Source organism: Coturnix japonica, chromosome Z (assembly GCF_054131305.1).
Source record: "Coturnix japonica strain WE chromosome Z, WE-NBRP24, whole genome shotgun sequence".
In the NCBI taxonomy this organism is placed as follows: Eukaryota; Metazoa; Chordata; class Aves; order Galliformes; family Phasianidae; genus Coturnix; species Coturnix japonica.
Window position 1 is genome coordinate 70,886,845 of NC_140702.1, and position 144,179 is coordinate 71,031,023.

A 144,179-nucleotide genomic window follows, 5' to 3' on the forward strand; every position below is an offset into this window, starting at 1 on the left:
GAATTCAGTGGCAAAACTTTGCTTCACACACACTTCCATGTCAGACACCATTCTGTCAGACTGTCCTTTTGCTGCAATCTGTCACACAGCAACAAAATGTAGTGGAAGGCTCAGTCTCTGGTGAGATACCACCAACATCCACCTCTGACATCATGGGCCAACACAATAAAATAGGAGCTATTACTTGTGTAGCAGCCCTTGTATACATACTTACATACATGCATACACATATATATTTGTATTATTATTATTATGCACTGACAGACTTTCAGTCTCATCAGCCAGATAGAGGACAGGATGAAGTGGTTTGTACAGGCTGTTTGTATGAGTGCTCTCTGTGTCTACTTGTGACCTATGTGGATGTCTATATATATTCCTAAATGCATATATGCTGCATATGAGTGCCTGTGTGTGTATCTATAGGCAGGATACTTCCAGCATCAGTAGTGGTTGGATATAAGGCACAGAGCTAGCTACATCACACTTGGATCTGTCAGACTGTCGGATTCAGTCTTTCACTAACAGTGCTCTCAAACAAGTGCCATATGCTAACCTGCAACAGATTCAGTGATCTCTGTATTTGGGGTCAGACTTTGGAGACTTAGAGAGGCTATGACGTTAACGCTCTGTTTGATAAGCTTTGCCAGCCAGATCCAAGAAAGGGAATGAAAAAAGGAGGTACCTTTGAACACGTTTGCCAGGAAGATGGACAGGGGAGTCTTTCTTTTCAGTTGAACGATTCCAAGCACAATTGCATGGAACAGTTGATGGTGCAAAAGGAAAGATAATAAGAACCTAATGTGGGGGAAATTTTTAGATAACAACTGCCTTCTCTCTCTCTAAAGACAGATATTGCTTGATACTTTCATTTTCTGATGCTCTTTACAGCCAAGTTGACTTTAAGCTCTGTTAATATATGTGGTGGGACAAACAGAAGTTGGGTGCCAAAATATCCGCGGGTCTAAATATCTCAGTGGATCTAGCTCTGAAGACCCTGAACACCTGAAATTCAAAATGGAGTGAAGTTGCTCCAGCTGCAGAACAATGACTCTCACAGTGTTTCTCCAGATTGACTAAAAGTCTACAATTTGAGACCTTAAAGGAAAGCTTAGAGTAATTGAGGTATCTTGTTTCATACTCTTTTGAATACCTATAGCCTGGAACTTAGGAAATCTCATCTTTTGGTTATATCTAGAGTTGTTTTTTCTTTGAAGGAAGACAGAAACAAGGCCATGCATTGATCCTGAAGACAGTGAAGATTGTTCAGCTTGTACTTATCAGATTCAGAGGCTTAACTTTGCCTAATTCCAGGATCTCACAGAGATTAATGTCGGAGTAAGCCACTTGCTTTCAAATTGAGGGTTCCCTAGGGTATGTTTTCAGGGTAAAAACTTACATATCCAGAGAGTATTTGCTTCCCTTGGATCAAGAAGTTAAGAGTAGGTGTGGTTTGGATGACAATCTAAGGCTACTTTCAAAGCCAAAGTCCGTCTTTTAGATTGCTCTTAAGATGCACTTGTCTTCATTTCACGTTGTTTTGTTTTTTTTTCCCCCCCCATTTCATTGGCTAGTACTGATCCTAAAGTCACCTGGGACACCTGGAGTCCCTGCAGTGATAGAAGTAAGCAGTAGTGCCTCCCTTCTATTAAATCTATGCAGGCGACCTTCATAGTTCTGTCTCTCTCTTTTGCCTGTGAAAATGAATCTGGTAATTCAGTGAAGGCAGCACTTGACTTCATGTAACAAAGCATAACACCTGAATCTTGCCCTACACGATGCTCCTTCTTCCCCGTATGCTTTCTGGACCCAACACTGAGTGTGAATCAGGAAGAACTTTGGGAATTGACTACTCACTTCAAAATCGTACTGAATAAGTGGAAGATGTTCAGTAGAGTAGTACAGCTTGTTCATTATGAACTATTAAACACACAAGATCACATTTTGATGTCTTGACAGTGGTGGCAATCTTGTATACTAATAGTCCCGCAACACAAAATTGCCCATTAGTGCAATGAGTCCTACCCAAGACTGCGAGTGACTCAGTGTGAATCCAAATCTGACGACTGATATTTATAACAGGAGACTAGATGACTCAGAGCTTTGTAACAAAAGAGAGTCTTTCAGCCTCTGGCTACCTGCTTTAATCTCACCACTGTCAGCTGTGACAAAAAGTCAGCACCACATGACAGCTGTTCAGAGACATCCTAATGAGCGGGTGATGTTGGAGGCCCTGGTGGACATCACCCAGGCAAGCAGCACCATGCCCAGACCTCCATGCTGACAGCCGCTGGGCAGCCAGGTTGGGATCAGAGCATGTCGAGTGGTACAAAGAATCCGGCACTGCCTCCGCTTGAGGCTGCTGGAGGAGAAAGGCACATCCTGAGGACAGCACTCCCCATCAGCATGCATGACAAACAAAAAATCCCCCCCCCACACACACACAGAGCTTTGGCTCACCAGTGAGGCCTAAACTGTGTGTTCTTCAGGGAGCACAGCAAACCCAGAGACCATAATTAAAATATGTTAATCTACACTGGGCACTTACCCATGGATAAATACTTCAATTTGGCACCATTTCGTGCAGTCTTCTTCTGAGATTTGAGACTGATCTCAGAACCCCACTCCTTTCCCTTTTGACATTATTTTTGGTCTTATTTTTGATCCGAAAAAGAAAGAAATAGGGAAAAACAAGTAAAAGGAAAAGAAAAAGATAGAGGGAAAAACAAAACAAAACAAAACAAAAACAAAAAACAAAAAACCAACAAACGACACTTGTTTTCTTCATAAGCTTTGTAATTCCAGTTCATTTTACTGGGGGTGGGAGACTGCTGTAGCTAAGCTGTGTGTTCATTACAGCCAGGGGGAAAAAATGAGGTTGGCTCCCAGTTTTGCTTATGTTGTTAAAAGAGCCTCTGAAGCTGCAGTTCTGGAACAGGTCTCCTCTTTCTTTGAAAGCATGCTGTTTGATAGACTGTCATTTGTCCCCTCCTTTCAGAAGAGCCAGCTGGCAGCTAAGTGCTAAAGCCAGTGACTTGCATGTGTTTTTCTGACATTTAACAAATGGGAACAGCTTGCAAATCTGCATTAACTCACTCTGTCTCACAAATAATCATCAGCTACGCGGTGTAGACATTCGGAACATTAGCACAAACACAAAAGGGAGCGGGAATCTGTGGGAAAAACAAGTTGGCAAATAAAAGATGTTTTACTAAGGGACAGATACAGCTTTTTTTTTGTTCAGATGCAGGGTTTGGATATAGATGCTGAAGGAGGGGGTGGGAGGGGTGGAGACAGGAGAAATGTGTGGCAAAGGGACCTAATCCTCTCCCTCAAACTGCGGGGGAAGATGTTGGATTTGAACTTGAAATGAGAGTCTCTTTCACCTACCTCACAAGTGTTTATCAGTCGAGCATTTTCATTTTGCAGCCACCACCTGAGATAGTCTGAGAAAAATAGAGAAAGCGCACCCAATGCTAAGTTGTTTCCTTATCATTGCTTCTATGTGAGAGCTTATGGATGTCCCTGAGATTTTCTTCTTGTGAATTAACATAGAGTCTGTTACCAGGAAAACAATTATCACGGGATGGTTAAGGTAATAGAGGAGCATGGATAGCATAACATGTAATTGGTTCTGAGGCTAAAATACAGAAAACAAAACATTTACCCTATAGGCTCAGGTCAGAGATTTTGGACTTTTCACTCGAAAAAGGAATGGATATTTAATTCCCCTAGCCTTTCTGAAAACCACAGCTACAGCCTTTAGAAAACAAAAGAAAAATTCAATTGGTATTTCACCTTAAACAATCTTTTTTCCTCCTCTGGGGAATGAGATTGACACATCCACTGGTAACAATGGGCACATTTTCCCCTGCTCTAAAAAAACCCTTCTTTGTAGGCTCATGCTCTTATAGGTCATGTGTGGATGCAAAACATATGCAAAACAAATGATGGGAAAGCCTCACATACAGGCCATGTGAGTTTGGGGTTCCCTTTGTAATTGCATCCAGCCAGCAGGAACACCCAAATGCCTCTCTTGGTCAAGTTGAGGAACAAGTCCTGTCCCCGAGAGGGCCTAGTAGCACCTGCAGGCACAGCTCCTGCAGCAAGGAATGATGAGTTGTAATAGACTTGGACCCCAGTTAGGGCAGAAGAAAATAATCACAACACTGGAATACCTGAGGGGAAGCTGAAGTAGGCCATGTGGTTTTCAGGCAGTACCTGATGGGTTCGAGTCCCATTAAAAGCTGTTTTGCAGAGCAGTGCTTCCTATTTCTGGTGCCTCAGTAGCCTCTGTGCAGTACACTAACATTTCAGAAAGCATCACTCAGTGTGAATGCAGTCATATTTCTGAGATTATGTGATCAAGAGGACATAAACTGTACACTGCATCACTTTGCCCCTGAGTTGCTCTACCCAGCACTAATTAGCATTTAAAATATAGACTACATGCATGTTTTTAGCTTGTCTCACTAATGCCAAAAGCTCTGAATCAAAGTTTTTGCCAGCTTTCCCCTGAGGTGTTACTCAGCAGCCCCAAACACCATCTGAAGACACAGCCCTTCAGGGATATGTCCCTGTACATTTGCAGCCACAAAGGAATGGGTCTACTGCTGCTGTTTGGATCAGATAGCACCTAGTGAACACTCTTTCCACCAGCACCAGTATCTATCCTGCTCCGAGCTGGAAAGCTCCAAAGGCTTTCCAGTGCAAGGTGTCATCCTCTCCTGGCACAGCAATGTGTAGGCAAAACTTCAGTTCATACCTGAAATTGTAGGTGTCCAGGCTGTCCTTCCATCAGCAGTAAAGCAGCCTCAGTACTTCTTGCAGTGTGAAATCTGTCTCAAAAGAATTTCCCCCATATCAGGACAACTCCAGGCATGTCTTTTGTATTTTATGAGTTAAAAACAGAGGATCCTGGGTAAATTAGTTATTTTTTTAATGCTCTTCTCTGTTCAGACCACACTCCCCACCTTAAGCACTTAGTCTACATGTACAAGTCATCTGGTCATCCAAATCAGCTGCACGAAGTTCAAGACTACGAATGATAAATTATATGCACCATCTCTAATTACTCTGTCAGCTGTTTTCCCATAAGTATTGGGCAATTTCAGCGAAGCCTTAAGTAGGGAACGCAAGTCACACTTTCTTATCACGTGTGTTTGCATTATCACTGTAGTGTTTGCATTTCTGAAATATAAGAGATGCCATTTTTCCTGCAGCACCTACACTCCTTTTCTCTGCATCCCTCCACCTCTTTTTCTCTCTCTTTCCCTCTCTCCCTCACAGCACTTGGCAAATTTCTCCCTGACAAAATGTCCATCTGTAAAAAATAAACAAAACAATAACACCTTGTAGATATGATGTAAGTGTTGCTTGGGTTTTATTTTTGTATGGATATTTATATATTTAATTAAATACAGTCCTGGCAGCTTTGTAATTGCTTAAGAGTATTCTAACAAAAGCTTAACTGCTGAAGTGGGCAGAATTGCATGTTCCTTCATTTTTCTTGTTCTCCTTTAGTGCATTCTGTGCATTACAGCAATGAGTGCATGATTTTCTTTTGTCCTGAAACAATCTCTGCAAAACCTTAACTAGGATTCCCCTCCCCAGCTATGGCTGTTCATATGCAAAGACACACGTTTTGCAACTGGAGTGGCCCTCAAGGAAGGCTGTGGATCAAAATCATCACTTATTAAATACTTATACGTATATGTATGAAATTCTTAAAGTTAATGAAGTTTCCCCATCACAGATGAATTTGGCCCCCTCAGGAAAAGCTTTGTAGATGTTATATAAACATATACAAAGAGGTATACGAAACAACCTAAAAGGCAGTGCCTTCCAAACTGCAGAGCATCAGAACAGACAGATGGAGCAACAGACAGACAGAGTTAGATAAGATTTGCTGAGAGAAGAAAGGAAATAAGAGAATACTACCACAGCTAAGTTTGGAGTTGTGCAGTTCAGGATGTAGTTCTGAAAAGAAATTGCAGAGGTTTGGAGACAACTTGCAACTACTACAGCAGAAATTACCAACTGGAACAGAGAACAAAACATCCTGACTCTGGTTGGGTCACATACTTGGACATCCTCCATGCCATAGGACACATCTGGCCAACACATACAACTAGTGTGTGACTTTTTTGAAGATGCCTGGACAGCATTTTTTTTTCTGAAAAATGCAAAATGAAACCTGCCCAGAAGTTTATTTCTCAGCAACTGAAAAGAGAAAATAAGTATCTCCTATCCAGAAACTACTCGGGAACTGCGCGGTAAACTGTACGTTCAAAGCTTTCACACATAGACTCATTACCAAATCCAGGTCATCTGTTGCAAAGCTATTACTCAAGAGTAAATCTCAGTGATGAGATCAATGTTACAGCTATTCCTAAAGCAGTTGTAGTGAAAGAGAAAAAAAAATAAAATAAAAAATTACTGCTCACAGGGGCTGCCATGAAGCTAACAAATGGACTTTGTCCTCAGGGAGAACTTGTCCCATATCAAGTAGTTTTGTATCAGGCTCATGAAAGTCGCTTTTCTGTGGTCACACTTGTCATGGACCAGCAAAGAATTATGGAAATGCAGACAAGGTTTCATCTTTTTCCTAAAGAATATTTAGGCCTGGGTAACCAAGCCATTCTCTATTAACTAACTGGGCTTTCTAATACTTAATAATGTTTTTAGACTCGTCTTTCCAACCTTGATCTCATTCACAGCTATTTGTAGAAAGATGCTGTAGAATTGCTTATTCTTTTTGTTTTTATTATTATTTTTAATAGTCAGTGATGCCAATCAAATATTTGGAGGTTTTTGAACTCGATGACACAGAACACCTCAGAGACACAATCCCTGAGATAACTTTAGAAATGATCCAGTGTCGTTTTTTCAAAGAATAAGTACCAGACTAACCTTTTCATGTACATTAAGCAATAGTATTGATCTGCATACCTCCAGGCACAATTTATTGGCAGAAGAGGCTAAGATGAAGCGCTCCAAGTTGCACAGCAGGGTGTTTGATAGGAGGAACTCCAGGAAAATATTTGCTATTCCCAATTTTCTGGAAAATCTTATTGATCTTCCCTGCTGTAAATATTTAGATGGATAATGAACCCAAAACAAAGCATTAGAATAAGCTGTTGAGGCTGGGAATGGGAGAGGTCACTCACCACAGAAGTGAATAACAGTTTTGAGCGCTAATGTTTTGATGTTGGGAACGAATGTTCAAAATATGAAGTCAAAGTACATTTTCAAATTTCCAGGTGTCCATTGAAATACTTTTCTTTTGGAAGGAAACATCTTCCCTAGTCAACTCTTGAAATAGATTGCCCTCCCTGGAAATAGGAGATAGGAAAAAAAAATGAACACCTGTTATTCAGCTATCATTTCTTTAGATCCTGTACCCTATTTCTTCCAGCCTTTTCCCCTGAAAATATAAATACAGCAAGAGGTCAAAAAGTAACCCATAGACAATTATGGGCATGAGAGCATGTGGTTGCATGCATGTCAAAGAGAAAGATGGGGAGAGGATTCTTGCCCAAATGTGTGATTAAAACCGAAGAAGGTTGATAAAGGATCTAATGTAGTAGAATTTATTAAAAAAAGAGAGTTATTGTATCTTCTGAACTGATCAAGGTGATAAAGTAACTGATCACAGAGAGGAACTGCTGGAACTGCACCCAATTCTACTATATGAGTAAACAGAGTCCTGTGGATCATTCAAGAGGCTATAAATTTAAGCTTAGTATTTCAGGTCTATATCTAAAGCGTGACAGAACCTCATATCTCCTGATTCATCCAGAAAGAATGCATCATCTTTTTGTACCAATCTAATCAGGAACACTTTTGCCATGTCCATTTTTCTTTTTAAGTCAAAAAAGGCACAGAAGAGATTTAGACTTCCCCCATCACTTTCCCCCCATACCACCCCCCCTCCACTCCCCCACCCCTTCTTTCCTTTCTTTATTATTTATTTATTTGTTTATTTATTTATTTTTTTCCTTCTACGTGGATACTGGGAAAATAAAACCAACCTTGACTTCGCTAAGCCTCTGACATAGGCACCCTGACTATACGTTTCACAGAGCAGCAATTCATTTCAACGCCGTGCTTTAAGTACCATCTAGTGGTTGGAAATATATTTGCAGTTCTGCCGGAGGATTTATTACTATTATTATTATATAATTTTTTTTAATTCGGATTTTGGTATCTTTCAGGCACAAAGCAGTCTCATCATTTTCTAAAATAAAGAAAAAGAGACACGTTTCTTCTTATTAATCTCCATTTATTTTACAGCGAAAATATTGATGTCTTTTTAACTGCTTTGCTTGTTTTATCAGGAAAACTGCAACATTTAGCAATTAGACAGAAAAAAGGGCTCAAGAGAAAAATGTAGCTGCATTTCTTTTTTTTTTTTTCTTTTCTTCTTCTTCTTCTTCTTTTTTTTTTTTTTCCCTCTTTGTTTCTTTCTTATTTTGAGGATGGATATCAATCTAAATGCATGATCCTTCTTTTACTTATATTTTTCAAAATAACTGATTTTTTCATTAAGCACTGAACACATAACTCTCTGAATACACATTTGAGAATTGGCCTTCAATTTGATCCACTTATTACTTTTTGAAAGTATTGCTCCATCTATCTGTCTGTCTTAAATTAATATCTCTCTTTGTGTGTTCCCCTTTCCATATTGTCTGCCATCTGTTATGCGATCACTGAGAGATTATGCTTGTTGATTATTTATCTTGCTTTCTGTTTCAGTGGACATTGTTCAAGAATACCCTCAGCATTTCTCTCCTGGTATTAAGTTACACCACTGCCAGGTAAAGGTGACTCCCTCCTTTTCACCAATTCTATGTGATTCTTCTCTAGCATGAGGATCTGATTGTTAGTTATGTAAGACTCAGCTTGGCACATTCAAATAATCATTTGGAAGAAATTAGATTCTGTGTAGACATTTTAGGTAGATTAAACGAAAACCCTGCTGAAAGCTCCTGCCTTCTCACTGCTTACAAAAGCAGCTTACAGGTGCAGTCTGGGTGATCATCATTCCATTCATTTCCTCAGTACCAATGGGCTGTGCAGGATGTGTGGGGCATGGGTGAGCATGAAACACGCTGTAAGAGATCTGGCCTCTCCCTGACCAGCAGTCCAGGCTGGGCACGTCTAAATGAGACAGTTTGGAGAGGGTCCCTGTGGGCCTCGACTCCCCTGATGTGCAGGGGAAAGTGGTCAGAGCAGATCATGGTGCCTGGGGATGATGCAGCTAACACAACAGTGGGCACCAAGACAGATGGCATAGCAACCTAGGTGGCCTCAGCAGCACTGAATGCCTCTGTGCCAGCTGTAATAAATACCCACCTGAACACCAGCATCCCTAGGTGTCTAAATTCATGTTTCTCTTGTGTACACCATCTCACTCAATGTTTTAGTCAGCTAAAATTTGGCAAGACAAATTCCACCTCGGAAGGTTACTAATTTCACCTTGTAAGTCTAACTGGCAAGCGATGTTAGAAAAATAAAGACAATAAAACATTTATCATTCTCAAACTGCCTCAACACGGGTTATTACCCTCTTGGAGTTTGTCCCCATAAACATTCAATTTGGCGTTTGTCACAAGTGATGGAGCAGGATCCCATAAAGAAGGTACCGCCACTGATGGAAAATGTTTCTGTCCCTGGTTTTTGGTCCCTGAAGCTCATTCCCTCTCCCTTGCACTGGAGATTTCCAGCTGTATGTGGTCACGGTCTGACTCTGGAGACAGCAAGAATGTGTGCATAGGAGAAATTCTTACATGACAGCTAAAAAAAAGTCAATTAAGTTCCAATTGGGAAAAGCAAGAATCATTTAACTACTTCCAATTTGACAAAATTTAGATTACCTCTTTTCCTGTTAGAATACTGCTCATGCTGCCTGGATCATATATCATCAATTGCTGCCTAATGTTGAGCTGCGAAGTTTCATCCTAGAAATTCTGCTGGAGACGTTTTGACACAAGCACAAGATTTATTGCTGGGCAGCTAGTGGATTTGAAGTCTGTGATGATAGATATTCTTTTTCTTTCTTTTTTTTTTTTTTTTTTTCCCTCTCATTCTCTCTCTCTCTCTTTTTTTTTTTTTTTTTCCTTCCAATTGAGTATAATGATGCTGAAAGGAACAGGATTAACCTTAAAGTCTCTGAAACCTTTTTCTGCTATGCGCTGTGGGTGTACATACATGCAGATTTCTGAGGAATCCCCATCAGCAGAAGCACTGCATGTGGAGCAAGAAAAAATACATGTTTCTGTTCTATACAGCAAACACATTCTGCCTTCAGGACTGGGGGGCATGTGGGAGGGATATGAGATAGCCAAGTGGGGAGATGCTATCTTGCTCTTAGACTGGAAGATACTGCACATGTGGGCACTAAAACACATTTCTGTTACGTTACCCAGAGCGAATAGTTTATTACGTATCATTACCTCTGAACAACAGATAATCAATTTGGATGTGTCCTTATTTACCTGGACAAACACTGGAAGGCTTTGCAATTTAATGGCCTAACTGTTTGTTAGAACAAATAGACCTATTCAATTCTGAGATCACAGTCAATCTGACGGTTTATAGCTGGTTGGTTTCTGCTTTCGAACTGTGAAACCCTGATTTGTTTTCAGTGTGTAAAATTAGCGGTAACATTTTCACTTGCTAACGGATAAGTCCCTTATTGAAACATATGACTGCACTTGCTCAGTGCAGAGTGAAAATATCCCTGCTCAAAAACCCGGCACAAAGCCTGTGGCCCGTCTGAATTTCACATAAGCCCTGGTGTGATGCCAGGTGTGAACTGGCCCAGACACTGTCTGTCTGCACAAGAGTACATTTCAGCTATTAATTTACAGGTTGAAGCAGGAGGGTTTTGATTCATTATTAAGTTGTACTATTTGTATACACTCTGTAGAACAGCAATGAGGTGCTCAAACTGAACATGGGCATTTAAAACCATAATTCTTCATTTCATCTCCGAAATGACTAGCCTTGTTTAATCATTCCAACACTGAAAATGAATGTCAAATTATGTTCTCTTCATTTATGTATTTCACCTTGTAATCATACTGGTGTAAACAAGAGTGAGGTTAAAAGATGAAAGGAAATCTGGTCCCAAATCCCCGCCTCCAGATGTGAGAAGATGAAGGGGACAGAACAATATATAAAGAAAAGCTACAAGAGGAGAAAGCACATTCTACAGCATTAATGGTTTGGTTTTGTTGTTGTTGTTCTTTTGTTCTGTAACCAAAATTAAACACTCAGAATCAGACAGCCAAGGTAAATTTTGGTAATCAGTGAGCATCAGTGAGAGGTTTCAAGACGGAGAAGAAAAGAATGGCAAATGGGAGAGGCTGCAAAAGCAGCAGCTCCACTGGAAAGCATCGGCCCTATAAAACTGCTTTTCGGCCAGTGTGGGATGAGTAGCTGTTTCCAGCTCAAACAGAAATATCCCAGCACTAATCTCCTTGGAAAACTTGCTGAGTTTGGTCTTCTAAAGAAGAAATGTATTAGGACGCACAGATGTACATTTGCAGAGTGCATGTTAGAAGGTGATACTCCAGTACACACAGTGGTGTTACATGTGGTATGTGAATTTTCCAGCACTTCCCACCCAGAGGATAGATATATCCAGCCATTCTGTTTATATTAATTTCTCTTCATTTTCTGTTGCTTTTCTTTAACTTCAATAAATTATCCTCTTTCCAGGGATTTGCTCCCATGAGGAAAGGCAATTGTACAGAAAGAGTATTATTTCCTGGTTCCCTTTCCTTCCTTTGGTTTAAAAACCTATTTTCTTTAAATCCTTCCTCATAAAACAGATTCTCTGTTTCGTTCTTCATTCTTCCTGCTCTGTGCCTGCACTTTGGATTATTCTGTTTTCTGTTGGTGTCTCACGGTTTGTCTCAGAAGTTACTTGTCTTTCTTGTAGTTGCAACTTTTTAAAGTCCAGGTCATTGCCCTGGTAATAAAACAGAGAAACTTCTGGGTTAAAATGTCACCAAAGCTCATAGATGATAACACAGTACTGTTTCAAAAGTGGTCCTGTCAGCAGGTCTAAAGTATGTCTCACAAAAAGCCAGGTACAGCATGCTTTGACAAAGTCCATGTACAGTATGATTACCTTACACTTGTCCACACAAAAATGGATTCTTTATCCAATAAAAGTTCCCAATCGAGTCATCTAGAATGTAAATGTTTAATGAGCCGGGTGTTACTTAAAAGGTACAATTCACCAATCTGCAGAGAGCGGATATCTTATTAGAGACCTGACAAGCGTCTCAGGAAAGTGAAAAGCAAAACTGCAAGGAACATGGAGTGCGCAGCTATACCAGCAGCTCAAACTCAGACAGAGGCATTAATGAATTTAGGACTGTCTTATTGCCAAATAATAACTGTCTTATTACTGAGATACATCTAGTAATACCATTAACACCTCTGTTTAAAGGGTCCACCCACAGATGGTGGATGCACACTTCGATTTCCCCATCATGGAGCTTCAAAAGCACCCTGAATAAATGGTATTTTGCTTACACTTTAGAAGTTATCATATTTGACAACCTTTAATTTACAATTGAAGGTTTTCATCAAACTGAAGAAAAAAAGAAATTTCAATGTGAAAACTTCTCCCTCTTACAACCAGTATTGCTGGTATTATCCTTGTGAATACCAGTTGCAGGCATAAGATCTTTGGCTCCTTTTACTAAGACTTGCTTCCTCAGAATAACTGCAAGTGCCATTAAAAGGCCTTTATTGGAGGTCCTGAATAAACTTCCAGAAATATTTTTTGGCCAGGGTGCTACGAGGATTTATTTAGTTATTGCAATGGATTCATCTTTAAATTAAATGTGCCTTTATGGTACTAAAATCCTCCTTTTTCATTAGTGACATAGCTTAATTGCTTCACAATCAGAGATTAAAAAAAAAAAAAAAATAGAAAGGAGAAGAATGAAAAAAAAAAAAAAAAAAGAGTAGCAAATACCTGGCTGACTTAACCACATTAAGCAGCATGGTGCAGAATATAACTTAACAGTCCAGTGAACTGTCAGCGGCAGAAGTAATTGGAAATTGGTGGGATAGTTCTTCATGTGATGGGGATGGGAGTTTTTCATGCCTATTTTTAATAGGCAAATAGCTCTCAGGGCAGCTTCATATTCTTTCATTAATTTGTGAAGATCCTTTATAATGTAGAAAAGTTGAGATAGGAAAAAAAAAATTCCAATTACATGTTTAATGACTTGGCATTTGTGGTAATGCTATCTAGCACTAATTCACCTGTTAGGAAACAGTCTATCTTTTAGCCCCTGGGGTTAATAGAGTGCAAAAGCCTAGCCTTATCAGAGGGTGGGAAAAAAGTGATTAATTTTTTCCTACAAATAGGAAAGAAAAGCAAGAATGACAAAATTGATTATGAGTTTTTAACTTGCTTTTTGAGCTTTGACTATTTATTAAATATCTTTTTAAAGAAAGTAACAAACTTTTAGCTGCTGGTGTCTGTCTAACCTTCCTCTTTTCAGGGAGTCCTGGGGGACTTCAGTCCCTCTGTACCCAACGTAAGCACCCACTGCTTTGAGCCATATATCCATACTGTATTTGCAGCCATGACACTGTATAGCCTGGGCCTGAGATCAAGCCCAGCCATGCCTTTCTATGGAGATGGGATTTGTGAAAGAATATGTAGTCCGACCAGTCAGTAAGTGGATGGATGGGTTTATCCTGTCCTTAGATGGCTGCTTACAGCTACACTGAAATCAATAGGAGAAGCTTAAATGTAAGTGCAAAAATTCTTTCACAACAACAAATAAACACAATTTAGGCAAACATTCTATTCGTTTACATGTCTGTTGTTATCAGTCACTGTGGGATTTGCATCTCACTCTGGACAAAAAAGTTAGCAAAGATATTTGTAATGAAATCTTACACTTAAAATGTATAGATAGTCCATAGCATAAACCACATTGCAATTGGCTGCCCAATTTGTGAATTTCCGTATCTGCTTAAAGGAGAGGCAGCATTTACTGTGTTTATGCAACACCTTCCCTTGCTTAAAGTCACATTTGTCTGTGTCAAGGCTAAATCAAGATTAGCAACAGAAATATAAAACTATGATAGAATTCGTCCTGTTTCGGCCATTCCAGGCAGAAACACAGAGATACGAGCAATATTAAAAACAAAAGAAGCAAAACAAAACGAAAAAGAGCAAACAAACAAGCAAACAAAACCAAATGATTGCCATCAGTCCAATCTATAAAACTAGAAGTTTCACATTAAAGGTAAGTGTTGTCTAATGGCTGGAAAACAAGCCTAGAAATCAAGGCTTATCTCCCCTGTTCCTAACTCAGCTCTTGGTTCATCTGTCAGATGCTAATGAAGGCTGAATACTGAGCACCCAGTATGCTGAAATCCTGTGATGTCATCCAAAATTGTATAAACTTGGATTTCCTGAGCAGTCAGTCCATCAGATTTGTTACTAACCTCTGTAGGGTCAATAACAGTTTTGTCATTAAGTTCAGATGGGAAAAAAACACTGAACATTATATTTCCTGTATCTCAGTATCTTCCATCTGCAGCACAGAAGCAACAGGATGGAAGCTCATCCTGAAAGCCCTGGATGGGTCTGGTGCTGAGAAAATTATCACTTGTAATATACCATTTAGTCATCTATTGGTTACAGAGAAAACACATGAATCTCAACCCTAAGGGTGATATTATTTTAAAAATCTTATAAAAGCAATGTTTAAAACAAGTAGGTAATCTAGGCCCCCTTTTAAATTTTTGGAAGAAAAAAAAGAAAACAAAACTGTTTTGGAAATTGTGGTGCATCCTACATTCACAAAATTATTGAAGGTAAATGTGATTATATTGATCTTAAATGTTACTGTCTCCTTCCACTGACTCTAAAGCAAGGTGAGGTTAACGTAGATGAGATAAAATGATGCACCATGCACTTGCAATCTAATTTAAAAGAAATGAACAATCTTTTGTTGATGACCTAAAGTTTTATTTGGATTGAAATGCAATGAAAATGTACACCAATATTAGTGGATGGATGAATGGAAGAATACGTAGGTTAAAATTTGCCATTGTACAATCACAATTAAATTCATTTTAATTGTTTTAAAATTTATTATTCTTGTTTCTTGTATTGGGCAATACTAAAAGAGATGTTCAGCTACTTTTGGAAAACCAGAGGTCCAAGTTAAAATACAAAAGAGTTAAACTTGTTTTCCCTAAGTTAGTTGAAAGTGATATGCCTTCATTCTCATGGCAAGAAACATTTCCTTTAGTGCAGCTGACGAGGTTTTCAAGGTGTTTCTGCACATCATGTAGGGAAAGCAAATTGTCATCAAAATTGAAAATTCAGAATATGTTAGGGTTTTTTTCCCCTGAAGGTCCTTAGGGCTCTTGAAATGCTAAATAGAAAACTGAGCTCAATGCATATGGAGGAGATTTTCATATTTTAAAAGACAGACAGTGTCAGCCGGCAGACACAGCAACTCCAAGAATCTTCAAAAAGGCAGAAGCAGAAAAGTTTACTGCTTGTTCGGTGGACATGTTATTTTAGCCTGTGTTCTGAAGATTGAGAGGCAGATTGCCTAGGGTCAGAGGGTGACTCTGCCCTGCAGCATGAGCATTATTCCTCCTTTTTTTCCTTAAAGTGTAAATTTACATTTGTCTGCAACCTGCCTCCTTAATGATGGATCAGCCTTTTGTGCAGGTAGAAGCTCTGATTGATGGGGCACAGGGATAGGAGAGGAGAATGGAGAAAACAAGTTTATAAATTTGACATAAGATTTGAATCGCAGCAGGAACTCTGCCAGTCTCCTTACGCATAAAATTGGACTGGCTGGAGATATGTACTGCATGTGTGATGTTTCAGCACTTATTGCTTTCATTATATCTTTACTTACTCAGTTAACAGACTACTGAACTTGCAAAATCTAGCAGCCTGGATTTTTATTTATTTATTTTTTAAACAACTTTTGTGATATAAGAGGAGGATGGGGGACTTGGGGAAAAGAATAAAATACATGGAAGGTCGTCATCTGGCATAATCCAATATCATTTACTGAAGTTACACTGATCTTCTCTACCTGATGATCTGATTAGTAGTTTTGTTCTGCTCTAGCATTTATTTATTTACTTGTTTATCTTCTGAATGGGCTTCACTAACATTTCATGTTTTTTTTACTATTATTTCTTTCCCTTCTTTTTTCAAGAAATTATACGGTTTATACATTAAACACTATTTGACAATTAAAGGCAGTGGGCCAAACTCTAACCCTAACCCTGCTGCAACTTTACTGAGTTCAAGTTATACAGGGATGAATGAGTTTAGAGACTCCTACAGGGAAGGTAACTGTAGAGGCTGACTCCATAATAAAGGGGAAGTCTACAGCTTTGTTGTCATTTCAATGGAAATTATATGTCGTAATAAGTCTATTGCTTTCAGCTTCAACTAATATAACAAAACCTGAGGATAATGACCCCCCGAAAAGTTAACATATACGTGATTTTAATGGATTAAAATCTAAGAAGGTACCTAACAATACTGCTTTTCATTTCTACCCATACAGGTCCCCCAGGGCTCAGTGCTGGAACCACTTCTGTTTAACATCTTCATTGGTGATCCTGATGAGAGGATTGAGGGCACCCTCAGTAAGTTCACAGACGACACTAAGCTGGGAGGGAGTGTTGATCTGCCTGAGGAGAGAAGAGCACTACACAGGGATCTGGATAGACTGGATCGATGGGCCAACGTTAACGGCATGAGTTTCAATAGAACCAAGTGTCGGGTCCTGCATTTTGGTCACAACAACCCCAGGCAACCGTGAACGTGGGGAGGTGTGGCTGCAAAGCTGCCTGATGGAAAGGGACCTTGGTGTGCTGATGGACGGTTGGCTGAATATGAGCCAGCAGTGTGCACAGGTGGCCAAAAAGGCCAATGGCATCCTGGCTTTATCAGGAATGGTGTGGTGAGCAGGACTAGGGAAGTCATCCTACCCCTGTACTCAGCATTGATGAGGCCTGACCTCAAGTACTGTGTTCAGTTTTGGGCACCTCAGTACAAAAAAGACATGGAGGTACTGGAGCAGGTCCAGAGAAAGGCAATGAGGCTCATGAAGGGCTTGGAGAATCAGCCCTATGAGGAGAGGCTGAGGGAGCTGGGGTTGTTTAGCCTGGGGAAAAGGAGGCTGAGGGGAGACTTTATTGCTCTCTTCCACTATCTGAAGGGTCCTTACAGTGAGAGTGGGGCAAGTCTCTTCTCACTAGTGACACATGACAGGATGAGGGGAAATGGCCTCTAGTTGGGACAGGGTAAGCTTAGGTTGGATGTTAGGAAACACTTCTTTACAGAAAGGGTAGTTAGGCACTGCAATAGGCTCCCCAGGGATGTAGTTGAGTCACCGTCCCTGGATGTGTTTGAGAGCCGTTTGGATGTGGTGCTCAGAGATATGATTTAGCAGAGGGTTGTTAGAGTTAGGGTACTATGGTTAGGCTGTAGTTTGACTTGGGGATCTTTGATGTCTTTTCAACCTGGGTAATTCTATGATTCTATGATTCTATAATTCTATACCTTAGAGTACTCTGATTCCTATGGTCAAGCAGAACGGCTATCTTCTCTACCATATTTACATCAGTAGTAATAGAAAGAAAGGGTAATGGACACGTTCCATAAGCAAAGCTTTTGCAATTTAGGACTAGAGTAAATAGTTTCAAGCTGTGGCAGGGGAGATTCAGGCTGGACATTAGGAAGTATTACTTCTCAGAAAGGGTGGTGAGGCATTGGAATGGGCTGCCCAGGGAGGTGGTGGAGACACTGACCCTGGAGGTGTTCAAGGAACAACTGGATGTTGTGTTGAGGGACATGGTTCAGGGGAGCTATTGGTAATAGTTGAACAGTTGGACTGGATGATCTTCTAGGTATTTTCCAACCTTTGTGATTCTATGATTCTATAAATACTGTGAGGTTTTGGCTACTGAAGATTGTAGAAATGCAGCTCCAGTCTGGATTGGGCACAGTGCAAACAGACTCTATGGATGGGAAAGAAAAAAAAAAGTTTTCAAACCAGGAGAGTTCTGGGACATCATTCTCATTAACTCAGTGGAGACAAAACACTGTTTTGCTTGTAAAATGGAACTTGAAGTGACAGATTTGAACAGTTGAGGTTGGCAGTAGTAAATGACAGAACTGAACTTGCAAAGAATATTGTAAGTCCAGTGTTTCTCTAAGCACAAGGAATGGTTCTGTTGTGCTTGGGCAGAAAGCTGAGAAAAGAAGATTTGGAAGAGAAAAGTTGTTCAGTGGCAGTGTCACTGATCAGGGCCAGCACAATTTTTTGTGATTGAGGGCTGTAAGGGTAGATAACTTTTTCAAAAAACTCCAACCTAAATCTAATAGTCTTAAATTATGGAATGATGTATAATCATCTGGAAAGATAACCCTTTTAAGTAGAACATCATTTCATAAATGTAACCTATTGGTGCACTAAATTTTCAAAGAGCTTTATATCTGGCTTTGTGCTATGTAGATGACAATCCACAGAACCATGTTTGTAAAAGCCTCAGCTATCTACAAAGGTACATATAAGCTTACTGGCCAGACAGCGTCTGTTATAAGTTGGGCAGCTGCTGTCTGCTCTACATGTTCCCTGAGTACATTACAGGCATACTTTTATCCCAAGGCTAGAATTGTGAGAAGGGTCCAGAATGACACTCCTAAATTTGAATTTAATTCAGAATTATACATACATACATACATACACACACACATACACACACACACACATATATATATATATTTAACACATAACTATGTTTCTGCACAGATTCTCACAATTACTCAATATCTACAGTATATGAATCACTGACATTTTAATGCATCTATAAATAAATGTAAAGCATATGTTTAAGGAAAAGAAAGATATGTTCTTTTCTTAAACCCCATTCTTACCAGTTTCTAAAGGATATCTGATGACTGTTATGATAGCCACTACCCCACTGTGTATCTGCAGACCTGTCCATCATAGTGGTATCTGAACAGCAAAAAACTCTGTCACATACATATTCAGTATGTAAAGTCTTTCTCAGGATATTACTAGAGGGAAAAAGGCTGTTGCCTGTTCAATTTTGTTCCAGTTCATTAGTGACTGAAAGTCATTACTATCTGACAGATGTATAAAGGTTTATGTACAGCTTTTAGTTGTCTCAGTTTGGTTTCTAGTGGACAGATGTCCACATTTAGAAAGGGCAAAACAAAGTAAGATTGAAAACATAGATAAATTTAGGAACCTTGATAAAAGTCTTTGCCAAGAATGTGAGACCTGGCTGAAAATCTGAACTGATCAGTCGCCATGCTTATCATAGTAGTCCTAGTAGTAGAAGATGGATGGTATATATAGAAGCATGATTTTCCCTCACAGATGGAATGCATTTCTTACTAGGCCTGAGAGATGACATATTTATCTATGGCTATTGATAGAATATGGACTGCAAGTGACACTTTTGCTTCAAAACAAGGAAATAGAACCATCCCCTCTAAAGAGAATCATGTTAGCAGCAGTGCTCTCTACTGTTCCCCATATTTTCTTGATGCTTCACCTCAACATGCCTCAGGGACTTGACAAACCATCAGGCTGAGAAACAGAAAAGGGTTGAGGAACATTTTAATGCATGAGCAAAGCAATGAAGAATGTCACTCTTGTTATTTTACATACTTTGCTACAGTTCTTCCAACAGAAAGTTTGCACAGTGCTATGGCAGAAAGCCAAGGCCTGTCCAACCACTCAGCCATCAGGCAGGACAGGCTGGGGCAGCCAGAGGAGCTATGGCCACCCTCTGTGGAGACAAGTCTGAGATATCAGCCCATGTGAGGCACCCTGCAGGACCCTATGGCAGTATCAGGGATCCCTTAAAATTGGCCAGAAGAGCAGTCCCTGAAGCCTGGAGGAGGATACATGCTGTTGCAGTTGGGATACAGAGGATCCAGTCTGCATGGGCCAGGTACATATATGGTAGATGTAAGCCACACATGCTACCTGACTTCACAGACTTGTAGGTAACATCATTCCTAATTTTTTAATTTTTTTTTTATTTCTTATTTTTTTCTCCTTTTCTTCCATCAAACAGACATAGTTCACTTATCTACTTATACACAACAGGATCTGAGAAAACTGGGAAATACACCACTTCAAAAACTCTTTTTTAAATGAATGTCAGTTCCAGAGGTCTTCTATATTTTTCCTTTTTTTTTTTTTTTTTTTTTTTTTTTATTTTGAGAAAGCAACAAAACCTGAACAGTGACCTAAAAATGTCTCTGTAGTGGTGAAATCGATGGTGAGATTACTTAACCGATAGTACTAATGAGGTTAAATTGAAAATGGATCAAATTCTTCCTGAGATAAAATCATATGGTAAGGACATATGGATGTCTGAATACTTTTAGTTTGCACACACACAGAATTGACCAATTGCTTAGCTTTAAAATTATGAAATTGATGCATCTTTTAAATTTTTACAGGTCTTTTTTAATGCTTAGGTTTAGTATTCCCCCATAACTAAGCAGCGTGATAAGTTTATTTATATTTCTTCTGGCAAGCTGAATTTTTATGTAAATAACTGTCCAGGAACTGCCCAGAGAGGTGGTGGAGTCACCGACTATGGGAGTGTTCAAGAAACGCTTGGATGTGGTGATGAGGAATATGATTTAGCTGGGAAGTATTGGTAATGGTTGGACTAGATGATCTTCTAGGTCTTTTCCAACCTTGATAATTCTGTGATTCTGTGTAAACAGGGACTCCTGCTGGAAAACTGCACGGGATTCCCTCAGGGATATAGCTTCAGAAGTGGGACAGGTAGCCATCTCGCAGACAGCAAGCAGCCATCTTGCCTTCCCTCCTATGGAAGCGGCCATCTTGAGTGCCGTACACACGGGGGCAGCCATGCTGTTGAGAGGACCATGGGCGCAGCCATCTTGGGACCGCCTCCAGGTTAGCGTCATGTCGGCGGCCATTTTGGTGTAGGGTAGGGTGGATGTATCCCTTCTCTTTCCTCCCTTAAGCAAAATGGCGGCTCGGGCGCATGCGCGGAAGCAGGGGGGGCCCAAGCGGCGGGCTCGTCATCTGCCCCGCGGGGTGTTGCGGTGCGGGTGTCGCTGAGGGGCGGGGGGCACCGCGTTTGTGGTCGTCATGGGTGAGACCGAGAAGCTGTATTATGTGTATAGCTGCGACTTGGACATGAACGTGCAGCTGAAGATGTGAGTGAGAGGGGCGGGGGATTCAGTGCTCCCCTGTTTTGCTCCGGATGGCCGGGGGTGTGTGCGGGGTGGTTGTATGCGGGAAGGAGCCGGGTCCCCGCCGTGTTGGAGGTGGCTGGGCCGCCCGCTCGAGTCTGTGTGAGCTGGGGGTCGATGTGACGCCGCGCCTGGAGCTCCGCGGGGTCCTGGAGCCGGACGGAGGGGCCGGGGCCTGCTGCAGGCTGCTCTGAGTGCTGACAGATCCGTGTCCTTAGGTCCTGTCGTGCTGTAAGGCACAGGTTAATTCACTTCAGCCTTAATGTCTTAATTCAGCCGCTGGTAGCACAGCTTTCTTCTTAGCTCTTATCTCAGGATAGAGAGAAGCTGAAGGTGCTTCTTCCCACTTGCTTGTATGCAGGTTGCTCATAGGATCTTCCTAGGCAGGCCCAGCTGCTGCAGCACATAACTGTGTTTTGGGGAAGGTCAGGCACTCTGTTCAGCCTCACATTTGCACATGCTGATGTATTTGCTGGTTCATATTTTTTGAAGTTTTTATTTCCTTTTTTTTCCCCCGTCACATTACAGTATAAATTCATGTGGGATGGATGTGATTTGTCCTAAAATTTATAGCTAATGTAGCTACATTGAGGTATGTTGCACTGATTTTCAAAAGTAACTAAGGGAAGCCTAATAATGGGCTTATTTATGTTTTATCTGAGTAGAGTATAGCAAGTAAATTCAAGTATGTGTCTGACCTCTTTGCTAACATACCAAAAATACAAACGAAAGTACAGGTTTTTTAAGTACAGTTTGTATCCTAGAATGTGCTGTGCTTGTTTCTTGCAAGAAACCCCTTTTTCCTATTTCTGAAAGATTCTTGTTTGCTGAAAGGTGCATCGCTCCTGTCTGCACAAATGCTGTGATTCTTTTTTTGTTTTTATATGTCAAGCATTTAACATTGCAGTATCACAGAATCATTAGGGTTGGAAAAGACCTCTGAAATATGTGCAGGTTTGTCTTTCATCACTGTATCTCTAAGGCCTATTAAATCTGGCACTAGCATTCTACACATTATTACAGGGCTTTAATGAAGTTTGGGTTGAATATTTTGATTTTTGGCATCCAAAGCTAATTATACACTTCAGATTTCACACAGTTCTAAAATAAGACTCATCTTTTTTTCTTTATTTTCCTTTTTCAGGCAAGTTTATGCTAATGCTTTAATGTTTATAGTTGGTATTTCTTTTAATTAAGATTGCAGTGTGTATCATCTCACTGTTGCCTTGTTTAGCATACCTTATATGATGCATTCTATGAATCTACAAGTTTTACTCGAAGTTTTCTCAAGTGAGTAATTCTTCCATTTCCTGCTTCTCTTTTGCCCCTGGATCAGTATTTCAGTGAGTTCTGTTATTCTTTTCAAATATAGAATTTCTTTCGGATGTTTGGATTTCACTGCTTGCTGGTTATTCACAACAGAGGTATCTGTGTTCCATGTTGTCTAAATATAAGAAATGGAAATAAAATTCTCAGTGTGGATTAAAAAAATCAACTTTTCTCTCTCTCCCCCCCCCCTTTTTTTTTTTCTTAATGCAGAGGAAGTCTGGAAGGGAAAAGAGAACAGAAGAGTTACAAAGCTCTCTTGGAAGACCCAATGCTGAAGTTCTCAGGACTGTATCAAGAGACTTGCTCTGACTTGTATGTAACTTGTCAGGTGTTTGCAGAAGGGAAGCCTCTTGCTCTTCCAGTTAGAACTTCCTACAAAGCGTTTAGCACTAGGTGGAAGTAAGTCACTGCCTTTTATTCAATTTATCTGTTAGCTATTGAGGCTTTTAGTTAAAGAAGTAATTTTGTTTGTTTTTTGTTTGCATAAAAAGACCAAAAACTCCTATAGCATCTTTTCTGTTGTTTTATTCAAGTAGCTTATATTTCTGTGAGTCTCTGTGTAGTTAAGTTTTTCCCTGACAAGCACAATACCAGTCTTTCTGTGTATAGATTAAGTAATAATGCAATTATTTGTATTTTTGGGCATGGCTCGGTATTTAAGTAATTTTCACAGCCTAAAACAGCACTCTTTTTTTTGCTGTGTACTGGACAGTGATTTTTTTTCTTTTGCTGGCCTTTTAATTGTACGTTCATGTAATGACTCAAAGCAGCACTTAAATGTTTGAATAATTAAAGCCCGTAGGTAGATAGTTAATGTGCCCTTCAAAGTGCATAATTTAAGGAGAACTTAGATTCTGTAAACTACTATAGGGTAACTTGAATTCTGAGGTTTCATGACTAATATGAAGTATTAACCTTGCAGCTGGAATGAGTGGCTGAAACTGCCTGTGAAGTATCCAGACTTGCCTCGCAATGCTCAGGTGGCTCTAACCATTTGGGATGTGTATGGGCCTGGTAAAGCAGTTCCTGTCGGAGGAACAACAGTCTCACTCTTTGGGAAATATGGGTATACTGCTTTTTCTTTTGTGATGCTGACATGAAACTCACTTGTGAATCGTAAAGTTCAATAGGACGTACATAGAGGAAATCAAACCACAGGTTTTTGTTGTTGTTGTTGTTTTGTTTTGTAATATAAGCTTACATTTTTACATAGCAAATTCTGAAATAACTTTCTTCTTTACTTTTGTAATGTATGAATTCCAGTGTCAGTTTATTTAAGCTAACTTGCAGTTGGACCCTTAAGACAGCATAATCCATAAGGAGCAAAGGGTAATTCAAGGAACAAGAAATCTTTAGGATTAATAATCTGTCTGATCCAGTAGAGAGTGGAATCAGTAAATTACAGTAGGTAACAGGGAGCTGGGAAGAATTACAAGTTAACTGGAAGGTGGTAGTGCATGAAAGGATCTTAACCAAGTAAAAAGGAGACAGAAAAAAACACAGGATACAGTTTAAGTATGAGGTAGTGATACTCTGTATAACTGTACACTCTATGTGATTGTAGTCAAATCCAGAAGAGGGAGGACCTACCCACGAAACCTGAGGAAGTGATTTAGGTTTTAGAGTGTATCTTAAATAAATATTAAAAAAACTGTGAATATCCAAACAGTCTCCAAGTATATACACCAGAGACACTACTATATCCTGCTGCTCATTTGAGATGTGTCCCAGAGCTACTTTTCTGCTCCTCTGGGATGTGTCCAGTTCTATACAAGTAATTTCAGATAAGTTTCTCACAATTGAGAGTCCAGGGGAGTAGGCATTGAATGTCTAGCAAATAGGTGTAGTGGAGGAGAAGTAAGTATAAGTGGGGCTGAAGAAAAGACCATGAGAATATTTTTTCTGGTATGTAGGCAGTGTTTAAAAATGGTGAAAATCCCTTTGTCAGTGAATGTGGAATAATAAGGCTAAGCTGAGCCAGGCTAAGCTTAGGTTAGCTTTCGGAAGTTTGTCTTAGTGGTACTGAACGTGGAAGATAGCTGTAAAGAGAGGTTAATTTTCTGTCATTAAAGATCTTGCTTTGACAAAGAGATTGATGTTGTCTTAGATTAGAAAATTGTATTGGACAATATTTGCCTTTATTTCTAGTGTTTTGGGGAGGGGTTCAGTCAGAAATAAGTATTTCAGATTTTTCTATTGGTTTGTAAACTGATAACCTACTTGCAGGGTAGTACCATACTTTCTACAAAACAATCTGATTTTAAGGTTAGTTGACCCTTGTATAGTTAGTGTCTTTTATTCTTAGTTGTGTTACTTCTGAGAGTTCCTTCTGGTTGTATTTGCCCAAAGTTCTTGGTTGATCCCCTCTTATTTGCAGAAATAATGCATTTGATTTCCTGCAGCTTTTTTATAGATGGATGAATGAAAATATTCAAGGGACACAAGTGTCTGCAGTAGAGAGGTGTAGTGAGTTTTGTTGCAAAGTTCTGCTCACTGCACAGTGAGCAATTACCAATTCAATTTCAGGCATAGATGGAGAAAATGGTAAGGTGAGACTTGTGGGGTTTTTTTTCGGCTGAGAAAGCTGCTTTTTATCAGTTGACCTTCACATGAAACTTACACCGTTTTGTAGTTAAATTTTTTGTCAGGCAGATCTAAAGTCAATACTGTAATTTGCAAGTCAAGAGGAATTTTTTCTGCTTCATTACAAATAATAAGAAAGTGTGAAGGTCAAGCTCTTTCCTCAGTTCACGTTTGTGCCACCCCATTGACTTTGGGAATTATCCATTTTTCTTCCATTTGCCAAGTAAGTTATCTCAGATTTGTTTCTTTTAAACCCCGTGTGCTAGTAAAAATGAAGGCCAGAGAGGGCATAAGGCTCTAGACACTTCTACAGTTCAGTTATGTTGTGAATGGCAATGTGTGTTTGTAAGTTTGGCAAGAGAAAGTTTTTCATTTTCTTGCAGCTGCTTTGATTCCTGATTTCAGTTTGCTGAAACAATACTGCATTTTTCCCTACAGTATGTTTCGTCAAGGAATGCATGATTTGAAAGTCTGGCCCAATGTAGAAGCTGATGGCTCAGAACCCACCAGAACTCCTGGGAGAACCAGCAGCACAGTCTCTGAAGATCAAATGAGCCGGTTGGCAAAGGTAATGGAATACCAACCTCTAAGATGTTCATGGAAAGCTTGCACTGTCATTGAAGTGAAATGAAGTGGGGCTTTAATGAAGACAAGCTTTCTGTGGTGTTTTTTCCCATGAAAATTAACTACCTTTAATTGCCTTGGTAAGTCAGAGAATTTACTCAAGGAAACAAACTCATTTGCCAAATGTATATTCCTTGATATAGGACATAAATACCTGTAGTGGTATAAGAAACTTTTATTAAATCTGACATTCTGTTATAGCTGCTCAAAATCCTAATTCTTTATAAATAATGAAAATTACAGTGTAACTTGATGCTTGGAGCTAAACTCTTACATGGTTCATTTCATGCATTAGAGTTTTAGTAGATCTACAAAAAATTAAACAGATTGCTTTAACTTTAGATCACGTGTAGCTGTCCATATAAATATTTTCTCCTACTAGCTTGTTGGCAGATTGTATTTTTGCTGTGAAAACTACTCCTGGAATTCAGTAGATGTTGTTGAACTGCTGAAGTAGGTGATCATGCTTTTCTGATTACCTTATACTAAGCTTCTGAGATGTCTCAACTCCTCTTTATCAGCCTACTTTCATCTTAATTTTGGTTCCCTGGTTTTCATCGTCAGCTTTTTTAAAGCTCTGTATGAAAGAGATCCGGTGCCATAAATATGTCCATTCTTCTTGTAGAGATTTATAATAGCAATAAACTAACTTGCATTTATGGTCTATTTTAGTCTATATCACCTTGAATTTATAATACAAGAATCATTATAAATACTTCCAAGACTTGTAGGAAGTAGGTTGCTATAAACATTCAAGGATGCCTTTGAACCGCAAGAAACTTTTGATGCAAAGGAGCAGCTTTTTGAGGAAGATACAGAAGTAGCGTACTTGTGTAACTAAATAATGATTTTTGTTGAGAGTTCAAACTAATAACTTGTGTTTCAAATAACATTCTAAACAAAAGAAACACTGTAGGTTTGTGTTTGAAAAGAGTAAGGGTAGGAGAAGATCTTAAGATTTTGATACACTCCGCAGGCACAAACTTAAGTTTCTCTTGTGTTAGTGTGATTGTATATTCTTTTGCTGCTTAAATGTATCTGTGCAAAGCTTTCTGCAAGCCTAATTTCTTGTGGTAGTTGAATAAAACTCCTCTAGGGGAAAGAGGCTCTGTAGACAGGCCCTACAGATCAGGACTTGTAGTTTATTACATGGATATGTGATGTAGGTAGTGGGAAAGATATTGGTGTAGGTCTTAATTTTCATGTTAGTTTGTTGTGCATAAGTGACCATACCATACCAGTGCTTCACTCTTTCCTGCTCCCTAGCTCAAGAAACATAAGTACTTCAGTCTCCAAAATACATGTGTCTGTTTTAGCTTGTTCTTTTGGCAGCTGGGAGTTGAGGGCCTAAAGCCTTCAAGGAGGATGACAGAATTCTCCTTTCACAGATGAGAATTCTAATTAATGGCTATCGCCACTTCTGTAAGCTGTTTTTTGAAGATAGTAATTGCGAAAAGATTCAGAAACTGTTGTTTTCAGTGGAATTTTGTCCCTTTTTAAAAGTATTTTATCCATACATGCTCACAGATTGAACAAAGTTTCTTGGTACTGTCTGCAAGAGTTTTCATTTTCACAGCTGTTTTCCATAGCAGATGAGATGCTTGTGATGTGTTGTTCCTAAAAAGTTGTTGTTTTAATATAATCTGTTTCAGTTTTTTCTTTCACTTGTTCATCAGTTTCTGAATGCCAGCTGTTGATGCTGTGTAATAAGGTATATTAAATATACTTAAGAATAGTAGGACAAATTAAATGCAAGATGAGATTGCATGAGCTTTTTTGCTCTTGATTACTTTTTGGGGGTGGTTTTTCATGTTTATCTATTGGAAAGACTTATGATTTGTAACTCTGTCATGGTACTTTTTAACGTTTGATACCAGATGCTAAATTGGTCTTACAGATAGTAGTAAATAACTTCAGAAAAGAGCTTTGTTAAGGACGTTTATCTAGAAGGTAACTTCTTTTTCCTTCTTCTTGACATCCTTCTGAGTTTTGTATATATCTGTGGGTGGCATTTGTTATTACAGGAAATTAATCTTTCATATGTGATGGATTATTTTATTCCACATAAACAAAAGGAACTTCTTTTTGATCCATGAATTTCTTTTACTCCTTCTGCTGGCTGAAATAAAGTATTTAATTATGACAGTGAGATAGCATTTAAAGGGGTACATCTTATTTAGTAGCAAAAGATTGAAAGTATATATTAACCTACAGATTTTCAGAGTCTTGCATTCTGGCATAGCTCTGTAGTGTTTTGACTTTTTTTCTTGTTGAAAGAGAAATCTGTGGAGATTTGAGACTAATACTTTTCTAGTAAAATGTACAGAATTACTTTTTTTCTTAGTGCAGTGAAACTAAAACTTGACAAAGGTATTTCAGTTACTTATTTGGATCTTTTTAACGAAGGTTTTGTCAAGTGCTGTCATAAACCAATGTGAGTGCTGGATGTGAATATGTGATATTCAGAAGTGCTGGTATAGGGTGATAAACATGGGACTACGTTGGATAAGAAGAGTTCTTTTGTTAGTTAAGGGATAAAAATGAATGTTATTTAGGAGTGGTTGCAGTAAGGGATTTGTGACTGTAAGGAGCTTCTTCTGTAATTGAGGATGAGTAGAACTTTTTTGTGAGCTAGATAATGACTTTCTAAATGTCCTAAATGATGATATTCAGCCTGCCTCAAATGATTTCGTTTGCATATATTATGAAATTCTATGAAATATGTTCTGAAATGTATATATAAATCAAAGGCAAACTTTGAGTACAGTTCTGGTACACATTGACATCATACTGTCAAGAATCAAGGTGAACCCCTTCTGGAGCAGGAGAAATGGACTGAGTGAATAACCTCCTGAGAGTTCTGTTTTTTCAGTGGTTCTATGAGCTTCATTGGCTTTTAAGGAAAGTATAATTACTGCTTTCCTGAAGAAGTGGAGAGCAGTGGATGTCTTGACTTTAACAAGTATTTTGATACATTTTTCTGTAACAAATTATTGCATTAGAAACTAAATAGATACAGATAATAGATACATAGTAATGAGGAAGGAAAGCTGGCAGAAATGTCAGGAGTAGGGGTTTAACAGTAGCAGCATGAAGCAACATGATGCCAGACATCAACAATATACTATAGAGACCAGTGCTGGTCCCAGTGCTTTTTAACATGTCCTTGATGACGGTGGTGGTGTGGCTGAGTGCATCTTCTGCGGATTTGGAGGTAATACAAAACTCCCAAGCAGCTGATAGACTGGGTAGTTGAACCACTGTTCAGAGGGACATCAGCAGGCTTGAGAAATAGGCCTGTGGTTATCTAATTGAATTTGTATCAGTTGATGCATGCTGTAAAGGAATTTTGAAGAGGCTCTGAAAATGTTTTGCATGGTCTTCTGCCTTTGCAGCAAAGCAGGGAAGCAGCAATGTCCTGGACTGTATTAGGCAGAAGTGGTAGCAGGTGAAGGGATTGTGGCACTGATTAGATGTATCTGAAATGCAGAGTCCAGTGATGGCCTTCCAGTGAGAAAAAGAGATGACCATACTGGGGTGAGTACAGAGAAGGGCTGCATAGATAACTTGGAGCTTCGAGCCTCTGTCATTCAAGGAAGGCTTAGGAACTACAGTTGTTTAGAGAAGACAAGGCACAAGCAATTGGTACGTACAAATCCCTTACAGGAGGAAGCAGAGGCAAAGCCAAGCTTCTGGGTACAAGTTGAAACACAGGAAATTCCATTTTAAATATATGAGAAACTTTTTTTTGCTGCAATGATGAAAAAAACTGGAACAGATTGATGAAGGACATGGTGCAATTTGTCATTGTTGATGCTCATGAACTGACTGAACAATGTCTTGTGCAGCCTGCAGTCAGTTAACCTGCTTTGAGACTGTACAATTTCCAGAGTTCTTCCAGCTCTGTTCTGAGTAGAAGATTTTGGCAGGTGAGAATGTTTTTGGAGAGACAAAGAAGTGGAGTATTTATGAATAGCTGGGTAGAGTGGCAGCTTCCTTGTACCTCAGGAAATAGCAACTAAACAGACTTCTCCCTTCCCCCCTCTTACTAGACTTTCTGGGATACTGGTTTCAGATCTTCTAAAAAGAAGGGGAAAACAAACTCTGTAACTTCACTGATCTTTATATATAAATCTCAGTTTACGAACTTGCTTTTGTGAAACTAACAAAGACATGATTCATTTTGTTTGGAATGAAATAGCTTTGTTTTGTTTGATTTGGTAAATTATACTATATGAAAACTAGTAACTCAGAAAAACAATGTTTTTGTTATGTTACTGCTTAAAAAACAGGTTCCTACTTTTTAATGTTTAATGTGTTTAAAGATCTCATGCTTGTAATGTGCTTTTGTCTTTGCTATGATTTTTGAGACATTAGAAGCATTATGTCACTGCTTAGGTGATCACAGAGATCTACTGTATGCACAGGCATTTCATGTATTAATACCTCTGCAAAATTGATATTCTTTTTGTTACTGCCAACAATTTAATAGTGTTGTGTTCTTCTATGCAGCTCACAAAATCTCATAGACAAGGTCACATGGTGAAAGTGGACTGGCTGGACAGGCTGACCTTTAGAGAAATAGAAATGATCAATGAGGTAGGTCATTTTATATCAGAGTTGCACTGTTTTTTGGTGGTTTTTTTGTTTGTTTTTTTAGATTTTGCTGATATGGACTCCTTACTTAGGAGACTAATTTGTCCTGTTTTTCTTAACTGATTAGATGGTGCATGTCATAAACGAAAAAACGATTCTTTACACTTCTAATTTAAACTTGATTTGGACAATTAATAAGTAGAAAGCTATTTAGTTGTCAACTTCAAGTAACTTGTATTTATTAATAATTTGTGATAGCTTCAAACAAATTTTGATGGATTTGGCTAACTTAATTCTAGGATTTAGATTGTGATGGGAAGCTTGTTTGGCCAGACAGGCTGTTCCTTGAATTTTGACCTACTCAGCTTTATTTTCAGGTGTTGAGGAAAAACACTTTTAAGATTTAAGTGAATTTAAAATACAATAACAAACAAAATAGACCTCAGAATAACTCCAGCACTTGAATGTGATGTTAACACTTGCTGAGTAAAATAACTGATTGTTTTCATCCTGCACAGTAAAACTTTCTTTGTTTTCTGTTTTGTGTTCTGAGACTGTCGTTCTTACAGTAAGATCTTTAGGACTCAGGTTCTTTTGTTCGATATATATACGTATATATATCTCCACTTACTAGTCTTTCTGAGAATTCAACTCATCCTACATTAGAAATGGGTATTGTTTTGCTCCCTCTCTTTTACGGTACATAAAATTCAGCATCCTTTACTCCTAGACATATGCCTTACATATAGAACAGCTTAGCCTGTGTTGGCAAATCCAACTCAATACTGATACATTAAATGAGCCCGAGTTGCTTGCTGTTAAAAGTTATACTTTTTTGAAATTAAATATATGATGAAGTTTACATATAATTTGTTTCCCATCAACATTTTGAAATTTTCAGCATTTAATAAAGGTTTGAAAAATATGCATATTAGCAAATCGTCTTCTGAAAGTGAACGAGCAGCAAATCTAGCCTTAGTCCAAGTTTTATTTGTTCCTTTCATTCTTTCATCTAAAATGTTTTGTTGTTTTTTTTTTTTTTTGTCTTCTTGGTTTTGACTGACATGCATCATTCTGTTTAAGTATTAAAAAAAGTAAAACAACAAAAAGAAACCAACTGGTTGTTATTTGTTGCTTTTTTGCTGATGTTTAGGTCCACAATTGGGAGCCACTGATGTAATAAAAGCCGCGGTGTAATGTATTTACTTCTGAATGTTCATTGTGAAGTAGGGGTATGAAGAAGTAAGAATGTCACCAAAAGTCTCATAGTGTGATGAAATGATTAACCAAATAATTGTTTCAGCAACTGATAATGTAATTAGTTATGACACGAAGAAAGAGTAATTGCTGTGCTGAGAATGCTGAAGATTGATTATCTTTAATATGATACACATCTGTGGTGGTTCTCTTCTCAGAGGGAGAAACGAAGTTCTAATTTTATGTACCTGATGATTGAATTCCGTTGCGTCAAGAGTGATGATAAAGAATATGGAATAGTTTACTACGAAAAGGTATGTGCCTTGCAGACTTTATGGTTGTCTTTAAAAAGCAGCATGTGCACCTTAAATGGAATTTTTTTTTCCACTGAGTTGAAATATTCTGCTTCAGGATAGCAGCAGGCATCTGTCAGTGGCAGCTGTTTATGTACATACAAATCAAATGGTATAGATGCAATGAGATTACAGAAGTCAATCATTCATGCAACAGTTGAAGATTACAGGATTTTCTAAGTGTGAGTGATTAAAAACTTTTTGATTTATTGTTCCTTCAGTCATCCAGTGGTACTTTCAGTGTAGCTGTAGGTAAAATTGTCTCTCATCAGGAAGAGATGTACCTGTGTTGGTTGGTAATTTTATAAAAGTTAAGTTATTAAAAAACTTGGCACAGATGCTCTGCTTGTGAACATTTCCTTGAAAATGAACAAATAAGTTTACACTTTAATGCTGAAGATGTTTTGAAAGTGAACTTCTGTATTGAAATATCTTTCATCTTTTCTTTCTGTTTACAAAACAGAGCTCCAATGTAGTATCTGATGCTGGTGACTATATTCTCATTCTTGCAAAGAAAGATTATGTGTAGGAATAGATACCAATGTAATGTTTTCAAAACAGTATCCCTGTGTACTTTCAGTTTACATGGAGAAATTATTCAGTGTCATTAATTTCTCGCTTTTCAGGTTTTTTTTATTCTGAAGTATCCAGAAAAATAGTATCTTTAAAAGTAAATGTTTAAAAAGTTCAAGACATAAAATCATAGTGAGACACTTAAGGAGTGATATCAGCATTGATAGTTCAAATTTAGGGGAATAAAAGATTGATAGTGAGTTTAATAAGCAGCATTGGCCTATTGCTACAAGGGCTGGAGTATCTCCCCTATGAGCACAGGCTGAGAGAGCTGAGTCTCTTCAGCCTACAGAGGAGAAGGCTCTGAAGGGACCTCTAGTGGCCTGGATCTGGGGAGGGACATTTTAGAAAGGCATATGACAGGATGAGAGGAAATAGCTTTAAACTGAAAGAGTAGACTCAGAGCAGGTAGTAGGAAGAAGTTCTTTACTGTGAGGGTGGTGATACACTGGAGCAGGTTGCCCAGGGAGGCAGTGGATGCCCCCTCCCTGGATGGGGTTGTGAGCAACCTGGTCTAGAGGGAGGTGTCCCTGCCTATATCAGAGGCATGGAACTACATGATCTTAAAGGTCCCTTCCAATCCAAGCCCTTGCATATGATTCTGTTGTGGCTTTGGCAGACATTACCAACACTGCCATGGTTTTGTTCATTGTGGGCAGATCCATTGGAAAAAAACAAAAACAAAACAAAAACAGTATTTCTTAACGTTTTCAGTATGTTTGCATTCATAAGAATTAAGAAAATTTCTGATGCATCTGTATGGAAAAGAGAAAGTAGAAAATAATAAACTGGAATTCCAGTGGGATCAGGGGTACTAACTTAAAAGCATGTTCTGTTCTGAGATTTAAAAAATAAAAATAAAGAAATGTAATATAGAAAATGTTAAAACAGAGTAAAATAGATGTGGCAAAATTACATTGTCAAAACAAAATAGTTATTTACTTCGTTGGAAATCGATGAATTTATTTATTTTTTGGAGAGCACAGTGGAACCATAATCAAAACACTGAAACACTACTAACAATTGTTCTTGCACTGGGCTAAAATCCTAAATCAGGATGTTCTGTACTTGTCATTGGTACAAAATAATAAGCATCGTTAACATACAGCTTTGTACTGTCTTGGATTTTTTAGTTAGTTTAGTTGAATGTGATGTTCCTAAAAATGGTTTCTTTCTCTACATCCAGAAATGTACTGTTACAGTTTATTTATGTGCTTTTTTTTTGAGTCATTGTTATGATTTTACAGATATCAAGAGTGAGGGAAGAAAGACTCAGACTTTAAAAGTGCGTCTGTTTCTTTGCAGATTTTTTATGAATTATGTTAGAATTGCCTGGAACAAAATAACTATAGATTATCTGTTTTTTGGAAATGAAGTAATTGATTGCATAGTGTGTACATATATATGTATGAAAGCTCGAACTGCAGTTACATGTAGGAATTTGTTGTTATGAAGTAGCTTTTCAACACGTTCTTGACCTTTTTTCTGGCAGCATTAGGAAACAGTACATAAATTAGTGCCTGTCTTCTCAGTTTTTTCACACCTTCAATTACAGTGTATAGTATACATATCCAATATATTGAAACTAGGTTCTGTTGTCACCTGTCTGTGACCGATAGGCAAAGTGGAGATTACTTGTCAGAGTTTTGTTGATAAATTTGTTTTCAGCTGTTTATAAAGAACTGCACTGTTAAAGAATCTCAATTCTATCATCCTCTGCTTGACTCAACCTTCAATTACAGCGGAGTAAGGTAGTGGTGACTGTTCTCATGTTCTCTGTTAATTACAAATGGCATTTTTGATGGGAAGGTTAGCAGTCTGTTAGTAACAAGAGCATCACTTCTGATTCTCTGTTTAGGCAAAGTTCAGTGTGATTTTTCCAAATGCAAATAACAACAAGGTTCTTCTTTATTATGTGTAATCTTGTGGTGGTTTGAAGTGAAACCTTTGAATAAGTTGATTGCACAACAGCATGCGATTTAAAAACAAAAAAAACAAAAAAAACATTATTCTCAGTGAAAACCATTTTCATTGCTTGAAAGAAAATGGTAGTATAGAATAAGACAAATAGACCTTACATAATGGTAATTAGTACAACATCAACTCTTCTCCTGCAAGTCTATCAAAACTGCAGGGTGTAGTTGGATCATTTTTTCACTTAAATATAGTGTGCTATATGTTAATAGAAAAGTTAATAGAAAAGCACTATGCTAAAATGACATCACTTTAGTTTTAGAATTATAAATTTTAAATAAGCTTTTAAATGTCTTTCAGGATGGTGATGAGTCATCCCCAGTTTTAACAAGTTCTGAAATTGTTAAGATTCCAGATCCACAAATGTCTATGGTAAGCAGTATTCTGTGTAATATAGTCTGTAGCACAGTATTTTTGCTGAGAGGTTTTCACAGATGGAGATGGAAGCTTATCTATATCCCTATCTGCAGTAGTCCAGAGTCCCATGGGAAAGACGTAATTGACTAGTTGAAAAGTACTGTGGTGTGATTTGTAGTAAATTTTTATTACTTCTGCTAGATTTAATATATGGCAACTTATTTAATGCTTATGATGAATTTCTTACTTTCTATACTTAATGTACTCTTCTGAAATGGGGGAAAGCAGTTTGGGGGTACTCTTGGTAGAAGAGAGGGTGGGAATATTGTACAAGAAGGAGCTGAAGAAGACGCAAGAAGTTTTGAAGAAGGTAACTCTTGGTCAATTCATCTGTTAAAATGTTTTTTTTTTTTCCTACACTCTCTTGTATGTCGTTTTTCATGTAGACAGTGCCTAAGTACAGTTCTAGAAAAGATTTCCATTATTGTGGATGCCAATTCAGTGGGACTGGTATTGGCAGCTTTGGGAACCTTAATGTAAGTGGGCTTCTACTGGCAACACTGTTTGAGCACTGTGTAATCTAACACCGCAAGAGCAAGTCTGACAATGCTGAAAACTGCCTTGGCTGCTGAAATCTTGTTGACACTGTGGCTCTTATTGTGGCTCCTACTGTTGCTAACATGGTATTAACAGTGGGAAAAGTTTTTGAGAATGTTTTTGTTGCATACAAAGCTTCATGCTGCAAACATCCTACATATGTTTAGAAAGCAGCTAGCACGTTTGCGTGCTGTCTAAGTCACGGGTGTGTTGACTGGAACACTTGCATTTTGCAGCAATTCACCAAATGGCAAAATAGGGTTTGTATGTTGTATGAAGTACAATAAATGCGTAAAATAAATTCAAATCCCTACAGCCTTCCTCTCTTTTACGGGGTAAAAGAGCACATTGTTGAAGGAGTATCTGGTAAAACAGCAGTGATGATCACAAACAGTCCAGAAGATGCTGTGTTTTTAGATATGAATTTTAAATGTCATGCGTTATTCAACATAGTGGTGAGTTTTTGTTAGATGGCTTCAATACTGGTTTTTCACTAGAGTTTAAGTATTTATGTATATTGACTTATCCTCTGCATTTAGGAAAACTTAGTAGAAAGCAAACATCACAAGCTTGCTCGAAGCTTAAGAAGTGGACCTTCTGACCATGATCTGAAGCCTAATGCAGCAACTCGAGATCAGCTTAATGTAAGTCAATCGTGTGAAGACTAAATTCAAAGTTATTTTAGTATGTTCACTATTAATATGTATTGACAATTTAAATAAAATGTCACTTTGAGCAAAGTCATTAATCAAGAAAAATCAGTGTGTCTCACAGGTAATTAGGTGAGTCCAATTCAGGGGAAAAAAAAAAAGAAAAAAACAGAAATGCATTTACCTTTGTTATTTTATCTTTTTCGAAAAACATGTTACTTCTGTTTTGAGGATTTAATAATGCATGTTGTGCGCATACCTTGGTGTTGATGGTAGTCTTATCTGCTTATGTGTTGCCAGCTTCTTCAACCTTGTAACTCAGAAGTTTCACCATGACAACATGAGAACTATATTGTAAACATTTTTTGCTACCTATTTTTATGTCATCAGTGCTTTGTTTCATCACAGTATATTCCGTTAGCTTCATTGTTATGCATGCTCATGTTTTTTTAAACTGACTTTCTGACTATGTGTCTAATAGATCATTGTGAGTTATCCGCCAACAAAACAGCTAACATATGAGGAACAAGATCTAGTTTGGAAATTCAGATATTACCTTACTAACCAGGAGAAGGTAAGCTTAAGTATTTGGAAGGGTTATTAGTGCAAGAAACACTTCATCTAGCACTGATTTTAGTGTTGTTCAGTTGCAGATACAGAGTATCAGTGCCTCAGTAGCTAATTAACGTGATTTTAACTTTTTTTACGGAAACTTGATGTTAAAAATTAAAATCTCTGTAAATCATAGAATCTAGCTATTATTGCAGTAGTTTGTTATAAAGCCAGAATGACAGCTAAAAGTACTAGTGGTGATGAAGAAAAATAAATAGAAATTACTTGTCCATCCTGTTTTAGTCAAGAGTTAATATTACGTATTACCAGAATATATAGCAGCATACCAAAAAAATGAATTGCATTATGTAAGTAGCAATCCAGTGGTGGCTACTCTTAAGTATTGATGATGGTGGTAGAGCAGTAACCTTTGTCTTCACTTTTTACTTAGAGATAGCTACAGATTTTTAAAGATGCATTAAAAAATTCTGTGCTGTGTCACATGTCAGTTAGTCTTCTCAGATCTATGCTTATGTCAATATAGTTCAAATCTAGTTTTGCCTTAATGTGAAACATTAATTTCTTAAGTAGATTTGTTTGATCTTTCTTTCCAGGCCTTGACAAAATTCTTAAAATGTGTTAACTGGGACCTACCGCAAGAGGCAAAGCAAGCACTGGAGCTACTGGGCAAGTGGAAACCAATGGATGTGGAGGACTCCTTAGAACTTCTGTCATCTCACTTCACAAATCCAACAGTACGACGATATGCTGTTGCTAGACTTCAGCAGGCTGATGATGAGGTATTCATTGTTCTGTCATCTCAGAACTTGGAACACAGTGTTTTTAGCACGTGCTTCTTACCTTCAAAGGCATTTAAATAAATAATAGCAATGGACATGTTGTTGCTTGGCTTTTTTTGGAAGGAAGTCATATTGGTATATGGCATTCACCATATTGGTAATTGTATTACTGTGAACAGTCAGTGGTTTTTTTTGTTTGTTTGTTTTGTTTTGTTTTTTTGTCTGTTTAAAACGAGTGTTCTCCCCCCAAACTCATCATGTATTTTGAATGTTAACATTCATAGAAGTACGCCAAACTAAAATATTTCCAGCTGCCTTGTACATTAAAGCAGTACATCATCATATACTTCATGAAGAAAATGAGTAGGTGAACATCTACAGAAATAAGCTGATTCCAATTTTATACTGATTAGAATGTGATCAGCTGTGAACTGCATGTGTAGTCAACTTAATAGATGCTAATCAGTTTAGATTGTGATTATTTATTTTCAACAGTTAGAAAAAAAAAAGCCAACAAAACTGTGAATAGACTACTGTAGATCTTGAATTCTTGACAATTAGTTGGAATTAAAATAGGGACTGCAGTCCTCTCTAATCTTAAAAAGCACTCTTCAGTGGCCACGGTCCTACTGCCTTACCTTTGAAGGGCCCATTTCACAAAACTTTTGAATCCTGCTCAGAAATTTTAATAGTAGAGGAAACGAATTATAAAGAACTAGTGATTAAAATTCTTTCAGTAATACATCAGATGTACTTATTGCTAAGGATAAAATTAAAAACAAAACAAAAAAACTGTACAGAAGGGATGGGGAAAGATTGTTTCTTGGTACTGTGGTCCAATTTTTTGTATCATTCCTAGAAGCTGTAAACTGAAATTATTTTGTGAACACGAGAAGCAAATAGTGCAGCTTAACTAAAGTATACTTTAAAAGCATATTTTCTCTGAAAGAATTAATTGATTAACACTTTGAGTAACAAAGAAGTAATGATGTAATAACTCTTTTGGGAGTCTAACTCCATCCTAGACCATTTCTTTCATTGTAAATTATTTGCTGGTGAGGTGCTATTCCATTTCTTTATATTCTGACCAAGTTTTTCTATTATTACAAATTCTGAAATCTAGGCAGCTTTGACATATCCTATGAATTAATTTTCTTTTATTTTTTTCATTCCCTCCATGAGGATTTACTGATGTACCTGCTGCAGCTCGTCCAAGCATTGAAATACGAAAACTTTGATGACATAAAAAATGGACTGGAACCTAGCAAGAGGGATAGTCAAGGTTCAATGTCAGAAAGCATGACAACATCTGGAACTAATGGTACAGAAATAGACAGGTAAAAAGCTGTTAAGACTCAAACTAATTTGGTTAACAGAAGTCTCCTGAAGTTCCTGTGAGTATGTATAACAGATTTCCAAGTCTTAAGCTTCAGTGTCTTAATTACTTGTGCCACTAGTGTGTACTTTCCATATTCCAAGTATTCTCCTTTTCACTGATTCTACTGCTGATTCGCAGTGTAGATATACTGCGATGCATGCTGCAGTGACACTTAGACATTAATAGAGGTCTTTGATTACTTCCTTTTACTTACGTAAATTTACTGTATAATAATTTGACCTAACAAACACTGGATTTGTCTACTGTGTGTGATTGCATTCCATATTTGAGTGTTTGCAGGTGTTCTGTTTTAGAAACTTAGTCAAAAACATTTTTAAAAAGCATGAATGTAAAGAAATCTGCTAAATTCCCCTGTATGTCTGCATATTTTCTGTGGAAGCTGAAACAAAACCATAAAATGGATGTGACTAAATGTCCTGCACAGCCATAAGTTCTGTAACTTACTGGGCACAGATTCTTGATGTTTTCAGGAGCAGTAGTGATTAAAGCTGCCACTCTGTTCTGGAACAGTGTTGAGATTATTTATTTACTAGTTCTGTAAAAATACTTCCTTTACAATTTTCTGAGTTTATTGTTCTTTAGAGGTCAAATGCATTGTTATTTCCTTGCATGCTTCTTGTCCCCTATGAAAGAAATTCGAATCATGGCAATTACATGCTCTCCTTTTTACAGTTCCCAGATCATGACTCCTATTCCATCTGTCTCCTCACCACCTCTAACTTCAAAAACGAAGGAACCTGCAGACAATGAGAACCTTGATGTAAGACAAGTGATTTACATTGCAGTTGTGATGATTGAGGCTTTTTAGTGTGTTCTTTTGTGTGTGTGTTTTGGGATTTTTCTGTTGTAGTGTGCAGAATATTTAAATGCTGTAACAATATAAATGGAAATTTGAAAACAAAATCAAACAAACAAAGCAGTAGCTTATGTGAATTTCTAGTTACATTATTCAAAGGGGGGGAACTGAGCATTGAATTGGTCAGTATAGCAGATGACTATTAAATACAAGACAACTGCAAAGACAATACATGCTGATTAGATACTGACAATCGTGTGATTGTGTTTGAGCTGTATTAAAGATCCTTTTTAAATGGAAAACAGTTATCAAAATATTTTTAATATCTGCATATTTTTATATTATATATATATATTATATAATTTTATTTATAATAATATATATATATAATATATGTCTATACATATATTATATATATATATATATAATATAATTTATATTATATATATATTTATATATTTTAGATATATTTTTAATATCTGTTCTTCTTTTAGCCAAATTGGCATTTTTTTCTTGTTTATTAACCTAGGGACACTGAATTTATATCCACCAAGGACTTTGCTCTTCTGTTTAAAGTAGAAACTGATCAATAAAAGTCGTACTACAGGGAGGGAAAAATACAAAGTAAAGACAATTTGGAGAAGTTTAATTTTTATCTGATATATAGATGATTGGTGTCTGAACAAAAAGTCCATTCCTTTTTACAAATTTGTCTTTTTGGGTATTAGAACTGAGTAGCAAATAATCCTCAAATGAAGCATATGAACAAGGATATGGAGATTTCTTCTTATTATGCCTTGGATAAGTAGCTAAATGCTCTGTGGACTCTACAGATTCATTCATTAGAATGGAGATGTAGAACATCATAATAAGTGTTAGTTTTTCTGGATGCAAACTAGGTAGTGAATACACTATAGGCTTGAATGTCACACTTGGAAAATTGCATAGGAGGCAAGTGTGAAGTATTGTACGTAGAAAATTAATGCTGAAGATCTATAGTTGGTAAATGTGTTACTTTAGTAGGCATTTTTTACTTACAGCTTACTGCTGGGATTGTCCAAGAAAAAATTAAAGATAATAACTTAACTGTAGGGTGAGTTGGGTTCAACCTCTAGAAGGGAATGTATCTTTTAAATGTCTGTGCATTGTTTGCTGTTTTTCCTTAACTCCTTAACTAAATTTTACTGACGTGTTCAGATTTCTTGTTAAGTAATTTTGCTTTTCTTAAATCCCTCACAGCAAGACCTTTGCACTTTCTTGATATCACGAGCATGCAAAAATTCTACGTTGGCAAACTACTTATACTGGTACGTAGTAAACTATTTTTCAATGTATAATTTAAACCAAAGCTCTAATGCCCAGAAGATGCACAGGAAAACATGTTTTCAGCTTGAGAGCTCCCACTTCTGTCAGGATGTAGTAGTCTATTTAAAACAATATACATTTGAACAGAGTACTCAGTGAATGAGCGACATGTACATGAATGTGGTTGACTATGTACATAGTGTACACCTAAAATAATGGAAAAGTTTGACTCTTGAAAAGTTAACTCTTGAAAATTAAACCTCCATCGTCGTTCACTTGCTCTGAAGCTCTCCTATCACTGTACTTAAACTGTGCCTACAGTTAATCCTACCCAAGTGTTGTTTTAACATAGATTTGGGAAATTGTATAATTTGGTTTTTTTTTTGTTTTACCAAATGAAGGTGATAATAACATGTTTATTGCACCCGGTTTTCCTATTAAGTTTTAGTGTTCAGACTAAAGATCTTTGTCTTCGTGATCATACCACTGCAATCTAATTTTATCACTTTAGGAATGTAATGGTGTTAACCACTGTAAGAAACTGTTTTGGAAGTGGTTTCCAATGACTTTCAGAGAAAATGCATAGAATGCTTTACACATCCCTTAATATTTGTATGTCTTTGTAAATAAGACTAGTCGAGTTTAACACATACAATTTTTAAATACTTCTAGTAGAGTTCTCATGTCAGTGTGAACAAGAAAATTCAACATTTCTTTAAGCAGATAGAACTTAAGGAAAATAAACTGAATCTGCAATGAAATTCTTCTATCAGTGCAACTTTCTGTACAGCTGAGAAATGTGGATGCCTGTAACTGCTTTTGAACTGATGATATACATTTCTGACTCTGCTCCTTCTTTTCAGGAGGAAAGAAGTTTGATTTGTAGAAAAAGAGAGTTGTTTTTGACTTGAGCTGTTGACAGGCAAATTCCTTTCTTTTCTTTTTTAGTTAGAGCAGCAGTTTCCAGATCATCATTTAACATAGATGTCCAGGGTGTTTTGTAATTTATGTTATACCATATTAAAGGTGATCTGAAATCAGTGTAAAACTGAAGTGTGTAACAACGACAAAAACAACCCCATGTAGTGTGCATAGCATTCTTGAACTCTAGCTGAAGAGGACTCTGAGAATAGTGTTGCTCATTCACAGAAAGCCCCCTAACCATATGAAAAGGTAAATATAGAGGAAAAGAAACATGACAAATACATGTAGTCACTTCAAACTCTGCAGTGTTTGAAAAGAGACTTTCATCTCTACTTTTTTTTTTCTTTTTTTTTTTTTTCCAGATAAAACTTGAGATATTAAATAGAAAAAAAAATCTTTTTTTTTATGCTTTTTTATGCTATGCTTGCTTGTCAGTGCTACGAGTAGAAAGAAACACAGTCTTCCATATTAGTAATTACTACACTGAAGTAAAATACTGATAGTTACAATACAACCGTCTGAAATTATCCTATTTAATTTTGTTCCGACATAATAATTTCAGAAGTGAGAACTTGATTTGAAATGTAGAGTTTGCTACGTTGGGATCAATATACTTTCTGTTACTGTTGCTGGATTTTTTAATGTGTACTTGAGTTGGAAGTTTGCATGATGCCTGGGCTGTAGAGGTTGGCAGCACTTTACAGTGATTGTTTGGAGTGTTCTTATCATTTCTTAATTTTGCTGTTTAAGTGACAAGATGTTTGCTGTAGTGAAGAACCTCAAAAGTGTTGGTAGGCTGTCTTAATCCAGGTAGGCGTTTTTAATTATGAATTGGAGAGCACACCTGCAATCTCATTCAAGAATGAATTTGTTTTCAGATCCATACAGTACAGGGCTTTGGCTTCACTAAAATATGTTGTAGACTGATGCTTCTTTAACTTGAGTTCTCTTTATACTGCAGGTATGTAATTGTGGAATGCGAAGACCAAGACACTCAGCAGAGGGACCCAAAGACTCATGAAATGTACTTAAATGTTATGAGAAGATTCAGTCAAGCTTTGCTAAAGGTAATGCCTTTACATAGTGTTTTTTGTTAGTCATTCTGTAAAAAGACATGTGTCTAGAAAGAAGACACTTTGTCATGTCAATTATTGAAATGTAGAAAACTTCCACTTTTGCTTGAACTTTCAGTGTTTGTGGTAGACTAAAAGGGCTACCTAAATATTTCTTGCTTCCATTAGTAACATGCTGATTCTAAAATCTTCTGTCTTTTATGAGCAGTCACTATAGTCTTTCAAAATTTAAATTGAGTCAAGAAGCCTGTCCTTCAAAGTCAGAAAAAGGGTTATTCTGTTTGCCTTCAGCAGAGGGTTATGTAGGGGAAAAAACAAAACCAAAAGTTTTTATGAACTGCAGTCTCTCTCTCTCTATATATGCATATATATATGTATATAATTTTTTTTTAGCAGATATGTGGTCTTTCCTGATTTCAATGTCTTATGCTTTGTATTCTCATTTTAAAAATGCTTTTTGAATCTGACTCTTAGGCTTTAAAGAATGTTCTGTGTGCTTGCTCTTACTAACTTCAGTTGCATGAATATAAGTTTGTCATGCATGACTGCTCACAAGTAAAGTTATTGATACAACTTAAAATACACCTGTAGGTCAAATAATTAATTGCCAGTTGCAGTGATTTTGATTGTATTTTACAGAAAATATGTTCTGAATGGAAAGGAAATAGATCTTTATTCGCTTACTTCTTAAAGTCCAAAAGTGTAAGACCACAGGAATAATTTCTAGGTAAGATAATTATGGAACAAAAAACTAATTTTGTTTCTTTTAATTCGCTTAGGGTGATAAGTCTGTCAGGGTTATGCGTTCATTATTGGCAGCTCAACAGACATTTGTGGATCGGCTGGTTCATGTAATGAAAGCAGTGCAGCGTGAAAGCGGGAATCGTAAGAAAAAGGTAAATAAAGAGATTAGAAAACTTATCTCTGGGTAAGAATTAACAGCATGAATGTTAGCTTTTCATGAAAAATTCTTAGCACTGAGATGTAACAGTTTTCCAACTGTCTGTTAACACAATTTCAGCTAATTTTAGGCAAACCCAGAGGATTATTAGATGGGTCAAAGTTAGAAAGTGCTATGAAAAAGTGGGGGGAAAAAAGCCCCTTCAGAAAAGTCTCAGGGTACTATGGCAAAAGTAACAAAAGTATTGGAATAATAAGAGTTGATGATATGGGAGTCACAAGTCACAGAAGACATAAGAAGGGAGCAGATGTTGTGCAGGTTTTGTGATGATGTGAACTGTTGTGTGGTTGTTGTGAAATGTCAAATTACGCAATGACTGACTTTGCATGGCACCTCAGTAAGTCATCTTGTCTTACCCATTTCTCAAACATACCCCCTTTAATGGCTTGTTCAGGGCTATGTCTGTATAGCTTTTTGATCTTTTCAAGATTAGAGGGCTCTAAACAGTATTATCTGTTTTTCAGTCACCCTCACAGCGGGCAGCTGTTTCCTGACATTCAGATATATGCTCCCTATGCTTGTATATTTGTCTCTTCTCCCTCTTATTGTGGCAGGGGGCATCACTGAAGAGAGGAGCAGCCAAGATAGCTAGACTCATTTCATGTGTTCCTGTATGTGAATAATATCAATTCTGAGGCCTTCCCTTCTGGCTTAGCAGCCCTAATTCTCAAAGCTTTTTCTCTTAGAGGTGATCCACTCTGTTAATTTTTTTTTTTGTGGCCAAGCGCTATGACTCTCTCCAAGACTATCTTGTGATCTGGGTCCCAGAACTGGATGCAGCACTCCAAGTGTGGCCTCATCAATACTGAGAAAAGAGGAAGGATTATCTCCCTTGAGCTTTGGGTCAATGTGCCTAATACATCCCACAATACCATTAACATTCTTAGCTTCAAAGTGTCTACCAGGCCCTCAGTTTTTTTTGTGTGCAAGGGAATTTATGCCAGTGTAACAAAATCAAGAAATTCAACTAACAAGATTTACTTTGTTCTGGGAGCAAAAATCAAAAAGCTATTCCTTTGTAAGATGAGTGTATAACTGAAAGGGAACTGATAGCCTTGAGTTAAAGGATTTCTCTCATAAGTACCTTCTTAGATACTTCACCCTTTTTAGTTAAAAATACTGTGTGAGAGCTTGACAGGTATGGGGAGGGAGCAGGATCTCCAATGTGATTTCTGTACATTTATTTTCTTTTTCTCTGGTGTATACCATTATTCTTTAACATGAGTTTTCAGTGTAAATGTCCACTATCTTCTTTATCTGCAGGGTATGTTTGTGCAGGAAAATGAAACATTTATGCCTTGTATCACTTCTGTGAAATTTCTGGTTGTGCTATGTACATGTATACATACTATATAAGAAAGGTATAATCACTAAAAGAGTGAGGGTTTTTCACATAGGAATGTGTTGTCTGCTCATACGGTGCTTTGGTAGTGTTCTGTGAGATGTTCTTTTATCAAACTAAACCACAGGGCTTTGATTTTCAAAACATAAAGAATTTTAAAAGTCAGTGATTTATTAGTAGCTAGTATTTGTTAAAAGACTTCAGTTGTTTATGTGTACCTAGTAAGTGTGCTTTGAGTAAAACAAACAAGCATTTGATTCTTTTTCTTCTAGAATGAGAGGCTTCAGGCATTGTTAGCAGATAACGAGAAGATGAATTTAGCAGATATGGAACTTATTCCTCTTCCTCTGGAACCTCAGGTGAAAATTAAAGGAATAATCCCTGAAAAAGCCACACTTTTCAAGGTAAATGTCATCTAATCAGCTGAAATAGAAGCTATGACCAGCACACTTAGAAATATCAGTTGTAATGTTGAAATGGTCTGATCTAGTCAAGGCAAGGTATAACTGTAACACTTTCTTAGAGTGGTTGAATAATGATTTTTTTTTTTTTTCTGGAAGTATTCTCAGGCACCAAGTTCAAGCAGCTTCTTTAAAACTGATAATGTTTATTAAGTGACACTGTTCTCCTTTAGAAAAGGGTAAAATTTTATGTACAAAACTTCAATAGTGGTTAAATCAGCAAGTGGTTCGCTGGCCAGATTGCGGTACCTCCCTGTAAATTTAACTTCAAACCATATACTTAACCAGAATATGTTTTACTAGACAGGCTTCTAGCCAGCAGTTTGAGTGCTAATTTTAAAGATGAGAGAAAAGATCCAAAGCTGCAAAGCTGCTCTTGCAGCCAGTGTTGCCAGCCTATGTTGTAGGCTGTAGATTTATTTATACCAGTAAATTTCAAGGATTGTGGAATGCATTACTTTCTGTCAACTTAAAGAAACATCCTTCCATAATTATTTGCTAACTTTGATTCCCCATCAGCCTGTTGTTTTTTTTAATGTACCTATTCCTTTGAAGAGTCCTCATCTTCCACTACATGCTCTAGTAACTTGTTGTCAAATTAGAGATAGCTTTGATTGTCCTGATTCTGAATGGTTACTGATTTCCATTTAATCAGTAATCTTGTGCTTTGAGGAAAAAAATCAGACTCATAGGTGAATGACTAATTTTGGTGCTTTTGGACATCATATGGCAGATTTATGGAACTTTGCCTTAAGATTAAAAAAAAAGTTTCACATGTGGAAAATATAATATAACTGCTTAAATATTAAACAGTGTCCTGGATTTTTATTGTTTTTGCTTTGAGGAAAGTGACTTATTCAATTGCAGTAGGTGAAATTATTCATGTAGGAAATTGATCCCTTTCAATCCATTTTATTTGAAGAAACAGCAAACAATTAAATTGATTTTCACTAACGACAATGTAAAATGGCATTTTTGCTTTTACTAAATAGATTAAGGAAGCAGTTAATTTTTAAAGATGACTTGCCTTTAGCATTTCTTTGATGTTTATCTTATAATTGTCTCTTTTTGATCCGGTCAGTTAAAATTTGTTTTGTTGTGACCTTTTTGTTCAGTGCTTTCATGCTGATTGGAATTAAATGCATGCAAACAATTTGAATCCTTCTGTCCTTTCATCTTCAGTGGCATGGGTTGGGGGGTGGCATTCAGGGAAGGAGTGTATCTTTTATATTTTGTTTATTTTTCTTGTTTAGCAATGAAGATCTGGAGGGGATTTAATTTATTTATTTATTTATTTCAAGCATACTGAGATGAGAGTTCTGGTAACTGAGACTGACGTGGTCTAATTGATTCCTAAACAGTAGTTAACTACTTTAAGAAGATTTTGAATTTGCTTATTTTATGCCAGGTTTGTGGAACATTGAGTAACTTCTGGTCCTTGCTGCCATACTACTAATAACCAAGGAGAATTTTATGTAAATCAGTTTTGTACCTTATGCCTTATTCTTGCCTATTTCACTTACTTATAGTGGTGTAAACAAGGATTTACATTTTAGAAATGTGCTGTACTAAGATGTTAATGTGAATGCTGCTTTGAGCCAGCTCAGTAGATTTTTCTGTTCCAGAGTGCCTTAATGCCTGCTCAGTTATTCTTCAAGACAGAAGATGGAGGCAAATATCCTGTAATTTTTAAGCATGGAGATGATCTACGTCAAGATCAACTTATTCTTCAGATTATTTCACTTATGGATAAGGTGAGGGTTACCGTCCTGTGTTGCATTTCTGAGTTCTTGATTGTTCTCAACAGCAAGACTAGTAAAAACTGTTAGTCCAGCTAATATGGATATTGATGTAGGTAATGTTTCAGGGTTTTAATGACCTCAGATTCCTTTTTTTTTTTTTTTTTTAATATATATAGATCTTTTGAGATTCTATTAGTATTAAAAATTTTAAATTCTCTAACCAGCCTTTATTCATTACTGATTTCAGTGAAGAACTTCAGAAATCAATGATTTTTGAAAATCATTGAAAATAAATATTATTTTTGAAACACAGCTGATTTTTGTTGTTCTTACTTTAATATTTCTTTCTACTCCTTCCCAGCTGCTAAGGAAAGAAAACCTGGATTTGAAGCTGACCCCATATAAAGTGCTGGCAACTAGTACAAAACATGGTATGAGTTTTCTTTGTTTGCTTAAAATACAGTATTGTGAAGAGTTTTTCTTTCCCTCCCACATTGACTGTTGGTGACATAGATATCTTACTTAGTGTATAGCATTCTGTAAAAAAGAGCTCAAGTGTGTCAGATAATGTTTATAAATTACTGAAGTAACTAAATTAAGTGATGACAGTATTCCATAATTTGTGATATGTGAAACGTTAGACTATTTCCAGATACCATTTTCATGCTAGCTTACTGCATGATCTTGGACAAATCAAGTGAATACTCCCACTGATCTTTGCAAGAACAGGAGGGGTGAAAAAAAAACAACAAAACTAAATCAGACTTGGCTGTGCTTTCAGATCCATTGTGGATAAGCACTGATGGTGTTATTAAGTTCTCTTCAAAGTTTGAAACAGGCTTTTTCCATCCTGACTTGGAGTTAGGATAAGTGGTTATATTATTGAGGCCTGAAAATTGGGGGAGGGGAGTAAGTGTTCTGTTTTTGTTTTGCTCTGCCAGTGAAAAGCAGTTGAATTAATGTGTTAGTGATGCTTTTCAACCAAAATGCTTTAGAAAGTGTCTTCAGATGTCTATGCACTCAAATTTTTTGATGTTTGTTTTTTCACAGGCTTCATGCAGTTTATTCAGTCAGTGCCAGTTGCAGAAGTTCTTGCTACTGAGGAAAGTATACAGGTATGTGATGTAGTACTTCTTAAGTCTTCTACTTGCTCATCAGGCAGTGTAAATTGCAGCCTTAGATCTTATGCATCAGTCTTCACAGTCTCTCCACTGATTTTTGTCTGCCATTTAGAAGACCGATGCAGACTTCAAATGCACCAGACTTTTTTTTTTTTTTTTTTTGCTTTAGAAAAACACACTTTAATCACCACTAGTGTCTCATGACCTAAGAGTAACACCATATATATAATTAAACTCTATCTTAGCTGTGATACTGAAGTTGTAGGTTTCCTGTATTTATGTATTCTTCTATTCTGAGATATTTCTGTTGTTTACTCAGTGGTTTTGATGCCTTGTTAAAGCATGTAGTAATGTTTTTTAGATTGAACAATGAAGCATTTTGTCCATTTAATTTTTGACATCTATTTCCATTCATGGTGGATGTATAGATACTGCACGATATGCTTTGGAGCAAATTTTCTGTAACATTCATCAGATTAAGTGGAGACATGTAATTGAATAGTGTCAGACAAAAAATCAGTGCAGTTCCAAGCATAGCATAAGCTGTAAAGGACCTCTAAGATCGTCTAGCCCAATTGTGAACTTCTTGCCACTATACCCATTAACCATGTCCCAGGTGCCACATCTCCATGTTTCTTTAACACCTCCAGGGATAATGACTCCATGACCTCCTTAAGCAGCCTGTGCCAGTGCCTGACCACTCTTCTGAGAATTTTTTTTCCTATAATCTGTTTTTTTCCCTATAATCTTCTGTGGCACAGTTTAAGGCTGTTCCCTCTCATTCTGTCACCAGTTACCTGAGAGTAGTGGCTGACCCCCATGTTGCTACAACTTGCTGTCAGGTAGTTATAAAGAAGGGTAAGGTCTCCTCTAAGACTCCTCTTCTTCAGACTAAACAATCCCAGTTATCTCAGCTGTTCATTGTAAAATTTGTGTTCCAGACCCCAAGCCAGCTTTGCTGTTGAAAACAGAGTTTTCAAGGTGCAGCCTCAGCAGAGTTGAGAACAGTGGTTGATTACCTCCCTCCTGCAGAGAACACTTTCTTTACAAGTGAAAATGCCATTGGCCTCCTTGGCCACCTGGGCACACTGCTGGCTCCTGTTCAGCTGGTTGTTAACTAGCTGTCTCAGACTGTTTTTTCACAGAATTTGGTTCAGTATGATTTTTTTTTTTCTGATCTGTCACAAACCTATCCCTGTGGAAATACGTTTGGATTCATGGTTATTAAGAAGTATATCCTTATTGTGCTATTTATTTTGTGAGACTATTTTAAAGATCTGCATTTCAGTTTAAACTTCAGATCTATTTCTGTTGAGGGTACAATTATGATTATTAAGATAAAAAGCAAAGATAGCAATATTGAATTAAATTGTATCTTGCTAGTTTTGATGAGAAGTGGGAGGTGGCTGTTAGCTTAAGATGTCAACTACTGGCTACTTGTGGTCTTGTTTTGTATCTTGAATTATTAATTATAAAGATCATGTTATGGGTCCTACAGCATAGCTAAGTGTGTTTATGACTTCCCTTCTAGAACTTCTTTAGGAAGCATGCACCCAGTGAGACTGGACCTCATGGGATAAGTGCAGAGGTGATGGACACATATGTTAAGAGTTGTGGTAAGTGACAGTACTACAACTGGCAGTTTTCTGTCTAAAATATAATGGTTGGGGTTGATGAGTTACTGAGGCACTTCAATTTAGATGTCAGCAGCTGGACGACTATACATCTGCTTGCTTCCAGAGCCTCTGTTGTAGCAAGGGTAGACCTTGTTTATATAGCCAATGAGATCTGAAGTCTATTCAGCAGACCAGTCATTAAGTGCTTTGCTATTAAAGTTAGCTTCCATTTTTAATTGAAAGATTCTAATGGACAAAAAGCTAGTCATTGATTTGTCAGGAATACAGCAATGTTCAGGGTTCCTGCAGCTTTCAGGGTAGAATTAGAAGCCAGGAGTTTTTCTATTAATTAGCATCAGTGCATAGATTTTTGAGATAATGTAAGAGAATTTGGATTTTCTTTTCACCTAGTGCCTTTTTTGTGGTTGGGGAGGGGGGTACACAAGAGAAGTATTGCAAAATATTTCCTCTTGTTTCCTGTTATGATCAAGGAGTCCACAAAGCCCTCAAAAGGGAATGCCGTTGACTAATGAAAAAAAGCAGTTTTGAGTTAGACATGCAATATATGTTTCACTCCTCTGCCATCTCTCCTTCTCCTTGAAGGGATTAGAAATTAAAAATGCCTTTCTTTCTAGCAGTAATCTTACCTTTGGTCCCCCTATTTCATCAGTTAGATTTTTCATAGTTCAGGGAGCTGTAAAACATCTGTACAGTAATTAATCATGTGTATTTGTGGTAGAAGGTTCTAATTTCTGAGTAAAGCAAGTGATTTTTTTTTTTCTTTGAGTGACGCTGCTTAATTTCTTATTCCATTTGCATAAAAAGAAAACGTGGTAGTGTATTTTTTGTTCAGTAAATGGATGTGTAAAAGAAGTGTGAAAGCATGTTTGCTGTCCATTAAATAAGACAGAGTTTTCCTACAAAAAATGTCATCCAATTGTTACTCCACAGTGTTGTCTTTTTTATTTTTCCTGAAGCAGTCATTAGAACTTCTTAAAATGGTTCTGGTTAGTTGGTGGAAGAAATGAGTTTGAATTCAATTATAATTTATTTATCACATTCTATCTTTCTGCCTAGCTTGTAAATACTACTGACATATGCAATCCTATTCATTTCAATATCTAATGCTTGTTTACAGTTTGATAAATATCTTTAAAAGGTTGAAGTGTGGGCATTTATTTTGCCCAGAGTGCTTTGAAGTATCTTTATCCAAGTATTGAAAGAAATAGTTTTTATATATATATATTATGCCTGTAATTGGGTAACAAAAGTTTAATTTGGGCTTCAGAGTAAGCCTGAATTTTAGTTTATTACTATGTGTTATTCATATTATTGATAATCTTGATTATTCTTCCATGTCTTCTAATCCTCTGTGGCGTACTGGTTGTGAGTAAAAATTAAGAATGCATTACATGCTGTTGTTATTTGTTTAGAACTTGTTGCTCTCCAGAACAGGTGCTTGTATTGATACTTACAATTTATTTGTTGCAGCTGGTTATTGTGTAATTACTTATATCCTTGGAGTTGGAGACAGACATCTGGATAATCTTTTACTAACAAAAACAGGTAAATTCCTTTTAGTCGTATATTTTTATGACATTTGTTTAATTTCAGGTATGTGGGTAACGTTCAAATGTATTGGCTCAAATTTCCTTGTGGACTGAACCCTCTGAGTGTTGGAGGTCAAAATATATTCTTGTACTTTCAGTAGTCTCATCTAAGGTAGCATTTGATTCATTAAGTCTTAAGTTTAAATTTAAAGTGCTAGTAGTATAGAACCATCAAAGAGTTTTGTTTGCAGGGGACATAAACGATCATCTAGTTCTAACCCCCTAATGAAAATTATGTGACAGATGAATAGTAAGGAAACAAGTAGATTAAGCAGGTTCTAATCAAATTAGGCAAGAAGTAACTTTTAGCTGGTATGTGGTATTATTGTTTGTGTAACCACAACTTCTATGTCTGAAGTCTGAATTCTTCTAAACACAAAAATGTTTGCAAACACTGGATTTCTGTACAGATTTCACTTGGTTTATTTTACCGTCTTGCATTCTACTTTGGCATTTTTTATACTCATGGAAGCTTGACTTCAGAGTTGTTTTTGTTTAAGAACACAAGTTCTTTCTTAAGTGACACCTTTTTGAAAGTATTGTGGCCATAGGATAGGGTAAAACTTGTCTGCCTTTCCCTAAGGAACTAACCTAACCTGTTGCTGTTATCTTAAACTTGTACAAAAATCATACTTCATTTAAAAAAAACCAAAAACTTATTCAAAGCTGAAAAAAGGAATGCTGGAGTAGGTAGCTGTTCTAACTTGGAGTATCAAAATTGATCTTTATCAAACAATTGTCATTACATTGTTAAATTGCATGTTAGGATATCTGAAAAATAGGAATTGAAAGCTATTTCAACATTTACTAATTTCATGCCAGATGCATTGTAGTATTTTATGTACACAGTTGCTAATACAGTAGATGTTAAGGCAAGTGTTATGAGTAGTCATGTGTAATTAGACATAATCTTCATAATTTCCCTGAGATACCCCTGATAATTCTCTCTGATTTGACTTGCTTATAAAAGAAATGGTTCTGTGAACTTTTCAGATGTTTTTCTAAGAAACTGGAAACATAATGCAACCCTGAACTGGGAATGCCACGTGAAACCTGGCAGAGCAGTGTTCACTTCAAAGTGTTTTCTTGCCTATGAACTTTTTATTTATTTGTGTTTGTTTGTTTTGTTTTCTTTTTTATTTATTTATTTTTAGAAAACCAAGCCTCTGAAAAGTAAAAGTCCAAGTATTCCATCAGACTAACTGATGGTTAGGATCAATCCAGAGCCTTGCTGAAGCTGCGTTTTTATTTTTCCCAGCTATTCATAGAAGGGATTAAAGCCTTAATGTCCTACCTCTTACAAATTCATGGTTGAGGGAGCAATAGTCATTCAGTGAGATATATCACAGAATCATAGAATGGGTTAGTTTGGAAGGGACTTTAAAAAATCTGATAGTTCCAGTCCCCTGTCACTAGACTAGGTTGCTTAAAGCCCCATCCAACCTGGCCTTTCAGGTGGAATTCTAGATAGGTTGATGAACACGGCAAACTATCTCCTGGAATTTCTGTTTCAATGCTTAGTAAGCATGCTTACTTTTGAAACATAGCTTCTGTTGGTGTTTTGATACCTTAAATATATTCATTTACTAATGAAGAAGACTTAGATGTTGTTTATAGTAAAGTAAAACATCTTTTGAATGAGAAAAGTATAAATATCTTATTTGTGGAAAAGAGACATATCCACATGAATGGCTTTATAGTATGCCTGAGGCATATGTTACAGTGACTCAGAGTACTTCATATGAAAGTGCTGGAAATTAATTCTGGTAGAATATCTTGAAGTAAGCTTGTGGGAAAACAACTAAAGCAAATATATTTTCCCTTATTTGATTACGATTGTGCAAATGAGCATTTAAAAATCTGTCAAGAAGTCCCAATCATTTATATGAATATGGATAGAAAATACTTTTTATTACAGTTACTGTTTGCATAGTCAGACTGATAATAATTTAGTTTTTTTAGAGGAAAAGCTGCGTTAGGAAGAAACTTACTCTAGCTCACTTTGTCATGATGGAAGAATTTTAACAGAACAGCAGAGGGCAGTGCACATCCACAGTAAATTCAGAGCTTGCAGTTTTCATTTGCTACCTTTGTTCTCGCACGAACCAAGACATTGTAAGTTGGGAAAGCTAACTTCTCAGCTTGAGGAATGTAAGCTAAAAACACCTTTATTAAATGGTATGGTCATATGTACATACCTACTTGTCTGTATTTAAACAGTTGAATTTTTTGAGTATCTCTGAACTATAAATCCATGTCTTTTATTTCTAGCACTACAGAAATGTGTCTCAGGGGATCAGATCTGTTTCACCTCTTATTTTAAGTAACTTCCCTTTCTGTTTTTTGTTTGTTTTTATTTTTGAAATGCTTAATAGCATAGGTTTGGTAACAGTCATTCAGGAGCTGTAATAAATCAATTTACAGATAATTGTATAGAAACACCTTGCTATGTAGTATGAAATATTAATCATAGTGAAGGTGTCTGCGCCCTGGCAGAGTTTGCTGAGAAGTTTCCATCCTTGTGGATATATTGAAATGCTTTTTAGATGTGGTCCTGGAGAAACTGATCTAGGTGGCACTACTTGAGCAGTGAAATTGAATGAGACGTGCTTTAGAAGATCCGTTGCAATTTGATCTATTCTGTGGCATAAAATTTGAAGAGCAATTCTTGAAATCAAGTTGGCTTTTGTTTTGTTTTTGTTTTCTTTTTAACCAATCGAGATATGTAACTCCAGAGACTCTCAAGTGATGACAACGCAAATTTTTTTAAGGTATTTCAGGACTGAAAAACCTTACTCAGTAGTTATTAAAATATCATGAAATCTTAGAATGACTTGGTTTGGAAAGGACCTCAGATATAGATGTAGTTCCAACGTCCTACAGCAGACAGGGCTACCAACCGCTAAATTTGGCATTTGATCAGGTTGCCCAGGGCCCCATGTGACCTGGCCTCCAGGGATGGATCATCCATAGATTCCCTGAGTAGCCTGTTCCAACACCTCTCCACCCTTTCGATGAAAAATGCCAAACATCTGACCTAAATCTCCCCTTTTTTACTTTTAAACAATTCTGTCTTGTCCTATCACATCTATCTGTGTAAAAAATACAATTTTCCTCCTTTTGATAAGCTCACTTATAAAGGTCTCCCTTCTTCTGGTGCAGCCCTGTATACTGTTGGCCCTCTCAGCTCCACCTATGTGCTGCTGGCTCGTCATTTATCAGGACCTTTACTGCCTTTTCCACAGCTTTTTCAAGTACTAAATATATTGGATGTATTCAGATTAAAACTTTTGGTATATATTCTTAGTCATAGCCTAAAAATTTGCTGGATATTGAAACATAACTAGAGAAACTATGACAATAATAAAATATGGCCTCAACTTATACTTTATTTTTATTTATATACCTCGTGTTTAGGACTGAGGTATAAGTTGATGATCTTCTGAAGTTCCTTCCAACCCCTACAATTCTGTTTGTGATTCTCTGTATGAACTGATGTATGCTCACAAACATTCATGTTAATGTTTTTGAGTGGTTCAGATACACCTTAGTTACTAATTTGTTATTAATTAGTGTCTCTTATTCCTTATCTCCAGAGCAAACTAAGAAGAGATTTAATTACTTCTGGAAGAGTTATTCTTTTATTCAGCTGTTGTCCCTTGACTCTTCAGCTCTTCATTATGACAGATTTGGACAAGTGAAGTGAAAACAGATCCTCCCCCAGACTCTTTAATGAAACAGTTTTTATAATGCAGTGGAGATGTGTCTGTATATATCAATGTCTACTTCAGAAAACTTCTAATATTTGTTTTTGTGAACTAACTTCTGTAACAGTGTGGAAACACTATTCATGGAAGTTTTTAGCAAAATTAGATATGCCAAAAAAAAGTTTGTTAATTAAGAATCCTCATGATCTCTCTTAGAAAACTGACCATGATGGACTTTGTTTCTTGAGTTGAAGAGTGCTTATGACAGAACTCGAGCAGTTTTCTCTCATGATGGAGTCCGTTATTCAGTGATGTGGACAGACAGATGTCTTTCTTGTAATGGTGGGCTCAAAACTGAACACAGAGCTCAAGATGCAGCCTCAACAGAGCTGCTTTCAGAGAGATGAAAACATCTCCCCGCTCCTGCTAACAGCACTATTCCTCATACAAACTAGGATGCCATTGGCCTTCTTGAGCACACTTCTGGCTTATGTTTAGCCAGGCATGAACCAGCACCTCCAGCCAGGTCCATTTCTTCCAGACAGTCTTCCACCCACTCCATCCTAAGTTTTTAGTATTTCCTGGGGTTGTTGTGGCCAAAGTGAAGGACCTAGCACGCAGTCTTGTACTTTACCCATTTGGCCTCAGCCCAGCAATCCTGTATGTCCAGATTGCTCTGTAGGGTCTTCCTATTCCCTTGCCCTTCAGCCTTTTACTAACATTGCTAACACCTGTTTGTTGCTAAGTACACATAAGCTAAGTAGGTACAAAAGTTGCCTCCTGGATTTGGAATGAGATGTATCTAATTTTTTTTGTCAAGATAGTGCTGTAGTAATGTTGTAGGCATAGTTGATCTGAGAAGGGTAGAGCTCAAATGCAGTAACTTGTATTTTACTATTAGGAAAATGCAGGAGAAACTTCAGCATATTCAAAACAAGTTTGATATGGTAGTCATGTTAACTAAAGTATGAAAAATGCTAAAAAAAATAAAAATATTAATAATCTTAACCTCATTCAAAGAAGGGATTTTAGGACCATAATTCTTATTTCCCTGTGGTAAAATTAACATATGACTGAGGTAACATATCGTACGCCAGAGCAGCCAAATGGAATACTAAAAACAATTTAGTATGTATATTAATATTTTTATTTGATAACAAGTTCTTAAGAAGCAAAGTGTTTTTTTGTTTGTTTGTTTTTAACTGTTATGAATGAATTAGATGTTAGCTTTAAGTCTGTTAGCTTCAACTTGTTAGCTGAAGGTACAATCCATATAAACCTTTGAGAAAGCAGTGAATTGTGTTTAGTAAAAACACTTTATCTTCTAGAAATCGTACCTGGGATTTATTTGTTTTTTATTACTGTTTGTTATCAATATTTGATATGATAAGAATTGCTGAAGTAAGCAATTACTTCACCTTTTGTCTTATAGGGAAACTATTCCATATTGACTTTGGGTATATTTTGGGCCGGGACCCTAAACCTTTACCTCCCCCGATGAAGCTGAATAAGGAGATGGTGGAAGGCATGGGAGGCACACAGAGTGAACAGTACCAGGAGTTCCGTAAGCAATGCTACACAGCCTTTCTCCATCTCCGCAGGTATCAATATTATGTCAATGCTAAGTTATGTGAGCTAACATAAAGCAGAAGAGGAAGCAAGTAGGGGAAGATGTTTATGTTGAAAAATCAAAACCTGTCTACATTCCTAATTCAAACAGGAATTAATATGAAATATAGGAATGAAATAGCTCGTATAATGGGGACCTTGAATGTGGTTGTCTTAAGATCCACTGTTTTGCTTGTGTAGTAATCTCAACAGCTGTATCATAAATTCTGTGGGGTATGAAGTTGTATCTTGTATTTTGGATGTTGTTTTGCCCTTAGGCAGTCTTTTTCTGTAATTACTCCTTATCAAGTAACTACCCACTTAAATCGTTTGCTGCTTTGCTTCTTTTCCCTGCTTCAGTTTAGATCAGTGTGATGAGAATCAAATTCTTTCCCCTGAGAATGTCATACATATACTTATCTGGATGAAGGTCCTGCAGGACAACTATAAGCTGCTGTGCACAGTAGTCAAGTCAGTTAGTAGCTTCTGTAGATACCTGCAACAAGTTTAATCTTTTTAGTTTTTTTACTTACAAGCAAGCAAATCACTCTTTTAGATTTGTTTCAGCAGAACGCAGGTGAGCACACTTGTGGTCAAAGATTGACTCAGTGGTTAAAGTACATCTTCCGTCAATATCCGGATTACATAGTATGAACCTCCAAATATGTGGGAAAAAATAACTTGTATGAAAAGAATGTAAAAGTGCATGAAATCCCCCCCCAAAAAAAAAAAAAAAGATGCAGGTAGTTTTCCTGCTAATAGTGAAATGAAGTAAAAATAAGGATTTTTTTTGTACCCTATTAATAGGTTAAAAGTAGCGCAGCAGAAAGAAAAATAATGATGCAATATTGGCAAATGATACATATAAGTTAAGAGAGCAGTCAGAAAAGCTGACATGTATTCCAGGTTCTAAATGCTACTCAAAATTTTTTGATAATACTGTATTTGTTATTTTTCTGACAATTCAGAGTTGTTTTTGATGATTAAACCTAACTGTTTAAGTAGAAGGGTCTGTTATATTGGTGAAGGATTATTCATTGCATTAACTAGTTTTTGTAGCTATTTGCTACAGAGATCATAGTTAAGCATGAAATATAACGGTGATTTTTTAATAAAACTAAACTGCAAATTAGTATGTTTTCATTTTAATTTTGTAATTGTAGTTGTAATTATTCTCTCCAATGTTTGTTCAAGATAATAGGAAAGTATTTTTAAATTGTTCTATATATAAATTTTCAAGGCTTTTAACATAGAAGGATAACATTGGTATTAGAATACGTATGATATTCAACAGCTAGAATTAAAAATGATCATAATCACTTGCTTAATGGGTTAGGAAAATAATTGGTAGAGAGGAATGGCTTACCTCTTAACTGTTCTATATGCTGATGCCAACCTATTCAGATATGCCTTCTGGCGAAGTATGGTGAAATCATAACCTCTTTGCTAAGTCAAATTTCACATACTTGTGTTTGTCATCTTTTTCAGTTTGTATTATTCTTAATTTCCCTGGGTTATAGACAATCCTCTGCATTATTCAAGTTCTGCATCTCAGTCTTCTAGTGTTTCTAATAGGATGTGTTTCAAAAATAGTTTGAAACTTGTAAGTGGGAAATCTTGCTCTTTGTTTTAGAAAGGAAGTAGTTTGTTACATGATCATTGTTGAGGGCTTTTGTGGTTCTTTTGTTTGTGTTTTTATTTATTTATTTTCCCCCAGGAGTTGCATCTTTCTACTTTATTGAATGCTGATCAGTTCTGTGTGTTTGTCAGCAATACTCTAATGAAGTAGCAGCCTCTCTATGCTAACTCTGCTGCAGGGCAGACTATGGCTGGAGAATTTTCATTCTCAATTGATGTGTAGCAGCATGTTACACTCACTGTACATGTTGAGCTTACGAAAAAATATTCAAGTCCTGTTGTGTCAGCTTTTCCCTTCCCCAGTGAATTCCTAGTCTTCAGCAGGATCCAGTAGGAAGGAATTTAACATCAGCATCTGGTTTTTGTTTTTTTGGGTTTTTTGGTTGGGGGGAGGGGGGGTGAGATTCTAGTTTCTGTTACTCCACACCAGGTTTGATGTTCAGTTTGAATAAGTGGTTATGGGTAGAAAAAAAAGAGTAGTTAGTAACTGTGGGCCAAATCTATAACTTGTTATAGATTTGATATTTGTTCAGTCTCAACAATAAAATCCTTCTGAGGAGACCAGTATGTTCTTCCCAGACTATTCATGGTGGTATCGTGGACAGAAGAGGGGTAGTAACATAACACAGAAACTGTAGGTAACAGATGTAAAGGTGTGTAGGAAGGACTGACTCTGAAAAGGCTGTAGCTGGGCAATGTAACCACTATAGCCTTCTAGAAGAAGGGGGTTGACTATTAAGAAGGGGGGTTGATTGTTAGGAAGGAATATGAAACAAGTGGAGTCAAATCAGTATTTATTAAGATTTCACTATAAAGAACAACTGTAGGAAGAAATGTGCCATAGTATGTTATAGCTTATAGGGACACAGTAATGAATATAGATATGCATGTCTGGAAGAGACAGAATGAGTTTTAGAGGGTCCCAGACAGGACTGCATGAAAGATTATCCTGTTTTAAAATTTAAGAATTTATGAGTCAATTTAAGTAAGGAGAACTTTGTTTTTGGACCACAAATAACTGTGCTTTCTGTCCCATCTTTCCAATAGAACTTGGCTGCAAGATTTATTCACCCAGTGTTGTGGGGTTTTTTTGTTTTTTTTTGGGGGGGGGGAGGGGGAAGATGGAAAGCTGAGTAAGTTTTATTTCTTTTTATTTTAATCTGTACTAAAAGTAATTTGAAACTTCTTAGAAGAATTCTCTCCAAACAGTTCAAAATAATTGCTTGTGTGCTAAAGAGTTAAACCATATATTGGAATGGCCTAGGAAATACTAGTTCCTGTTAATTATTAAGTGTGAAAGATTTTGTGGGTTAGAATTCTGTGTTCCATACAGTTGCCAGCTTTTTTATATTCTGAAATTTTCTAATAGGTTTTGCTGCTATGAATTCATTTTCTATCATCTTAAAACCTCCTAGTGCTTTTAGGAAAGTAAAATTACAGGTTTTGAAGATCGTTGCATACATTTTTTTCTATAAGGAAACTATTATCTCTTTAGAGAGTGTAAAGGAAGTTTCAGTTCATGTTGTACGGCTTCAAAATTATCCTTTCAGAAAGCAAACTACAGTTAATTTCCTGTGAGGGCAAAATGATGTTCCTTAGAAGATTTGGAGCCTTGTTAAAGTTGAAAACTGCTGTCTTTTCTCTTCAAATGGTTCTAAATGATAGCTGCTCTATCAAAGTTATTTCAGCTTAACTAGGCAACTACAGACGTGGTTAAACCACTTACCTTCAACCTGTTATGGCTAGACCCCCTGCGGCAAAATGAAAAACTACTCCTTCTTATTGCGAAGACTTCATCTGTTGGTTAATTTATATAATACTACTACATCCTTGTTTATATGGAAAACCTTTGAATTGATATTCTAGCATATGTTTATTCAAATGTGTGAGAATAACATATTATGTATGAATTCTCTGAAACATTACCAACTCATACTAGGATGATTTAATTCTTTCTATATTAAATTGTTTTCTTTTGTTCAGTCTGCAAAGTGCATTTACCTGATTTGCTCTTCTACTCAGGTACTCCAACTTGATCTTGAACTTATTTTCCCTTATGGTGGATGCCAACATTCCAGATATTGCTCTTGAGCCTGACAAGACTGTAAAAAAGGTAACTGGAAAGCTTTCCTTGTCCTTCAGTGACTAGACTCATAACATCATTAAATGTTTGATCACTTACAGTGACTTGCATATAACCAGTGAACTGAGACTACATCATCCTATTTTTTTTGTGGACTGAAATTGCCCAGCATGTGCTCCCTTGTACACAGAATTGATCTGTATTGTCCTCTGAGTCCATGCGTAAGTCTGTTCTAGCACTCTGTTCTGAGTGATATTTCAACATTCTTCTAAGAAAATCTTCTGATAGGTGAAGTGGTCAATGCTGACTGTATCATGGAAGTCTGCAGGGTTCTAAACTTTACAGAACAGTCACAGAGGGTTTTATAAAAGAAATCTTCATTACCAAGAAGTTTTTGTTGTGTAAACAAGCTGATCAATGAAAGATATCTCCTAATTCTAAACTTACCACTTTTTTTACCTTTCTGAATCATTCTTCTCCATTTAAATTTCAACAATAGCTGGCATTAAAAATACTAGATCAACATTCACATAATCGTCATTACATTTACATTTAAAGCATTTAAATACATACATTTAAAACATTTAATGTTGCAGGTGTTCATTTGTTTGTTGTTTTTTTTTTTTTAATAACATGATTTATAGAGGAAGGCTGTTTTAATACCAGTAGAGACTTTGTGGAGCCTGTGAGTCCCGTGGAAATCACTTACGTGTAATTTTGATTCAAGCAGTCTGTTTTCTCTAAAATAGATTGATCTTCAGGTCGGTTGGTTTGTTTCAGTAAGCTACAAATGCAGATTCAAAAATATTTAATATTTCATGTTCCAATACACTTCTTTTCAAGAAAACTGTATTGTGATGACAACCAAATTTTTCCTCCAGCCTGTATGAGTTTGTGCATTTCTTTTTAATGTTTCTTAGTTTCAAATTGATACAAAGAGTTTGCGTAGTCATTTGATTTCATTTCTAGGGAGGATGACATTTTATGTTTTTTTGGTATTTTTTTTTCTTTCTGTTGTTGCTAAATTTATTGTGATATCTATCTCTGACAATTCTGGAGCTTCCAGATTTCATTACCCTGATGAAATCCATTGTTTTCTTAGAGGCATGAAGAGCTAGAAGAGAAGCAAAGAGGCATGTATTTCTCATAAGGAATGCAAATCACTTGCACATCTTAGAATAGTATACATAGCCTTTACCATTAGCTATACATTTTCAGTAGCGGTGAACTGTGTTCTGTGCTTTTAGAAATATGCACCAGTTTCATATCCACTGTTTCATAGCTGCATCATATGTCAACATCATTTCTAGGAAGATGCTGTCAAATTATACAGTCAGTGTGGTAGAACAGTCCAGTCAAAATTGGCAGTGTGCACCATGGACTTTGAACTGGTAAGGGGCCGTAAATATTCCATGAGCATCAATAAATATCAGTGGGTTCAGTTCCACATGGAATAATTCCACCTGTTCCACCCCTTTACTTCCTACACTTTCATTTTAAATGACATTTTGTCAAACTGTCTCTCTCTCTGCTTCCATCTGTCACACAGCAACAAAATCTAATGGAGTATTGGTGAGAAAGCTCAACCTCTTCTGCCCTACCATCAGTATCCACCTGTGACATCATGAGCCAACATCATAAAATTAGAAGTATTTCTTTCAGAGCAGTCCTCATATTTATTCAAGTTTGGTCTATTTCTTTTTCTCATTAGTCCTTTTGTCTAATACTTTTGTCATTTGAATACTTCCGGATTCGTGCAAAAATGGTACTTTATGATGAGATCTATAAAGAGCAAGTAAATAGAGCAAAAAAGGGGGACAGTCACCTCCCTCTCCCTGCTGGCCACCTCTCCATTGATGCAGCCGAGGTACAGTTATCCTTCCAGACTGCAGGTACAAACTGCTATCTCATGTCCAGCCTTTTGTCCACCAGTAACCCCAAGTTCTTCCTCGCAGGGTTGCACTCAATGAGGTCTTCTCCTAGTCTGTACCCATATCTATTATCTCTTCTCATTTGTCCCAGGAGATACACTGTCCTTTATCTGCCTCTTCTGTCCAGTGTATGTAAAGTTACCTTTGTGTTGATTTTCATATCCTTTGCCAAGTTCAATTTCATTTGCTGCTAGATCTTGTTGTCAACAGAGCTATGTTCATAGCAATTACATAAGTGCTTTTTTGTGTGTGTGTTTTTCTGTTTGTTTTTTTAAGAAGAAATATTAGGAAATCAGCTATAAAATGGCTGAGCAGCAGAATCATCTTAAATCATCTTAATCCATTGTAGAAAGGTGAACAGGTAGTTCTTCAGGTAATGTATTTGGAAATTTTTTTTGGATATTTAATGTCCATTAGTCTGACTGAAAGTAGTTGTGAGTTTTATTAGTGCTTTTAAGAAAAGCCACTTAGAAAATAAAAGATCATTTTTGTTTGTTGGTAAATCAAGAGTACTTTTTATCATTAAACTACCAGGAAACTTGTATGTTGTTCAAATTGTTCAGCATTCATTAATATAATAATTTTTCATTAGATGCAACTATATACCTTTTATGTTGTAAGACAAACCAGTTCCTTCTGTTTGGCTTAATAAGATGAAAAAGAAGGCAGTTTATAACATTCGTAATGTATTCTGAACAAATTCTGCTGAACTGATTGTGTGTCACAGGTTTCTGTTACTACTGAAGCAGATACATCAGAGTGCATTGCATAGAGTTGTAGCAATGAGAAAGATTTTTCATGAATGACCACCATGTGATTCCTCAAAGTTAAAGCATTATGTTAGGCATTACCTGGGGTTGCAGTCTAATCCATCACTTCACAAAGCAGCATAACATGTCCTCCTTTCTTCTAATATGCAGGGAAGTACTGCATGTTGCACAAAGTATCTGCATGCTCATGAACAACATGACGAGATGTAAAACACACTGGCAAGTAAAATGTTGCATTAAAAATATCTTAGTGTTATTCTTTTATAAACTTTCAGAAAATAGTATACAGCCTGAATACATGTTTAAGTTTTTTAATCGTATAATTCTACATGAAAATAAAATTTCATGTACATGCACTACATCCATTTTGTGTGGCTTCCTTTCTTGTGCTTTTTTTTGTCACCTCCTGTGGTGTAAGTTGATATAGCACGATACTAACTTATCAGGCTGTAAAGGTCATTGAAAGTTTGCCTTTCCTAGGTTTAGACAAATTAGATAACAAAAGAAGACAGTGGGGAAAAAAAGTATTATGTATTTTCCCTTTAATGTGTCACTGGGTGACCTTAGTCTTTTTAAAACAATTTCATTTTGCTGTGTTGAGACTTTTTAGAAATATTTGAGTGCAAAAGACACTATTAAGGAAAGTAATACCCTGAAGAACAAGGGAAGGTGCAGAGTCTTTAGAGTTGAAAGCTGTTTTTGATGAAGAGTAATCTGCATTCCAGTAACACGTTATATCCTGAGGAACTGTCAGAATGTAATTTTATAATCAAGCTTAATATCTATGAGAAAGCATATTGTCTGGGTGTCATTTCTGTCCAATGTTTGTGATACATCTTGGGAGAAATATGTGTTAAGGCTTGACATGCTTTGTGGCATTGGATGATGTAAGTTGAGCTGGGCTCTCTGTTCCTGTTATTTTTGAAAGTACTTTTTCATTCCTCTTCAAAAGAGAGCAAGATCTGCACAGACTGATTTTGCTTATCAGGGTGATAAAGACAATGTGTCTGTTTTCTTACAGTTAGCACAAAATGTACCAGAAACTTCCAGTGACTTGAGCTGGAGATGTGGATTTGGAACACACTAAAATTGGACAGAACCTTCTTACTTTGCGTAACATCTATATTCAGAAATTAAACCAGTGTAGACCTTGATGATTCATTCTCACACATAAGAGTGGACTGAAAAATAAATGTCCACATTGGCTTTGGTGGAGAGGACATTTGCAGTCTTAATTTTCATGGTTATTCTTTCAGAATGCATAGAATATTATTTTTTCAACCAAATATCCTCCTTCACTGTTTCTACCCTGTTAATAATTTTTAAATTGAAATAAAAAAATTGTTTCTGTAATTCATTTCCTTCAATCCAGTTTCATTTGGTGCTTTTCCCAATGGGGGGAAAAAGGAAAGAACAGAAATGGTTACTACTAGGCATACAAGTTGTCTCCACTCCATAAAACCATAGGAGCCCTTCTCAGACTTCTTTTTTGTTTTGTTTTGTTGTTGTTTTTTTGTTTGTTTTTGGTTTTTTGGTTTTTTTGGGTTTTTTTTGGTTTTTTTTGTAATGCTTTGTATATCAATAAAGCATTTGTGAATTTTTGACTGAGAAAAAGTAGCATCAAAGCATAAAATTTGTTTTCTTCTTTAAACTTTTGTATCCTTTAGGTACTCACTGTACTACTCTGAAGGAAAAATGTCAGTCTACTGTGCTTCAGTTCATGGTTAATGATACCATTTCCTACTGCTATTCTCTGATTTAGTCTTCTCTGAAAACCTGCCTTGGCTCAAAAATGTCAAAAAAGAAGTTAAACTGAAAAGTAGTAGAAGATCCTCCCCAGTGTATTTTCACTTTCTCTAGCTTCTGAAGTAATCGCCTTTAAATTTTCCAGTGCTTAAATTTGCTTAGTCTTTCACTCTTCTCATTTTTCTGGAAAAGAACTGGACCGTAAATTGTTTAGGTTGATTTGTCAATGAATATCTGATGGTACAGTACAGATCCACCCCTGCAGTTTTTCTAATACTGATAGTAACTAGCCTTTTTATTTTCTGTGCAGCTGTAATGCTTATTGTTAATAGTTTATTTACAAAATTGAATAATGCTTTAATTTTAAGCAGAGATAACTAAAATATGCAGTAAATTACGTAACCAGCTTTGCCTAAGGAGGAAGTAGGCTACTGCTCGTCAGACATAATAAACGTATTCAGTATTATCACCTTTAAACAAAACAGTACAAAAATAATTTTAAAAAATGTTTTAATTTTTTTCTGCAGGAAAGCCAGATGGCTTCTGTCTGTCCTTCATAGCAGATTTGACCTTTAAATTAGAAAACATCAGGGGCCAGTGATTCATTGTTGCACAAAGAACTCGGCAGGCATTAAAGGACAGTGTTATAATTGATTGAACTGTGTTTCAGATGCCCATTGATTAAAGAATGTGCTGTAAAGATGCTGCAACAGGAGTGTTTACAGGTGAAGGTGAAGGGAACATAGATGGCATAAATATTGCCTTCCAGTAAGCAGAAGGTAACTGCTGTTTGTGAAAGTAGCTCCATGTTTCTTTTATATTAAACTCATCAAGGTGAAATGATTCTTGTTCTACAGATAGAGAATCTGAAACAAATACACTGGAATGTATGGTGCAGACAGGTTTTCTTTGTTTTCAAACCTGAGTTTATTTATGTGGTTTTTCTGCTTTTTTTTTTTTTTTTTTTTTTTTTTTTTTTTTTTTTTCCTCACCTGCTTTATAATAAAACACTTTGTCCTCTTTCTCTCTCTTTATCACAGTGGACACATGAAAGTTGAGTTTGTTGGTCAGTGGAAAGACTTCTAATTTGTTGACTTATATGCCATCACAGTGAGCAATTCTGTTTTAGAGTGATGAAATTAGCTAACAGCTAGCTGTGTAGCTAGTTGTTGCAGTAAACATCAGCAGAGATGCTTTATGTTGCTGTGAGAATATATGCTAGAGTGGCCATCAATCTTTGGAGCAGCCAGGTTGCAGTTTGAGAGTGAAACAGAATGAAGAGGGTTTTCTTATGTATATGCAGTAAGTTAGCTCAAAATATGTTGCTGCTTTCTTCATACATTATATACATTCTTCATGTTATATCTGCAAATGTTCATGAAATGTGGATTTGGTTAGCTGCACTAGTACTAATTCTAAACTGAGTTTGAGTGTGTTAGCAGTTGTGCAGTATGTGAGGACTTGAGGTATTTGTAGGAAGCAAAACAAACCAAGCACTGTAATTTTGTTACTTTTTTGTGTTTTCAACTAGTGCTCGACATTTAATTTGAGGAAGATGAAGAGACTGCCACTTAACTAGTTTCTCCTCTTGTTTTTTTTTTTTCGCTTGAGTTTATTTCAGCAAGAGTTGATAAGCCTAAGCCTACAGTTTTACATGTGATGATCATGATGCAAAGCAGTATTTACTCGTGATTATACTATAGAACTTATTTTGGTTGTTTTGGCTTGCCACCTGCAGGAGTTTCAATCTTCTTCTATATGATTCCTCAGCAAGTGATAGTCAGCCTTTATATTCCCTTCATAAATTCATTTTAAACTAATTAGTACTTAAAAACTTAAACTTCCACGCTCCCATATTGTTGTCTGAGCAGTTCTGCTTATTTCAAATGCATTATATCTTTTCCTTCTGAGTTTCTAAGTCTTGCAAGTCCATGTAACTGTTCTAATAAAACTATCCAGTGTGCAGGTTTATAGAAAGTGGGCAATTTAAGATGCTGAAGTTCAATATTAGTGTTTTCATGGATGCTGTAGTTTATAGTGTCTTGTCACCCATGACAGTTGAAGTTCTAATAATGAAACGTGATGAAATATGTTTAAAATTATTGTATTTATACAGTGTGGGTTTTAAAACTTTCTTCTCTGGAAACAAAGCAAACATAAATATCTTCATCAAATGTATTTATTTTCTCTTTCATTAAAGCTAATAGCAAGCTAGTAAGAGCTGTTTTAATTTAAGTGCCGAAATGAAAACTCTTAGTAAATAATTCAGGTTGAATATTTTTTAATGTATTTGTGGTGACAGTATTACTTAAGTGTATAAAATGAGGCAGTTGTATAACTCATCAGAACGTGACCTTCACATTTCCATAATATCATGCAAAAATATTTTGCTAGTTGCACATCTTTTGTGAGAAGCTGCTGGCTTTCAGAATATATGGTTTACTTTGGAGCTGAGAGAATACAAATAGCAGTTACTATTGGTTTTGTTACAAGAACCATAAGTCAATGTATATTAAATTTGTTGGTGCTGTTACTGCTCTAGAGGTAATTTGTCATCATGCCATGCTTCTTCTCAGATAGGTTGCAGCAGTTGTATTTAATTGCTCTGCTGAAAAACTTTCAGGTAAAGATCTCACGCTTGGCAGCATTTGATCCTGCTGTTACTAGCAGGCTGATTTTAGAGTCCAACTGTGGGTAAATCTTTCCATGTAGATAAGTGTGCCAGTCTGCTCCTGGGGACAGTGGGAAGTAGCTGAGTCATTAATCCCATAGAGTAAAGCAACATCATAACATCAGTAACTGCGTGACTTTGAGTTCTTCTGCGAGCAGATGAGAAAACAGCTGAAGTGCTTGATGACTGGAGTTAAAAAGTGGTAGTGCTTGTGAGTTTGTTTCGGGGTTTTTTTTGTTTGTTTGTTTTTTTCTTCCTAAAATCTCATATCACCATTCCAATAAACACAAAAATAATTAAGATAGAAGACAGTGGTCTCAACTAGGGGAAGGGTTTAAGCTTTGTGCATAGTTGCAAGCATGTGAAAAGTCCATTAAGTTCAATTGGATTCTATCTCACATCTTATCAAACTTCTAACATGTATGTGGGAGATAATGACCACTTACTATGAAAATAGAAGTTCTACAGCATTAGCCTGAAGTGTTCCCTAACTCCCTCCCTACTGTTTGCTTTCCTGAGATTCTGAACGTTTCCAGCTTAATCTTTCCTTCCATACTGATCATACTTCTTTTTGAGAGAAGATGGCTGAAGAATTTATCTTTTTACTGAGACATTGAAAGCAAGAATAGAATTATAACTGCATTTTGAGTGCAGCAGGATCATCTTTCCACACTTGGCCCATTAACGTAGGCTTTTACTGTATTGCTGAAGGATAGTTCTCTAGAATGCTTTGCTTTTAGAAAGAATGCAGAGTAATAATTTACTTGAATCTTAGATGGGTTTGCTGTTAGAAAGAAAAGGGTGGCTGCATATATGGTATCCTCGATACATAAAAAGGTTACAAGCAGGGGAAAGAATCACAGAATCCCGGTTGGAAGGGACCTCAAGGATCATGTAGTTCCAACCCCCCTGCCTGGCAGGGCCACCAAACATACACAGTTACTAGATCAGGTTGCCCAAGGCCCCGTCCAACCTGGTCTTGAACACCTCCAAGGACGGGGCATCCACAACCTCAGTAATAAGGCTTTATTAAGAACATTGCTAAAGTGATTTGACATTTTTGTCAATGCTTAAAGGTAAATGAATAGAAAATGTTCAAAGGAAACTTCATTTTAGCATACAGTCTGTGCATAAATGTAGAGTTTATGTTTTGATATTTGTAGTACTGTATCACTTCTTGGCATCAGATTATTTGAATTCATCCAAAATGCTTACTTATGTACCTGACTCTCATAGCATGTTCTTGAGGGATAAGAAGTGATGTCTGCAAAACTTACTTGGCTCCCGAGAAGCAAATTTTTTCTTTTGTCTATATCTATTTCATCTCTTGCTAGTTGTATGTAAAGTAGTTTTAAATACTAAAGGAAAAACCTGTAAGTCTGTAGTATTGTTGCTTATGAGATGTTGCCATCTGGAGCAGTCCTGAACAGTTGCCTTGAAATTAGGTTGTTTATTTAAATACACATTGTAATGAAACAGATTACAGATTTGGCATTTTACATAAAAGTTGCTAATCACCAATGATCTGCTGTAATTTAGGAGTAAGTAGATTATTTACTAAAATTCTACAGCTTTAATCCAAATGTCTGCTACTGTGTGGTTCAGAAACCACAGTGTATTCTGCATCTGTTGAATTAAATTCATATTTGACATAGTTTTACCCATCCCATTTCAGGTACAGGACAAGTTCCGTTTGGATCTTTCTGATGAAGAAGCTGTCCATTATATGCAGAGCCTAATTGATGAGAGCGTCCATGCCCTCTTTGCAGCTGTGGTGGAACAAATTCATAAGTTTGCACAGGTGAGATAGCTCATGTGGCATTTTTTCTGAAAGCTGAGTAAAGTGAGATTCAGAGTGGTAAGCTCAAGACTTCATCGTTACCAATGTTTTAGGTCATTATTCAGCAAGTTCAAAATGTGTTCCTGCTGGCAGGACTGCACAGCAAGCTCTCACTGTTCCTAGCACATTCTTTATAGCACTTAGCAAGCATGCTAGATGGGATGTAACCAGCTGCCTTATCAAGGGTAAGAATGGTGAATTGGAAGGGTGAAGGTCTGAAAGAGAAAGATGAAGAACTCTTGTATCTTTCATTTCCAAAGTAAATGTGTGATGATAGATTTTCTTCCTTTCCTATGTTTGTGATAATTCCTGAACTGTAATTAAGGCAGCAGCTTGCACAGCAAGGTGCATAGGAGGGGCCAGGATCTCTGCTCAGAAAGCATCCACATTCTCTTCAGTAGAGATAGTGCCCTACAAGATGGGGTCCTCAGCAGCTGTGTAAGCAGCTATCCCTGTTTTATTAGATGCCTCAGAACAGGTGTAGTTTATTCATGAATGCAGCTTGGTCTGAGACCTCGTATTGGGACAATGGGGAAAGGGCTCCTTGTCAAAAGGAGCTTTACTTGTTAAGTAAAGGAGTGAAATGTTTTCTCTTAATAAAGAAATATATTTCTGCTAGAGTATATAAACTAAAGTTGTTAATCGTATGTATGACTGCTATCCTACTGTAATTCTCAGTCATTAAGAAAAAGTTAATTATGTTGAATGAACTTGTGTTATCAAAAAATGCTTTTTCCTTACAGCTATTAAAGTTTGTGCTTATCAGAGATTTAAGATATTGCAGTACTTGAATATATTAGGCTCATGAGAAGAAAGAGATTTGAGAGGAAAGATGAAAGTGGTCTCAAAAGCCAGACATTATACTGATACTTTTCTTGTCCTTCAGAAAAGTGATCAAAAACTGATAAAATCAGATCTCAGTTTCTATGGCTATTCATATTGCCAGAGGAGTTCCAAAGAATTTATTGTTCTGCAAGTTAATTTTTTTTATTTTGAAGAACTTCATTACAGAGCAGGGGAGAAAGTAGAAGTGTCAATTCCATCTACCTATGTATTTTATAAAGGTGATTTTACATTTTCAGGGAGGGGGGAAGGGAATGTTGAAAAATGAAATGCTTCAACATTTGTTATTTATTATGGATTATTTTGATCATAGGTTGTGGAATGGTAATATCATAAAGTGAAAAATGCCTAATGCTTACCACAGGTTCTTATAAATAAATAAGGCCTTTACAAAGATCCAAGATTAAAATTTTAAAGTGCCTCCGATATATGTGTAGACCTTTCTTTTAATCACATACCAACAGTGACTTTTTAAGACATATCTTTTTACTCCGTTGGTATTAGGTGACGGCCGGTCGGCACTACATAATTGTTATTGCATTTGTGAAGCTGTATTAGTAAGTCAGAGTTTGTGGATTTGATTTAGTTGACCTTTTCTTTTTCCACTCAGACTTCTTCTAGCTTGACCTTTCTTCAACCCTTACAACTGCTTTTAAAATCACTAGACAGATTTGTTCAGAATACATAAAGTAACCAAGAATTTGAACCTGAGGCTTCTAGATCTAGAGTGGTGTTTTAAGCAACAAGCTATTTTTCATGAGGCTTTGAACTTTGTGTGTAGAGTTTGTGCTGCTGCACTGTTTGACATCTATGTCCTTCAGCTTTTTTATTTCCTGGGATTATGGATACAAAAAAAATAGTAACAGATGAATTGGCAGTTGATAAGTGTTAACATTCTGGAGACTGAATTTAAAAAAATTAAAAAAAAAAAAATCACAAAAAAAGAACAAAATGAAATGTGTAAGTTTATTCTCTTTATCTTACAAGTGAGTTAGTACACTTCATACTGATGCTTACTACTTCAATAGTCAAAATTTTCTGAAGCTGTCTTCCTTTAAAGTATTTGCTGGTGAAGTTTTCAGAGTCTGTAAATCGCTGAACAAATGAACAACGAATGTATAACTGACTTTACTGCAAAGTAGTCACCTTACAAAATGGCTAGTTGAAGCTTTCAGTTTGTTTGTGTTCAATACTGCATTGAATTGCTGATGGCCTTTCTCTAAATAGTCATAAAAATTGTCTTAAAAAAAAAAAAAAAAAGCCAAAAAACCTAGCAACTTACGCAGGTGCAATGATACTCACTTAAATATTGAATTAGGTCCTAAAACAACACAATCTTCCATTTTTGAAATGCCCTCAAGTATTTTATTTATTTATTTTTAATTTATCAATAGGTATTTATTCTCCTGCTGCCTCCAAAATAGCCCTTTAGGGAATCTGTGCTACAGCTAAGAGCTTTTTAATAAGGTTGGTTGTAGCAATAACCATCGTGTATGAACACTCTATATGTCACTCTGTAGGTAGTAGTGTTCTTCTGTAAAATAGACTCTGTACTTTGGCATCAGCGTGGTAGGGTTCTCTTGTAATAATATTGTGAATTGGATTCAGTTCACAGCTCTGCTGAGATGCCTTTTGTTTCTAATACGTTATTAGATATTTTACAGACCTTTTTATGTGATATTTATTCATAATGGTTATCAACAAACTGTTGTATTGATGTAAATAAATTTAATATTTAGAATAAGTAAATGGTGCTTTACTGCACTGCTTGAGATGAGGAAAAAGTGCTTACTAATCTCAGCTGATACTAATAAAGATGGGATAACTATTTCTCCCCGGAAACCAGCTTTCATTTTAGCATTATTTTTGCAGAAGGAGAAACAATCTCCAGCTGGAGTAACTAACTTCACATTTGTTCCTTGTGAATTTACAGCTCAGATCAGTTGCATTCTGGGCTTATATTAAGCAATGATATTTAAAAAGGGGAAACATAGAAGATGAAGAGTGTCCCAACTAAAATGTGTTTCTGCAGCTGGGATTGTACTATTGGCTGTTCTCTGTTAAGGAGCAAAATCAATTTAGACTGTGAATGTGAAGAGGCTTTAGGATATCCCCAAGCTGTGTTCTCAGTACTGCTACATCCCAGAATGTAGTTGTGTTTCCTTTTACTCAAGACAGTGCTTCTGGTTTTATCCTTTTGGTGGAGCCAGTCTTGCTTGTCAAAATAAAGCATGGAATATCTACTGCCAGGACTGTGTACGTTATATGATACTATTTGTCTAGTGCCAGATAGAGTTGGTTTCTAAGCTGTCTGTTCGCTTGAAGGATTGTGAACATCACCTGCCTTTTTAGGCACTGATTTTCAGTGTCTTTCAAACCTGGAGTTCATTTTACACTTAACTTTGGTTTCTGAGAGTAAGCAAAGGTTGAACAAATTATTTTGTTGTTTTTTTTTTTCCCTTCTCTTTTAGTACTGGAGAAAATAATCCTTTTCCAGTGGGTGGAAACAAGCCTCAGCAAACATCCAAGTATAAAGTTCTCAAGCCTTTATGGATTTCACCAAACAGTTTTGGATGGCAGAAGTTTAAGACTTTGGAGAGTGGAGAACTGGGAGCTCAGGAGAAGCTTTTTGAGTCTTTGTTCTTTGAAGGTTTAAAAATAACTTTTTTTTTTAATTTTTTTTTTTTTTTTTTTTTTAATGAGGAGTGTTTGTTTATACCATCCATCAGGCATGGGTACTCTGGAATTTCTTTCTGGTGTAATGTATGAACCTCAAAGGTTGAGGTACACAACTTCCTCCCAGTTTACCTGGAAGAGGCTGGGTTTGATGGCAATATTTTCTTATTTAAAAACTGAAATAGATACTGTGCTGGTTATGTGTATGTACAAAGTGCAGCAGTCAAGGTAACTGTTCTTCACTGCAGAGAAACACGGGATTGTAAACCACTCTCCTCCTCCTCCTACCAACTTTGTTCCAGGAGTAAGTTTGAAATATGATTTGTATGATCCTTTCTTTCAAACCTTGGGCAGCGTTATCATTTAGAAAGGACAATCATTTCTTCCCTGCTTACAAAAATGTTTTTATCTGCTGATAAGTTAGCCAGCTGTAGGCAGTCAATTAAATGATCACTAACCGGCTCAGCAACCGTAATGCACTGTAAGCAGTTCAGTATTTCACACTTTAACTCTGAATGTTTTCTGTGCAGTGATTACCTATTCTTGACTCTAATAAACTCTTTGCTATTACAGTCTTGAGGTGTTCTGTATTGTCTTTTTTATCTTACCTGCTGAGACATGTCATGGTAGAGGATTATGTTTTTAACTCTTAGCTTTCTGCAAGGGTTTTCACTACTGAGTTTTCTCAATTCAGGAATAAATTGACTTTTGTGCCACATATTGAGTCCTTAATGAATCTGTTTTGAATGGTCAACAGAGTAAATAAGCTGTTCATAAGTACACCTATCTTTGCAAAGAGTGCTGTTTTACTCCTTTTTCAGTAACTGTCAGGAGGAAATCCTTCCCAATTATAAGAAGGACTGATTTGGTTATGAATATGATATATGCGAAACAGGTCTTGCTCTTTGCTGCTTTTACTAACAGGTTTTGCAGTTTAACAGGTTTTCTATGTCTCTGTCCCCACATAATCTGGTACTGTGGGAACACTGTTTTCATCTTCAGGAAGTTCCAAACACATCTAGTGGAGCATGATGCTGTAGTTGGTGGGAAACAAGGCTGTACCAGCTATGTCACTGTGTAACTTGTCATGCCATCAGCCTCTCCAGCAGCAATTACAGCGAAGATAAATACAGAAGATGAAAAGCTGTTTCTATTTTGTATATCAGGAGACAGAGTATGAGGAAGCCATCTTGTAAGTTCTTTCCTTTGTCTTTCAGCATTCGTCTTGGTCTTGTTTTTGCTTTTTTTTCTTGTCATCTCTGTTGTTTCTGTTGGGTTTGAGAGTGAGGGAAGCAAAATAAATGATTCCATGTATTCTTTTTTTTTTCCTACTCTGCTATTCAGTCATGGTTTCATTTCAGTTGCCAGTGCTTCAAGAGCAGGAAGTGATACAAAGTGTACGCATATGTATGCGTATACATGTATGTATTTAGATATGAGTGCATATACATACATATATATATCATGGAGTGGGAGTGTGTGTGTAAAGCAGTAATGGGAAAAAATAAGTATTTCACATTGAGGGAAAACAAGATTGCTTTGATATAAAGAGTTGTGCATCCTTTCAGCAGGAATTGTCCCTGTTCTTATAGACAGTTGTGTGACTTTTCTTTTTGTGTGCAATCTAAAATAAGCATTTATGCAAGAGCTTGGGGGAATGATAGCTTTGGAAAAGAGGCGGAGGAGCAGAAAATGGGTATCTTAACACCTCACAGTGTCCTGGTAGCAGCAAAGAGAGGTGATGTTGCTGAATGGCCTGTCCTTTGTAGTCAGCAGAGGTTTTACTTACATGACCCAGTATCATCAGTCGATGATAAAATATAGTGGTTATTATGAAGTAGCTGAGTGCGTACATTTATGGTATCTTAAGGGAGTCATTGAAAACAGATTGCTGTTGGATTGTGTTAAAATAGATTTTTGTAATCCCTTCAGTTGATGCGATGATTCTTTGTAATAGTGAAACTGCTTGAAGTACAATATTTGTTTCTTCCTGTCTTTCCAAACTTCCATGATTTAGAAGAGTTGTGTCTTGAGGGGAGTAATCTTACATTGGAAAGGAAACTACTGAACCCTCACTTATTTCTAGCGTACCAAGCAGTGAATGGGCTCAATTGCATAGATTCTAACCTGAAACAGCAGGAATGCTGCTTGGAGAGGAATTTGTAGCTCATCTGTGCACAAAAATCAGTAAATTAAGCTGGTGTGATCCTTTCTGAAGTGGGTTAAGCTGTACAGCAGTGAGGCGTGAAATATCTCCACAATTAGGGGTTGTGCTAAATGTAGCAATACCAGTTTGAATTCTTTCATTTGAGAGAAGTGTGGTAATTGTCATTTTTTCCTCATTCCCCTCTTTATGCTGAAGGAAGAAGGTGATTTTGCAGTGTTGTTGAAGACGATCAATTCATATATTGCAATATACAGAAAGTAAAGTAATAATGAGGACTGAGTCAACATGGGATGCTCTGGGGAGCTCTGAGATTGCTTCTTCCATGGGCAGGCTGTTCAGTATTCTTCAGTATACAGTCCTCACAGTAGTGCCCAAGAGTAGCACTTTTTCTGTGCTGTCAGGTGTTTAAACATTAATTGGAAAATATAACTGTTGGATCACACAGATGCACATTCCACAGTGTCAAAAAAGAAAAGTTTATTTTGTCCTTGATCAATAAAATAGGAAGTTTATTTCGTGCAGTCCTTTCCTTAGTATTCTCTTTCACTGGGAAATGGACTGTAAAGTTAATTGTCACTTAAGGCTTTTTTCCTGCCATGCCTGTTCAATATAACATCTCTGGCTGATTAGAGACTGAAGGACCCGTAATGTAATATGAAAGAAAAATGGCTTTTTAAAATAGGTTTATGTTCTGGCAAAGTCGCATGTAAACAGCTTCCTAGCTGAGAATATGGAATTTAATTAGCAAATCCAACATGCTGCACCACGATCAGTGCAGTTCTCAGTATGTGAATAGACTGGGAGAATGCCTGGACAGCAGCCCTGTGGAAAAGGACTTGAGGGTTCTGATGGATGAAAAGCCTTTCAGCCCAGGCCAATGGTAAGCTGGGCTGCATCTAAAGAAGGGTGACTGACAGAGAGAGGGGGTGTCATTCTCTACTCTGCCATTCTGAGGTCCCACCTGGAGTACTGGGTCCAGTTCTGGGACCTCAGCACAATAAAGATGCAAAGCTCATGGAGCAGGTCCAGAGGATGTTATGATGTGGAATATTGACAGCAACACCACAAAACCATGACAGCAGTGTTTGAAAGGAGCTTATAAACAGGAGGAGAGACCAAATTGTTACCTGGGTGGACAGTGATAGAATGTGGCTGGATGATTTTAAACTAAAAGGGGAGAGAATTAGGTTAAATGTTAGTAAGAAAATTTTCTCTCAGGTGATGGTGAGACACCAGAATGGGGTTCCCGTAGGAATTATGGATACCCCATTCCTGGAGGCAATGAAAGACATGCGCTATGAGATTTTCCAAGAGAATACTGTGAGAGATGGTGTCAAAGGTTTTACTGAAATGCAGGTACATTACATCTGCAGCCTTTCCCCCACCCATCAGGCTGATCACCTGTTCACACAGGGAGATCAAATTGGTCAAGCAGGACGTGCCTTTCATCAACCCACACTGGTGGGGTCTGATCCCCTGTTTGTCCTGTGTATGCTGTGTGATCTCACTCAAGCTCATCATCTCCATTAACTTCCCTGATACCAAGCAGGCTGTCTTAGCCTATCTTAGAAAAGTCTCTGCTCTTGTTATTCATAAACTTCTTCCCTTTGATCTTCAGTTAGAATGACCCAAATGCTCCATGCCTACATCCAGGTACAGAGAGGTGCCTATGTGTCCTACCCAGTGAGTCGCAGCTCCCGAGGACAAGGGGTACTTTGTCACCGGTGCAGGGACAGTGCTTCTTTTTTCTAGTGCACAGTGGATTGTTTTTCTTTTTTCCCTTTTTCCAGTAATGTCAACTGTGCTCATTCAGTCCTGTCTGTCACCTTTCTAATGCAGTATCACTGTCAGCTGGCATAACTGGAACTCAAGAGGTTTCTGATGAGAGCACAACAGCTCCAATACCAGCCTGCATTCCCAGAGGTAGGCTTCTGTTTCACTTTTTCCCTTTGGCTGCCCCTTTTGAGAGCCATTCTAATGAGGGTAATTTTCACTTCTGATGCTCACCCCTATATGCAGTAACTGTCTCTGATACTAATTTTTCTGACCTAGGAGTGGGGACAGTTGATGCTGTAATGAATCTGATCCATTCACTGGCCCAAAGGGTGAGGACAGCAGTGTGCATAGCAGGAGACTTTCCTTGTACGAGTAATTCAGCTGAGGTTTCTGACCAGATTCCGGCAAGGCTTTAGACTGCAATTAAATTCAGTTTCTTCTTCCAAGGGAAAGCACAGCAACAATGAAAAGTTTGGTATGAAAAATGAGATCTTTTCAGAAATAAAATATATGGCAGAGAACTGTCTACCACAAGAGCAGCACCTGTTGAAATAATGAAACAAGGGAAAAATAGTGGTGTCATGTAGTGTGGAGGTGTTATGTCTTAATCACAAAAGAAAAGATGATGGCTTTTACCTCCAGATTTGCTTCACATTTGGTGGATGCTCCTTTTGAAATGAGAACCAGAGAACGGTTGCAATTCTGTCTGTGGCTTTCATTGTCCATTGGCCTCGAAGACTTTTCACTTTATGAACTCCAGTTTCCCTCTGAGCTCTGTAAACTTGGTGGTGCAAACCCATTTTTAGCTTCTCACACTAAAGTACTATAGCTTGGGGCTCTAATTACAGACAGATCTGAGAAGTGCCATTATAATCTGCCAAGCAGCAAATCGTTTTGATTGTGTTTTACATTCAGCCTTGGTTTCCTAGCTTGTTATTTGTTCCATACTTTAGAGTTGAATGATGCCTGAAGAAATGTACTTACTGGAACTCATGTTCCTGTCAAACATTGTTTTGCTGGTTCTCTCCATCTTAGAAAGCTGTAATAAAAAAAGTATAGGGAGAGTGGAGCTATTTCTTTGCTTTTCTTAGCTAATCCTAAAGTTCTAAATCCTAAATTGTTTATACAGCAGACTAAGATGATTGTGTTTTTCAGCTTAAGCAAGCAAGAGCCGTAAGACACATTGTCAGACCTTTTTATCAGGGTCCAGCTTTTCTGCACGCACATCATCCAGCTTAATGGGTACCCGATCCTGATTTAATATGCAGCAATAGATAAATTGTTATTCAATAATGAGATATAGCCAGAAGGATGGCTTAAGGCTGTGCAGTTTTTATAGCTTAGCACTACATGGATGGTAAATGGGTGTGAACAAGGACAGCTGAGAATTATAAGTTCCAAGGTTCTCATTTACAGTCAAAGCTGTGCGATAAGCTTTAAGACTTGTAAATCAACATACCCACAGTTCAGTCTTAAATCTTCATTATGTAGGTGTGCAAAAGGCTTAGCATATGTTGTTCTGCTATTTCATAACTTTATGTAGCACACGTTAATATCCCTAGTCGTATACCAAGTAATATTCCCACAACAGCAGTTTTGCTTTTGAGCCTTTTGCTAAGTCGTAAGAATTCTTCTCTTTGCCTCTCAGTTTTTTTGTTTTTTGTTTGTATGTTTGTTTTGTTTTGTTATTTTTGTTTTTGTTTCTTAATATATTTAATGAGCTTTTGTACATTACTGTTGTAGCTTGCTGTCTGGGCCCAATCCAACACCTTCAAGTGTTCATGTGAAGAGGTGTGGCATCCATAACCTCTCTGGGAAACCTGTTCCATGATTGAGCCTAGAAAGAAAATTAGTTTAGTTTTTGGATTTTCAATCTAAAGAAATTGAGAAAGGACCTTTACTTGAAATGAATTTGAAATCATTACAGCAAATTTCTGCTGACACAATAAAGGAAGAGTTGATCACAGCGCTCTGTGGATATCAAGCAGCTGATTACTGTTTCATATCCAGTGTCCTTGAAATCCTTTATATCTGGCATCTGGGCTCCAAGTGTTTTTTCTTTCATCTCTTGCATCCATTTGTGTTGTCTTCTCTTTATCATTTTAAATCTGTAAGCTGATATGAGCAAGCATCACATCACTATATTTGCAAAGTGTTCTCATTTGTATGCCTGGAAGATCAGAGCAACTCTGTATTAGAAATAATTATGGTGAGAACCATTAGTCCAGGCTCAAATTAGAAAGCATGTGTACATGGATGCAAATAGCACGTGTAAAAATAGATGTTTACAGTTAATTTGTTGTGAAAAGTAGAAAGACCCAGACTCTTTTTCATTAGTGCCCAGTGACAGGATAAGAGGCAATGGGCACAAATGGAAACACAGAAAAATCAATCTGAACTCAAGAAAATCTTTTATTGTGATGCTAGCCAGACATGGGGACAGGTTGTCCATAGAAATTGGAAATCTCTGTAAGTAGAAGTATGTAAAACCCAGCCATCTTTGACAATGTGCTTTATGTGACCCTTCTTGAACAGCTGGGTTGGACTAGTTGGGCTCAAGAGGCCTTTTCTGTCTAAGATGATTCTGTGAAAATTTGAAGTAATGCAACAAAAAGTGAAACAGAATGGATTTTTTCTTCTCTTACTTAATGAACAGATGGTATCCACAAGAAATTAGTGAGAGAAAGGTTTGAAATAAATAAAAGAAAATGCTTTTCACGCAGCGTGTGATTGAACTGTGTAATTATTGTAGTGTTTTGTGGACGCTAAATGTCAGTTAGATAAATGTGTGGAAGAAACATTCATCAAGGCCAGTTAAACATTATATTACAAACACTTCTTGAATTTCCTGAATCTGCAAGCCACTGGAAACCAAAATACTACAATGGAGATATGTTAACATATTACCATTCTTCCCCTCTCTCTTCTCTTGGCATTTGTCACTGGTTGGTGATGAAGATGTGGCACAGTACAGCTGATACCACATCAGTGATCAAATGTTTAGAAGTATAATGCATGTCCATTTTGTGATGCCTTTTCATTACGAGTACTCTGATAGAAAGTTTTTAGCACAAGAGAGAAATTGTTGTCTGTCACAAAGTACACTTTGAGCAGAGACAGGAAGCATTTGCAGAAAGGGCTGATTTGAAAAAGAAGGTTCTATATTTTTTGTGTCCGATTTTGATGAATATTGCATCTGAAGACTTAAAAATCATAATTAAATACAAACAATTCCATTCCCAAGACTGTTGTATTAGTATGCTTTTCAGAGTCTTGAAATAATTCTGAATTAAATAATACAATGGCTTAATAAAGTGAACTGTGTCATAAGGCATCTGTTCCTTTTGCAAAGTATATGTATTTATGAGGAGACTGAGCAGTTTCCTTTTTAAACAAAGAAAAAGAAAAATCTCACCGTTTTATAAATACATGATTTATGTGTATATACGTATACACATGAAGTATCAGATGAGAAAATGGCTCATCATAATTCTTAGGCAAAATAGTAAAGAACTTAATTTGCATAAGACAGTATGCTAACACTCTGTAATAGACTACAATAAAGGAGAAAGAAAAACAAAACAAACTCTGGTAGCTATTCTTGTGTTGCTTATGAGAAATAAGGGAAATACAAAAGCAGCTGTGGTCTAATCACAGTGCGGGGAAAGAGAGGTCTGGACAGGAGTGTTTTCTTATTTTTTGCTGATGACCGTGTGTAGTCAAACTGAGGAGAAAGCACAAGTGGAAGTGGTAGGATTTTGTGCAGAGAATCTGCACAAGATTTAAAATGCTGTAAGATTAGACAATGTGGGAATTAATTCAAGTCTGGGTAAGAAAGTTCTGTCTTGAAGATGAGAGCAGCAGTAACTGCCTTTGAACTAATGTCAGTGGGGCACTGTGATTAAATACATCTTGTTTATAAAACGCTGCTGGTCCCTGTGGATCAGCGATTAGGAACTCAGATCAATTATATGCCTACATTGTTTTAAGACCACTTTTTCCTATTGTTGCTTTCATTGCAAGCTATTGGAATGAGATAGTGAAAAGGAGGAACTTTGGGGTACTTACATGGAAAAATAGGTTATGTTTGAATAGGAGGAGCCCCATGGGATATCACCATCTGTTATTTCCTCCAGGTTCATTTAGGGTAGCTCAGCTAATTTTTTTTTGGTTTTTATCTTGCATTTCTGCCCTGGGTGAGAACTGACCTGCTACACTGGCAGCTGAACCTGCTGCTTTTTGTTCCTTAAAGCTGTCATGGGCTTTGTCTGGAGAGCCGAATGCAGCTGTAAGTGTTCTAAATCCCTTTGTCTACAGTTTGATTACTTTGATAACATTCTTCCATCATATGTGATGGCAGAACACTTACAAGCATCTGACACAAACTAAACACTAGAGAACAGTGCTGGATTCAGGAGGGGGGAGAAATGCTTTATTTTAAGTAATGAAATCTTAAAAGGGAAAAGAGGAGAAAGAAAGAAAGAAAGAAAGAAAGAAAGAAAGAAAGAAAGAAAGAAAGAAAGAAAGAAAGAAAGAAAGAAAGAAAGAAAGAAAGAAAGAAAGAAAGAAAGAAAGAAAGAAAGAAAGAAAGAAAGAAAGAAAGAAAGAAAGAAAGGAAGAAAGAAAGGAAGGAAGAAAGGAAGGAAGAAAGGAAGGAAGAAAGAAGAAAGAAAGAAAGAAAGAAAGAAAGGAAGAAAGAAAGGAAGGAAGAAAGGAAGGAAGAAAGGAAGGAAGAAAGAAAGAAAGAAAGGAAAGGAAGAAAGGAAGGAAGAAAGGAAGGAAGAAAGGAAGGAAGAAAGGAAGGAAGAAAGGAAGGAAGAAAGGAAGGAAGAAAGGAAGGAAGAAAGGAAGGAAGAAAGGAAGGAAGAAAGGAAGGAAGAAAGGAAGGAAGAAAGGAAGGAAGAAAGGAAGGAAGAAAGGAAGGAAGAAAGGAAGGAAGGAAGGAAGGAAGGAAGGAAGAAAGGAAGGAAGAAAGGAAGGAAGAAAGGAAGGAAGGAAGAAAGGAAGGAAGAAAGGAAGGAAGAAAGGAAGGAAGAAAGGAAGGAAGAAAGGAAGGAAGAAAGGAAGGAAGAAAGGAAGAGAGAAGAAAGGAAGAGGAAGAAAGGAAGGAAGAAAGGAAGGAAGAAAGGAAGGAAGAAAGGAAGGAAGAAAGGAAGGAAGAAAGGAAGGAAGAAAGGAAGGAAGAAAGGAAGGAAGAAAGGAAGGAAGAAAGGAAGGAAGAAAGGAAGGAAGAAAGGAAGGAAGAAAGGAAGGAAGAAAGGAAGGAAGAAAGGAAGGAAGAAAGGAAGGAAGAAAGGAAGGAAGAAAGGAAGGAAGAAAGGAAGAAGAAAGAAAGAAAGAAAGAAAGAAAGAAAGAAAGAAAGAAAGAAAGAAAGAAAGAAAGAAAGAAAGAAAGAAAGAAAGAAAGAAAGAAAGAAAGAAAGAAAGAAAGAAAGAAAGAAAGAAAGAAAGAAAAAGAAAGAAAGAAAGGAAGGAAGGAAAGAAAGGAAAGGAAGGAAGGAAGGAAGAAAGGAAGGAAGGAAGGAAGGAAGGAAGGAAGGAAGGAAGGAAGGAAGGAAGGAAGGAAGGAAGGAAGGAAGGAAGGAAGGAAGGAAGGAAGGAAGGAAGGAAGGAAGGAAGGAAGGAAGGAAGGAAGGAAGGAAGGAAGGAAGGAAGGAAGGAAGGAAGGAAGGAAGGAAGGAAGGAAGGAAGGAAGGAAGAAAGAAGGGAAAGGAAGAAAGAAAGAAGGGAAAGGAAGAGGAAAGAAAAAGAAAAGAAAAAAAAATGTGAAAAAAGGAAAGAAAAAAAAGAAAAGAAAAAAGATGTACCTGATTTCTTTTTGACAACTCTGAGAGATTTCTTGATGGTTATTTTTTTCACCTTAAAGTTTGTGCCTCAGGGTAAGCACAACATTATAACTCGTTTTGTAGGTTTAAGCCAGAGCAAAACTTAAATTAGGAATCAAGAGAGTGGGTGATCCTATGGCATGCTGTCAGACAGCTCTGCTCTCTGGAATTGTAAAGTCCTTCAGGAACCTCAGTCATCACACGTGGTCGCATCAGCTGTATCAGACTGGCTGTCTGCTGCCTATAAAGCTTCTTTAGCTGAAGCCCTTTTTCCTGAGCACTGCTCATTTCCATTGACTGTTCTGTGATTTCTGTCAGAACTCTGTTTTTTTGGTTTTTTGGTTTTTTTTTTTATTTTTGCACAACATGGCAAAGTGAAAGTCCAATGTTAGTCCAGGACATAGAGGAAGGGAATGACCAGTAACCCCATGGAACATGAACCGTGAAGCTGTTGTCCTTCTTGGGTATTAAAGTTCCCCAACACAGCTAGTTTTGATGACTGACTGATATTAATTGGATTTCAATTATAAACCTTCCCGTCTCAGGCTAATCAAATACTCTCCTGAAATGTGAAAAGAGAAAAGAAGAAAAATCCCCTCTTGGAAACAGTTTCCATATTCATTTTTTTTAACCCATTGGGTCCTAATTATCAGATGTCAGTGAGCTTGACATAATTGCCCAGTGCAGAACAGGCAGTGTGAACACTGACTGGTGGAAGATGCAGTAGATAGCATTGATAGAGACAACAAGCATTGAAAAAGTACTTTTAGTCCATAAGACAGCGTAGCCTCTGCTCCAGTGAGTCAATGCCTCTCATACAGATTGCAGACTTTTCTAAAACTAAGCATATACTGATTTTGTTCTCTTTAATCACATAGTGATTCTTTAATCACATAGGGACTTGCTATGAAAGGAAATCCTGCCACACTGACAAATGAGATCGTGCGTGTTTAGAATTTTCTCCCGTTCCTCATAGTAGTAAGATCTATAGCTAAGTTTCCACATATATACTTAGCTCAATCTTCTTTTCAGTGCTGCATTTCCAACTAGTGAAGCTATCTTGTTCTAAAAAATTAGCATTAGAAATTGGAATTAGTATTTGCTGCAGGAAGGACAGAAAAAGTAAAAAAAAAAAAGATCCTGAGCAAAAAAGTAATGCATTAGTCTACTCTAGATTCTCTCTAGTCTATTAGCTTACATTAGTCTACTCCAGTTTCTCACCAAATGTCTAGGATTCCTCTTTAGGTTGTGTCATTTCCTCTAAGAATATAAAAGAGACCTCTGTCAAAAGGAAATTACTGGCTACCAGTCACATAGTCAAAGTTACACGAAAAATGGGATACTGTTTTGAGGGAGGACGATTTAATGGCTCAGCACAGGGATCAAAGTGAAAGCTCTTATTTAATTCTGTTACTACCTGAAGGACCAGGAAAGCTCACCTGTTCTGTGGCTCAGGATTCCTGTTTCAGATCTTACTCAGTAACTGTCACAGAATCATAGAGCCATAGAATGGTTTGGGTTGGAAGGGAACTTTGTGACCATCTAGTTCCAACCCCCTGTCATAGGCAGGGACACCTCCCTCCAGACCAGGTGCTCACCGCCCAGTCCAGCCTGGTCTTCCATGCTATAAGGAAGGAGGAACAAATTGTCTTGAGGGAGATCACGAGGCAGGTGTGGGATGACCAGGAGATCAGACCTACCCAGCATGGGTTTGTGAAGGGCAGGTCCTGCTTGACCAATCTGATCTCCTTCCACGATCCTGTGACCCATCTAATAGATGAAGGAAAGGCTGTTGATATGCTCTACTTAGACCTCAGCAAAGCCTTTGACACTGTCTCCCATACTGTTCTCCTACAAAAGCTGGCAGCCCTTGGCTTGGATGTGTAAACTCTCGGCTGGGTAAGGAGCTGGCTGGAGGGCCGGGCCCAGAGAGTGGTGGTAAATAGAGTTAAATCCAGTTGGAGACCAGTCATGAGTGGTGTTCCCCAGGGGTTACTAGCTAGTTACTAGTGTTACTAGCAGGAACAGGGAGGTAATTGTCCCCCTGTACTCGGCATTGGTGTGACCGCACCTCGAGTACTGTGTTCAGTTTTGGGCCCCTCACTTCAAGAAAGACACTGAGGCCCTGGAACATGTTCAGATGAGGGCTACGAAGCTGGTGAGGGGTCTGGAGCACAGGCCTTATGAGGAGCGGCTGAGGGAGCTGGAATTGTTCAGCCTGGAGAAGAGGAGGCTCAGGGGAGACCTTATTGCTCTCTATAACTTCCTGAAGGGGGGTTGTTGTGAGCTGGGGGTTGGTCTCTTCTCTCGTGTAATCAGTGATAGAACTAGAGGGAATGGTTTTAAGCTGCGTCAGGGGAGATTCAGGCTGGACATTAGGAAGTATTACTTTTCAGAAAGAGTAGTCAGGCATTGGAATGCACTGCCCAGGGAGGTGGTGGAGTCACCAACCGTGGGAGTGTTCAAGAAACGCTTGGATGTGGTGCTGAGGAATATGATTTAGCTGGGAAGTATTGGGAATGGTTGGACTAGATGATCTTCTAGGTCTTTTCCAAACTTGATAATTCTGTGATTCTGTGAATCTACTTCTTATGAACCCCAAATTTTGGATACATCAGAAAAGGAGCTCAACTCAGAGATTCATCATTAACTAAGTGGATGGGTAAGCTGACACTGACACATTTCATGCAGAACACTGATTGTTTTCTTACACTGCTTTATTCTAAACATGAACTCAATCCAAGGGGTCCTCTGTTGGGCACCCAAAATAATGTACTGTAGCCATTTGTTCTTTGACCCTTAGAAGTACTGAAATGGATATGGGTCTCTTACATATGGTCTCATAGCTGAATGTTATTGTGCTTGCTGTACTGCAAGCATTAAATAGGGTTGTTTGGTTTTGTTTTACCTAAAACTAGGCATTCTGTAAGAACTTCTGGTGCGGCTACTCTGATTAAGAATTCTCACTGTTTTAATCTGCAGAAAACTTAATAATCTCTCACTTCTTGCTTTAAGATTAATTTCCATTAAACATAGCATGCCTTTGAGACTCCCCTGATCTTCCACACATAGTTGAAATGGGCTAACAACTTCAACAGTTGTACTATGAAAAGTGGACAGGCAGATGAAAAGCTCCTAGCATTAGGATAAATCTCCTAGCATATTATCATTAGAAATGTTGTCCATAGTTTTTATATCAGACAAATAGAGTTATATTAGCCTATTTCTTTCCTGGTAATCTCCAGAATGAGTTCTAATATTAGCTTGAATTTAATGAAAGTCTAATTTATGAACCCAGTTCAGCAACTTGCTGAAACATACTATTTAATCTTGCCAGATCTAGGAAGCAAGCTTTCATCTTTGCTAGGAAGCCTTAGCCCTCCCTTCTCCTTCACTGCTCTGAACAAACTATTTTGTTACACCTTTTATTAGTATTTACATTGCGTTTTAAATCATTCAGTGTTGTCAGTGCAGTTTCAGCTTCTGAGGATGCCCTTTGGACTGTCCTTCAACGACCTTCCAAAGAGCAGGGGGCAAATTCCTCCAGCAGCTAATAGATGTAAAGTTTCTGTGATAGCTTGGACCTAGCCTGAATATCCTTGCCTGCAATTTATGGCAAACAACTTGAGCAATCTGAGCCTAATAAAGTCCTGCTATGCAGGTTTGGGAGACCCTCAAGCTTATAGCCAGCCCAAACAAGGCAAAAAGCTGCACTTTGCTGGGATTAGATCAGCGTTCAATCAAGGTGCAACTGTTATAACAGCTCTACCCAGTTTTGCAATTCTGGCTCCAAGCATTCCAGTAAATTACTGTTTCCAAAGCCTTGATGGTTTGTGATTTCACCTTTCTCACAGTGGACTCATTTTTTTCCAAGATTCAACATCTGCAATGAGGCAGAGTGGCTGCACGTGAAACAAGGAGACAGAGAATGATCCCCCTGGCTAAGGCAGGGATGCAGTTAAGGGCACAGTAATCTCTTTCTCTCTGAGAAGTGACGGAAAAGCTCCATAATGGAGCAGACATTCCCTGTGCTGTACAGATGTCATATTAATGCCGTTACCCCGCTGCCCAATGGAAGCTAATTGAGGCAATTGAGCAAAAGGCTGGTACATCACAAAGAGTGTCAGTCCTGCACAGAGAACCCAGGTGTTCTGTGAGAACTAATTAGATCAGGAGTGACAGCAAGATGAGGCTTTGACAGGGGAGGCAGGAGGCTTGGGAAGGAGAAAAAAACAAAATGAAGGAATAATTAAATTAAAGAGTTCTGTTCAGCAAGGAGAAGGAATAGTGCTGGAAAAAAAATGCACAGAAAATGGCAGAGCTGTGGGGCCATCAGTAAGGTGTGGTGAAAGTCCCACAGCAATGTGCAAGGAGGGCTTTTCCATGCTGTTGGCTCTTCTGTGCAGGTGCCCGGTGGCAATGCAAACTAGCAGTGTTTGCAAGGGACTTTGTGCAAATAAACTTGTCTGAAGGAAGAACTGAGCTTCTTCTGGGGCACAGGCATTGGTCAGTGGTAGATGTGGAGACATGAGCCCACTGGGAGCCAGATTTTCCCACCTCCAGTGTTGACCTAAGGACACATTCAGCACACAGCTCTCTTTCTCTCTGGATGACAGAAAGACACAAAAAACCCTTACTTAGATAAGATGCCTCGGTTTTAAACTTTACAGCTTCAGGAATGGCTTTTGTTTCTAACGCTACTCCAGCAGTGACCTGAAAGCTTTGCTGCATAAAGATGTTTGTTTGCAGTCCAATGCAGTTGCTTGCTATTGTTTTCATCTGTTTGCAGGCTGAGTATTCATTTTCTGCATATTAAGACAATTTACTGCTTATTCTTACTGGAATCATACAGTAGTAATGCAAATGATAATAATTATTTAAAATATATATATGAATTCCCTTGGAATTTGAATTGCTCTGCATTACCGCCCATCAGAACTGTAGGTGTGGGGATAGACTGTATCAACAATTCTCAAGTGATAGTTTTATCCAGCCATCTCACTGGTGTTCAGCATTTGTAGTAAAACATGTAATGAACCCTAATGATTATAGAATCATAAAATGTCTTTGGCTGGAAAGGACCTTAAAACTCATCTAGTTCCAACCCTGTGCCATGGGCAGGGTTGCCAAATGCTAGATCAGTATGCCTGGGATCCCATCCAGACTGGCCTTTCATGCCTCCAGGGAACAGGCACCCACAGCTTCTCTGGGCAGCCTATACCAATGCCTCACCACCTCTGAGTAAAGAATTTCTTCCTAGCATCTAACAGAAATGTTCCCTCTTTTAGTTTAAAGTTATTCTCTCTTGTCTTGTCACCAGACTGTTAAATTTCAATCCCCTTCCTGCTTGTAAGCTGACTAAATGTACTGGAAGGTCACAACAAAGTCTCCCTGGAGTCACCTTTTCTCCAAACAAAATAAGCTCAACTCTTTCAGATGTGCTTCATATAAGAGGCTCTCCAACATTTGAGAGGTGGCCCTCTTCTGGACTCTCTCCAACAACTCCATATTCTTGCTCCGTACTACCAGGTGTGGGGCCTGGATGTGGTACTCCAGACGGGGCCTCACAGCGTCAGAGTAGAGGAGGACATCCACCTCTGTCAACCTGCTGGCCATCCCTCTGTTAATGCAGCCTGGAAAACTGTTGGTCATCTGTGCTGCAAGAGCACACTGCAGGCTTACGTCCATATTTCATCCAAACGATAGCTACTCTGTAGTGCTCTATCAAAAGTGCATGGAGACAGGAATAGGGGTAATGGGATGAAACTACAGCATAGGAAGTGCACAAATGCACTGTAAAGGGTGCAGGGAAGATGATGGAGCACTGGAACAGGCTGCCCAGGGAGGTGGTGGAGTCTCCTTCTCTGGAGATATTCAAGACCCGCCTGGACGCCTTCCTGTGCGACGTGGTGTAGGGAGCCTGCTTTGGCAGGGGGGTTGGACTGAATGATCTCTAGAGGTCCCTTCCAACCCCTACAATTCTGTGATTCTGTGAAAAGCTAATGAAGCTCTTTGGACCTCTGTGCGGCTGCACTTATATACCTCTTAGCGTTCGTCAGATAAGTTAAGAAGAAATGATAGTAAAAGAAAAAAAAAAAAAAATCCAAAATTTCATGAGGGTGTGTTTTATTTCTTTAAACAGCGGTTTGTTTTGGAAAAAAATAAAAATAAAATTAGGTTTGTAGAGAATCTGATGGGATGCAATTTTCCAATAATTCCTGACACCAAAACGCCAAGAAATGCTTTCAGCTTCTTATTCATTTCAGGCATATAAGGATGCTAGAATCACTGCAGTCTCACAAAGTGGTTGGGGGTGTAATTTAAAGTTGGGATTTCTAACCTGCTTTCTACACTGTTGTTCAGGGAGATGCAATATCTTATTTTATTTTATTTTATTTTATTTTATTTTATTTTATTTTATTTTATTTATTTTATTTTCTGTTTTCAGAGTGTTTAAAATTGAGAGTTTATCTAATTCACTGAAATTTTAGAGACATGATTTTAAAGGCTCTTTGGATGACTCCTTGTATTTCCATTTTTTTTCATGTGTAATTTCCTCTTAGTTTCATTTGGAGTCTGTAAAGTCAAAATTAGGTTAGTGACTTAGTTTAAAAAGATCATTTATGTACATTAAGTCGGGAAAAAAACCATTACACAACAGTTTGGCATTGAGCAAGGTCCCAGCGGCAGAGCAATCACATTGAACTGAATCCATCCTAAAGTTTGTTCTCCCCAGGCAGAATGAGCATGGTCAACCATTTGACTGAATGTGTCCTGCGGGAGTAGTTATATGCTACATTTTCTTTGGCAGTGAAGCCAACTAGCAAAGTTCCCTGCTGTCCCTTCGGCTGTGTTGTTGCAACTATGTATGAGGTTCTAATGTAAAACAGGACTATGAAATTATCAGGGTCAAAACAGGAAACACAACCTTGTTCTGCTGTATTCTTTTATCATTGTTTCTACATTTTTCTTTGCAGAGCAGCATCACAAACACTGTAGTGCTGATACAGAAAGGCAGGGAGGTACAAAGGCAGGGAATGAAAGGCTGAAACAGAAGACAAAAGGATGAGATAGTGGGAAGGAAACAAAAGAAATGTGTGCAGTGTCATTCTTGCTTGTTGTGAGGTTTGCTTTCTTGATAGGCAATTGTTTGAGGTGGTACATCAGTAGCAGTTCACTTTTAAAGGGAAAACAGAGAGATAGTGACCTCAAGTTAGAAGGGAAGGACCAATGCAGGAATATTTTATATTGCATGCATTATTTTGGCACTGATGATGGATTCATTTTTAATACTTCCATCACTTTGTAATTTGATCTCCTGGCTGCAGTTTACTTTGATCTGTATCATTTCTCTGTGTTTTGTTGTTTGTTTTGTTTTGTTTATCTTCCTGCCCAGTGCCCCTCAAGTTTTGAATTTCTAGCCATATTTCCATGATATTAGGAAGTCTTCTCTGGATGTGGGGGCTGGGCTTATGGGGAGGGAAAAGCTCAGTAAATTATACACACGATTTGTAACTGTCAGAGTACAAAATACAAAGTACTTTAAAAATTAAAAAATAGAAACTAAGAAATAAAGCAAATGTTTGAATTTACATTCCATACTGGGAACTAGTATTTTAAACTGAAAGTAAAGCCTTTATCTGAACTGTCAGTGTTATAGATGGCGCCTTTATATATATATATAAACATTTGCATAGCTTTTATCAGCACTTAGCTGATTTAACATTCTAGCCTTTTATTTAGGAAGGAGGAAAAGATAATATTTCAAAGGAATATGAAAAATGCATCGCTTGTATTCAGGCCAGTCCATCAATCTGTCTCACACTAGTACACTTTGAACACAGAAGCCTTTCTTGTTGGCTGTTCAGGACATGCTGTCTGTGAGAAGGATTCTGGGTCTGGCCTCCCATCTTGGTTTTCATACTGTATCTATAAAGTGTCACCTCTTTTTGCTCCAGTAGTCCTGGATGTGATGATGAACTCTTTGGCCAGTGCTGAAGATTAATCGTGAGTCCATCACAGCCCAACACAGCCTGTCAGAGCTGCTTCCCCTGTCCCAGTGCCGGGAAGCTATGTGATGACCCATTTCAGGGAACAAGCCAGCAAAAACCTGATCCGTGTCTTTTGTGGTATTGGATTTCTTATAGTTGAACTCCCTAAATTGATTTACTTAACAATCTCAGGAACATGAGTGCTGGTGCAGGTGGGGCAGAGCATCTGGCTATGACATTCTTGTTATAGCTTATCTGGCCATGGAGCAACACCCTTGAACTGTCACAAACTACTGACGTGGAAGATTTTAGCACAGAAATATTTGTTACAGTGCCTGGTGCCACATGTATGGTGGGCGGTATAACAGTTCTAACCAGGGAAATGATATTAAGTGTTATTCAATCCAGTGTGCTAAAGCATAATAGAACTGGATAGCAGGAAGTTTAGGTCAAATAAATTCAAATGGAAAAGAATGAATTCTGTCAAGGTGTATAAGCTCGTTCTAAGCATACCAAAGAAGGTGATAAATTCACAGTGGCGCATTTATGCCGAGACTGGATGTCTTACTTAACAATAAGCTATAGTTCAGCCACCAGCAAGTTATTGGACTTAATAGTGTTCAGTTAGGAAGAAAGAAAGAAGAATTTCCTCTACTACAGTGGGTGAAATTCCATGGCCTGTGTTAAACAGAAGGTCATGCCTGCAGAGGGCTGTGATCAATTCTTTTCAGAATCTATGTACCTCTGCTAGTAAATGCTTTAAAGTTATTCAGTAAAACACATAGCCATTTGCTATATGTTTCACTGAATAAGTGAAGTCTTAGACCTCCCATACGTGAAATTGGTAGCAGAAGTATTTGGCTGTCAAAAAGTATCCACCATTTGAATACACGTTTCTGAGCTCATGTAGCCAGGAACTCCAGGGTCATCCATGCATTCTTAGGTCCCTAAAATTAGTTATCGTTTCTATGGATTAAATTGTATTTCCAAGAAGGCAATGGAAATTGGAGGAAGGCTCTTATTTAAGCCTTAGGCCTCTGTCATCAGAATGGACCCTACCACCTAGGTATTTGGTAGCCTAAATTCCCACAGCAGAATCCTGTTGTGGGGAAAGATGGGACAAACTCCTGCAAAGACACCAGAGAGGATTACACATTAAGCACTCAGAAGCACTGAGGTGAGATGAGTCTGAACAAAGTGAGGAAATATACCATTGGCAAGTCTTTTATCTGGGGTGCTCAATATAGAGAAGGCACCCTTTTTCCCCCCTCAATACTGCAATTTCAATCTTTTATAAATTATTTATTTATTATTATTATTATTATTATTATTATTATTATTATTATTATTATTATTATTATTATTATTATTATTATTATTATTATTATTATTTTCTGATGTTCTGTACTGCAGTCAGGATTGTGAATTCACATTCCACCCAGCTAGACTGGTGGAGTTTCACCCTGGAACCAAGATCTTCTGGAGGCTGATCAAAATATCAGATAATAGCTATCCCTCCTGATGAATGTCTAAATCTGAACAAACAAGAGAGCAACAAAATAAACAAAAGCCAACAACCATGATTCCCATTACAAAGTTCACCTCTCCATGATCTTTCCTCTCCACTGATGTCTATACTTTCCCTGAAGCTTCTTCAGAAATAAATAATACACTCTTCTTCCAGTCTTTCTAGACCATACTTAGAGCTTCCTACAGACATGAGTAAATTGGAGAGACTTCTAAACAATGTGTTTTCCACAGAAATATGACAGAAATGGTATGAAGTCCCATGTCCTTTGGTCTCAGTTTATAAAGCCCTGACAGTTGAATTCAGCTTATTCTCATGAGAATTACTGATTATTATTATTTTTTTAAAGATAAAAATCTCTCTCTCTCTCAGTTATGGAGAGTTTACAATCTCCGCCTGAGAAAAAGCTGAAAGCTGTAAATCAAACCCTAAGGGTTTATTTTCTTCTTCTTGAATATTATGATTCTTAAGCATCATCTCAATTTTTGGGGTGGGGAAGGTCAGGCTGGCATTGTTATCCTGCTTTCTCCGATTCCAATATCTCCTCTTTATTGCTGCTCTGGAGAAAAGTGAGTTTTACTGCTTGTCAAGTTGATGTGGATCCAAGGCAATGAAATACAATGTGTAATGCCAGCTCTGTGTATAGGGCTGTAGTTCTAATGTGGACAAAATCCCCCACTGCCGTCTCTTCCTAAGAAGCACACATCTCATCCATTTTCATTGTTTCCTCTCTTTGATGTTCTTAGTGAAATTAATCATTTGACAGCAGCAAAGGCTTGCTATTGGCCTCCTGTGACTTAGCTATCTATCATGGATTTTATTTAATATAATAGTGCAAAGCCTTCTTGCATTCAAATCTGTTTTGATGTTTGTTTAGGAAGTTCATGAGTTATTGTCTCCTTTCCCCACCCCGCCAAGACATGTAGACCTTAGGAATTGCTGGTTGTCACTCCACAGCCACTGTAGCCATTTGAAGTGCTTGTGGTATTAAGCTTCTCCTGCTCTTTATGCATAGGTTCTCACTTTCTTATCTCTCATTGTAGATAAAAGAGAATCTCTTCTGCATTTCTGCACAGGGCCTGTGAGGCATTCCAAGACCACAGCCACTCTGTAAGACAGCACACCTTTGGGTTGGAATAGCTCTCTGATCTGCATGTTTGTTAGGCTAGGATATGTGAATGAAAAACTAAAGCACAAACTCCAAACAAGCACCGAAAAATAGGGATACATTGGAGGGAGACAGGTGGGGAACCTATGTGAATTCTAATAGGCTTAAGTGCTATCAGTTACATCAGAGATAATCTCACTGCGCAAGCAGACATTTATTCTTGAAATAGTTGTCACACAGAGCTGATTCAGCTGTCTTGGACCAAATCTTGATGAGGTGAGCTGCAATTTGTGTGATCTAAGAAACTTCACACGCAATAAACGCATGTCACACTGGAGGAATATGAGTTCCTATCCAATGCTATCAACGCTGTTTTAAGTCCTTAGGAGAATTTTATGTTACACTGCAAAAACAGATGGTTGAAATTAAGAATAACCACAGCAATGTGTTAACAGTGGTGAGAGCTGAGAAGGGGCTGTTAAATTCACACAACAGGAGCTGTGTTTTTTTAGTCTAAGTCAAGACTCCATTATTGTCTGCTAGATTTTTCCCAGGAAGAACAGCCAAGAGACTAGGAGACACATATATACAGATACTTGGTTCCTTTACCTGCCAGATCAACACCATCTTGGTATGTGGTGGAGACTTACTGTAAGAAAAAAGCATCTCTTTGTTAAATTCAGCCAAAGCCAGAGACCATCATATAGTAATTTCATCAGCTATCAACCACATAATACAATTCCATTATGTATTGTATTAATGCAGTGGCTTGATCATCGTGAGACGATTTACTGATTTAATTTTAATTGTGATCTCAATGTGACCATTGCATTGTTCAGTCTTTAATTATCCTAGTAAAAATGCAGTATATTAGCTCACTAATAGGTGCTTTTAAGTGAACATTTGCTTGCTCATCCTTTCAAATAAATCCATTAAACATATACAGAACTGTTTTATTCTGTCTCCCTCCAATGTAGGTCACACACTTTGAAGATACAATTAACCTCAAGTGAGAAATTTGCAAGCCACTACGTTATTGTAGTGGATAGTAAAACTGAGGTCTTTTCACCTTTCAATGTAATATAGTATAGAGACTAAAGTTTCTTGTTGGAGAGAGAACTCCAGAGCAGAGATGAAAAGATAGGATAAAATGAGCAGAAGTGCTGAAGTTTGAGGTTTTCTTTTTCTTTTCTTTCCATTGACATATCACTGAGGAAATGCAGTACCATGAAGAGCCCATCTGGTAGCACTGTTAGCTGAAGGCTTTTACAAATGGACAGGCAAATCTTATACATGGAAAAAATAAAAAGGAATAAAGAAGAAAAGAAAAAGAAAAAGGAGAAGAAAAAAAAAAAGAAAAAGAAAAAAGGACTATTCTTTCTAATGTTGTTATTTGTGCTGCAGTGTTCAAGTAAGAAGTTTAAGCCTCGTTTTATGTGCTAGTAATGTTGCACTCCTTTCAGTGCCATTCTCAGGATTCTTTCCGGTGGGAGTACAAGAATATTTTACCCCTTTAATTCCACCTAAAATAAACTTCAGAGAATCAGAAATAATAATAATAATAATAATAATAATAATAATAATAATAATAATAATAATAATAATAATAATAATAATATTTTAAAATCTCTTAAGAAACATTAAATAAATGCCCAAATGTTCAATTATTTATGGAGGAGGGAGAGGTGCCTATATTTTTTTTCCAGTAGTGTCAGGAATTTTGTAACATCTATCCTGCTGAGCTTATTAACATTCATAAATAGAAATTCTGAAATTTGAAATTTCAGATGTGCAGATCACATCAATGCATGAAGAAGATCTTTAATCTTTCCACTTATTTTACATCCAAAAGCATTCAACGCACTTCTTCTTGAAACTATTTAAAGGGACACTCATGTTCTTTCATTCTTTCTGTGTAAATGATGAGTTAATATATTCACTTTTCTTGGACTAAATATTCATCTTTAAAGTCACCGTGATTACTAAATTTTTAGTGTTAGTGACTTTGGGTCACCAATAGAAAGAGGTGTCTAAAGGTAGTTGTCCTGGGCCATCTTAGCTACTGTCAAGTATCTAAGATGCCCATGGTGATGTAGGTAAGATACAGAAGATCTGGAGTGCCAACATCCCCCTGGAGATCATATGAGAACCAGAGAAGAATCCACTTGGGTCACATCTCACCAAGTGCTGTAAGAACTTTCTAAATTCTGGATGCCTCAGTTCTTAATGGACTGAATCACAGAATCATAGAATGGCCTGGGTTGAAAAGGACAACAATGATCACCTGGTTTCAACTTCCCTGCCATGTGCAGGGTCACCAAGCACCAGAACAGGCTGCCCAGACACATCCAGCCTGGCCTTGAATGCCTCCAGGGATGAGACATCCACAACCTCCTTGGGTTGTTTTCTGTGTGAAAAACTTCCTCCTAATACCTAACCTCCGCTGTCTCAGTTTAAAACCATTCCCCTTGGTCCTATCACTATCCATTCTCGTAAACAGCTATTCCCCATCCTGTTTATATGCTCCCTTCAATTACTGGAAGACCACAATGAGGTCCCCCCAGAGCCTTCTCTTCTCCAAGCTTCCTCTTTCTTTATACCTTCAGTCTTCCAAGATTCTTCTTCCTTCTTCTTCTACAAGAATGGAAAGGGAGTTCAAAGACACTACCCAGGGCATGGAGTGTTTGAACCTGCTGGTGGCATGTAGGTGAGATGTTTGAAAACTCACTTGCTAAGATCAGCATCTACATGTGACATTGCTTTGGAGCTCTTTCTATCTTCTACTTCTGGGTGTCTACACCTCCCACATGTCTGTTGCTGGCTTCGGCATTCTCAGAACTTTTGCATGAGCTAATCTACCTCACTAAAATGAGTGAAAATATCTTGAGGGAGGGGAGAATGGATGGTTTTCTGCTAATTTAATAGCACAGTGTCCGACAGCAGTGAAATTAATTTTATAGGAGTGTGGGACCTCAAGGCTGTGAAAGATGCATCGGGATCTCTTCCAACAGTGGAAGACCATTATGGCATTTTCCTGCATTTGAAGCCACATCTCTAGTAGCCCACCTTGGCAGCACTAGCTAAGCTCACCTGTGGAGCTATACATCTGACTTTGTGTCCCATGCCTTTTGAAGATGGTGTTTGGCCACTATAAGTAAGAAAACATTCCATACCTCAGAATGTGAGTGGTCTTCTTTCCTTGAGGCATTCCTGAAAACAGCAGCAAGGAGGACATCAAACTTCAGATGAACACCTTTGAAAGTCTTACTGTTATCTGCAATTTCTGTTTCAAAAAAAGGACGGCTCATCTCAGAACTACACAGTTACCCCTCCTCAGTAACTTAAGTACTTATCCCTCTGAAATAGTTCTAATTAGTCTGGTAGGGGTGGACTGCAATTGTGGTTACTGTGGAATTTTCATTGAATTTAGATCCCTTTCTTAATCAAGCCATTAACTTTTAAAGAAGCGATAGAGATGAGCATAATGTAGCAGCAATAAAAATAATTAAGGTTGCAAATGGGTCTTTGTTACTGTCTGGGAATTTGCAGAGGAAATCTAAGTTTTGACATATACTGTTATTGTCATGCTGCATTGATATTCAGTCTGATAGTTGCACAATGAATCTCTATTTTTTTCTCAGCATAATGTGAGACAAATTTACACAAGATGAGAAATTCACACAAGATGAGAACATCTACGTGTTCAAAATGCAGACTTTTAGCCTGATACAGTGAAGAGGGAAGTCTGTAACTGAAAATTAATTCATACTGGAAAGTGCAGTCAATAGACAATTACTAAGATACAGCTTGTGTATATTGCTTGAGGAATTTTACACAAGATTTATAACATCTAAAAGCAATTACCTTTACATGTAAAGAACAGTCTAAAAAGATGAAACTTAATTACTCTAGAAGCCTTCAAACATTCTCTATCTCCTATAAATAACCATCAACCAGACAGCAATTAAAAAAATAAAAAAATAAAAAGAAAGAAAAAAAAAAGAAAAATAGCTTGAAAGTCGACATGTTATCCATGTCAAAAGATTACAAAACAAAGTCCCCACTTTGTTCACACTTCTTTCTCTACTCTATTTGCAGTGATAGAACTACTGTTCTGCTCCAAATGTAAGAAATGAAAATCCAACGTAATGTTTGGGAACTGGAAATCAAATAGGCATAAGGTCTTCAGAGTGGTCAGGTGCATAACTGCATCTTTCATCTGGTATGCTGACTCTTTCTACTACACTGATAACCTTAAGAATGTGGGGGATGTATTCTTCCTGCAGGTACATGCAGTGTGTGATGCAGCTTCCCTGTGAGAATGTGAGAATGCAACAAAAAATGTTGGAGTGTTGACTCATTCAGAAACAGTGAAATGCTCAGACACACTCAGAGCTCTGCCTTGTTTGTTTATGTATGTACGTGCTTTTAGGGGTGTAAGAGAGGAAGGTTTGTTTTATTTAATTCATGTTTTTGTTAAAACATGACTCAGATACTGCACAGATCTTGGTCCTGTAAACCAACTTTAGACTCTTAAGTGATGAAATGCCTAAGAAATGGGGTGTGGGATCTGCATAAACATGCAAAAGACATGGCTAATAGGATACCAAGGGTCCAGTGAGACAGGATAAAGTAATAGTTCCTTTTAAGTCTGTAGAATTTAACCTATGTACCTTGATCTTTGGTTGAGTTAATATTTTTGTAAAATTTTCCCCATTGTACCAAGTTTAGAATGGGATATTCAAAACAAGGACTGTGAAAATTCACTTTCTCATTACAGTGACCATTATTTTAAGCTATGCTCTTTTTTCTTCCTTCCTTCCTTTTAAGACTGGTATGTGAATAAATGCTTAATGATTCACAGTTAAAATAATGAAGAACTCCAGTCTGTAGCTTTGTGAATTCATCGTGATGGTTGCAGGGGAGTTCTGACTCTATGCACAGGTGCACAGAAGCGATGAGAGTTTCAGTACATTTTCACCCTGGAGTGAAAAGAAGCTACAAATTGGTTACAGAAAGCAAGCGTGTGTGTGAATGGAATTCTGTCTCAGATATTCCCTCTTCAAATTACTTCAGAGATTAAAGGAGTAATTAAAAAAAAAAAAAAAAAAAAAAAGTCACAAGAAGATTTATTGGCCTGTGCTTCTAGAGCTGTGGTTTTCTGCTTTTGTTAGAGCTGCAGCAATCTCTTGGTTTATTTTAGATGCTGGGAAGGCATCTCTGGCAGCTGCTTAGAAACAGCAGGTAGTGCTGGAGTGATTCGGGAGAGGGAGAAATGTGCTCAGGGAACATGCAAACGCCTTTGATTTCCTGAGTAGCAGTATGGACTCAAAGCAGGGAGTTTTCCTTTGCAAGACTCAAACAGCAACCCCGGGTCTTCTTCGTGTCTGTTCCATGTTTGGAATTACCAAGTTAAGTTAGCTGTCATAGTATTTAGTGTCAGAAAGACAGACAGACAGATATTCTTAAACCACAGTCCCTTCCCTGAGCTTTAAATCTGAAAGCAGACTGTACTCATGCTCAGGATACAGATGAACAAGGGAAGATTTTTCTGCAAAGCTGATGGAGTGTTATCAGGGATAGTTCAAGATGGAGTCACAGCTGGAGGTCTGGCAGTGGTGTCAGACCCCTGGTGACAGCGCAGAGCTGCCATGCCTTGGTCCGGCTGCTCCTTCATCACATGTGATGGGGGAATCAGGACTTGATGGCAGAACAGATTTTGTCCTTTGTGAGCTGCTTTGGTACAAAAGGCAAAATGTATGTGTGGGCTATTATGCACAGACCTCCTGGGTGACTTCTCAGTACTTGATTACATTTTAATTATTTTTGTAATGTAAAAGTGAGCCCACTCTCCTGAGAAGAAATAGCTGTTTCTATTAATCTACCAGGTTGTAACTGCAGATCAGCAATTAGCTCTATGCTTTTTTATTACGCTGTAATTATTAATAACAAGGGGACTACATGAAGCACTATTTTCCACAGCAAAACCCATTTGATCAAGCAGTCAGATGTTTTATTTTGGTCAGAATTTGACAGATGGGCCAAAGGGGTTGTGAACTGCACTGAGCTGAGAAAAGCCTGAGGTAGGGGGAGAGGGAATGTCTCCAGGTTAGGTAGGCCACATAACATTGCATCACCAAGAGCACCAGTTCTAGGTTTTACACAGAAATGTTTCAAGCAAAAAACAGCAAGCAACCTGCTCAACCTACCATCATTGCTGTTGTATTTCATAACAGCACAAATTAACTCTCCAGGATTTCAGGCTATTTCTACTGGCTGTTGAGCTGAAGGTTGACAGAGGGTATTCGTGGACTGTATGTTAAATGCTTGTCCTGTTCTTTTGTGTCTCTCATCATCTGGAAACAGGCACTTCTGGGAACGAGACTGTAATATAAACAAAAGTAGATATTACAGCATCATGTTCCAGGCTACCTATGAATTGTCCAAATTTCATGTTTTCCAGGTTATATGTCTGCAGACATATATCAGAACAAACTCAGGGAAAATTATTTTTGCATATTTCCTCTCTACACAGGCAAAAACCATTCTTAATATCATTTTACTGAAAACAGAGTTAGTGAGCATGTGTGCAAAAGTATCATAAAATCTCAGAATTGTGTGGGTTGGAAGGGACCTTTAAAAGACACCTAATCCAATTTTTCCTGCAATGAACAGGGATACTTAACTAAGTAAGTAGTAAGTAACTAGTAAGTAACTAGATCAGGTTACTCTGAAGCCTGCTCAGCCTAACCTCAAATGTGCCAAGGGACAGAGCATCCACCACCTCTCTGGGCAACCTAGTCCGGTGCTTCACTGCACTTATCATGAAAAACTCTTTTCTTATATCCAGTCTAAATCTCCCCCCATGATATAAACATATAGAAAGGACTGTGAACTAAAAGCTCAGTTCTACTCTTATACATTTTTTAAACCTTGGTAATGTGATTAGATTATTCTTACAGAAATGGGTTTGGTTACTGTTTCTGGACATAGTAACTTCCCAGCAAAACAGAGATTTTAACAACTAAAATTTTATTAAGGAGTCCTGCTCCTATTTGATAGCTTCTGTTAGGAAAAGAGCTTTACAAGATTAGTGTCCCTCTGAGCAATTAAGTAGCAGGGTCCCCTATTCTCTAAAGTCATACACAAAACAAATAGAAAAGTAGATATTGCTTCTCTGGGATCATAACAATTATTTATAGCTTTTAATACATGTGAGCTTACTTGGATCTGTCAGGATATCATTCTGTGCTAGTGTCAATAGGAGTAATTCTATCTGTCACTGGAGTTGAGGAGGTGAAATTGGAATAATGACTAATATATCTTGATTTTCATGCCTGTTGAGGGAAAGGAAAAAAAAAAAAGAAAAAAAAAGAGAGCTTAGAAAAACTTTGAAGAACTTCAAATTATGTAGTTTATTTGACTCCATAAAAATGCAAATAATCAAAAACTCTGCATTCTCATGTTTATAAAGCTTCTCAACTCTTACAGATCTTGTAAAACTGTTTTATAATGTACTTTTGAAAGTATTATAGGACAGAAAAGCCCTCATGTTGATCTGCTGTCATGTTTATTATTACTATTATTATTTTAATCAGTTGTGACATAGTTCAGGGTGCAGCCACTATCAGGGCCATGTCAAGGCTGCTTCCCTCTCACATGAAGCACTCTGGGCACCCTAACGAAATATGACTATGGACTATAACTTCTGTAGCCTACCCTACACCTTTAGCAATACTTAGCACTGCACCTGCCACAAGGAGGGCAGGACCAGATCCAGCAGGATCTGAGACAAGAGGATTTATGAAGCTGTAAAACATTCAAGCCCCAAACTAAGACATGGATTCTGAATCTGTTTTTCCCTTGGAAATGCCATGACTGAGGAGATTTCATTATCTATGGATTTAATTATCTATGGGACCATGCCATTCTGCAGCCATTTTGAATTTCCTTCTGCAAATGTGAGATCACAGAATCATAGAATGGCTTCGGTTGGAAGGGATTCAAGGATCATCAATCTCCAACCCCCTCTGCCACAGGCAGGGCCACCAACCTCTATATCTAATACTAGACCAGGGCCCCAGCCAACCTGGCCTTGAACACCTCCTGACAGGGCATCCAAGCTTCTCTGAGCAGACTATTCCAGTACCTCACCACTCTCTTGGTAAAGAAAGATCTTTGAACATTGCAGCTAAGTCCTTATCTCAATCCAAACAGAAAATCCTGACCCTGACTGAAAAATTAAGCTTTCCTGAGGCCTGGTCTATCAACAGTGCCAAGACATTTCCCCTGGCAATGCTCCTGGACTAGAAAACAACAGAAAATGCTGTGTCTTTGTTTAACACCATTCATTTATCACATAGTGCTGTATTAGGTCAGAATAAGTGTGTTCTATGACAAGAATTCCAAACAGGGGCAATCAAGTAGTTGTTAAAAGTTTAAATAGAAAAAGTGCAGTCATGGGTATAAATTTTGGAAAGTAATGACCTTGCCCCTGTGTTTTCGAGGATACTGTGGTGCTATACAGCTTTGGTTCTTTCGTTGCTTTTCTCTTTGTCTCCTCTTTCTCTCTTTACTTTTTTCTTTTTTCTTTTTTTTTCTTCTTTTTTCCCCATTATTATTATTATTATTATTATTATTATTATTATTATTATTTTCTTCCCCTGGGCACTCACACTAGTATCTCTAGCCAGTTTTATTTGATAACATTACTTGTCCACCTCACCTGTTTGAGCTTGAGGAGCGCTTGCAGTTTTGACTCGATTGCATTTGCCTCTCAGAGCCACTTGATGGCAGTCATTAATGTGACAAAAATCTCATGTACACCCATATGTGTTTGCCTGTGTTTATAGTACACAGTGTGAATCACTTCTTAGGATCAACTACATTGTGTTATTTGCTGCACTGTGCATAGTGTGATAATTGTCTTTCTTGCACAATGATTTTCTATGTTTATTTTAATTTATTTCATTTTATTTTTATTGCCTTTGCAAAACCTTCACCAGCTTACAAAGCTCTTCATCAAAAATAAATTCAGTATGACGATGTGCTCTGGATGAAACCAGGCTGTTCCCAAAGACTGCAAGTAAAGTTTGCCAATGTATTTTCACTGCCAGCATGATAAATTACATCCACAAAACAGCCTTCAAAATGTGTTGGTTTTATACATATTATACTTGGATAATTTTTTTGATATCATGTACATCCTGCCATTCAAAATGTCATCTCCCAGTAGCTGTGTATGTAGAAGTAGACCACTGCTGTGCACCAGCTCACATATCTAAGGAGATATGTGAGGATGAGGGACAGAAACCTCAGGTTATCAGCTAAAGGAGTTATCATATTGAGTAACTATCCAAACTGTGATCTTCTAACTTCCCTAGGAGATTCTGAACAAATCTACATCCCTCTCCTTCCAAAGGAAAAACAACCCCAAACCAAAAACACTTCCCCGATCCCTCTGAAGATCTCTGAGTTGAGAACTGGAATTCATAACTGTGCGTGGTAAGACACAGATTCAGGAGAGATGCTGGCTTAAAGTTTGTTTCCTCTTCCCTCCCCTTGCTGCCTCTACCTCTCCCAGAGGTGATAAATCACCTGGCTTTGCTCTCCCCATAGGAGATAATCACCTCATCACCTTTTTTCCCTGTGAATCCTTATTTTTGCTTTACAGATACCAGCAACTTTTTCTCTCCAGTGATTTAACTAATTACCATATCAAGTTCAGCTCAGAACAATTGTTCTCAACCTGAATTTAACACTGACAGTTGCTGCTTTTCTTTCAAAGTGAAAGAAGAGTCTGTGTGTCAGAAAGCGTGACAATTTTTACATTTCTACCAGTGGGGTTTAAAAAGATTTTATTTTTCCCCAGAACCTCACAAGCTTTTAGAAACATGCAAGAGCTCTAGGACCAAGGCCTATGTTTCATGCCTTGAGGACCATGGCAAATATTTTAAATGCAATTATTTGATACTGCAGTTTCAAACGAATAAATTATCTTTCCCTATTCCAATCTGGACTGAATCTTGGTGAATGATATAACGGTTATTGCTCCAAGGTAACTCTACTCCACAGAGAGTTCAGAGTTGATAGGCTGAGCAGTTGAATAGTGACCAGGGTAGCAGACAGGAGATATGAGTCACTCCTGTCTGAACACTAGCTTGCTTTCAGCTGTGCAGAGACTGAACTCACTGCCCATGCTACAAATACTTTCTTTCCACTGCACTCTCTTTCCAAGTAAGTAGGTTGCTCTGAAGGTAATGTCTCCTATTTATTTCCATGGAAACTGCAACAGATACAAAAAAGCACTATAGCACTGTTTGACTGAGCAAATTCTTAGCTGCAAAACACTTTTTCATTGTCACCACCATTGTTTATGCATTTTTGCTAGCAGTGAACAAGAGCTGCATGCCATGAAGCTGCAACAGCAGAGGTGACACAGTTCACAGATGCTATGATGGTGTCATGGCTGAGAAAATGTTGCCCATACAGTCATACTTTCACTGATCTGGAAAGATGGAATTCAGAAGGTGTCAAACCTGGACTATAGAATAGATGTGATCAGCAATATGCTCCACGGTCTGCAAATTGATGTGGGACCTGGTGCTATGGTTTTGTTCAGACTGGGGCTTGGTTTTAGAGAGTAGTGGGGTTCAAGACAGCTGGTTGCTCTTCAAGAAGGAAGTACTAAAGTTGCAGGAGCAGGCTGTCCACGTGAGCTGCAAAAGGTGCCAGCAGGGAAGAAGACCGGCCTGGATGAATAGGGAGCTATTCTTGAGTCTCTGAGACGAAAAGAGAATCTACGTCCTGTGGAAGGAGGGAAGGGCAACTCAGAAAGAGTACAGTGAAGTTTTTAAGATGTGTAGAGAGAAAATCATAAAGGCAAAAGCCCAGCTGGAACTCAACCTGGCTGCTGGGGTAAAAAGTAACAAGAAACTCTTTTATGAATACATGAACAGTATGAGGAGGACTAAGGAGAGTCTCCACTCTTTATCAGATGACGCTGAGAATGTGACCACTGAGGATTAGGAAAAGGCAGAGGTTCTGAATGCCTTCTTTATGTCTGTCTTTAAAGATCAGATTAGTTATCCTCAGGGTACTCCACTCTGACCTGGTATTTTTATCTTCAGTATTTTTATTGATGACCTGGATGAGGGCATTGAGTGCACCCTCAGTAAGTTTGCAGATGACACCAAATTGGCTGGAATTGTTAATCTGCCTGGGGGTAGCGAGGCCCTAGAGAGGGATCTGGACATGCTGGAGAGCTGGGCTGAAGCCAATGGGATGAGGTTCAGCAAGACCAAATGCTGTGTCCTGCACTTTGGCCACAACCCCAGGCATTATACAGGCCTGGGGCAGAGTGGCTGGAAAACCATGTAGAGGAAATGGATTGGGGAGTATTGACTGATGCTTGGCTGAACATGAACCAGCAGTGTGCCCAGGTGGACAAGAAGGCCAATGGCATCCTGGCTTGCATCAGAAACAGCATTGCCAGCAGGAATAGGAAGTGATTGTCCCCCTGTACTCAGCTCTGGTGAGGCTGCACCTCAAGTACTGTGTTCAGTTTTGGGCACCTCACTGTAAGAAAGACACTGAGGCCCTGGAGCATGTTCAAAGAAGGACAACTAAACTGGTGAGGGGTCTGCAGTACAGACCTTATGAGGAGTGGCTGAGGGAACTGGGATTGTTCAGTCTGGAGAAGAGGAGGCTCAGGGGAGGCCTTATTGCTCTCTATAAACCTGAAGGCAGGTTGTAGTGAGCTGGGGGTCGGCCTCTTCTCTCATATAACTGGTGATAGGACTAGAAGGAATGGCTTTAAGCTGCGCCAGGGGAAGTTCAGGCTGGATGTTAGGAGGTACTACTTCTCTGAAAGAGAGATCAGGCAGTGGAATGGGCTGCCAGGGAGGTGGTGGAGTCACCAACCCTGGAGATGTTCAACGAACATTTGGACGTTGTGTTGAAGAACTTGGTCTAGTGAGAACTATTGGTGGTTGGTGGATGGTTGGACTGGATAATCTTGTAGTTTTTTTCCAACTTTTGTGATTCTGTGATTTTCTGATTCTGTGTTGCAAGAGAAATGCTCTCTTCTTCTCTTGCCTGACTCTGGAAGTTCGGACCTTCAACTTATTGTCACATTGAAGTAGTCAGATGCGATGGTATGTCCACTTTCCACCAAATGCATAAGGTTCCCGTCTTTCCTATCCCAAAATACAATACACATCATTTTACCTACTGAGGTCTGTATCTTGAACATTTTCCTTGATGTCAAATTCACGTCACTAGTGTAATAGAATAAGAGCCATTACCTTCTGAACAAACCTCATCTGCAGTAGGAAGAAAATTGTCAGGTTATTTGATTAAAGACAAATGATAATAATAAGCACAGATCAGGAGAGGATCAGAGGAATAACAAGTGAAGGAGCTCAAGAAGCTTTGATAATCAGTGAAAATGAAGCACACTGAACTGTTTGCTCTTAAGGCATCTAGAGGAAGGACTGGAGCCAGAGAAACTGAAGTGTGAAAATCACTTTTTTGACCAATCCCCGAATTTGTTTGCTGCGGCCTGTTCTCTGTCCATACCAACTTCTGGTTCTGACTGAGATTTGTATGGGTGTGCTCTAAATAAGACATCTTGGCTAGGTATGGAGCCATGGCAAAATGGTTCTCTGGGAATGGGATGGTAGAAGCTTCATTCTGTGCCCAGTAAGTCCTCAACCTCAAACTGAAGTACTCAGCAGAATCCACGCAGGAGGGCAAATTACAGGAGCAGTCTTTACAATAAAGCACATTTTCTCTGTTGCTTGGGAAAGTAAGAGTTTGCTTAGAAATGTTTGCCACAGTGGTTCCCTTTCTGAAATTTCACAGAATCACAGAGTCATAAGAGTTGGGAAGAACCCCTGTAGATTATTGGAAGATTTTTAATCTTTTTTCTATTTTCCTGTGGCTTGCAATGTCAGCAGCGCTCAAAGGTGTAAAATTAAGAGCACCATACCCAGACAAATAAGCTACTTCTCTGTATAGGACAGGAAATCAGTTCAGCCTTCTCTGTTAGTCTGATGCTATATGCAGCTGTTTTCTTGCTGAGCCTAAGACAGAGGTGTTATAGGTTTTTGTTGTTGTTGTTTTTTCCCCCAGGCTTAGTTAATTTCTCTGTTGTAGTCCCCTCCCTGCTTTTTAATAAAGAAATTACAAGGGAGAACTGCTACTTGAAAAATGATGTCTTTCAGGCTGAATGGCTTTATTAACTGTGAGACAGCCTCTCTGAAACCATGCTGTTATGTCTGTCCCACACATCCTGAAGAACTATTTGCCTCTGCATTTGAAGCTTACTGAAAGGTTTATGTGAGAATTTGCACTGTGATTTCTGTCAAGTTTAATGGTGTTTAAAATATAACCATTCCAAAACCAAGATGCTGCTCAATGATTTTTATGCTGAGGGTTTCTATTTAATTTCTATCAGCAGAAGTATCTGGAATTGCTTTGTCTGTCTTTTATGTCAACATCTTAAATACAGCAAGTTAAAAATGCTCCAGACCTGAAGAATTGCTAAAATCCATGTAATATCATGTAAATGTCTAGTTCAAGCTCCACAAAGGGACTTGGACAATTCAACTCAAATCTCTTTTGATGTAAGGCTGGGTACAACGACCTGTGCCTGTTGCACTGAAGACTGGACACTGAACTGCTATGAACAGCAGCTACTTTCATTTGGAGAAATCCCAACTTCATGAGAACTGTCTGGAGGAACTGCCTGTTCAGGAGGGTGACATGATGTATGAGCTGCATGAGGTGTTCCACCACCACAACTCCTGGTAGATGTTTTTGCATGCTCTCCGTTTATCTCAGCACACTGGACAGCATCCTGGCCACATAAATAATGTCTGGAGAACTGACTTGAACTCATTAATATAACCAAACTGAGCACTATTTCATACCAGAAAAATCACATTTCCCATTACAAATATTTCAGTCTGGATGAATTGTGTCCCTTAACACTTTTGTTTTTGTTTTTGTTTTGTTTTGTTCTTCTGAAAATTTACACATATCTTACTCTCATTCACATTTCCAAGAACAACAGCAGACAATTCTCCACCAAGGATGAAGGTTTACACTGTACCTTCTTCATAATGATTTTGAGAAATTATCTGTTTCAGAGGGCTCCAACTTGTATTGCCAAAAGAAATGGACATGAAGGTAGTTCTATGCAAAACAAACACTATTCAAGACATTCTGATTGAGATCTTCACTTTCTTCAGAGAGAATTTCTCTATATAAATATCTAGGTACCGATTACAAATTCAAAGCTGTGAGTAATTTTAAGGGAGAATCTAAACTACAGTCCTGAATTCTCCACTTAAAAAGAAGAGCATTTCAAACATGCTGAACATGGTCCATCTCCTATAAATACCAGCAATCTACAGCTCTGAAAATCTTCTCTACACAGCCCCACAGTTCTTTCCTCTGATCCCCTTTTTTTTCAGACAGAAAAAAAGTAGACAGTTTATATGAACACCACCACACATGCATCCTACAATAGCCTACAAATATAAACTATGGGACCCTCTTTCTTGTAACACTCTAAACCAGGCCTTATTCCTGTTTGAAGACTGTGGAGCACTTTGCCAGTCTTGGCTGGATAGGCCTACCACACCCACTACGTACTCTGGATGTATTGCTTTTCAAATTTCAAGGCTGACAGAAGATAGACTGCACTGAAAAATAGTGTTCTTTAACCGAGTGTGTAGTCTATCAGTCACTATTATTGTGCTCTTTGTATCTGTTGTTGTTTCCATGGAAATAGACAGGAGGCATTACTTCCAGGGAAACTTATGTATATAAGATTTTGACTTAACGCCACTTGGTCCTCCTTCCTGACCAGTTACATTTTGTGTTGCCATCTTTGACTCTTTGACACTTTTTTTCTCTTTACTGTCTGTTTTGTTTATTTTTATTTTTATTTTTATTTTTATTTTTATTTTTATTTTTATTTTTATTTTTATGTCTGCTATACTGCAGACAAGCAACTTTAAAGTTAGTGTTCAGGATACCCGAGTCCTGAGAAGGCTGCTTTATTTCGTTCCCTTGATGACATGCCAGGTTTGCACAGCAGCATGTTTCCTTTATTTCTCTTTGGAATAGTTAGAGCAGACAAAATGGAGAATGATTCATAGCCACAGTGTTCATCTCTCTAACCAAGGCAGAAGCTTCCACCACTGGTACCTTGCATGCACAATGCAGGCAACTAGTGATCCAGGAGATACACCTTAACTGATCTTTGAAATGATGATAAGCACACACTACTCCTCTAGTATGATTTTCAGATAAAATCTAGTATTAACATGTGATGTTCCAGAAGATGTGTTGAATGTCAGTCCTGATCAGAAGCTCTGGTAAAGCTGCCTGTGTCTCAGCACAAACTGAGGGCTGTTATGTGTATGAAAGACATTCAATTGAAATCCTTTTTCTAGCCTAATTCAGAAAACATATGTGTGGAAAGAGCCACGTGAAATTCTTTCAAAAATTCATTTTAGTTGGAAAATTGCATATTTTATAATTTTCCATTAGAAACACCGAGAGCTTCAAAAACATTTCTGTTGCAGATATTCAGGCAGTGTGTGTGTATGTGTATGTACTTTTTTTTCTCCCCATCTATAAAATACTTCAGGAGTGGGAGAACAGACTGCTATTAAAAAACATCCACTTGAGAGACCTGAAGTAAAGTTAAGAAAAAGAACCCTGAAGCCTGAATCTTTTTAAAATGATTGAAATGGTTTGTAAAAAACGTGTACTTATCTTCTCCTTTTTTTTTTTTTTTAATTTTTATTTTTATTTTTATTTTTTAACCCTACAATTGAATTAAGTTTATTCTGTTTATCTCAAATAGTAAACCTGGGGTCATAACAGCTGGGAAAAAAAAAAAAAAGTATACTAAAATCAAACCAAATGCAAATCTGATGGCTAATATGATTTGATCTACCAAGCTGTATCTACAAGCTCCATGTCTTTCCAGTGTGCAATGATTTCAACATTACTCAGAGTCTGGATTAATTTTGTCCATTTCTGTATTTTTTGGTAATTAGCCATGCTGTTTGTAGCAGGGTGGTTTCCGTCTCACACTGTTGTTGGTATATACACTTTGGATGCTGATAACACAGTCTTACTTCCAGGATGATCTGCATCTCTTTTAAGGGGGTTATTCTGATTTAATTACAGACTATGACTGTGCACATTCGCTGGAAGATTATGTCAAAAACCACAAAGCTCTGAGCCTCCCTAGCTCCCCTCAGATAGAAACAAATTGTTTTCCAAGTTTACCAGTTGAAGTGGAGTTGCTGGTTGTTTGCCTTAATTTGCAGTTGTCTTTTTTTCAGGTGCTCAACTCCGAGCAGGTGTGAGGCAACACCGCATCAGTGCATCCGTGCAGCACATCAGCAGAAGGGCTGGAGGGCTTCTGCTGGTGTCTGGGAGCCACGCAAAATGTGACATTTCCCTCTTGGGAAAGAAAGAAAAAAAGAAAATGGGAAAAAAAAAAATAGGGAGGGGGAAGGAGTTGTAGTGGGGAAATCAATATATAGGTATTAATGTGCCTGTGTGAAGATTCAAAACAGATGGGGAAAAGGTCAAGGATTCTTTGTTGCTAAGTGCGTTTCTATGACAACTTCAATATGTACGTTATGCGTGAGCAATCATTTGTTCCAGCTGCAGTATCATTAAAGGGCCAGCATTTCCCTGAACACTGGGAATGTTATTTGTGGATTATATAGTTTTTCTTTACCCCCCTTTATGCTCAGGTTCAACAGGTAAGACTCATGAATACATGAAAATCTCAGTCGATCGCAGCGTGCTACACCATAGGACTGGTTGAGTCTGGATTACATGGTGAGTGCCTTAGAGGATGCTGAGGAGCTTAGTAAGGAGATTAGGGAGATTAGTTTAGATCCAATCATGCAGTTAAATCTGTACACCCATGACGGTTGGCTGTGCTGGATGCATTTTCTGTAGAAATTATGACATGAGACACACGCGTGACTGGTCTCTCTTGAGTCATCCGAAACATGATAATAGTGGTATGCACAAAGACTTACAAAACCTTTGGACATCAACTTATAAAAAATAATTAACATTAATGCTGATAGAAAGTGATACTTAATTTTTCACATATTGAAATGAGAGGACAAAGCCTTTTTCAGCACAGCATGGGAATCTGGACCAAGAAGCATCAAGTTTTTTATTCACTGGAATCAGATTTGTGGATATGTTACAGTTATCTAATTCTAACTTTCTAATGTTTTCATTTAAATAAAACAACTACTAACAACAGCATAAAGTTCCCAGCCAGGTAAACAAAAGCAAAGTTCTGGAATAGGGATACTATCCTGGAACCTCAATGCAGATCAGTATCTGCTGCCAGTGACATGGAAGTTCAAGCTGTGTACTAGGTAACATTTCTGTTCTTTTTGCACCTTGAAAAAGTTAATCATAGTAGAATCTCTATCAGACACGTGTGCTTCTCTTTCAGTACTCCAGCAGATATCTAGAAAATCTTCTCTGATTTTCAGTATAACAACTTTTTTGCTTCTGACTGCTTGTGAAGTTTTGGCACACTTCAGTAAGGAGATATGTATTTATGTATATATATCTTTATATATATCTTTATATATATGCTTATTTATTTATTTATTTGTTTGTTGCATGTGTCAATGCAACTACTACCTATTGGTTTAAATGATATAGGAAAAGAAACAGTCCCAAAGAAAAGGCTCACTGAGAAAAGTGTTTAGTGAGATTCTCTGATTCTCTAGATGATTTTTCCCAGAGAAGCTGTGGATGACATCTCCTGGAGGTGCTCAAGGCCAGGTTGGATGGGGCCCTGGGCAGCCTTAGCAACTGCATGATTTAGAAGTTTGCAATGCCTCCAGTGGAAGAGGAGTTGGAAGTAGATGATCTTTAAGCAGCCATCCAATCCAGGTCATGCAATGATATCTGATTCTTGATCTTGTTTAGAAATTAAAATGTTCACTGTCTGTGACTTCATTAGATTTTCATTGGCAAGCTCACTGTGCAAGCCCATCACTCCTTAAAAAAATAAATAAATAAATAAATAAATTGAGAGTGATACATGTAGTGGAAGTTTTATGCAATAAAAATCCATATCTTAAATTGTAGCAGAGACGACAGTCTAGATTTGCCATCACAACACTTTTCTTTACCAAGCAGGAAGGAAACTGTTATACTGCCATGACTTGCATTGGCCAGGCAGCAAAGTAAGCATTATTTAGCACTTGGAAGTTGTATTAAAATGAAGACTTCAGTATTGAAAGCCGGTTAATAACACAGGCCTGATTAACATCTCTTTTGTCTACTTCCTGACAAATTACCTTACTCTTCTGTTCAGATTTTTTCCCCTCCGTTTTTCTTTGTTGCTGCTCGTGGAAGAGAACAAAGCAAAGTGTCTGCTCTGCGTTCTGGATCCTGTCCATCTTGCTTCACCATATGGAGTGATAATGGACTCTGCTATTCAGATATTATTTTGTTCTTTGAGAAATATATAAAGGATGGTATTTATTAAATTCAGTGGAGGGTGTCAGGAACAAGGCTAAGCATCCTGCAGACTGAACATCCTTCAGTGATTTTACATCTGTGTAGCTGACTTTCTGGAAGACTAGGCTCAGCAGACCTCTGCGTTACATAGTGCTTTATCCTACAGTTTAAGCATTTCACAGTTGGCCATACCGTGAGTTTCTTCATACTGCCTTGCAATTTTTCTTGGTAAAAGAAGAGTTTATTCCCCATTTTCCAGATACAGCCTGGTGAATTATTAATTAAGTCTACGGTTTCAGCTTGGTGTCTGTGCTGATAGATATAGAGGTCCAGACTCACATCTGTTCCAAACTGGGAACAGACAGCACAAGTTAACAGTTATGATTGGAGTGAAATGTCATAAGGGTTGTTCCCGTACTGGATCACTTGCATTTGTAGAATAGTAACTAGGAAACTTGAGAAAAACAAATCTGATGATGAGCATGTCTGCTGATAGAGCAGCTGAAGGAGAACAGAAATAACTTGCGCAAAGATGTAGAGATGTGATGAAAGCCCATGCTCTGATATTTCAGTGCATCTTAGCTTGAATAACTCAGGTTAGCAGCATCTTATGTTTTCCAGAAAATGGTGATTTCTGGAGTCTTGAAAGTCAGCTGTAGTTCCTGAGTTTCAGAATGCACTGTCAGGAAAAAAAAAGTGTCCTCACTGAGGTACATCTTCATTCAAGTATATGCAAAAAGTTAAGCTGCAGTCTTATTACTTTTTACAACGTTACTTATTACATTTATCCCTCAGCCTCAAGTACACAGAGCCCAGCCCTGTAAAAGATATCAGCCATGTACCATTTTGAAGCTACGGTATTTAATGGTTGGCATTCATTAGAAAGTCTTGGAAACACTCATAATTCTCCTTTTGTAAATATCAGTCTCTTCAAATTTTGACTACAATGTACAGAAATTTCAGTATAAAATTCATCATAAGTAGTAATCTTCAGCGCTGTGTGAATCAAAATGGTGAAGAATTGATCTTCTTGTGTCATTGGGGAAAAAAGTCACATTTGTTACGTTCTCTGAGTAGACACATTTGAGCTAGCTGGATATGAGTTGCATTCACCAAGTCTACTCATAGTACTGTAAGACAGTGCTGAAGCTGTTAAACCTTATTTCTGCACACATAAGAAGGGCAGGGAAATGGGGATGTAACTTTTGAAATTCTATTTCTTATGGTAAGTTAAACCTTAGTAAAATCTCCATTTTCATTCTTTTACTGAACACCTAAGTTTCTACCAGTTCTGAGTATTGAGAAAATCACCACTGAGAACTGCTGATGTTCCCACAGACTCTCCTATCCCATCACATTTTTGGGGACAAAGCAGCTTCTTATTGTTTGTCAGCCTGACCACATGTGAGGTATAGGACTGTTAACATTTCTCTGCATTCCTCTCTGTTTCCTGACTTCCTACAGACTTTTAATGTCTGCATTTGCCAAGAAATAGAAAAGATACCCAGGTCTTGTGTTGTTTTTGTAGTTCTTCTTCCTCTCTTCCTAGTCAGTCAGGGATTTAGGCTCTGAGCTTCCCATGCATCAGTGATTCTCAAAGTCTTTTGTTCAAATATAAGCATACACTGCACCATATTGGAGGTGCGCTGTTGCTCACAGATTAACGCATTCGTGAGTCCCTTTGGCGAAAAGGAAAAAAAAAATCCAAAAAAAAAAACCCAACATAGTAAAATTTGTCTTCATTTACAAGACTATTAGCTATTTACAAGACTATTAACTACGAAGAGAGCAGAAAAAATGAAGTGCTATTTAGAATAATAATCAACATGTCTGAGGATAGAGCAGAACACAGTATTCACAAGTGTAAATAATAATAAGGCTGCAAGAAAAAAAAAAAACAAAAAAACTTGTTTTACAAGGCATATGCTGAAAAAAGAGTATTCTGACAGAAACAAATGAACAAACGAATCAATGCAAGCACATTAATTAAAAAGATGTTCTAATTTTTTAATTAATTATTTTGGTTTCCCCTTCTTACCCTCTGCAAACCTCTATGAAACAGATAGAAATATCCAATGGAAGTCAAAGCTAAAAGAACCAACCTACCAACCCAAACAGTGAATGAAGTCTATCAAGTCTAGGAAGCTGTGTTTGAAGCACTGACAGACAGCCTTGCTGTTGGAAAAAAAAAGTGCCCAGCAGTGGGTGCAGGCATACAGAGAGTAATATCAAGCTTCCAGAATCTTAGGCAGTTCTTCAAAAAGCCCCCAGAGCAAGCTACCTAAGGATTGCACTGACAGCTTAGGAAATTGCAAGATGTCAGCTCAACTGACAGGTAGCCTCAGGCGGCAAGCACAGTTTAAGTGTCATAAACACTGCTCATGCTATATGGCCATAGTCAGTTTTTGTTCATTTTTTAAGTAGAGACATATCAAAGTTGAAGAGATTTGCAATATTTATTTTGTTAATTGCCAAAAAATTTTGCTGGTATTTAGCCCCAGGGTGTAACTTTTGTGATTTATTGTGTATCATAGTTGTGAAATACTTTTCTTAAATTGAATAATTTCAAAATAGCTCTCTAATGGCAGGGTGATTTCATTGCAATCAGTAATAAAACTCTCCTTAATTCAAGAGAACTGATAAGCAAACACTCTGTGGGTTTCTGATAGATTCTTTGAATAATTATTTAATTATACTTCCAAGCTTGCCTTTTTAAAATATATATATATATATATGATTTATTGCTTTAAGAAGCCCTAGTAAAATTTCTGTGTTTTAGGACTGCCGTCAGAGAATTCAAATAGGCATAAACTCGAAACAGCAGGCAGGAAAATATCCCTATGAAATTAAGGACGAAATCTTAGTCTTCAAATTTAAAAACTGAATTTATTTACATCTATGTTGCTAATAATTTTTCCATTAATCCAAACTTAAAAAAATGAATTATAATATGTAATACACACACACACATATATATGTAAACATATATGTATATGTTTTTCTCCTCAAGACATACTGAAGATAACTGTGGACTTCTGTGCTAGAATGTATTAGAGAAAGTACAAGCTGTCATACTAATTAACCATTTAGTCCCTGTGTGTCCAACCTTTTGGCTATTCTGGACTTCAATGAGTGAAGAGGAATTGTCTTGGGCCACATATATGTAGGTTGCTCTGAAAATAATGTCTCATTTATTTCCATGTAAATGATGACAGATACAGAGAGCACAATAACACAGCTTGATTGAGGAAATTCTCGGCTACTAAATACTATTTTCCCACATAATCTTAACCACGAGCTATGCATTCTTGTCAGCAATGAACAAGTGCCTGTTTGTAAAAATCTGTACCAGCAGAGGTGACTCACTGTTGCTGTTGTCACTGCTGAAGTGTCCCACTCACTGCCTCACTGCACTCACATCCACTGTTTAGTCTCCACAACTGTTCAGCAAGAGTCAATGAACATCACCAGGTGCAATTTTTTCCACATGGGGGAATTAAATGCCACACCTTTGCTTCATAAGCACTTCCATGTCATTAAAGATCTGGGAGGAAAGAGTGCGAGTTTCAGGATCAAAGAAAATAGTAATGAATAATAGAACACTGATTGAATTCAGATAGCACCAACCTGGAAGAAAGATATTACAAGCAAGCACTAAGTCTCTTAAAAAGGCCCAAGAACTACTTTTGTTTTCATATACATGTGTAACGTATATGAAAATATATGTTTTATACTATAAGCTCATAGTTTTAAATGATATGAGTTGAAAACTGTATTTCTTTAAGAGTGATGAAAGAATGGAAAAAAAATACCCATGAACATCATTACAATACTGGATACCTAAACTGCTGGGGAACAATTTAATGTGTAAAATATAAAGATGATGCTAACAAGTCTTGGCAGTAAAGCAGAATTGTCAAGAAAATATGATGATTTTAATAATTGCATTTTTTTTAAACTTGTATCAGAATGTTGCAATAGATTTGATAGTTCGTAGGGTTACATGCTGATATTGAGTGCACATAGAAATCAATATTAATGGAAGTAATGATTTTCTGCGTTTAATATGTCATTATAATATGGTTTTTTCACTGACAAGTAATGCACATTCCAGAGGCACTGGTAAGATGGTATTAAGCCACATAGTTCACCATCTGACTGTCAGAAGAGCAAGCACTCCATTAACTGCTGCTTAAATATCTTCAACATGTTTAAAGTGATAGCTTATTAACCATCCAGCATCCTTCTACTTTCAATATAGAACAGGCGCTAATGACTTCTCAAGTGTCAGTTGCTGAAATCTTGAAGATTTAATGGGATGCATGCTTCATAATTTTTAGAAGGTTTGATAAATTCAGGGGAAATGGCTATTCCTGGAGTTGTGTTTCTGTGATAACCAGGATACAGGCTGTTACCCACTGGCAGGAGGCGGTCTATCACTGCCAACGTGACCAGCAGTTTTAATAAGAGGTGGAATTACACTAAGACAGTGGGAGGAAGTTTCACAAGAAAGCATGTTTGTAAAAATGTCAAGCTTAGACTTGATCAACTATTTGTTAATGTGATTAAACCGAGAGGAAGATCAGTAGTCAGAAATATTTAAATGTGAAGAAAACTCTAGGAGAGTGTGAGAAAGAAGGTTAATAGTTATAACAGTTCAAGTGGTAAATAGGTCCTTGGAAGGGAGTGAAAAAGGTAGAATATGCATGTTCTTGACTTGATGGGCATGTTGATTCCTTGAAAAATTATATCTCTTTATAACTTTGTATGTGTAAAAGCATGGTTCCCACATGCTACACTCAGTATTTGAGTATTAGCAGTCTTGTCTTCTTATGTACTATCAGCTTGTGACTGTGTCTAAAACCAGCTCTAAAATTAATATCTTGAGTCATCAGAGATTTCACTGTGTGAATCACAAAAGCACAGAATGTGAAGGAGAACAGAAGTCACCTGTGGGGCACACCCCTGTCTCATAAGTTATAGCATGTTTTCCATCTCTTTTCTCTCACTCCTTAATAACACTCCAGGGTGAAATTCTACCTTTTCTGAAGCTATTGGGAGTTTTCTTTTCCACGCCACTCAGACAGAATTCATCCTTCATGCTCTGTATTGCCTTTTGATGAGTAGGCTTCCTTCCTTCCAATTTTATCACAGTGGAATCTATGCATTAAATTCTGTCAACTTAATCACAAATAAAAGATGGCTTAATATTTTATACTGTGTGTTTGATGTAAGGAACTCCCAGATGATGTTTGTGCTCTTTACCTGAATATAAAATGAAAAAGCAGATACGATAGCTGTTCTACTTGGGGTTGAATCTTCGGAACAAGATTCTCAATTACAATAAACTTCTTTGCAAGTGGGTCCAAAAGACAACATCTATTAGCGTGAAGGAAATTGACTATCTCTTAGAATAGTTCAGATCCCCATTTGGTAGAAACTGTCAATTCACTCCACTGACTGAAATTATATTTATATTTTAAGATAAGTTTGAACTTTGTCCCTGGTTCAGCTGGCATTATGGGGAAGTCTAAGAATTTAATTATATGTCTGTTAATTTCTGCAAGGCCTTTTGCTATTTTATTTCTATCCAGAATAAAATAAAATAAAATATAAAAAAATAAAAATAAATAAATAAAATAAAATAAAATAAATAGAGCCCTAAAGTTACAAATATTTGTGTTTCTATTATCCAAATGAATACCTTTTCATTGATGATTCAGTAACCCTTAAAATAGGTGGTTCATTATATTGACATCTGTAAGAATACCTGTGTGAGTAAAGCTTCTTTATAAGAAGACTGAAGCTCTGAACTGTTATCTGTGTAAATAGTTTGCTGCCAGCATTCACGGTTTTATCTTGAATATCAGTGATATTCAAGGTCACTTTTAAATGCCCGTAGTTCACGGTTAATGAAGTAACTTGGGAGTTTTGTCTTTAAAAATAAAATAAATAAATAAATAAAAATGGACTGAAAGTCAAAAATTAAAGGCAAAAAAATATACAGTTTCAAAGCAAAGACAGAAGCCTGAGCCGTAAATAGGATCTCAGAGGAAACAGCTGCTGATGCAGGTTTAATTCAAAATAAGTTACTGTTGAATAAAGAATGCTATCATTTGACTCAGTAGGTTAACAGTGCTTATCAGTGTTGTTTACTAATGGATTAGATTTTTATATAAAGACAGTTTCCAGTGTAGTTGGTATCATTGTTATCACTGTGATAACCCATCAAGAAGCCCCACTGTACCATAAATACAGGGGAATTATCTTAACTTTTTTTTTTTTTTTTAATGTTTTGTTTTGTTGTTTTTTTCCCCCATTTGTTTTTGATTTTTATTTTCTTCTGATTATTATTTTTTTTTTAATATTAGTTGGGGATATTGTAATACTTTTAGAGTTTATTCCACTGAAACAAATATGAACATAGCCTTGGCTTATTTTTCCAATAGAAAATAACATTACCATGTGTTAAGAAGTCCACAGAAAACTGATATACCCAGCTATTCCATTTCTGCTTTGTACATAAGCTACTATGTGCAAAAATGTTGCTCTTGTTAATGCTTGCTTTAGTACAAAGCACAGCCAGCTTCCATTAACCCATTAAATAGGCTGATAGCTGATTCTGATGCCTGCGGGACTCTTCAAAGAACAACTAGCAGTTCATTGCTGTACTAATACAAGCAAACAAGATAACACCTTTTATGATTTCAGATACAGCTGAAAGGCACAATTAACTTTGTCTTCTTTAAATGTCTTCCCGAGCCCTGGCTGGAGAAATAGCTTAGGACCTGTTTTTCTACTGAATGCTGTTTAATGACTGAGGCATTACTAACACAGTGAGATGCCAGGTAAGTGTGAAAGTACTATGCCATTTTACTTACTGCCCATTCCTGATTTTTAAGAAAAATAATCTAGAAATGTTTTCCTATAATAAACCCAACAAAGTATTTTACTGCTGTTGCCATCTATAGATTTTCTTATTATCACAGTATTGCAGAGATAAGTTAATCTTTCTATCAACATGCACAGAAATGCAAAGCAGTCTGAAATCTGAATGTAACTCATTCTACTGCAAGTGTTAGAAACACAGACCTTTGGAAAAGCTGGCACAGAAAGACAATTGTCCTTTGGAATGAAATGTCACCAACAGTTTTGTGTACCAGCAAAGTGACGATGAGCAAAAAAAGGCACATTCTGTCAACCGGGAAAGTAAGGACAGTTCTCTGCAGTGTTAGCCAGCTGATTTAGCTAGTTTTATCTCACTCATTTAACTTCCATGAACCATCTATCATCAGACTTAACTGAAGATTTAAAAAAGCTATGTATATATGTCTATACGCAGAGCTCCACTAATGGTCAATAGAGATTTAGGGTTTAGATTTTCTGGCATCCAGAACTAACTGAAATGTCTTCAAGTGTTGTCTACCTGACTTAAAACTGCTACTCATAGATGGTCCCATGTAGTTAGCTGCCATTCACTACACATATTTCATAGAGCCTCTTAAATTACAGCAGAGTCTGCATACAGGTAAATAAAGCCTGACCCCAGTGACTGGCTTGCAGAATATCTCCTGTTCCATTGACTTTATTCAACAGATCTCAATTGAACTGGGAACATCTGGATTTAGCTGTCTGAAACATGAAAAGCTTATGCAGATTAGAATAAATTTATTAAAAACAATAAATTTAAAAAAAATAAACAATTTATTAAAAACAATAGATTGAGAAGTCATTACCATCTTAAAGAAAAATATTTTTGAAACTTGGAATGTCTTTTTTATCGTTTCATAAACCAAGATGCATTTGATACATTTAATTTCTCAGGCGAATTTTAGCCTCTGAGAATCATTCCTAGAGACATTATGACAAAAATTATCCTCTGTAGGGAACTGCTTTTGTCTTCTTTATAAAATGATAGCATAAGTTTACACCTTCGCTGTTTCAGAAGCAGCCCTGAGGTCTAGTTTGCCAGCTGTCTTCAGTGCCTACAGTAACTTGGGCTGCAGTGGTTATCATCCAGATGACCACCTGGTGCAAGTGGAGGAAAAGCCTTAAATTTTCCCTTTGAGTTGCACTGCTCCCTAGTGTACAATTATTTGCGGTATGTATGAAGCTTCAAAATTTAAAATTATCAAAGACTGTTAGTTCCCTAAATCCCTACATTTAGGAATCTGTTTCCATACCAAATGAAGAGATGCTGGAGAGAAAGGACTTGATTCTGGCTCTCAAGCTACCTTTTATTTCTTTAATTTAAACTGAGAATAGACTCATAAGAGAACTGCAAGGTAAATAAATCAACACTTACTATTTATATTATTTTTTTTAGTAAATAATTCACCATCACAGCTAGCCACAAATGAATGTTTTGTGTCTATAAGAGATGACACACAGCATAAAGAATTCTCTGTTTAACAGTAATACTGATCAAAATGTTAAAAGCTCATTTCTATGGTGTGTCAGACCCCCAAAATAATTGGTGTATGCGATGAGAAAGACACAGAACTGTGGTTGCCTGGGTGATTTCAGTGTCAACTATCACCACCTCTGTGGAGTTGAAATGGCTTTTCTTTAAAAACAGATGACAATTTGCCATGTTAGTCCACTGTTCCAATAAGCTAAATTTTTGTTCTTGTCAACTCATTGCCAAGGCACTCCCAAAGCAGAAGAAATTTTTGCTTTTTTACCCTGCATGGCTGGCATGTTAATGGCTGTATCCTCAGGGAAGTAGCACAGATATCACAGAGAAGAGGAATGCACAGTGTATCCCAAATATTTACACGCTGAGGAGAAGATAGCACAGTAAGGTAGCCTCACCCCATCCCTCTTTTCATACATTCTTCTTCCAGTCATATAATCTCCAATCCAATTGCAAAGGCGTGAACATGAGGTCTGCACTCCTTCTCCCGGGGTAACTTTTGCATTAATTACATTGCTGGGACAGCAGGAGAAGATATAATTGAAGTTCGGTATGATGGGTAATCAGAAAAGATGAAAAAATCTGCTGTTTTGCTTTTTCACCATACTCAACTGTCCTGTGAATATATAAATTTGTTAAAGGGAAATAGAAGTTAAAATTCTATACACCTTATTTATTTAAACAAAACATTACTAATTCTTTTTTTTTTTCTTTTTTTTTTCTTTTTTTTCTTCAGTCTCTTGACACTAAGATACAGATAGATATGAGAATGTCAAGGATGCTAAAGTGATTGTAAGAATCTGCATTGACAAGAGATTGTGTTCAGGTCCTCACCTGCATGAACCACCAGGTGAGAGATGGATGAGAAAAAAAGATAATAATATCAACTTTTTTAGAATAAATGCTACCAGAAATTCTTTTTTGGGAGAAAAAAACAAAATATGGGAAGAAGATAATAGTAAAATGTCTGAATGAACACCAAGCTTCAGAACTGAAAAAGAGATTGAGGGGGGAGAAGAGCTAGTAATAGTTTTTCAGGAATGGGTCATTGAAGCAACAGAAAATAAATATTCATTTCAGAGGAAGAACTGTAGCAATGACATCAGAAGAGCTCACTGATACAGAGAAGCTTGAATTATCATAAACAGTGTTTTTGATGAATTTAAAGGTGAGAGAAGTAGAGAGACTTTGGGAGAAAGAGCACAATTCCCATAAGGCTGGGAAAAAAATAATTTAATTAAGGAGAAATTTTGTAACTGCAGCCCACTAAATCTAGAATACCAGAATAACAGGGCTCATTGGAGACATTGGAAGTCAAGAAAAAATATGTACAATAAAGGGGAAGACAAGGAAGATATGTACTTGACAGAAACCCTTCTGAGGATGCTGTGACTGGTGTTGCCTATATGTCATACACAATGTCCAGGCACTCTGAGAGATTCTTCAATATGTCTGATTTGATTCTTGGGCTTGAAATGATATGCTGAGTGAAACCGAGAATTAACTGTTTGAAGAAATATTTAATGACACTTTGTTCCTGCACTGCTTGACATGAGCAATTGTCAAACCTTTTCCTCGTAAAGAAAATTAGTGGTGTAGAGGTCAACCCTCATGAAATAATAGACACTTTTGCAAAGTTAAAAGAATGCATTGATCTTGATCCCACTACCATCCAGACAGCAGCAAAAAGTCAAGTTGTGGTCTATACTGTCTAGCCTGACAGAGATCTTGATTTGCATTATTATCCATTTTGAAATAATAATTCCTGTTGGAATTCTGTCTTACTGTAGAAGGTGAGACAGTTCAATTATTTAATCATACCATCACTTTCAATTTGAGAGACCAGTGCTAGAGCAAATGTGCTTTTTGTTTAATTTATACCAACACTTCACCTCATAGGTCTGTTCCCTGTTTGTGAGTCTTCAGTTACACACCAAGAATATCAGGGATCTTTTTTCTGGTTTTATATCTGTTAAATTTTGTGAGTCTCGCATTCAGTGGGTGGCTTTGAATATAAAAGTTTTGTTCATCTATACATACATTTCTACAAATTCATGAAATCTGGAAATCAGTAGGGATGCAGAGATCTCTTTAAGTCTATCCTCCATTTTACAAAACCAGATAAGCAAGTTGAGCATTTTTCTGTAAGTAAGTTACAGTTTCCCCTACCAGCTGATTATTTCTGTATTCACTTGTTTCATTTTATTTGGGATCTTTTTGGTAGGTATTTTAGCTTTCTGTCAGAATAGCATTTATTACACATTTTTCACATTCTTATACAGTATAACAAAATTTTCTGCTTCTGCTGTAGCCATTATAGGAGTTGTTCTGAGGATCACTTAGAGTTCATCTATTCCCATAGATGACAAAAATATTAAAACCAGAATTCAGGACAAGAAAACTCAAGCTCTGTTTCCCTATTTATTTATTTATTTATTTATTACCATTTTCTCCTGATCAAATCTGACATTCTTGTATTTACTGTATGCATCAGTAGAAAGTAGGGTGTTGGCTTGCTGGAACTCTTGAGAAAAAGTACCTGGGGGTCCTGGTGGACAACAGGTTGACCATGAGCCAGCAGTGTGCCCTTTCGTACAAGACCAAATTTATTCTAGGGTGCATTAAAAAGAATGTGGCCAGCAGGCCAAGGGAGATTATCCTTCCTCTTCTATTCTGCCCTGATGAGGCCACATTCAGAATGCTGCATCTGGTTCTAGGCTCCCAAGCTCAAGAATGACTCCTATAAGGAGTCCAGCAGAGGACCACAGATGATAGACAGCCTTGAATATTTCCACTATGAGGAAAGATTGAGCAATCTGAGTCTGTTTAGCCTGGGGAAAAGAAAACTGAGAAGGAATCTGATAAAAGTATATAAATATCTAATGGGAGGTGGGAAGTAAGTGGATGAGGCCAGTTTCTTCTTGGTAGTCTGTAGTGATAAAACAAGGAGTAATGGCCTAAAAAATGAAAATAAGAAATGCATAAAAACTTCTTGGTTTACCACAGAGCATGGCAGAGCACTGGAACACGTTGCTCCGATAGGTTGTGGAATCTCCTTCTATGAAGATATTCAAGACCTGACCTATTGTAGGGTATCTTCTTTTGCAGGAGAGTTGGACTAGACGATCTCTTGAGGTCCCTTCTTACCCATGTGATTCTTTGATTCTGATTCTGAATTTTGTGTTGAGTTAACCATTTAATTTTAAAGGTTATTCTTTGTTATTATTGTTGTTGTTCAAGTGACAACCATATACTCTTCCTAACTTCTGTGAAGATAATAGAGGCATCATGTTTTCTCATTCAGTGACAACAGCGTACCTCACACAATGGACCAAGTGCTATGCAGTTCACATGAATAGAAATGTTGTTCAGCGTATTAGCATGGGAAGAAAGGCAGAAAGACTTGAATAAAATTAGTATATCTGTTTGTGTTTGAACCAGCTACATAGTTCTATACCTGTATCTCATGATGAAAAAAATAAAAAAATAAAAAAAGCAATATGTTGTGAGTGCAGCAGTCATACTTGTAAAGTGTTAGTTCAAAATAATTGAAATAATATTTGCTATGAGATACTGAATAGAAGCTGCAGCTGTTTGCCCAATAAGACAAGTTCAATATCTGAGTGAAATTGGAACATATAATCAATATTGATCTAGTGAGAAAAGTAACAATAATCTTATAACTCATTGGAAAAGGCCTAGCTTTGTTAACCTTCTGGTCATACTGCAAGACCATCTGTTTTTTGGTTTTTTTTTCTTCTTTTTTTTTTTTTCTTTTTTCTTTTCTTTTTTTCCTTTTTTTTTTTTCTTTTTTTCTCTGATGATTTGCTAAAGATTTTAAGGGTACAGACTGCAATTGCTCTCCTACAGAACTGACTTGTTATTATTGTTTTTCTCTGTATTGGTACTAGTATTTAATGAAATATGTTACATGATGCCCCGTCCCTGGAAGTGTTCAAGTCCATGTTGGATGGGGCCCTGGGCAACCTGAACTAGTAAACGTGGAAGTCTGGTGGCCCTGCCAGGCAGGGGGGTTGAAGTTTCATGATCCTTGAGGTCCCTTCCAGGTCAAATTTGGCATAATGCATCATAGTTATGAAAGTTTATTTCTTACTTCTGGCCCTTCTGTGTATCTTGAATCATCCTGAGTTGTTTTGAGATAAAACTGCCCATCCAAATAGATGTATCTATCAAACATGGATTGAAAGCTCCTGCTGGAAGCTCTCCATCTTCTGAGAGCTCTTGCTTTGAAGAACAGCATGAGTGAATGAGGCAGTGTGAGTAGCCTAAAAAATTGAAATTTGAGAAGAGAAACATCATCAACTTCCTCGAGAACAAGAAGCAAATCTTTTTCTGTGGTGCTTGAATGGATATGGGAACAAGAAGAGTGGTGGAATGGAGAGCTAAGGATGTGAAAGACCACAGAAAGCATAGGAAACAATGAGAAATACTGGCTGGGGTAGAGTGGATGAAGTGAAGTAGAAGTGATATGCGGTAACACACATTAACAATGACTATTTACAAATCTGAAATAAGAATAAAAATGATAATCTTTTCCCGTATGGAGATGTGTTGAAGTTCTCTCAGTCTTCTGAAATGGAAATGACAAAGAGGTTCCAAATTCCTACTCTGTTCCAAAAAGAGAAGAAAATGAGGATAAACTTCAGTTGCATTTGAATCAATTTCTGGCTAAAGCACAAGTGTCACTAAATTAGTTAAGAAAAATGAGAATTTTTAGACAGATGAACAAACCTTATTTTATTATCCATTTTGTTTAGATATCACATATGTAATTTTATCTCTTAAAAGGTAAGCCAGCTTAGGTTACGAGCTTTTATTTGGTTGTATGAGATATTTGTCTATTCTGAGAGTGACAACTATATTGCCTAATTATTAATGTCCTTCTGCACAGTATCTATTATTCTTTACGTTTTACCATTGTGTTTTCTCAAAAATCTAAGTGTCAATATGCAAAGTGTTGAACTTTTGTTCTGGGGTATTTTACATGCTAATAGTGGAGCAGGAAATGATGCATTTCAGTCCTGAGGATGGCATGCATAAGAGATTGTAAGAACATCAAAATACAAAATATTCAGTTTGAAATAATGTTTTCAGAGTTATGGCGGCACCCATAGGTAGAAATGTAGAAGAGGTAATATATCTTTTCCAGCGCAATATGAATTCAGCAAATGTAGACTCACAGCAAAATAGAGAATGTTTAAAGAAAAAGTACAAATCAAGACAATTATATTGCTAATATACCTTAAAGGGGGGGGGGGGGGAATAAGCTAAGAAACAAAAAATAAACAAGTAAAGCCACTGATTTTATAAGTTCATCTCTATCAGAAATTGTACAGACATGTTCAGATAATCCATCTGTTCTCTCAACTCAAAATTTCAGTGCAGTAGACAGAAGGAGCATTGAAGCTATCAATAATCATAAGTATCTCCTCTGTGTTTTCTGCCCTGCTTGGGTTTCAGTTAGTTAAAACTCTGAAAATACACCAGGCTTCCAAATAAAAGTTTCCAAATGAAGTGTTGAAGAAATCCAAATGTGTCATTTAACATAATACCTCATCTGATGCTGAGCTATCTGCTGTGGATAGGGTAACAGCCTTCCCATCTCTGAATGCTAATGTAATGTGCAGTAGTGCTATTTGGAAATTTAACTTGGAGCCAACTTTCAATAAGCATATCCCTCCCCCCTTCCCTTCCCTTCCCCCCCCCCCCCCTTTCTGATATGAGGGTTTTCTTTTAAAATGGACTCATTTGTGTAAATTGTAGGCAGGTCTGTTTGGAGCCTGACTATTTCATATAGTTGAGGGAAAGCAGGCTGATTTTTATGGAGTGAGCTATCAGGTAGATACACATTTGACACAGAGTACGCTGAGTTATCAACTTTCTCCAAGGGCAATCATATATCTTCTGTATCCAGAGCCAAATTATATTTGACATTCCATTTAAAGCCAGAAACATCTTGATGCTATAGTAGAGTGTGAGTGGTAACAGTGGGAGGGCATTCATTTCATCTGAATGGATGTCTGCCCTACTTCTCTTGGCTGTAGATGAGGTCTAATCCCCCATCATTATCCTATCCAGATAGAAATCTCAGTTTACTTATTTCTTTCCAATGACATTCCTTCCTATGTTTAGCAAAGTTAAAGGGGGCTAATTTGAGCTAGTTTCAGACAACATCATAACCAGCATTGTTTATATAGCCTGTTGTAAATATTTCTTTGCTTATTGCAGGAGTTTTCACATCAAGTCTGGTAGTTTGTAAATAAAATTTCCTGCATTTCACAGGCTCAGCTTGTTAAAAACCACCATATCTTAACATGGGAGTTCATTGCAGTTTTTCATGCTCTCAACCTCAAATTAAAAAATAAACTTATTTTTTGAGAGTAGTCAAGTAAAAGTCCATGAGTATGGAAAAAGCGGCATTCACTACTTTTATCCTTCAACACAAAAGTGGAAATATTCAGTTCCTGAACTGGTTTGTGACACACTGAAACAAGCTCAAATCTTCTCTGTTTTACACAGACCTTAAGGTCATTGAGAGTGTTCTGTATCTGTGGAACTAGGTTGAAATTCCGCATTCATTCCACTTCTATTGGATTATGCTCCAGCGATGGCCCAGCCCACAAATAAACATTCAGTGCAGGAGGAAGTTTGGGATGTGATTTCCTAAATTTTTCAGAGCAAAATCATTTCTGTATTTTGATTCCTCCTAAACCATGAAATTTGGAGTCTATTGTGAATAGCACGGCATGCAGCAAAGTTGTCCTAGTATTTGGATACCTGCTTAGCCACTGTATCCCACATCTGTTGTGAACAACATTGTATACAGCATTATTACTATGAAAGACTATTTTTTCATTAAGAATATTGTTCATGGCAGCAAATCCTATTGCTAAGGGTAAGAAGTCTCCCTTTATACATGCTTGCATTGTTTCCTTCATTATATTTTTATTTCACATGTCATTGAGCAGGCATATCTCATACATCTTAATTATGTGATTATTTTCCAAGATGGAGACAACTTCTCTGTTTCTGAGATGGGGGAAGTGTGGGGGGAGGGTAAACTTGCATATAAATATAAAAAAAATAGAGGAAGTAGCACCTTATATCAAACTGTTTTCACATTTCCTTCCCTATTGATTTTTCAGAAGATAATTATTGTGGTTGTAGTGTGGGCTACTCTCATTAGGAAGCCATTGATTTTTAGCTACTATTATTGCTTCAGAAGTTGGAACTGGGAGGGAATAGATAAAAGGAAAAATTAGGGTCAATATTTTATTGCTTTAATGTTTGTTGATTGCATACTTTGGGCACATCCTTCACCAACTTTTGTTTGGTTGGTTGTTTGTTCTTTTTCTTTTCTTCTTTTTCTTTTTCTTTTGTTTCTGATAAAAGGCCTGGAAAACTATTTATTTATTTATTTATTCATTTATTTAATACAATAATCTCCTTGCTTTTATTGAGGTCAAAGATGGAATATATATGCCTTCATAAAATGCAACCTTGGACTGATGGAAAAGACAAAAACCCATTCAACTCTTTTATTAGGAAATGGCCATTCTTTCTGTAGTGTCCACATTTACATGGGCTGCAAAGAGCAAAAGCACCATTATGCACTCAGCAGCATCACTTAGTATTGTATTTTCTATTGGAAGGTGTGATGTGGTTTAACACAGCAAGCAGGATATGGTGGGCAGAATGCCAGCTAGTTGTGCAGCTGTCACTTCAGAAGGCTTCCTAGAGAGACCAAAAAAACACTCAAAAATATACTAAAATTACAGATTTTCACTTTCCCTGAATAACAAGGTTTGTCTGAAGCCTCTTTTTTTTTTTTTTTAGTGTCTAGGCAATTTGGTATTGACTCCCTCAGCAAAGCCTTACTGCCTATTATGAAGTGTTTTCCTGAAACTGGAGGTTTCCCTGCCTTTTTTTCTGCTGTCACTATCAATGACTTGTAGCTGTTGATGCACTGCTTCTACAACAGATCCCAGAGTTAAAACAGAAGTAAAATCTCCAAAGACCACGTGATCAACAAAGAGATGCTACTAGGAAATCCAGCAAGACTAGATGTTCTGTGCAGTTTGTGGTTTGAGATAGAGCCTGTTATTCCTATGGAGGTTAAAAGAAGTGTTAAGCTCTTATAATTGTCTTCCTAGCAGCCAGTGCAGTGGTTGTAGATACAAGAACATCTCAGCCAAACATATACTTGTAATCTCTTCCCATGTCTGGATTTGGGGAACAAAACCTGGAGATCTGAATGAGATCAACGCTTTCCTAAAAATATCCAAAATCTTTGTTTCCATTCATGGCTGAGATCTAATAGTGACTTTTCCTTTTCCTTTTTTCTTTTTTTTTTTTTTCCCTTTCCTTTTCATTTTTTTTTTTTCCCTCTTTTTCCTTTTCCTTTTTTTTTCTTTTTTTCTTTTTTGTTTTTTTCCATCGCCTTGCAGTTCTTAGGCTTAGTGTATCCTAGGAAATAAAACTTATTGGTTAGAAGCCCTTCCACACACACACACACACACACACAAAAAAAAAAAAAAAAAAAAAAAAGCATGGAAGCTCATTTCAGTTTAGTTCTTTTCTGTCCTGCAGAGGACAGAACTGTGTCTTGGTGCAGGAGATGGTATTCCCACCAACTATGTCAGTGATGGCATTACTGTGACTGATCAGCTCATTGCTCGCTGTATGCTAGAGGTTCATCTGGAGCCCATTTACTAAGCAATGATTTTCAGCGAATTTAAGAAAAAAGAGGATTTAAATATAAAGATTTAAATATATATATTATTAAGTCTCCTTCTGACTTTCTTTACCTTGGGTGGTCATGACAAGGAGGAATGAAACAACCTCAGCACTTCTATACTCAGGCAATTAAATTCTACATAAAGTCAGACCTCCAGGACTATGTGGTTCAGGTGCTAATAGGTATTTTTCTGAGGCCACAGAGACTACCTGCAATGGATCAAGAGATTTCATCTGGAATTACCTGGCTCCTTGACCTTGGTACAACAAAGCTGCCATTGCCTCTCTGCTGCCTCCCATTTCAGCTGCAACTTGAAAGGTGTCCTGGCTTTTCAGGGCATGTCTACATTGTCAGCCACAGACAAGCACAAGCTGTGCTCTGAACTGCCAGACACATGCTACCTTTCCTGGGGTGCTGTGCAGACAGGTAAATGTGAAACTGCTGCCGTGCTAATGAGTCCAGCTGGATGACACTGTGTCCTACCTGGCTTAAAGCACATTCATTTCCATAGAGAGCACTGAGGTAGTGATCAACATGTACCTTAATGTTATATTGTTAGGTGCCAGGAATAAAAAATGTTAGAGGGACAAATAGGTTTTTCAAATAGCAGGCAATAGGATTATATATTTAGTCTTAAGTTTCAATTTGAAATGTGACTGAGTCAGGTTAGATAGGCTTTGATCTCAGACATAGGAATTTTTAATGATTCTACACAGTACTGGTATTCTTACAGAGTGGAGCTTGTCTGTGCTGTTTTATCCTGTATACTTGCTAACATGAATAAGCTAACACTGAAATCTTTAGGTAAATATCAATAGCATGAAACCTAATATGATTTCAACACCAGACTGAGCAATATTGAGTAAATATTTAGAGCACAGCTGCCATGAACATGAGTCACTATGTAACTGCATCTAGAGTATTGCTGCTTATTAAGTGCATGAAAGCAAGGGGCTATCCAGGGATCCTGGGCTTGCTACCATCAGGATCCAAAGTGATTTGATGGTCTGAAGTAGAATAGATTAGAGCTACTAAAGCTTCTTACTTGGAGTACAACTCCTTGAGTGACTAGTAAAAAAGGCACTTTTTAATTTTCTCAGTGAAATTCATCTGACTGCTGCCCAAACTGCTCTCTAGTGTGAACAGTTTGGGGAGAAAATCTATTTATGAAATGCACAGCAATATGCTGACAGCTACCAAAAAGAAGGACTCAAGTTAAGAGACACTTGTCACACTAATGAGCAGTATTCATATTAAGAGTTTGACACTCCTGAATTAACATATTTGATTGGTCTTTTTGTGTTGTTGCTATTTCCCCTGTACTGACCTGTGTTTACAAAGTTGAGGGCATCTGTTAAGCTGCGCCTCAGCATCACGTCTTGGAGCAGTGTGTGGAAACATCATCTGCAAAGCAAGGCTCAGCTCTGGTTAGCAGGAGGATTGAGCCATTAAACAGTCTGTGAGCATAAAGATCTCTGTACCCACTCACTCATCTGTGCTCCTGCTTTGCTATCAGCAAATATGTGTCGTAAATGCCACATCATATGCCTACGCACTCTTGCCCTGGGTTAGCATAATAGCCATTCTAAATTGTATTACGCTGTGTATCAGTTGCTCAGTATTCAAGGTCTGTTTCTCCCTAACCTAATATTATGATTTATTTGTGCCTTTGATTTTCTCTATTGACTGCGAGCTGTTTCTGTAAGGTTACTGTGGAAACAGGAGGAGTATCCAAAGATAGCAGTTTGTCTGTAGCATGTCTGTGCATCTGTATGTCATATCTACATGGCCTAGAGGCATTGATGTGCAAGAACAAACACTGCAATGGGGACTGTTTGCAAGTTAGGATATTGCAGCAGTCACTGTTCTCTTCATATTAAACACAAGGGCTCACAGTTGCCAAGCTCATGCATGTCTTGAGCTCTGAAATAAATGACAGTTTTTCCTGAAGGATGTTCTGTAATATCTTATTCTGGACTAAAAGAATATGCCCTTCTGCAAAATGCTGCAAAATAAAGCAGTTTATTCTTTTTCCCTAGAGGAGAGTTACAAAGCTTGCTTCCTGCCTCATGCTATTATCTTGCCTTTCTATCTTTTGTCTGTCATTCAAGAAGTCTGTGTTGTCTGTCTTTGTATTATGCATCAGGTGAAAGAGGTTTTAAATGCTGAATGCCCTGGCTTCCTCTTGCCTTGGTTGCATGATTCAGAGATGACCTCAGTGTGTGAGCCATTCCTGTACACGTACTTGGCTGAATCCACCAGTTCCTTGATTTCTCATTCATCAAAGGAAATAAGGATGCTATCATAGCCAGGAGGTCTACTCAAACTGCAAAGTCTCTTCAAGGCACTTGAAGAACTTATTTATATTTCTCTATATATTATATACTGAGAATGGACTAATAAATGTGGCTCTGAATACCCGGAACATTTACGGCAGATATATACCTAATAGTTCAGAGCGATTCCAGTCAATATGCTCATATTACACATATTCAGATGAGTTATTTTGTAATTTCATGGAATCATAGAACCACAGAGTGGATTGGGTTGGACAAAGACCATCAAGCTCCAGCCCATCTGCTGCAGACAGGGTTGCCAACCACCAGATCAGGATGCCCAGAGCTCCATCCAGCCTGACCTTGAACACCTCCATGGATGTTGCACCCACAGCCATCTGGGCAACCTTCTTCAGTGACTTTGTTAAAACTAGGTGGACTAGATAGATAACTGAAAGCATTCCACTCTTGCCTAGGTTTGCCTCTGCCTGTGTTCTGAGAGTAGGTTTTTCATACCATGAAATAGTTTTCATCACTGATACTTGCTTTTCTGGGAAGGCAACTGCAAATGCTGGTGGCAGGAACTGGAGCTGAGTGCAGACGAGGATTCATATAAGTCTGAAAGGACAGACATAATTTCCCTGCTGATGCTGTATAAAAAGGAGATTTAGCTGCTAATGCCTTAAGGGAGAATGTATGTCTGTGCAGGGCAAAGAATATCAAAAGCCTTAACTTTCTTGTGTTTAGACAGAGATTAAGGATCCTTCAGCATCAGCTTTCTGTCATTCAGTCTTTGTTCATCTGCTCTGCTGTGAATCGTAGCTTCATCCAAAACAGATTTCCCCACATCAGAGATGTTGGGAGATGTGTAATGCAGGTGGCAGAGCTGGGGTGGGGGATGGATTAATTCCCCTGTGCACTGTGTCATTTATGTATGCTTTCACTTCACCAGAAAATGGCAGGCTAGGCCACTTTTGTGACCTCAATACTTCCATATCACCACAGACCCAGAGGTGGCAGAACCACTCATGCAAAGGGCTCTCGTACCCCAGGAGAAGAGCTGCAGAGTGCTCCAATACATGCATACAGCATTTAAAATCTGAGAGATATCAGAAGAGACAAAAATTTGTTTGTGGAGAGCAATGTAAGAAGGGAATATTTAGCCCAAAGTAGCTGAGTGATGGCAAATAGCAATGAAGTGGAGAATTTTTCCTGCTTCAGAGCTCCCTCTTCCAGGTAGTGAATTAATTCCCAAGTAACAAACTGACAATCACAAAGAGTACCAGTTTCATAATCCAGGTATAATATCATTTCAAAACAGAAATGGGTCTCCTCTCAAGAGAACATTTGAGTCTCATGCATGGGGAAACTGAGTCGTGGTGCTGTAGTAGCCCAGACATTATGCTGCAGTGAAACTGCTGGCAGCAAGACATCTAGTACTTGATCTGTCTTCTATAATCAACACACCTTTGGGTAGATTTTGAAGCAGGGGCAACAGAAAACCGTCTCTCATTTGCTGTGACAACACTTGCTGAGAGCTTTGCAATAAATAATAGATTCAGAAAAGAGAGAGCAGTGCCTCAGTGCCAGGGAAATCTATCAGCATCTGTTCACAGGGCTGCAGAATTGTCATATTTATTGAGTTATTTATGAGGTCAAAGGCAGACAGAGGAAAACTACTCTCTTGACATCTCCTCACTGACACCGCAGCCTCTCTCTGTGTGGTCAAAGCAATGACTGATTTTCTTGAATCAGAGCTGGACAGATTTGGGGATTTCTCTTTCCCACTTGTACGGTGAGGTGGAAAGGCTCAATTCAGTTTTCATTTATTTCAAGAAAAGAGGAAAAAAAAAAAAGATATAATAGATTAATTGTGTCCTTTAGAAATCCCTTCAGGATACAGATAAGGCTCAGTAAAAAGACACCCAGTTGTCAGTATAATTATCATTAGAATTTATGGCTTTAGGCACTATGGTAATATAGATGATTTATAATGACAAATTATAATAAAAAGTAATAGAACCACTTTCTTCAGAGTGGTTTTATAAATGAAAATATAGACAGGACAGACTTCTGGTCACTTCAAAAAATTAAAGAATTTTAATTGAAAATGTAATCTGTGATTAAAAAAGAAGTCTGAAAAAACTTAGCTTGATGTAATCATTCTGAATTTTGGTAGAATAGAACAAAATAGAACTGGAACTACTTTTTATCCTTGGCTATTTCTGTATTCATTTTTTTGAAAGAGGTTTGCTGGGTTTCCAGAGCCTCCATTAGATGCTCTTTCTACAGCTTTCCAAGTAGCAAAATCAGGACTTTTCTAAACAGGCCAAGAAGATGTGAATTTACTAAAGTGCTATATAGCTAAATGCAGAACCATTATAAACAATAGTGACCCTTGCACTACAAGCCACTTTTCTGGCATTTTCTGCCTTTTGCTCTCCCAGTGAGTCAGAGAGACTTTGCTGGTTCCAAGTGAGGCCAGCAGAGCGGGACTACATGCCCTCTATGCAGCTTTCGCTCCTGTTTCATGGTATTAGTAGGGGCTGGAAAACCACCTTCCACCGAGGCCCTTTAAGTTGATATTTGCAGCACCAGGTTTTGGTATGCCATTGGTTTGTCTCCATGGGTCTGCACGTGCATCTGAAATTCCTCCTGGAGCATTCAGACCGAAAGGTTTCTCCAAGGCTGACTGCATTCATCTATGTTGGTAGTATGCTGAGCAAGTCTTATTAGGCAAATGTTGTACTGGAAAAGAAGCAAACAAAACCAGCAAAGAGCAGGTAAGCTCTAGCTTCATCATCAGCCTGAAATAACAGCAAATGTCAAAAGTACTTACAAGTTAAGAGTAATTGCTCTGAGTTTAACTTCATTATGTCAATTTGTCAGTTTGATGAAAAAAAAGGTAGCTTGTTTCTTACTAGCAGAGAAAAGCGTTAATAAGAAAAGAAGTGATAAGGAGGCCAGCCCCCATGGGGTGTTGAGAGACAGGCTGTATATTGGTTGCAGAGTATCAGGGAGAGCTTCATCTAATTTAGACATGGCAAAAGCTTCTTTCTATTGATCGTCCAAAAAGAGTTCTAATAGCTTTGTAAGTAGGTGATAGGGATTGCTCATGTTTCCTGAATTCTCCTTCTTGTTTTACTCACAAAGTTCTTCTACTATTTGAAATCTTAACCGTAGAGAGGTGAGTTACTGGTCCAAAGGAGGTGTGATTCACATCCATAGAACTGTATGTAAATACAAATATAGACATGTTAACACAGCAAATTAGTGAAAGGGTTTTTTATGCCTTTCTAAAATTTCAACACTTTATCCTATGACTTATTCAGTTATTTAGAGTCTGTCCAAGTAATTCAAGAACGATGCTTTACACAGCGCCACCCCAAGTTGTGCTCCGAAACAATTTCTGTATGCAAGAAATAAACAAAAAAGAAAAATGACCTTGGTATGTATGGAATGTATCGTTGTTGTTGTTGTTGTTATTATTATTATTATTATTAATATATCCAGCAGAAAAATCAAAATAGTGATGCATCTTATTTGATTTATAATTGATGTACATATGAAATAAAAGTAGAGTAGATTTGATGATGACTACAGATATGGAAGGGAGGACTCTTGGAGTGAACAGTGTGGCTTACCATTAAGGCATCAGTCTGGGAAGCATGACAAATGTGTAGCCTGAATGTGCCCATTCCTCCCATTTGTAAAATGGAAATGATGTTGCTAACCTCTTCAGGCAAGTATTTTTTCTTGATGATGAAGTGATCTGGGGATCATGAGTTATACATTTCTTTGAAATAAACAAGGAAATATGGGGTAAGGTTGTAAATATAATGATCTGGCCTTCCTTAAGTAGACAAGATTACTTTACTAGTTTGGGAGAGGGATATCTCATCATCTCAAAGGATGTGTGAAGCTGGACCTTAGTCATGAATCTGTTTCAGGTTCTTCTTTAGACCAATGGCGAAACAGTTAATGCAATGAAAACCAGAGAGACAGCTTTTGTTTCCTGTCCCTAGGAAAATACACTTTTTTTTTTTTTTTTTTTTCCTGAACAACTGCCAAGACCCCAAGATTGTTCAAAGCTCAGTAAATATTCTGCAGAGTCTGTTTCTTTTTCTTTCCCCTTACTAACACTTCTTTCATGCACATAGGCAAGGTACCACTGAAGTGGATATGCTGTGGCTTTGTGCATTGTTTCTGTAGTAGGAATGTAAGAAGGAGGTTGCACTTTTTACCACTTCTTTCCAGATCACTGTGTGTGGGATACTGAATCAGATATCCTGGCTTTATTCCAGGTGTTTTCATGTTTTCATGTCATTGTGACTTTAGCTCTCCCTAAAGTCTTTCTATTTATGTTTATGTGTTGGGTTCTTTTATCTTTTTTTTTTTTCTTTTTTTTTATTTTTCTCCTTTCTCTCTGCTTAGCTGTTAAACAATTTCTGCCCAGAGAAAGTTTATTTTCTGTAGAGATATAGTGATACTTGTGCAAAAAGACCAAACTTGAAGATGTTTATTGCATCTAACTTCACTTCTATGTGCGATTTTATTGAAAATATTCTATCATTAGGTCTAGAATTGCTGCTCCTGCAAATGATTTCCTATTGTCTTTTGCGGCAATATTTCATATATCACATGCACTTGCAAACAAGTCATGTTAAAAGCACTTTCTTTAGTCTCTGAGTTTTATAAATTGTATTTTGGTGATGAAAATGCTTTGAAGAGTTCACAGTATTTCTTGTTGCTTGCATGGTGCAATAAAGTCTGGATTTTGATTAAAGGATAATGGGATGCTTAAAGACAAGTCAGATCATCACCAGTCCCCTCTGGCTGTCTTTTGATAAATAAAGTGTTCTCATCATCAAATTTTAAAACAATCTCCCAAATAGAAGCCAGCCTCAATAGACTGGTAAAATCTTATTTGTTCCAGACTTTTTACATACAGCCTGTACTACTTAAGTTTCTGTATCAAGTAGGTCTACTGAGTAATATTCTAGCTTCAAGACCAGAAAATTAATATTTTTGGAAATGTATATAGGTAAAGTTGCACTGTTTTAAATAATTTCTTGATTTGTATGTATGAATGATTGAAAGACAATATTTCTGACAAGATGGAAATAATAAAGTACATAATTTTCAGTTAAGAAATTACTTTTTGTTCTTTTGATTCAAAAATACAGTTTACAAAATTATCTACAGATGTTCCATTTCATAAGCTCAATCCATAGCTTTTAGGTATGTACATTCATACCGTATGCCAGGACAGGAAATCACTGTGAAATATTAACTTTCTTTGTGTTCAATTCCATTAAGTTTAAAATAATAATAATAATAACAATAATAAAAAGATCCTATAGTATATATGTGTTGCTTTTAATTACATGGGAAATAAAGGTGATTAAGTGAGATGTTTCATTTCTGTGTGTTTAAATCCAGATGTGATTAATCCCATGGTAGATTCAACTAAAAAGTGTGAAAATTTCTTTAGTTTGCCTTTGCCATTATCTTATATTCCTGCTCAACATAAAGAATCTTTTGCTGAATGATCAGCTCTAGAAATATTTGAAAAATCTTCATTTTGTGGCATCAGGTTTTGCTCTTGCAGCACCTTTTAGCTTGTGCATTTAGCTTGTGCCAGGGGAATCACTTTCTAAAAGGGAATAATGGCAGCTTCACAGAAAACAGCTCAAGAAAAGGATTAGATTTGGCAATTACATTTTCTGTAAGCAGGAGTACAAGTGTGTGTAAATCAGGAGGAAAAACAGCTAGGATGGATTTTATATTTACTTCTAAATTCTCAGTTCTTTTTTTAAAAAGAACAACCCCTGGAGACACATATTTCAAAGGTGTTTTTGTGTGCATGTTTGTGCTTCTTGCCAGTTTCAGGCTTGTAATGAAAAACCAATACTTTCTGTTTCTATCACTTCATAAAGTATCTTGTTGCCAGCTGTGTGGTCCAGGTACTTTCATTTTCCCCCCGCAGAAGGGAATTAAAAAAAAAATAAAAAATCCTTTGAATCCAATCTTTATAGATCTCTGAAATGTTAAATCCAGTAAAGTTATCGTATTCTTTTATTAAGGAGGTCAGTAGTTTCCTGAGGCTTTTTCATTCATCCTCTGAGCTGAATTCTGCCATTTACTAAATCAAGTATCGGTTACAAATTGGAAAAGGAGGAAGCAAAATGAGGTGCAGCCTGAAGTCTCTGCTTGAAGGTTCAAAGTTTAAATACCATTTCAGGTAAAAGGCCATTGTCAACTCTGTATATCACTGCATTTGCTCTATATCTAGATGTATTTGACCTGCTTGTGTTGGGCACTGGTTACAGACCAGAATACAGCTGCTTCATCTGGAGTCTGCTTTAGTAATGAGCATCTCTCTCACCTGCTATTATTTCATTTAAATAAATGAAACTTCTCAAACTGAAGGGAAGCTGAAAAACTCAGAGGAGAGTAATAGAAAAAAACAGACCTATGATCAGATCAGTGGCTCAAACACAGCCCAGGAGAGCAATCCTCCATAGCTGTAGCTGTAGTCTCACTGCAGTGAGCCAGAGGGGTGAGGTCAGGTACTCAGGCCAGCTGTTGCAAAGTAGATCTTTGCTGTGCTCTTCAAAGTCCTACAAAGATCCTACAAAGTCCTGTGGAACATTCTTCCCTTTAGGAATTTCCTTTAGGAAATTTCTTGACATCCTTGAAGTTATAGTAATTAATTCTTCTCATATCTCTTTGGTCCTCTAAACACTGTTTTCTTTACATCTGAGACACATAAATTTCATTTCAGATGTGGAGGAACTAAACTTCTAGATTGGCCTGGTCCTAAGGAGCAAGATTCAGCTGCAAAGAGGAGTAGATGGAACACTTAAAGACAGCTCCTGAAGGGGCTAAAGCCACCTATTTTCTTAGGAAACTCTTGGTTTTCAGCTGGTTATCTATGCACAGGCCTATGAGGTATTCCAGGTCTGGAGCACAGCCCTTATGATGTGCAGCATGTTCAGTCTGGAGAAGAGGAGGCTCATGGAAGACCTTAATGCTCTCTATAACTACCTGAATGGAGGTTGTAGTGAGCTGAGGGTTGGCCTCTTCTCTCGTGTAACTGGTGATAGGACTAGAAGGAATGGCTTCAAGCTGTGCCAAGGGAGGTTCAGGCTGGATGTTAGGAAATACTACTTCTCTGAAAGAGTGGTCAGGCAATGGAATGGGCGTGCCATGGAGGTGGTGAAGTCACCAACCCTGGAGGTGTTCAAGGAATATTTGGGCGTTGCATTGAAAGACATGGTCTAGTGAGAACTCTTGGTAGTTGATGGATGGTTGGACTGGATGATCTTGTAGGTCTTTTCCAACCTTGGCGATTATGTGATTCTGTGATTCTAGCTTGCCTTTCTTGAGTTGCACAGCATTGCATTTTCTGGAAAGATAAAAGTAAATCTCTGATCTATAGACAAGAAATGAAGTTACCTGAATCTCGTCTAAATAATAAAGACAAAAATCGTCTGTTATCACTTCAGTAGGGCCTACAATTCTACTGTTTAATAAATAGAATTGCATTTAGTTTCTTGTTCCTGCCACTGCTGGAGGTGTTTTTGTTGTTGTTGTTGTTGTTTTTGTGTTGCAGTTCCTGGGATAATGCCAAGGCACTGAAGAACTCAAAAAAGCACTTAAAATTCTTTAACTTACGTTATTTTGGCAAATAAGTGTATTCCTGCCTCAATAGAGTCATATGCCGAGTCAGATATTTTCCCTAAGCCCTCTGAGAAAAGTAGATAACTACCTGCTTTACAACCCTTTGTATTCTTTGGGTTTGTCTTTTGCATGTGATAAAGGAAATTTCAGTACTGACTGCAATTAGTATTTTGTTGTTGTCTGCCTTTCTTTCTTTCTTTCTTTCTTTCTTTCTTTCTTTCTTTCTTTCTTTCTTTCTTTCTTTCTTTCTTTCTTTCTTTCTTTCTTTCTTTCTTTCTTTCTTTCTTTCTTGTCTTCTCAGGAAAAAACAGTGAAACTAAGGCTTGTTTTACAGGAAATCTGTACTCTTGCTTGAAATTATTGTCTGTTATCACTATATATATACAGGTATATATATCTGTATATTCCACTCTCAAAATCAAAATGCAATGTTAGGAGGGTAAACTTAGCTGGTACTCTATAATAAAAACAAACAAACAACCTACAAAATCTTAATTTGTGCTTGATTTTGCACTTTCTCAATGCCAATCAGAATTAGCTTTACTCTCTCTGTGTTTCTGAAAGAGACTGGCTCATTTAAATTAAGAGGGATATTTATAATGCATAGCTCCAGTATTTTAAGCTGAAGAAGGGCAAGTTTTCAGTCTGCTGCTAAACAGGACGTATTTTCCTATCTTTTAAATTATAGGAGATATGAGCTACTCTTTCATTATAAGTCAGTGATGGATCCAATTAGAGAAAATGGTCCCTTTTTTTCATTCTTTACTTTCATACCTACCTAAACCTGAAGTTTAAAATAACTCATCCAAAATGACCTGATGCTTATTATATTCAGATGGCTTCAGATAAATATTTTTATAGAAATATATTTGTAATGGTTTTAGAATGGTATGATATTATTATTATCTGTCCTTTTTATATTCTACATTATATTTTACAGGCAAAAGAACCTTTGGGATCTATAGAAAAAATATTTGCAGTCAACTGAAAATTATAAAAAATGAAGGTAACCATACAAGTGCGTTCATATGTGTGCTTCTCTGTATATGTCTCAGAACGCTCAACAGAGTGTTACCTGTAGCTGAAAACATCAGCCCTGCATTCCCATTCATCCAGCCCTGCTGCTTATCTCATAATGAGGGCTTGATGTCTGAGTTAAAAGAAGAAAAACTAATTGTGCTGTGTTCTTTAAGCAGGAAACAGGTCCACATAGTCCACAGGAGACTTCTCACTGGCAATATGATGGACACTGAAGGCTTTGAGGTGTGATGCCTTCTGTCCCCGTACAGCTGCATCTGCACACCAGCTGTCCACTGGGACTGCTATCAATAGCACAGACCAACCGGCATCCATTCTAATGAAGTGTTTTATTGCTTAGGATGACGCAGCTGCATCTAGATTGGCTTACCAGGAATGATGCTAGGCCATCCTGCCTCCTGAAATGGTGTTCAGACAGTGTTAATTAATTAATCCTGGCCAAAACTATTTTTTAAAAAAAATTAACTGTAAAGATAATGTTCTGCTGTCTGGAACTGTTGCCTGGCCTTGAATGGCCTGCTGATGTAGACGTCACTGGAGATGTACAGCTGAAATAAACACAGGCAATCATTTAGAAAAATTAGCTTCAAATTAGCAATCTCACTTTTATTAATTTACTACTTTTTAAAACATTTCTAATTTTATTTTTTTTTTCCTAAAAATAAAACTCAGGCTCATCAGTGAAGAACAGGCATGAGGCTGCCTATCCAGCCACACATGCTCTCACAGCTACATACACATTGGTATCCTGCCAAAAAAGCATCACTCCTGACATCTGTGGAGCTGAGAGCAGGCAGACAAGTCAAGAGGGGCCTTGAGGCTTTTATGATTGCTGCTGTCTGGTTCTCAGAGCAAGTGGCATTCCTCCTCCTCTCCTTTTGTATCACCTGTGTCTTCCTTTAATCTCTGCTGTTGAATTAACTGCTTTCGAACTCAAGGAAAGTTTCACACTTGATCACATTAAAAAAATATCCTCACTGACATGAAGGCCAAGTGAAACGTGGATCATCACAGCTTTAGTGACAGGTGCTGAGTGCCGAAGGCAATTGCCACTTGGCTGTGTCCTGGGGTCATGGAGCACGTAGTGAAGCCCTGCTAAATGCCACTGCTAAAGCATGAGTAGAAAAAGAATCCATATTTCAACAGATGCTTTTAACCCATTTATATCTGTCAAAACTTCATTTGGTTATGCAGAATATTCAGTTTTAGGGAACAAATACCCAGTAGTGCAATTAATGTAAAACAAAGCAAATTCTGAGAGAATTAGCAACATGCAATTTTGAATTGTTAATGAGACAAATTTTGATATCAGAAGGAATTTTCCACTATCAAAAAAGAACTTTGAGAAGTAAATGCTTCTTCCTGTCTTCCAAAGAAGCCTGAGGACGTTTCTGCACGTCTGCTTTATGAAGAGAAACCTCGGATACCTGTACTGTTAAATGCTATTATTTGCAGGTGCTAGTCTAGATTTTATTTTGATTGCTTGTAAGAAGTTTTGCAAACGGCTTCCTTCCCCTTTCTTTTCCCTTTCTCCTTCCTCTTCCCTTTTCTTTTCACCTTCTCTTTCCCTGTCCCTTCCCTTCCCCTTCCTCCTTCCCCTTCCTCTTCATTTTCCCTCTCTTTCTCCTTTCTTTTCCTTTCTTTTCTACCATCATGTAAGGTTTATGTATAATTCAATCAATACCTCAAGGAAAACTATTTGATTATTACTATAAAAAGGAAAAAAAAAAATATCTCATTTTGCTATACTTTTAGAGGTAGTTTCATTATCTCATGTCACTGGGTTACAAGAGTTTATGGGACTTTAACTCCCCAAAGGACATTTTAAACATACACTTTTTATGGCGACTGAACTCCAGGATAAACAAAAGCATTAAAATAAGTTATTGGAATTGTTTTCTTTTGTCTTTGATTGATATGAATTGGACTCATAAAAAGAAAAAATATTCTTGTTTCACTGTTAAATCTCTGCAGCCTCCCTTTCCTTTTTGACACAATTTGATTACATTACTGGTAGAGTGGCACATACATTTTCCTGTATGTGTGCTGAATGAGTTAGGATACAGCAGAAGTGCCCGGTATCAAAAACTGGGACAGGACAAAGCTGAGGCTTGGTCATACAAAACTAGGGCTTGAATGGTGAAAACTTAACCCTAGGTTTTGCTTTTCTTTCTGACCCATTTTAACCCCTATGCAAGGGCAAATTGATATATTTGCACTGAAAGAGAGTGTTTATACTCCTAATAGTAAAGAATTTGTGTACTGCAGCAAATCAACTGTTATGATATACATACCTCTTTGTATCACTGACAATTGGGAAGGTGCAAATAACTTCGAGAGGCAGTCCTGGCCACCTCTTAACTATCTACAAGCTATAGAAGGTATCCTGTTGGATTGTATGGTCAATATTTGAGAGAAAACATGCCAAATATTTAGAATTATGATGCAATATCACGAAGACAAGCAAAAAACAATTCCTTATCACATGGGAAATTTAAGGCATAAAAGTCATTCTTTGTCCACAAGCACTGTTTAGTAAAATCACTGCTTTCATTGTGTAAAACACGGAAAGAAACAAAATATCGAAAATGAAGTACATTTTTATTACTATTGGAAATGCAAACAAACAAACAAACCTAGATCAAATTAAAACAAATAAACAAAAAAACAACACAAAAATAAATTAATTAAAAAAACACTAGTTTTTGCAGATCACTTCAGAAAAGAGTTACAACCATTTCTAGCTCTACACTTTTCCAGACTAGAGGTTTTAAATAATGAAAACACCTTCAGGCTCTACCATTTGGTTGACACACTGGAACAGGTTGCCCAAGGAGGCTGTGGATACCCCATCCCTGGAGGCATTTATGGCCAGGCTGGATGCCTCTGGGCAGCCTGGTCAAGTGGTTGATGACCCTGCACATAGCGCGGGGGGTGAAACTGGATGATCATTATGATCCTTTTCAAACCAGGCCATTCCATGATTCTGTGGCATACTTTGTAGCATGTAAAAGGTTGGTCATACTGTTCTGAAGTGCTCTGAAGGTCTTACAGTATTTATGACTTCTGCTTCAAGTAAAATCTTTCATTCCATTTCTTATTCCACTAATGAACAATGATTTGATCAACTTTTAAATCTTGCATTTCAACCAAAAAATGAAAGAATAAAAAAATATTGTCACTTGTACTTTGCTACTACCTAATGAGGATTAATACTTAAATCTTAATCAGATATCAACTTTCTTTGATTTGATGTCCTCAGGAGTCATCCAGACTTTTATCTCTTGCCCTTATTGAGATTTTGATCAGATTCCAGGAAGTCCGTGAAAATAACATACAAAAAGAAATGCTTGGTTTTTGTGAGACTCAATAAACTGGCAGCAGTAGTCCAGAGAGAGCAAAACATGGTGGTAAAACAATTCCAGGACAAGCATGCATTCAATTCAGCTTCCAATCAACTGAAATTGCAAGTTTACAACCGGGTATCTTTAAAACAGGAGTAGAGGTGTAGTAGAGGGAGCAGTGGCATCCCTGGGGAGGTAGTCAGCTGTAGAGTAGGAATGGTAGAAGCCCCTTCTGCTTAAAGAATGAGATTTTAAGCATTGGCTTCTTCGCCATAACTCCCTGCAACTCTGCAGGCAGAGCTCTTTACAGCTGACTCTTAACATTATTGCCATCAAGGGAAGTTCTTTTACTTTTGCAATAAACTCAG

At 37.5% G+C, this 144,179-nt stretch overlaps 1 protein-coding gene and 1 long non-coding RNA gene across 8 annotated transcripts; both read left to right on the forward strand.

The window, feature by feature from the left end:
- The first annotated feature begins 21,103 nt into the window (after positions 1-21,103).
- On the forward strand, positions 21,104-73,933 carry PIK3C3 (phosphatidylinositol 3-kinase catalytic subunit type 3). 7 transcript variants are annotated; one of them, XR_014939501.1, is made up of 27 exons: positions 21,104-21,274; positions 22,850-23,038; positions 23,562-23,705; positions 25,661-25,790; positions 30,359-30,445; positions 31,858-31,953; positions 34,840-34,911; positions 35,343-35,432; positions 36,033-36,137; positions 36,625-36,717; positions 37,310-37,495; positions 38,678-38,832; positions 39,567-39,654; positions 40,930-40,997; positions 42,881-42,986; positions 43,772-43,888; positions 45,568-45,699; positions 47,382-47,510; positions 47,860-47,929; positions 48,549-48,613; positions 50,151-50,235; positions 51,727-51,801; positions 56,985-57,153; positions 60,821-60,911; positions 65,999-66,107; positions 69,675-69,800; positions 73,154-73,933. XR_014939501.1 is itself a non-coding variant. In XM_015848239.3 (26 exons), the coding sequence occupies exons 1-26, from the start codon at positions 21,207-21,209 to the stop codon at positions 73,166-73,168; spliced, it is 2,751 nt and encodes a 916-aa protein (XP_015703725.1). In that variant the 5' UTR covers positions 21,104-21,206; the 3' UTR covers positions 73,169-73,933. The 7 variants fall into 7 exon arrangements, 6 of the variants coding, with proteins under 6 accessions (XP_015703725.1, XP_085385385.1, XP_015703726.1 ...); XM_015848239.3 differs by lacking the exon at positions 65,999-66,107; XM_085529259.1 differs by lacking the exons at positions 65,999-66,107; positions 69,675-69,800; positions 73,154-73,933 and adding exons at positions 62,192-62,272; positions 62,431-62,560.
- Positions 73,934-110,448: 36,515 nt separating this feature from the next.
- Positions 110,449-124,208, forward strand: LOC107305727 (uncharacterized). The gene is made up of 4 exons (XR_001551877.3): positions 110,449-110,631; positions 119,056-119,141; positions 121,446-121,559; positions 124,014-124,208. It is a non-coding gene; the product is annotated as an uncharacterized LOC107305727 (long non-coding RNA).
- The last annotated feature ends 19,971 nt before the right edge of the window (positions 124,209-144,179 follow it).

Bases quoted from the DNA above. Each gene is read 5' to 3' on its own strand.
- PIK3C3 (XM_085529258.1), top strand. From the start codon at position 21,207: ATGGGTGAGACCGAGAAGCTGTATTATGTGTATAGCTGCGACTTGGAC. The intron at 47,511-47,859 runs GTGAGGGTTACC...ACTCCTTCCCAG, and splicing joins TTATTTCACTTATGGATAAG to CTGCTAAGGAAAGAAAACCT. The intron at 47,930-48,548 runs GTATGAGTTTTC...GTTTTTTCACAG, and splicing joins GGCAACTAGTACAAAACATG to GCTTCATGCAGTTTATTCAG.